This window comes from Apteryx mantelli, chromosome 4, assembly GCF_036417845.1.
Source record: "Apteryx mantelli isolate bAptMan1 chromosome 4, bAptMan1.hap1, whole genome shotgun sequence".
Taxonomy (NCBI): Eukaryota; Metazoa; Chordata; class Aves; order Apterygiformes; family Apterygidae; genus Apteryx; species Apteryx mantelli.
In genome coordinates this window covers 1,207,583-1,351,104 of record NC_089981.1, presented here as the reverse complement: position 1 = coordinate 1,351,104, position 143,522 = coordinate 1,207,583, and the positions used below count along the sequence as shown (strand labels likewise).

Below are 143,522 nucleotides of genomic sequence, written 5' to 3'. Positions count from 1 at the left end.
GGAACAGGTTGCCCAGAGAGGTTGTGGAGTCTCCTTCTCTGGAGATATTCAAAAATCCACCTGGACGCAATCTTGGGCAACTGCTCTAGGTGACCCTGCTTGGGCAGGCGGTTGGACTAGATGATCTCCAGAGGTCCCTTCCAACCTCAACCATTCTGTGATTCTGTGAAATGGCTTCAGGAATACTGTTACCCCATAGAATTAAAATGAACAAAAAAGAAAATTTTGACCCCTGTTAGTTCTTTGAATGTTCTGGTGCAGGCATTTTCCCTTCTTTCTCTGCCCTCAACTTAATTTCAAAAAATCAGATTTAGATCCATTCCTTTTAAATCCAGCCCTTCATTTGCTCACAAACTGTTTTAGTGTTAATTCGATCCATGCACCAGCCAACCCAGAAAGAGAGTAATGGAGACACAAAGGAGGGAAGGATTGAGGGCAGGAGCCAAAAAAAACAAAAAACAAATAGAAAGTCTGGAGAGCTGGATGGAGAGGCAGAGAAATGCCCTTTCAGCCCTGCAGCAACAGGCAAGTGCCAGTGCCAGGAAGAGAGGTGACCCTCCCAGCAGCTACTGGGAAGACAGTGAGATAAGGTGCTGTGGCTGGGAGCTGAAAGCTTTCTCAGAAGCACTAGGGTGAGAGGCCTTGCATGGCACTGCGTAAGGGGAGCGAGGCATCCCCAGTGTGGGGCAAGATGGTGGTGGGGAAGAGATTTGGCACAGGGACAGGAGGGTGGCTGATGGCTCAGCAGGAGCTGTGTGCTGCAGCCACATAGGGAAGGGAAAAGCTCCTTACAAGCACCTTTCTCTCCACTGCCTGTACAGGCAGCCTAGGGCAACTAACTCATCTGGAGATGGCCATCTTGGGCGAAAGCTGGGAGAGATGAGTTGAGATGTCCTCTGGGGACAGCGATGGAGAGGCTCAGGGTGTAGGTGAGGAATTGGTGCTCTTCTCTACACACACAGAAGCACCACGCATCACTCCAGGACCCCTGTGTGTTGACCAGAGCAGCCGTGGCACCAGCTGAACGGTCCCCTAGGTGTTCAGACCTGAAGGATGTTTCTATACAAGCCCAAAATAGCCAGGATGAAACTCATGCCTGCTGAGAATGGCCTCCCAGGAGCTGCCAGAATGCCCTGGAGTCCTGCAGGCTTGGCCTCAAGTCAAAGTGAGGGAAGAGACTCCCTGTAAGGTTCAGGGTCCCAAAGACATGCCCAGCATCCTGGGTCACTCTTCCTCCCTCCACTCTGCCTAGCCATGCTGTGTGCACCATGTCCCCTTCCACAAGGGGGGACCACGTAATGAGAAGAGGCCCTGGCATGGTGTGCAGACAAGGATCGCTCTCACCCAGCTCCCTGGTCCCCAGCACAGCCCTGCTCGCAAGGGGCACGTCACCAGCTGAGCTGCTCCCACTGCAGTGGAGATGCCCTGGCTCTGCTGGGGGCTGAGCACTGCTGCCCACCTCCCCTCAGTCCCCTCTGCAGGCTGCCCCACCCTCCCACACCTCCTCGCCAGCAGGGATTTATACAGCAGTCTCTGCAGCAGTGTCTCTGGGCTCTTGGCCTCCTTCTCTGCATGTTGCTTTCTCTGCAAACGCTTTTCAGAAGGTGACTTTCCCAGAGCCATGGAGCTGGTGGTGACGGTTGCTCCTGAAGAGGAAGTAAATGACCGGGTTGGTGCTGCTGTCCCAGAGAGATGAGCCAGGGACCATCAAAAATGGGAATTTACCAATGTTTGGCATGCAATAGTAATGCTTTTTCACTACTTCTCCCTTCTTCAGACAGTCTCACGATATAAAGAACACAAGAACTGTCTGTCCAAAGTTATAGCTTGACTCTTGCACTGATGCTTTGCTTCCCAGCTGCATCCATGAGCAGCTCTAGTTTCATAGACCTTGCAGAAGATGGCCTACTGCTGCTCAGGGTCACACAGATTGAGAAATGGTCAGTCCTCTTCCATAATGCCTGCTGCTGATTTCACAACCTCCCTCAACACAGCTTCTCATTCCCCAAGGGTCCACTGTCACTGCAGAACCTCCCTTAGCACACTCATCACTACCGAGTGTCCTCTTCTGACCTCAAAACCTCTCCCAACACAAGCTGTCACCATACATTGTCCCCTACTACTTCACACTACCTGTTCTACAGTAGGGTCTCCTTGAACTCTGTAGCCAGCCTTATGACACCTCAGCAGCCACAATTTTGCAACCTCTCCTAGTGTTACCCTTCAAAACACGATGTCCGCTTCTGATGTCACAAGGTCTTTCAACACAGCTTAGCACCCACAGTATTACCTGCCACTTCATACTGTCTTTCAGCACAGTCCCTCACCACACCTCAGGCACTTCTGATTTCACAAACTCCATGAAGACAGCCCCTGGCCATGTAGCATCCATTTCAAGAGTCACAACTTCCCTCTACACCGTGCCTTGTCCCCATCCTGCCCATCATCAAATTCACAATGCACATTCACCATGGCTCTATCAACAAACCCCTTGCCAGTATTCACTATCCAGCTGCAAAACCTCATTCATCTCACCATGCACAGTCCCTCCTTGTCCAAATCACAGCTCCCCTGAGCATGACCTGCTGCCATAGTGGTGTCCAGAGCCAGGTGCCAAGGTAAGTGGAATGAAAATGGAGAAAAGACCTTTCTCCTTTCCTGGCACTAAGCACACCCCTATGGGGAATTATTTTGCAGCAGGAGGTAGCAGCAATTCTTCATTTGGACTTGTGCATTAAGTCACCTCTGGTAGTCCATTTGGCTAGGGAAACAAAAGGACACGAATGTGATGCTAGCCAAGTTGCTGCCATGTGTGCCACTGGGTACAGAAAGTGGCAGGCTGACTCATACTAGGTTAGCAGGCCAGATGCTATTGGCCTGATCTCTGGCTTCTGTCATCTGTTGTTCCTCTTCCTTTCCCAAAGACTGTAAGACTTTGTTTACCTTCCTACCCAATACTCTTGTTTCCTGCAGTGACTACTGTTAACCCTCAATAACCTGCCCAAGACTCCAGGCGACAGTAAAGGACATTTAAGTTAGGGGACTATTTTCACCAAGGCATTTCTTTACCAGTATTTATTCTCATTAACTGTAGGATTTCTGTTTTCCGTGTGGAGATCGCTGGCATTCTGTGCAGAGGAGATGGAGACATTAACTATGTTGCTATCAGGCCATTCCACATTTCCAGAAATTTCAGCAAAACAAAGGAAAGGACAGTAGCTGAGACAATGTCTTTCCTGACATCCGTGAGGCATAAGCTACAAATACACAGTAGAGTTGAGAGAAACGATGAATTTGACTTGGGCCTTGGTTGAGATGATATGCTGATATAAATCAGCATGTCTATTTGCTTCGTTTGTTTCATTTCTTAGGTTCACCTTTGACTGCAGCTGCTCAGGTTAAGAAAGATGGGGCCCATCATGACAGTGAGATTTCTCCGCCCTAAGTTATTTTGTTTAAAAGCTAGATGTCCATTTCAGACCTAATCGCATCCTAAAATCAGTTCTGAGGTAGATCAGATGCATCTGCCTCCAGAGACATTCATTTTTTTCCGCAGAAGAGCCTAGAGTGACTAAGTCAGGGTTAAACTCACTGACTTCCATTGGCATTAAATAGGTGACGTCCTCCCTCAGTTTCCCAATTCGTAAATGAAGGATTTTTTTGACTGACTTGGTAATTCACTGACCTCTGTTAGAACATGCAAATTCTTGCAAAGAGGCTTTATTCACTGGATTTCCAGTGATGAAATTTCTGGTGAGATAGGACTTGGAGGGTCATCAAGAGGTCACCCAGGACATCTTCTGTCCCTATAAAAACTTCATCGTAACCACTCCTGAGAGAAATGAGCCCAACCTGTCCTTAAAAGACTCCTGTGATAGGAATTCTTTACCATCCCTGGAGGATGGTGACACTTCCTACAGCTTGAGGTTTCTTTCTTTTTTCCCTTTAATGAAGATTTCTCTTTTACATGTGTTTTGGAATACACAGAAGTGAAAAAAGGAGAGAAAATATCTAGATTACAAATGGACTGTTTTAGCATTCACAATGCTAGGAAGCCAGAGCAGTGGACCTAATGGCCCTTTACACAGGGGAAATCCATACAACTATCAGCTTGGAGTAAGGAAGAACTCCGAGAAGCGTTAGCTGGATAGGTCCATGCATATGCTTGTCCAGTTGAATACTCAGCTACTCCTTTGAGTGTTATTTCTTATGGAGAAACCCTGAAATGCCTTTGTGATATCATTAGAAAAGCATTGACTGACAACTGTTTCTTTAAAATATATTTACTTAAACTTTTCAGTCAAGACAGAACTCATTCTCCTCCTTTGCCCCTTTCTTTCACGCCTTCCCTTCACCAAGCCTCCACCCCTCCCTCCTGCAGCCCCAAGAGCCCTTCAGGTGGAAGATTTCCTGGGAGAGGGTTAAAGGTTGGTACTTAAACGGTTTTCTTCTCAGCCCTTTGTGCAGCTGCTGGGATATGAAAGCGTCATTCAGCACACCCAGGTCACATCATCCACACAGCCTATTAAACCACTTCTCACACAGGCAGGAAACATCAAGATACACTTGTGACACACGAAAGCAAGTAATAAATTAGATGGGATTGGATTATACACTAACAGCCACCTCCTAAGCAAGTTTTGGAAGCTTTCCAGAAGCCATTCTATGTTCTTTAAAGATGCTGTGCTCTAACACATTCATACCAGGAGAGACAGAAGTTGAGGAGATAAAGTTGTACAGCCCTTACACAAAAAATTAGATCTCTAAACACAGGTGAGGTAAGTTTTGCAGCTTCTCTGGCTTCTCGCTTTGCTTTGCTTTGCTTTGTTTTGCTTTGCTTTCCTCTTCCTTTTCCTTTCTTCTTGCACAAACGTGAAAATACAGAAAGGAACTTCCACTGAAGTTATCTCTAGTTATCTTTGGCTAGAATCATATACAGAGCTAATTCTACAGCCGCAGATTAGATTGCTTCGATATTATTCTTTTGTTTCCCATAACCACCTGAGATTTTCGGGAAGAATGCATGCAGTAAGGAGATGGTGCAATTTCTCACCCTTTTTGAGATGTTAAGAGTACACATGAGATTCATTTTATTTTGCAGCTGATTGCATTATGTCATATAGCTCAGGTCTACCCCTGCAAAGGCACTTGAAGAGATAAGCCATAACTGGTGGCAATCCTCTACTGAATTAGTCATTCTAGTAATCCTCTTGGAGTCAACAGTAAGAAACGGGTACCGGCAGCACATGATTCATCACATCTACAAGTAGACTGGTCAGGTGTAATATGCCTAGCTTAGGTACAGGTGCCTACATGACTTAAGTCGATGAGATGAGATCAGACAGATGGGTAGTTTGTTAAATGCAGTTTGGTGGTGATGGAAAGGACCTTTTCAAGCAATATACATAGCCGAGCTGTCTGAATTGTGAATCAGTACTTTTGTAGATGCACACCTTGTTTTTAGCTCAGGAGTTTGCCATCTGCTGGTATTCAGGCATATAGTTTCCCCGATCATTTCTCTCTTGGTCACTCCTTTCTGACTGCCTAAATATGGCCCTGCGATTGCTGTGGTATGCTTCCAGTCATGCTCTGGCTTGGATGGAGCCCAGCTATTTCTTTTCGACTGGGTACTGCACAGCCATAAAGGTGTGCTCATTTCATCCCTGTCATTTATTTTGTTGAGAAGTCTACGTCGTTGCTCAGTAGAAGGAAGAGGGGTAGAAAGGATCACAACTTGGTAAGACGAGGGAGAAACTGACCTCCCGTTGTTCTTACTGATCCTTTTCCTTGTAGAAATATCTGAAGGGGAACCATCCATGTAAATTTTACCCTTCTGCTTGAAAAACTTTCATCTAGTGTAAGTACAACTGTAAGCATAGGAAAAGTCCCTAACTTTGCCCACTTCCTCTCTCGGCTTCACTTTGTGGGTTTGAAAGTAATCTTGGCTTTTCTCAGTTTCAGTGTTTCCTGTGGATGCTTCATCACTTCGTGCCTGCACGAGAGTTTCTGATTATGCTGCAGATGGAAGTAGTTGGTAGATAACTTGGCTTAACTGAATCATTCTGCCGATTTGCTCACAGATCACCAGTACAAATGAGAAGACCTGGTTGTGATGTAATTCTGCAGGACTTAAAATGGTGCATTTTAACACCAGCTGACGGGGAATGTTTTGATCCTAGAAGGAAGCCCATACAGTGGATATTTTTATTAAAAGAGTGCCTGCTTTTGGCTGACCTTAAACTCTCTGTGAAGAGTTTAATCTGGTGGTTCCCAGACTTCTTTGACCAAGGGAACTCTGGTGGTCTGGGTGCATAATGGCAAGCTAGAAACGTTACACTCTTTCTAAAGATGTAGGCTACTCATTTATTAGTGACACGTAATGCTCGATGGGTTGTAGCTGGAACACAGGGTGAACCAAAGAAGTCCCATGTTTATGCTGGAATGTGACCTTGTCTCGAATGAGAAACTGTATGGATGTAGAAATGCCTAGGGACAAGGAGCTCAGCCATAACCTGAAAAAGGTGGATGGCATTGCAAAAAGCTCTGCGCTACTTTCTGGCACGAAAAGGGATTATTCTCCAAAGGTCATTCTAACCTGGTGGTGCTAATTTGCTTAAGCTCCTCATAGTGAGTGGAGGAAAAAAGGGTTCTGCAAAGGACCCTAATTCAGCCATTCTGAATCAGCCTATGAATCAGACCTATACTGGCTGTTGAAGGAGTTTAGTTAGATTAGCTTCATTAAGCTAAGTTAACCCTTGAAAGCATCACGCAGAGTGTATCAAAAATCATACTAGGTAAAATCAGTACAGTGCTGGGACAGAAGATCTCACAAGAGTCTTTCATTCTTCCTTCCTCTGATAGAAACAATGCTGAGATTTAGAACAATGTGAAATACTCCATTAAGTCATATGTGCAATTTTTTTCCCCTCCATGATAGATAACCTTCCCAGAACTCATTTTTCCGCCTGTGACATTTCATATTTACGTTTCAAAATGTATATACACAAGAGAGTTCTTTTCTCTGCATGTGGTTACATTTCCCTTCTAAACAAGAATTCAAAGATCATGTGTACTTATAAAGCAAATCATCATTCTGAGCAATGTTTCCAGGTATTCTTAAAGACACCCATTTTACAAAGATTGCTGTCAGGGACTTTGTCTCCCCTGAGGGCAAACATGCTGCATTATCTGCCTTGTAGTGCCCAAGGTGAACACTCTGGCCTTGTCCTTAGTGCACGGAAGGCTACCAGCCATGGAGCCAGTCCTTCAAAATCCTGGAGCACCAGGATTAAGGAACATATCACAGAGTGCACCTATCTCCGTGCCACCAAAGCCATGGCAGAAGCTTTGTACTGTGGAGAATTAAATAGCTGTGAAAAAATACATGACAGAAACTAAACACTTCATAAGCTTAATGCTAATGCTATATCTTTCTTGGTTTGTATCCACTTCTGAAATAGAACTCATTATTAATAATGAAAAAAATGCTGATGAATCATGTGTCTGTCTTTGTTTTCCCAGGTGTATAAGCTGTATATTGCATATTGGCACCCGACTGATAAACATGGAGAACGTAAGCAGTGTGAAGGAATTCATTCTTCTGGGCCTTTCAAAGAACCAAGGGGTGCAGAAAATATGTTTTGTGGTGTTTTTGTTCTTCTATATTGTTATCGTGGCAGGAAATCTGCTCATCGTTGTCACTGTAGTTAGCAGTCAACGTCTGAACTCCCCCATGTATTTCTTTCTCTGCCACCTGTCCATTGCAGATCTTTGCTTCTCTTCTGCCACAGCTCCCAAAATGATTGCTGACTTCCTTGTTGAGAAGAAAACCATTTCCTTTGGGGGTTGCATGGCACAGCTATTTTGGTTTCATATCTCCGGCGGCGCCGAGATCTTCATCCTCACAATGATGGCCTATGATCGCTACTTTGCCATATGCAGACCCCTGCACTACACCACCCTCATGACCAGGCGTGTGTGTGGCTGGATGGTGATGGGTTCATGGGTGGGGGGCTTTGTGCATGCCATAGTGCACACCCTTGTAACTGTTAGCCTCCCTTTTTGCGGCCCCAACGAAATTGACCACTACTTCTGTGATGTCCATCCCCTACTACAACTGGCCTGTACAGACACCTATGTTGCGGGCATCACTGTCGTTGCCGATGGTGGAATGCTTTGTTTGGTCTCTTTCTTCATCCTGGTCACGTCCTACATTGTCATTTTGTTTTCCTTGAGAAGGCAAACGTCCGAAGCGCGGTACAAAGCCCTCTCCACCTGTGGGTCCCACATTACTGTGGTGATTCTCTTCTTTGGGCCATGCACATTCATCTACATACGCCCATCCAGCAATCTCTCAGAGGACAAGAGCGTGGCTGTGTTTTACACTGTCATCACACCCATGCTGAACCCACTCATCTACACACTGAGAAATGAGGAGATGAAAAGTGCCATGAGAAAACTGTGGAATAGAAAAGTCTGGAGTGAAAAGGGTGAGGTGTAGAACTGTGGTAACATTTTCTCAGGAGCTGAGAAAATCAAGTCTCTCTCTCTCTCACTATAATTCCATTTTGGAAAATTTACTGAAAGCTCCCTTTTGAAGAAAAGCTTGGTTTTAGCTGTTGCAGTAATTAGGAAGACACTGAAAGTTCATGTTTTGATTGGAATGGCATTGCAAACTCTGTGACTAGCAGGGATTCCCTTTATGTTCTCTTTTTGAATAGCACAGGCCCAGGACTGGGGCTTCCAAGCACTGCTGAGACACCAGCAAATAAATAAATGAATGCTATCAAAAATATTAAAATGTGTTCCAGGCAGAGCATCCCATTAGTCTGAGCTCTCCCGGGTGTAAACTTTCCGTCAGACAAACTCCATCTACTCTGTAATCTACTCAGCTAGGAAATGATGGCCCAAGGTGTCTGCAAGGCTGTTGGTCACCTGCTGCTGGAAGCAATTGTACCAAAGGCTTCCTTCCCCTTTACTTTGGAGTAAATGCCTTCTTAGGAGTACTGCATTGTCATATGCTGAATCCATGGGTTAGCAGTTAAACTGCTGATATTAGATGCTGGCTGGGTCATTTGCTGATGCAGATGATATGAGGAGAAGCTTCTCCCCTTCCCATTCCAGTGCAGCAACTCTCTGCCTTTCTGCAGTAGTTCACCTGTCACTAATGCCCTCCTTCCTAGCCATCCCCTCTGCCCTTCATCTCTGCCTCAGATTTTGCATTTTAATGTTTATTACTAAAACAGAATCAAAGATCCAAGTGAAAGATAAATTGCTCACTGTAGGAAATTGTCGCCACCAAAGAAAGCATTGCGGGGCAAGGAAAGCATTGGGGGGCAAAGAAAGCATTGGGGGGCACAATTTTATGCGTCAATGAAAAAAAAATTTATTTGGGAATAATTCCTGTACTCAAGGTCTGTATGCCTTGTAGCCCAACAGGGCACATTTACAAGTCCAGGCAAAGGAAGAAACATGTATTCCAAGGGAATAGCTGGAGCAGCTACTCCTGCAGGAAGGAAGAGATGTGAAGATGGAAGATTAAATCATCTCAGAGCCAGCCAAAGCTGCCACAGGGAGGTTAGTTATAGCAGCTAAGGTTCTCCACAAGGACGAAGGAGCCACGAGGAGCCACGGGACCCTGACTCCTACCTTGCCAGGAGGAAAAGAGCAAATCAGGTGCGTGAGGGAGAAAGACATCTGTGTAATGCACTCTGAAAGTAACTAAAGCACTTTCTTTTTTCTTCCTTCACTTCATGTTCCCTATAAACACTTGCTTGCACTTGTGTTGCACCTTAACATGGCTTAAGTGTGGTTCAAGATAAGAAGGTGTTCCCTGCACAGGAGAGCGGCAGATCTACAGACCAAACCGTGGGACAATGTCGCAAATGCTCTGCTTCCCCGAATGTCCTCTGCTCTATGCAGGGAGTGGCAGAGTGTGTTCCCATTTCACAGGCATGCACCAGTACACTGCGGACGTCTCAGTGTCTTCTCCTCACCGTGGTGGGTTATGTGGATGGCAGCCAGCAGGACGGAACTGGGATAAATCCTGATTCTCAAGGCTTAGAGGGATAGTGTCCCTCAGGCCTGGGCCAGCATGTCCCTCACCCAGCATTCACGCCCTGTGGACACAGCTAAAGGTGGGACCATCCCCACCTATTTGTAGCAGTCTAAATTCTTCATGCAATGAAGGACAGTTGTCTAGCTCAGCACCCTTGTCAACAGAGAGGGACAGGCGCCTTCAGAGGTTGGTCTGTCTCACCCTAGGTGGGGCAGGTAGAAAGACAGATGGGGCCCACTGACCCCCTTCATGCTGAAACTGCTGAGGGGTTAGGGCACACGGCCAGTTAAAGCTAAGGCTAATAATTTTAAAACTGTTAGTTTGGTTTTTTTTTTTTAATGTTTTGGGGAAGAACGCCATGATTTTTCTGATTTCTCTTCCGGCTGCTGGATGCTAGCAGGCAACAGCGGGACCATAGCTTATGGAAGGCGTCAACAACAACAGCAACAACAACAGCATTCTATTCCTCTACACATTGGCCCAGATTCTTATAATGACTTAATATGAGGACTAACCAGCTGCTTCTGTATTTTGCATTGCCTGAGTAAAAATACCTGGCAAGTAGTGAGGCCTGACCACAAACATTTTTAAAGTCTTGAAATAATTTCCTCGTTTACTTCTTGTTTCAAACGTGTACAGACCAGATGTCTAAGTGCCAACAGTCATATAGCACAGTTATGATATTTATTTATGCTGCAAACATGCAATGGTAAGAGCAAGTTAATAAGAAAGAAGAAAGCATATGTGAAATACTGGCTTGGAAGGGAAAAAATATCTGACACGTGTAAGAGTCATCTTTACTCAAAAAATGTTTGATTGCAAGGGCAATGTGAACACAAAATCTTGCAAATGGTCAGCCGTGACATTGATTTTAAATAGAAATGTTTCCAAAAGAAGCACATAGCTAATACTAAATGAAGTCCATTTATCTGGACAGCATTGGAAAGCAAGCAAGAAAGCAAGCAAACCCCCACACAATGTGACGTGGTCTAGGTGATCACGCTCCACAGTCACCCTGTAGAGATTACTCTAATAGCTGTCCAAAATATATATTTTAGCTCCCCGTCCACTGATTCTTTCTGACAAAGAATACTTCACATGCCTCTGCGATCTCATTGCTTCTGGTAAGCTTGTCCTTCTGCTGTGCAATTTACTTGAAATATTTCTGCCACAACTTCCCCATCTGGAGAGAAAGAGAGTTGTTCTTGCAGATGCTCTTGGAAGTTGTTTTTGCAGAATGAGAAATGGAGCTAGACATTCAGGCTGTCCGTTTCATCCTCTGTAGTTTTCAGCCCTGGCAGAGATGTGGACTGCTCTCGTGACACATAAGAAGCAGCTTGGAGCTGAGAGATTTTGATGAAAGTGCCTGAAGTGGTCCAAGAAGGTCATCAGAGGAGAATAGCAGGCAATCCTGCCTTTGAAAAGAGACATTATTGTTGAGTGACTTTTGTGAGGTGCATTTTATGAAGTAGAAAGAACTCTATTTTTTTTACCCTTTATTTAATTGGTGTCTTCTTTGCTTATTTTTCAGTTATATGCCATTTCCAGAAATATCTGTCAAAAGGAAGTTTCTGGTGTTACAGAGTCAAGGAGTCAATAGGTAGCTGCAGCACTGCCTATGTACTCAGTCTTAACTTGTCCCCTCTAGCTGTACACATCGTGGCAACAATGCTCTTAACACACACGCTTTGGGCCTCCCCACACTGCTTTCCCTCTGCACATGGAGCGGCATGGAGATAGGGACAGAGACACGAAAGAATATTTCCTCTGCTGCTAAAGTTGGAGGGTGGAAGAGGCAGAGATCTCGTGAGAAAGAACTGATTGACCTGTGATTGTGGAACAGGATTAAGAGCCCAAAGGACTTGCCAGTATTGTGGACACTGTTATGCAGCTCTTGCCATCTATCTTTTCAGTGTAGAAACTGAACACTAGTGATACTTGCGTACTGCACTAGAGTGCAGCAAAGGTGAATACAAGGGTGTTGGTGAGTAAAGGAGATTCAGCAGCGGTGTATTTATTACCCCAGGGGCATCACAGGTGTGTTTATGGGGGTTTCCATGCCTAGTCCAGAACTTGGCTGAGGTGTACAAAAACCTTACTGACACATCACTAATGCAGATTATCTCCAGTATTCACCCATGTACTGTAGGAAAGGTGGTCTGAGGAAATACAAACCTGCTCTTTTGGAGACTGAGGTCGCAACCCAGAAACTCATGAGCAATAACTGGAACCCATCCACACAAGATGTAGCCCAGTACAGCACATATAGGAAAATGACTCTCCTGCTTCAGGTTTCCTGGCATCCCTTGAACATGGTCTGATTTCACTTAGGGCGCCTTAAAGACAGTTTGTCTGTTTAAAGACATCTCTGCTAAACAGACATGAGGTAGGTGTCCACTTTACCGCCTCCAGAAGGATCTACACTGATAGCTGAAGTGGTGTTAATTAGCCAGCTGCCTTGTGTCATGATGTGAATACTGATGGTTGCACAAAAATGCATGGACATTCTACCAGAGTCAGAGAGCACTAGTAAGGACTAGTTCTGTTGAATTCCTTCAGAGGGTTGAAAAAGAAGGTACGTTCACTGCTTGAGCAGAATTCCTTAGGGGATGACTAACGTGTTGAGACTCAAATCAAAACATGCGCTATCCTTCTCAGTCAGTTTTTCATTTCCAAATCAACACTTCAAAAGTGGATGTTTAGGGAGCCTAGTGACTACTCTTCCTTTTTAAAAGGGGCAAAGATCAGAAATATGAATCTGGAGGATATTTCCACCAACTCCCTCAAATAAATAAACGGAGCTCGCTATTACACACTTCAGTAATACATTCTGAGTTAGATATCAACTGTCACTCCTTGAGAGAAGCATTGACTTTGAAAGGAAACTTTCCCCAAAAGGCACAAAAGGGAATACATTGATATTGAACATACCAGTGATCAATATGGATGTGTACTGATAACACTGTGTTTCTAATGCCATCACAGGTGGCTTTATTCTGTGCTTCAGGTCCTGTCTACGTGACGTATGTGAAGAACAAAAACAATGTGACGGAGTTTGTCTTCCAGGTACTCACACAAGATGATGCATTAGCAAAAGTATGCTTCACATTCTTCTTAGTCTTCTATGCCACTGTTATTCTTGGAAACCTGCTTAGCATCATCACTACATAGAACAGTCAACAGCTGGACTCTCCCATGTACTTCTTCCTGAGCTGCTTGTCCTTTGTAGATATCAGTTACTCTACTGTCACAGTTCCCAAACTCATTTATGACCTTCTTGCTGAAAAGAAGACCATCTCTTTTGTGGGCTGCATAGCACAGCTCTTTGGGGTCCATCTCTTTGCCTGCATGGAGATGTTCATCCTCATAGCAATGGCGTATGATCGTTACACTGCTATATGCAAGCCACTTCATTACACAAGCATTATGAACAAGCATGTGTGTGGCCGGCTGGTGGCAGCTTCGTGGGTGGGAGGCTGTGTGCACTCCCTGGTACAGACCCTGCTGACCGCTCAGCTATTGTTTTGTGGGCCCAATGAGATCGACCACTACTTCTGTGATGTACACCTTTGCTGAAGCTGGCCTGCACTGACACCTACGTGGTTGGTTGCATCGTGGTTGCCAATAGTGGTCTGATTTCCTCGGGCTCTTTTGTGGTTCTTGTTGTGTCCTACGTCATTATTTTGGTCTCTTTGAGGACACGCTCTTCCAAAGGGCGTCTCAAAGCACTCTCTACCTGCACCTCCCATATCACTCTTGCACTTCTGTTCCTTGGGCCATGCATTTTCATCTGTATGCGCCCTTCCACCATCTTTTCAGCAGACAAGATAATCTCTGTGGTTTACACCATCATCACGCCTATGCTCAATCCCTTGATTTACACCCTCCGAAATGAAGACATGAAAAAAGCCTTGAACAAGCTGTGGAGCAGAAAAGCAAAGAGGAGTGAGACATGAAACAACAGGGTGAGTGTTTGTAAGATGACTGTAGCTCAAGAAACCATGGGGAGGCAAAGAGAAGTGTTCAGGAGGGACTTTTCAGGAATGTTGTTCTATTTTTGGCATGGCTGTTCAGAATAGAACTGAAAATAAATTCAAAGTTATATGCAGCTCTCATCTTTCTTTGGAAATTGTCGGTCAAAAGGATGTGAGCATATTGTCACCAGTCAAACCCGAGCCTTTGGGGTGGTATTGTGGCTTTTACCTTTAGACACCTTAGAGCTGTGTAAGTCTCAGGTCTAGGCTGGTCAGTCGTCTGGTACTTTACACTATAAAAAAATCTAAGGGATAGGTATCTCAGTGGAAATACGGGGATCCAATATCTCTCCATACTCCACACAATATAACCTAATTCCTAGCTGAACACTGAAAATTTCCCTAAAATTCTTAACAGTACTGTTCTTGATTCATTGAGTTTTCCTCAACTGTTTGCAGCAGGGAAACCCCAAATGCCCCTACGACCTCCTGACTCTGGGCAATGCTGTTCTACCGCAAATGGACTTACTTTAGCATTGCTGTCATGACAGGTGATTCAAGGCAGGGATTTTCCCAAATCTCCTCCTGGAACTGAGATTTGGGGAAGGGAAGAAGAGGAACAGGATTCTGGATGGTGGATCAGAAGGCTTTCTTAGAAAAGCAAACTGTAGATTTGAAGAGACAGCAGCTCTTTAACATTTTAAATTCCCTAATTTTGTCTGGGTTTCTCGAGGTGGAGACTAAGGCATAGGTGAATGCAGGGCTTAGATGAATGTGGGGCTTATGAAAATCTGTTCTTTTTGATGATATTTGTCAGAAAGCATATTTAGGTTTGAGATTGTGATTCTTGATTGAAACATGCTGCCGGTTCTGCTGATGCTTAGCTCGAGATGGCTTTGACTATCATCTTAAACATCAGCGCAGAGAGAGGTGTGCAGACATGACTCATTGCTGTGCAGGGAAGCTCTTTGATGACGATCTACCTGTCTTTTTCTGGAAGAGTAGTAGTGTACATTGCTCTTCCCAGAGACCTGTAAACATACACAGGAAAATAAAATGATGCCTGTGATTTCTTTCCAAGCTATTTCCTTCCTGTGAGCTGGGAGTCCACTGAAAGAGACAATTTTGAACAACTCAGAAATCTGGTTTAAAAATCTCACATCTCTGTTCAAGATAAGGACAACGCAACATTGATACGTGTAAAAACAGTGATCTTCACATATCTGATGATACTTAATAATGAGAAACGAGAGACAAACCTTGAGCTTCAGCCTCTGCAGCAACAGAAAGATGACAACTAGCAGGACCAAAGGGCTACATTTTCCTGAGACTTGTAAAATCCTTCTTTAGGGTGCCATAGATGATCACAGGGACACAATCTTTGCTACAGTTATGCACAGCTTTAAGGAGAGGAAGTCAGGGGAAATAACAGCCCTAACAGGCTTGCAAAGGGAATCCACAAGACCTCTTTCCATCCCCCTTTGACTGTAAACCTTATGCAGAGGCAGGAACCTCTCGCCTGTCTGAGATTAATTCTGTCACTTTCAGCTCAATAAAGATTTCAACTCCTTCTGCCAACTGAGGGACAGCATTTGTAAACTCAGCCAGAAGGGATGAAACATCGTTTAGCGCTAGAACACCTATCCTTAGAGCTAGCTTAGTTGAATTGATAAAAGGATTCCAAAGCCTTTCCCAACTTTCTCATCTCCCAGAAATGATTGGTCGTTTATTCTCAAAATCACATTGATGACAGACATGTAGTTGGTAAGTCACCATCTTATTTCGGCATTTTTTAAAGTGAAAAAACACTTCAGCTTGATTAACTTTCAAATTATGTCCAATGTCCTTAAAATAACTACCAATTCACTCAGTTGCCTCAAGTGGATTGCTGATATGTGGAGATGAAAAGTAGGAATAAGTTCTTGTTACTTCACAATGGTAGCAAAATTAGAAATCAATCTTTTTTGCATTGCTGTAGTTTTTTCATGTTTCCAGGCAGAAGGGGTAAAAGGAGGTAGTAGTGAGTGACAGAAGAGGGAGATTTAACAGGAGAGGGACAGTTACTTTCCCTAGTGTTTGGGGGGCAAAAACATGGATGTCTCTTCTCCAAGATATCCTTTCCAGAACTTCAGGTTCTGTGTGTTGCACTGGAAGAGGCTACTCCTTTCAAATACTGAAGACGTAGCAGAAATGGCCATAAATTCAAATCACATTGCTTTTCTCCTCTTGAATATCTTTGAAAGCTTTTTCTCATCTTGATGGACTGGTGGTTTTCCTACATGAGTAAACGTTCCTAAAAGAACAGAGAACTGAAATTCTGTGCCACGCACTCCTCAGGCAGGAGTCTTGTTTGTGCTTGGAACTTGCAAGTTAAAAGTCAGGATTCCTCCAGCTTTCAGCAGCAGAGGAACACAGTCTTTCAAGATAGAAGTTGCAGATACAACCAGTTAAAAGTCCACGTAAAATCACTTCTAACAATTAAGTACCTTTCTGAATCTCACCCTTGGAAGCTGATCAAATCTTCCTTGGAAGTCCTACTCTTTGTACCAAGGTTTTGATAAATTCTCCCCAAACAAAGTTCTCTTTCTAACAAGTCTGCTGAAGCTTCTCTGATATGACCTAAAACTCTCCTCAGAGCATCCTTCACCTCCTTATTCCTTAGGCTGTAGCTGATAAGATTCAGCACTGCAGTCACCACTGTAGAGAACAGAGAGGCCCATTTATCTCAGTCCAATGAGTAGCTGCATATTGGGCTACCGCACATAAAAACGGTGCTCCCATAAAACAAGAAGAGAGCTCTCAGATGGGAAGCACAGGTGGAGAAGGCTTTGCATCTGCCCTTGGAGGAGTGGATCCTCAGGGTGGTGGAGATGAGGTAGATGGAGGAGATGAGAATTGCCAGAGATGTGAAGGTGCCACGAAACACACCAAAAATGTGAAGTACCATCTCTTTGCTATAGGTGTCAGAGCATGAAAGCTGGATCCTAGGGGGATGTCAAAGAAATAATGACCGATAACACCAAAGTCACAGAAAGAGAATGTGAAGGTGGAGATAGTTTGCGCAAGTGCGTGGACAAAGCCAGTGAAAGAGGAGATGATTACCATCTGTGTACAGGCTTTTGAGGACATGACAGTTGCATAAAGGAGAGGGTTACAGAGAGCCACATGCAGTCATATGCCATTACTGCCAGCAGCAGACACACAACACTAGCCATGAGGAGACAAGTGAATAGCTGTGCCACACAGGCACTGACTGAAGTGGCTCTCCTCACTGCTGAAGAGTTCACCAGCAACCTTGGGGAGATAGCTGAGGAGTAACAGAAATCCACAGAAGCCAAGTTACTGAGGGAAAGGTACACAGTGTGTGAAGCCGGGGGATCAACCTTCATCTACATGATCCTTCCAAGATTCCCTATTAATGTGCTTAAAAAAAGCGGGTTACCTTCACCTCTTGGCTTTCTGTTAGTCCAGAGAGGATAAACTCAATGGCCACACAGTGATTCCTCTCAGGCATGTTGCTAGCACACTCATATCATCTCCCAACAAGAAACTGGTTCAACACCTAGAAGTAATGGGAAACTGGCAACACACAATTGATTGTCTCAGTAGCCACAAGGAAGCACGGCGCATTTTCATCATAGCTTCTGACTAGACTTCTTTAATTACGCATTGAAATGACTTGTGATACAAGGGAGTACTGTTCCTATTTTTCAGGTGAGATAAGAAAGCGCAGAAAGATAAAATAATTTATTCAAAAGGCAGCAGCAGCACTGTGAAACACAAGTCCTAGTTTGGCACTACAATGGTTTTCGTGTGCCCTCTTTCTCCTCTTTTAAGGAAAAAAGTCTGCTTTTCTTGAGGACATCTATGGAGCACTCTTCTCCCCTCACTCGTGGCCACGGTTGGGTGTACAGTATCATCCAAATGGCCCCCTCCAAGGGCAATGGCCCGCTTGTTCCTGAAGATACATGGTCTTGACACTAGTTCAGACATCATTCTTCCTGTATTGCAATCACCAATACATTTTTTGCCTATTACCTAACTCCCCCGGGCATTGGTAGCAGGATAGTTAGAGCTCAGTATGGGCCACAAAGTCCATTAACAGGGCAAAGCAGCCCCTGTTCAGCCTTGCTGAAATAGGAATACAATGGTTAGGCTGCAGCTGTGCCAACTTGCTAAGACCTGCCTTAATTACATGGACCTCTACCACCCTGACCTTTGGGACTGCAACTTGTAAACATACAAATAACAAATCTGCATCCTGGCAGAAGAAAGTAAGAGTTTCCTCTCTTGAAAGAAATGGTGCCAAGCACTAAATGGCAACAGCAGCAGGAAAACCCAGCTTTGCATCTTCCCAAAGAGGAGGAGATACCACAAGATCCTCCAGGTTTGGCTGAGAAAGGATTTCTCATTTGCTTGCATCCCTGTTGTCAAGGGAAAGTGGCCATTTTCTGCTCAGGAATTAATTGGGAAGAGTCACCAAATGAAATACTTTCCATTTAGAGGGTGGAAAATCTCATGCTAAAAGGGAAGGAATCCTGAACAAAAAGGGAATCAGTCATCCCTGTAAAGGTTCTACCAGCTTCACCTCACATGAAAAATTATTGTTAATCTATTGGAGGTTACCAGTAACCTGGCTGACGCTCTCAAAGTGGAGTTCTTATCACGTGGGTGACTGAATGGAGGTTTCAGTTCTTGCTGAGGTCTGTTTCTAGCATAGGCTTCAAGGTATTGCATAGGTACAAAACTATTCTCTTACTGACCTGTTTCATCCAGAAAGACAAGAGTAAATACTGTGGATACCATGCCAGTTTATTCCCCGCTTGAGCCAAATCTTCAGAAGTACTTGCCCATTTCAAGAAGCAGACAGCAGGATTAAAACCAGCCTATAATGGTTAGGTACACAGTTTAAGTGAGCAAAATGCTTACCCTGCTTAGATGCACAAAAGACCAGACTGCCTTTACACACTGAGTTATCTTTGCATAGCTGGCTGTTGTTTATCTCCAACCTACCCAACCTTTTCTGCCCTAAAGCACAGCAAGTAGCCCAGTTAATTCTCAGAAAAGGGCTTCAATGAGCTTGCTATCAACAGGTTGCTCTCTTCCATGGACTACTTGGGAAACTGAAGGAGGAAATTTCCCTCTCCTGCCCCAACGTGAGTGATCAAACACCGGATTAGGTGCAAATTTGTACAATCTCCATCTGTGCTGCCATTTAAAATTCAGCTGGATCGGGCCGGAGCAATATGATCTGACTGAACCTGCTTTGAGGAGGAGGTTGGACTTGATGACCTCCAGAAATCCTTCCCAACCTAAATGACTCTATGATTCTATCTGCAGATTGAAAATGATCTTTTTGATCTCTAAAATGAAGAAATAGGCCTACCTTCCTTGCCTGAAGGTGCGAGATATTTTATGCCGTATTGTTGCAGAAATAAACTCTTATTTCAAAAGCTACAAACTTATGAGGCCTTCTACAGACAGCTGGAAGTAGCCTCACGATCCCAGGCCCTGGTTCTCATGGGGGACTTCAACTACCCTGAGATTTGCTGGAAAGACAGCACAGCTAGGCACAAACAGTCCCGGAGGTTCCTGCAGAGCATTGGTGACAACTTCTTGACACAGGTGGTGGAGGAGCCAACAAGGAGAGGTGTGCTGCTGGACCTCGTACTAACAAACAAAGAAGGACTGGTGGAAGATGTGAAGGTCGGGGGCAGCCTTGGCTGCAGTGACCATGAGATGGTGGAGTTCAGGATCCTGCAAGGAGGCAGCAGGGCACTGAGTAGGATCGCAACCCTGGACTTGAGGAGAGCAAACTTTGGCCTCTTCAGGGACCTACTTGGAGGAATGCCATGGGTTAGGGCCCTAGAAGGAAGCGGTGTTCAAGAGAGCTGGTTAATATTCAAACATCACTTCCTCCAGGCTCAAGATCAGTGCATCCCTATGAGTAGGAAGTCAAGCAAAGGGGGCAGGAGACCTGCATGGATGAGCAAGGAGCTCCTGGCAAAACTCAACCAGAAGAAGGAAGCATACAGAAAGTGGAAAGGGGGACAGGCCACTTGGGAGGAATATAGGAACATTGTCAGAGTATGCAGGGATGCAACGAGGAAGGCTAAGACCCGTTTGGAATTAAATCTGGCAAGGGATGTCAAGGACAACAAGAAGGGCTTCTTCAAAGACTTCAGTAGCAAGAGGAAGACTAGGGAAAATGTGGGCCCTTTGCTGAATGGGGAGGGTGCCCTGGTGAGGAAGGATGCAGAGACGGCAGAGTTACTGAATGCCGCCTTTGCTTCAGTCTTTCCTGCTCAGGCCAGCCCTCAGGAACCCCAGACCCTGGAGGCAAGAGAGAAAGTCTGGAGAAAGGAAGACTTTCCCTTGGTGGAGGAGGATCGGGTTAGAGATCATTTAAGCAAACTTGACACCCACAAATCCATGGGCCCCAATGGGATGCACCCACGAGGGCTGAGGGAGCTGGCGGATTGTATTGCTAAGCCACTCTCCATCCTCTTGGAAAGGTCTTGGAGAACAGGAGAGGTGCCTGAAGACTGGAAGAAAGCCAGTGTCACCCCGGTTTTCAAAAAGGGCAAGAAGGAGGACCCAGGGAACTACAGCCCAGTCAGCCTCACCTGCATCCCTGGAAAGGTGATGGAGCAGCTCATCCTGGAGGCCATCTCCAAGCATGTGGAGGACAAAAAGGTGATCAGGAGTAGTCAGCATGGCTTTGTCAAGGGGAAATCATGCTTAACCAATCTGATAGCCTTCTCTGATGGAATGACTGGCTGGGTAGATGAGGGGAGAGCAGTGGATGTTGTCTCCCTTGACTTGAGGAAGGCTTTTGACACTGTCTCCCATAGCATCCTCATAGACAGGCTCAGGAAGTGTGGGTTAGATGAGTGGACAGTGAGGTGGCTTGAGAACTGGCTGAATGGCAGAGCTCAGAGAGTTGTGATCAGCGGTGCGGAGTCTAGTTGGAGGCCTGTAGCTAGTGGTGTCCCCCAGGGGTCAGGACTGGGTCCAGTCTTGTTCAACTTCTTCATCAATGACTTGGATGAAGGGACAGAGTGCACCCTCAGCAAGTTTGCTGAGGATACAAAACTGGGAGGAGTGGCGGATACCCCAGAGGGCTGTGCTGCCATTCAGAGAGACCTGGAGAGGCTGGAGAGGTGGGTGGAGAGGAACCTCCTGAAGCTCAACAAAGGCAAGTGCAGGGTCCTGCACCTAGGGAGGAATAACCCCATGCACCAGGACAGGTTGGGGGTTGACCTGCTGGAAAGCAGCTCTGCGGAGAAGGACCTGGGAGTGCTGGTGGACACCAAGTTAAGCATGAGGCAGCAATGTGCCCTTGTGGCCAAGAAGGCCAATGGTATGCTGGGGTGCATCAGGAAGAGTGTTGCCAGCAGGTCGAGGGAGGTGATCCTCCCCCTCTCCTCAGCCCTGCTGAGGCCACATCTGGAGTACTGCGTCCAGTTCTGGGCTCCCCAGTACAAGAGGGATGTGGCACTACTGGAGCAAGTCCAGCAAAGGGCTACAAAGATGATTAGGGGACTGGAGCATCTCTCTTATGAGGAAAGGCTGAGAGAGCTGGGCCTGTTTAGCTTGGAGAAGAAAAGGCTGAGAGGAGATCTTATCAACGTGTACAAGTATCTGAAGGGAGGGTATCAAGAAGATGGGGCCAGACTCTTTTCAGTGGTGCCCAGCAACATGACGCGAGGCAACGGGCACAAACTGAAACACAGACACTTCCATCTGAACATGAAGAAAAACTTCTTCCCTATGAGGGTGACAGAGCACTGGAACAGGTTGCCCAGAGAGGTTGTGGAGTCTCCTTCTCTGGAGATATTCAAAAATCCACCTGGACGCAATCTTGGGCAACTGCTCTAGGTGACCCTGCTTGGGCAGGCGGTTGGACTAGATGATCTCCAGAGGTCCCTTCCAACCTCAACCATTCTGTGATTCTGTGAAATGGCTTCAGGAATACTGTTACCCCATAGAATTAAAATGAACAAAAAAGAAAATTTTGACCCCTGTTAGTTCTTTGAATGTTCTGGTGCAGGCATTTTCCCTTCTTTCTCTGCCCTCAACTTAATTTCAAAAAATCAGATTTAGATCCATTCCTTTTAAATCCAGCCCTTCATTTGCTCACAAACTGTTTTAGTGTTAATTCGATCCATGCACCAGCCAACCCAGAAAGAGAGTAATGGAGACACAAAGGAGGGAAGGATTGAGGGCAGGAGCCAAAAAAAACAAAAAACAAATAGAAAGTCTGGAGAGCTGGATGGAGAGGCAGAGAAATGCCCTTTCAGCCCTGCAGCAACAGGCAAGTGCCAGTGCCAGGAAGAGAGGTGACCCTCCCAGCAGCTACTGGGAAGACAGTGAGATAAGGTGCTGTGGCTGGGAGCTGAAAGCTTTCTCAGAAGCACTAGGGTGAGAGGCCTTGCATGGCACTGCGTAAGGGGAGCGAGGCATCCCCAGTGTGGGGCAAGATGGTGGTGGGGAAGAGATTTGGCACAGGGACAGGAGGGTGGCTGATGGCTCAGCAGGAGCTGTGTGCTGCAGCCACATAGGGAAGGGAAAAGCTCCTTACAAGCACCTTTCTCTCCACTGCCTGTACAGGCAGCCTAGGGCAACTAAGTCATCTGGAGATGGCCATCTTGGGCGAAAGCTGGGAGAGATGAGTTGAGATGTCCTCTGGGGACAGCGATGGAGAGGCTCAGGGTGTAGGTGAGGAATTGGTGCTCTTCTCTACACACACAGAAGCACCACGCATCACTCCAGGACCCCTGTGTGTTGACCAGAGCAGCCGTGGCACCAGCTGAACGGTCCCCTAGGTGTTCAGACCTGAAGGATGTTTCTATACAAGCCCAAAATAGCCAGGATGAAACTCATGCCTGCTGAGAATGGCCTCCCAGGAGCTGCCAGAATGCCCTGGAGTCCTGCAGGCTTGGCCTCAAGTCAAAGTGAGGGAAGAGACTCCCTGTAAGGTTCAGGGTCCCAAAGACATGCCCAGCATCCTGGGTCACTCTTCCTCCCTCCACTCTGCCTAGCCATGCTGTGTGCACCATGTCCCCTTCCACAAGGGGGGACCACGTAATGAGAAGAGGCCCTGGCATGGTGTGCAGACAAGGATCGCTCTCACCCAGCTCCCTGGTCCCCAGCACAGCCCTGCTCGCAAGGGGCACGTCACCAGCTGAGCTGCTCCCACTGCAGTGGAGATGCCCTGGCTCTGCTGGGGGCTGAGCACTGCTGCCCACCTCCCCTCAGTCCCCTCTGCAGGCTGCCCCACCCTCCCACACCTCCTCGCCAGCAGGGATTTATACAGCAGTCTCTGCAGCAGTGTCTCTGGGCTCTTGGCCTCCTTCTCTGCATGTTGCTTTCTCTGCAAACGCTTTTCAGAAGGTGACTTTCCCAGAGCCATGGAGCTGGTGGTGACGGTTGCTCCTGAAGAGGAAGTAAATGACCGGGTTGGTGCTGCTGTCCCAGAGAGATGAGCCAGGGACCATCAAAAATGGGAATTTACCAATGTTTGGCATGCAATAGTAATGCTTTTTCACTACTTCTCCCTTCTTCAGACAGTCTCACGATATAAAGAACACAAGAACTGTCTGTCCAAAGTTATAGCTTGACTCTTGCACTGATGCTTTGCTTCCCAGCTGCATCCATGAGCAGCTCTAGTTTCATAGACCTTGCAGAAGATGGCCTACTGCTGCTCAGGGTCACACAGATTGAGAAATGGTCAGTCCTCTTCCATAATGCCTGCTGCTGATTTCACAACCTCCCTCAACACAGCTTCTCATTCCCCAAGGGTCCACTGTCACTGCAGAACCTCCCTTAGCACACTCATCACTACCGAGTGTCCTCTTCTGACCTCAAAACCTCTCCCAACACAAGCTGTCACCATACATTGTCCCCTACTACTTCACACTACCTGTTCTACAGTAGGGTCTCCTTGAACTCTGTAGCCAGCCTTATGACACCTCAGCAGCCACAATTTTGCAACCTCTCCTAGTGTTACCCTTCAAAACACGATGTCCGCTTCTGATGTCACAAGGTCTTTCAACACAGCTTAGCACCCACAGTATTACCTGCCACTTCATACTGTCTTTCAGCACAGTCCCTCACCACACCTCAGGCACTTCTGATTTCACAAACTCCATGAAGACAGCCCCTGGCCATGTAGCATCCATTTCAAGAGTCACAACTTCCCTCTACACCGTGCCTTGTCCCCATCCTGCCCATCATCAAATTCACAATGCACATTCACCATGGCTCTGTCAACAAACCCCTTGCCAGTATTCACTATCCAGCTGCAAAACCTCATTCATCTCACCATGCACAGTCCCTCCTTGTCCAAATCACAGCTCCCCTGAGCATGACCTGCTGCCATAGTGGTGTCCAGAGCCAGGTGCCAAGGTAAGTGGAATGAAAATGGAGAAAAGACCTTTCTCCTTTCCTGGCACTAAGCACACCCCTATGGGGAATTATTTTGCAGCAGGAGGTAGCAGCAATTCTTCATTTGGACTTGTGCATTAAGTCACCTCTGGTAGTCCATTTGGCTAGGGAAACAAAAGGACACGAATGTGATGCTAGCCAAGTTGCTGCCATGTGTGCCACTGGGTACAGAAAGTGGCAGGCTGACTCATACTAGGTTAGCAGGCCAGATGCTATTGGCCTGATCTCTGGCTTCTGTCATCTGTTGTTCCTCTTCCTTTCCCAAAGACTGTAAGACTTTGTTTACCTTCCTACCCAATACTCTTGTTTCCTGCAGTGACTACTGTTAACCCTCAATAACCTGCCCAAGACTCCAGGCGACAGTAAAGGACATTTAAGTTAGGGGACTATTTTCACCAAGGCATTTCTTTACCAGTATTTATTCTCATTAACTGTAGGATTTCTGTTTTCCGTGTGGAGATCGCTGGCATTCTGTGCAGAGGAGATGGAGACATTAACTATGTTGCTATCAGGCCATTCCACATTTCCAGAAATTTCAGCAAAACAAAGGAAAGGACAGTAGCTGAGACAATGTCTTTCCTGACATCCGTGAGGCATAAGCTACAAATACACAGTAGAGTTGAGAGAAACGATGAATTTGACTTGGGCCTTGGTTGAGATGATATGCTGATATAAATCAGCATGTCTATTTGCTTCGTTTGTTTCATTTCTTAGGTTCACCTTTGACTGCAGCTGCTCAGGTTAAGAAAGATGGGGCCCATCATGACAGTGAGATTTCTCCGCCCTAAGTTATTTTGTTTAAAAGCTAGATGTCCATTTCAGACCTAATCGCATCCTAAAATCAGTTCTGAGGTAGATCAGATGCATCTGCCTCCAGAGACATTCATTTTTTTCCGCAGAAGAGCCTAGAGTGACTAAGTCAGGGTTAAACTCACTGACTTCCATTGGCATTAAATAGGTGACGTCCTCCCTCAGTTTCCCAATTCGTAAATGAAGGATTTTTTTGACTGACTTGGTAATTCACTGACCTCTGTTAGAACATGCAAATTCTTGCAAAGAGGCTTTATTCACTGGATTTCCAGTGATGAAATTTCTGGTGAGATAGGACTTGGAGGGTCATCAAGAGGTCACCCAGGACATCTTCTGTCCCTATAAAAACTTCATCGTAACCACTCCTGAGAGAAATGAGCCCAACCTGTCCTTAAAAGACTCCTGTGATAGGAATTCTTTACCATCCCTGGAGGATGGTGACACTTCCTACAGCTTGAGGTTTCTTTCTTTTTTCCCTTTAATGAAGATTTCTCTTTTACATGTGTTTTGGAATACACAGAAGTGAAAAAAGGAGAGAAAATATCTAGATTACAAATGGACTGTTTTAGCATTCACAATGCTAGGAAGCCAGAGCAGTGGACCTAATGGCCCTTTACACAGGGGAAATCCATACAACTATCAGCTTGGAGTAAGGAAGAACTCCAAGAAGCGTTAACTGGATAGGTCCATGCATATGCTTGTCCAGTTGAATACTCAGCTACTCCTTTGAGTGTTATTTCTTATGGAGAAACCCTGAAATGCCTTTGTGATATCATTAGAAAAGCATTGACTGACAACTGTTTCTTTAAAATATATTTACTTAAACTTTTCAGTCAAGACAGAACTCATTCTCCTCCTTTGCCCCTTTCTTTCACGCCTTCCCTTCACCAAGCCTCCACACCTCCCTCCTGCAGCCCCAAGAGCCCTTCAGGTGGAAGATTTCCTGGGAGAGGGTTAAAGGTTGGTACTTAAACGGTTTTCTTCTCAGCCCTTTGTGCAGCTGCTGGGATATGAAAGCGTCATTCAGCACACCCAGGTCACATCATCCACACAGCCTATTAAACCACTTCTCACACAGGCAGGAAACATCAAGATACACTTGTGACACACGAAAGCAAGTAATAAATTAGATGGGATTGGATTATACACTAACAGCCACCTCCTAAGCAAGTTTTGGAAGCTTTCCAGAAGCCATTCTATGTTCTTTAAAGATGCTGTGCTCTAACACATTCATACCAGGGGAGACAGAAGTTGAGGAGATAAAGCTGTACAGCCCTTACACAAAAAATTAGATCTCTAAATACAGGCGAGGTAAGTTTTGCAGCTTCTCTGGCTTCTCGCTTTGCTTTGCTTTGCTTTGCTATGTTTTGCTTTGCTTTCCTCTTCCTTTTCCTTTCTTCTTGAACAAATGTGAAAATACAGAAAGGAACTTCCACTGAAGTTATCAACTGTCTCTAGTTATCTTTGGCTAGAATCATATACAGAGCTAGTTCTACAGCCGCAGATTCGATTGCTTCGATATTATTCTTTTGTTTCCCATAACCACCTGAGATTTTCGGGAAGAATGCATGCAGTAAGGAGATGGTGCAATTTCTCACCCTTTTTGAGATGTTAAGAGTACACATGAGATTCATTTTATTTTGCAGCTGATTGCATTATGTCATATAGCTCAGGTCTACCCCTGCAAAGGCACTTGAAGAGATAAGCCATAACTGGTGGCAATCCTCTACTGAATTAGTCATTCTAGTAATCCTCTTGGAGTCAACAGTAAGAAACGGGTACCGGCAGCACATGATTCATCACATCTACAAGTAGACTGGTCAGGTGTAATATGCCTAGCTTAGGTACAGGTGCCTACATGACTTAAGTCGATGAGATGAGATCAGACAGATGGGTAGTTTGTTAAATGCGGTTTGGTGGTGATGGAAAGGACCTTTTCAAGCAATATACATAGCCGAGTTGTCTGAATTGTGAATCAGTCCTTTTGTAGATGCACACCTTGTTTTTAGCTCAGGAATTTGCCATCTGCTGGTATTCAGGCATATAGTTTCCCCTGATCATTTCTCTCTTGGTCACTCCTTTCTGACTGCCTAAATATGGCCCTGCGATTGCTGTGGTATGCTTCCAGTCATGCTCTGGCTTGGATGGAGCCCAGCTATTTCTTTTCAACTGGGTACTGCACAGCCATAAAGGTGTGCTCATTTCATCCCTGTCATTTATTCTGTTGAGAAGTCTACGTCGTTGCTCAGTAGAAGGAAGAGGGGTAGAAAGGATCACGACCTGGTAAGACGAGGGAGAAACTGACCTCCCGTTGTTCTTACTGATCCTTTTCCTTGTAGAAATATCTGAAGGGGAGCCATCCATGTAAAGTTTACCCTTCTGCTTGAAAAACTTTCATCTAGTGTAAGTACAACTGTAAGCATAGGAAAAGTCCCTAACTTTGCCCACTTCCTCTCTCGGCTTCACTTTGTGGGTTTGAAAGTAATCTTGGCTTTTCTCAGTTTCAGTGTTTCCTGTGGATGCTTGATCACTTTGTGCCTGCACGAGAGTTTCTGATTATGCTGCAGATGGAAGTAGTTGGTAGATAACTTGGCTTAACTGAATCATTCTGCCGATTTGCTCACAGATCACCAGTACAAATGAGAAGACCTGGTTGTGATGTAATTCTGCAGGACTTAAAATGGTGCATTTTAACACCAGCTGACGGGGAATGTTTTGATCCTAGAAGGAAGCCCATACAGTGGATATTTTTATTAAAAGAGTGCCTGCTTTTGGCTGACCTTAAACTCTCTGTGAAGAGTTTAATCTGGTGGTTCCCAGACTTCTTTGAGCAAGGGAACTCTGGTGGTCTGGGTGCATAATGGCAAGCTAGAAACGTTACACTCTTTCTAAAGATGTAGGCTACTCATTTATTAGTGACATGTAATGCTCGATGGGTTGTAGCTGGAACACAGGGTGAACCAAAGAAGTCCCATGTTTATGCTGGAATGTGACCTTGTCTCGAATGAGAAACTGTATGGATGTAGAAATGCCTAGGGACAAGGAGCTCAGCCATAACCTAAAACAGGTGGATGGCATTACAAAAAGCTCTGAGCTACTTTCTGGCACGAAAAGGGATTATTCTCCAAAGGTCATTCTAACCTGGTGGTGCTAATTTGCTTAAGCTCCTCATAGTGAGTGGAGGAAAAAAGGGTTCTGCAAAGGACCCTAATTTAGTCATTCTGAATCAGCCTACAGAGAGACTTATACTGGCTGTTGAAGGAGTTTAGTTAGATTAGCTTCATTAAGCTAAGTTAACCCTTGAAAGCATCACGCAGAGTGTATCAAAAATCATACTAGGTAAAATCAGTACAGTGCTGGGACAGAAGATCTCACAAGAGTCTTTCATTCTTCCTTCCTCTGATAGAAACAATGCTGAGATTTAGAACAATGTGAAATACTCCATTAAGTCATATGTGCAATTTTTTTCCCCTCCATGATAGATAATCTTCCCAGAACTCGTTTTTCAGCCTGAGACATTTCATATTTACGTTTCAAAATGTATATACACAAGAGAGTGCTTTTCCCTGCATCTGGGTACATTTCCCTTCTAAACAAGAATTCAAAGATCATGTGTACTTATAAAGCAAATCATCATTCTGAGCAATATTTCCAGGTATTCTTAAAGACACCCATTTTACAAAGATTGCTGTCAGGGACTTTGTCTCCCCTGAGGGCAAACATACTGCATTATCTGCCTTGTAGTGCCCAAGGTGAACACTCTGGCCTTGTCCTTAGTGCATGGAAGGCTACCAGCCATGGAGCCAGTCCTTCAAAATCCTGGAGCACCAGGATTAAGGAACATATCACAGAGTGCACCTATCTCCGTGCCACCAAAGCCATGGCAGAAGCTTTGTACTGTGGAGAATTAAATAGCTGTGAAAAAATACATGACAGAAACTAAACACTTCATAAGCTTAATGCTAATGCTATATCTTTCTTGGTTTGTATCCACTTCTGAAATAGAACTCATTATTAATAATGAAAAAAATGCTGATGAATCATGTGTCTGTCTTTGTTTTCCCAGGTGTATAAGCTGTATATTGCATATTGCCATGCAACTGACCAACATGGAGAATGTAAGCAGTGTGAAGGAATTCATTCTTCTGGGCCTTTCAAAGAACCAAGGGGTGCAGAAAATATATTTTGTGGTGTTTTTGTTCTTCTATATTGTTATTGTGGCAGGAAATCTGCTCATCGTTGTCACTGTAGTCAGCAGTCAACGTCTGAACTCCCCCATGTATTTCTTTCTCTGCCACCTGTCCATTGCAGATATTTGCTTCTCTTCTGTCACAGCTCCCAAAATGATTGCTGACTTCCTTGTTGAGAAGAAAACCATTTCCTTTGGGGGTTGCATGGCACAGCTATTTGGGTTACATTTCTTTGGCTGCGCTGAGATCTTCATCCTCACAATGATGGCCTATGATCGCTACTTTGCCATATGCAGACCCCTGCACTACACCACCCTCATGACCAGGCGTGTGTGTGGCTGGATGGTGATGGGTTCATGGGTGGGGGGCTTTGTGCATGCCATGGTGCAGACCCTCATAACTGTTAGCCTCCCTTTTTGTGGCCCCAACAAAATTGACCACTACTTCTGTGATGTCCATCCCCTACTACAACTGGCCTGTACAGACACCTATGTTGCGGGCATCATTGTCGTTGCCGATGGTGGAATGCTTTGTTTGGTCTCTTTCACAATCCTGGTCACGTCCTACATTGTCATTTTATTTTCCTTGAGAAGGCATACGTCCGAAGGGCGGAAGAAAGCCCTCTCCACCTGTGGGTCCCACATTACTGTGGTGATTCTCTTCTTTGGGCCATGCACATTCATCTACATACGCCCATCCAGCAGTCTCTCGGAGGACAAGAGCGTAGCTGTGTTTTACACTGTCATCACATCCATGCTGAACCCATTCATCTACACGCTGAGAAATGAGGAGGTGAAAAGTGCCATGAGAAAACTGTGGAATAGAAAAGTCTGGAGTGAAAAGGGTGAGGTGTAGAACTGTGGTAACATTTTCTCAGGAGCTGAGAAAATCGAGTCTCTCTCACTATAATTCCATTTTGGAAAATTTACTGAAAGCTCCCTTTTGAAGAAAAGCTTGGTTTTAGCTGTTGCAGTAATTAGGAAGACACTGAAAGTTCATGTTTTGATTGGAATGGCATTGTAAACTCTGTGACTAGCAGGGATTCCCTTTATGTTGTCTTTTTGAATAGCACAGGCCTAGGACTGGGGCTTCCAAACACTGCTGAGACACCAGCAAATAAATAAATGAATGCTATCAAAAATATTAAAATGTGTTCCAGGCAGAGCATCCCATTAGTCCGAGCTCTCCCAGGTGTAAACTTTCCGTCAGACAAACTCCATCTACTCTGTAATCTACTCAGCTAGGAAACGATGGCCCAAGATGTCTGCAAGGCTGTTGGTCACCTGCTGCTGGAAGCAATTGTACCAAAGGCTTCCTTCCCCTTTACTTTGGAGTAAATGCCTTCTTAGGAGTACTGCATTGTCATATGCTGAATCCACGGGTTAGCAATTAAACTGCTGATATTAGATGCTGGCTGGGTCATTTGCTGATGCAGATGATATGAGGAGAAGCTTCTCCCCTTCCCATTCCAGTGCAGCAACTCTCTGCCTTTCTGCAGTAGTTCACCTGTCACTAATGCCCTCCTTCCTAGCCATCCCCTCTGCCCTTCATCTCTGCCTCAGATTTTGCATTTTAATGTTTATTACTAAAACAGAATCAAAGATCCAAGTGAAAGATAAATTGCTCACTGTAGGAAATTGTCGCCACCAAAGAAAGCATTGCGGGGCAAGGAAAGCATTGGGGGGCAAAGAAAGCATTGGGGGGCACAATTTTATGCGTCAATGAAAAAAAAATTTATTTGGGAATAATTCCTGTACTCAAGGTCTGTATGCCTTGTAGCCCAACAGGGCACATTTACAAGTCCAGGCAAAGGAAGAAACATGTATTCCAAGGGAATAGCTGGAACAGCTACTTCTGCAGGAAGGAAGAGATGTGAAGATGGAAGATTAAATCATCTCAGAGCCAGTCACAGCTGCCACAGGGAGGTTAGTTGTAGCAGCTAAGGTTCTCCACAAGGCCAAAGGAGCCACGAGGAGCCACGGGACCCTGACTCCTACCTTGCCAGGAGGAAAAGAGCAAATGAGCTGCGTGAGGGAGAAAGACATCTGTGTAATGCACTCTGAAAGTAACTAAAGCACTTTCTTTTTTCTTCCTTCACTTCATGTTCCCTATAAAAACTTGTTTGCACTTGTGTTGCACCTTAACATGGCTTAAGTGTGATTCAAGATAAGAAGGTGTTCCCTGCACAGGAGAGCGGAAGATCTACAGACCAAACCATGGGACAATGTCGCAAATGCTCTGGTTCCCCGAATGTCCTCTGCTCTATGCAGGGGGTGGCAGAGTGGGTTCCCATTTCACAGGCATGCACCAGTACACTGCGGACATCTCAGTGTCTTCTCCTCACCGTGGTGGGTTATGTGGATGGCAGCCAGCAGGACGGAACTGGGATAAATCCTGATTCTCAAGGCTTAGAGGGATAGTGTCCCTCAGGCCTGGGCCAGCATGTCCCTCACCCAGCATTCACGCTCTGTGGACACAGCTAAAGGTGGGACCATCCCCACCTATTTGTAGCAGTCTAAATTCTTCATGCAATGAAGGACAGCTGTCTAGCTGAGCACCATTGTCAACAGAGAGGGACAGGTGCCTTCAGAGGTTGGTCTGTCTCACCTGGGGTGGGGCAGGTAGAAAGACAGATGGGGCCCACTGACCCCCTTCATACTGAAACTGCTGAGGGGTTAGGGCACACGGCCAGTTCAAGCTAAGGCTTATAATTTTAAAACTGTTTTTTTTTTTTAAATCTTTTGGGGAAGAACGCCATGATTTTTCTGATTTCTCTTCCGGCTGCTGGATGCTAGCAGGCAACAGCGGGACCATAGCTTATGGAAGGCGTCAACAACAACATTTGATTCCTCTACACATTGGCCCAGATTCTTATAATGACTTAATATGAGGACTAACCAGCTGCTTCTGTATTTTGCATTGCCTGAGTAAAAATACCTGGCAAGTAGTGAGGCCTGACCACAAACATTTTTAAAGTCTTGAAATAATTTCCTCGTTTACTTCTTGTTTCAAATGTGTACAGACCAGATGTCTAAGTGCCAACAGTCATATAGCACAGTTATGATATTTATTTATGCTGCAAACATGCAATGGTAAGAGCAAGTTAATAAGAAAGAAGAAAGCATATGTGAAATATTGGCTTAGAAGGGAAAAAATATCTGACACGTGTAAGAGTCATCTTTACTCAAAAAATGTTTGATTGCAAGGGCAATGTGAACACAAACTCTTGCAAATGGTCAGCCGTGACATTGATTTTAAATAGAAATGTTTCCAAAAGAAGCACATAGCTAATACTAAATGAAGTCCATTTATCTGGACAGCATTGGAAAGCAAGCAAGAAAGCAAGCAAACCCCCACACAATGTGACGTGGTCTAGGTGATCACGCTCCACAGTCACCCTGTAGAGATTACTCTAATAGCTGTCCAAAATATATATTTTAGCTCCCCGTCCACTGATTCTTTCTGACAAAGAAAACTTCACATGCCTCTGCGATCTCATTGCTTCTGGTAAGCTTGTGCTTCTGCTGTGCAATTTACTTGAAATATTTCTGCCACAACTTCCCCATCTGGAGAGAGAGAGAGAGAGAGAGAGAGAGAGAGAGTTGTTCTTGCAGATGCTCTTGGAAGTTGTTTTTGCAGAATGAGAAATGGAGCTAGACATTCAGGCTGTCCGTTTCATCCCCTGTAGTTTTCAGCCCTGGCAGAGGTGTGGACTGCTCTCGTGACACACAAGAAGCAGCTTGGAGCTGAGAGGTTTTGATGAAACTGCCTGAAGTGGTCCGAGAGGTCATCAGAGGAGAATAGCAGGCAAACTGTTGGAGACTAGCAAATATAAACTGTGTAAGTTTGGGCCTCCCCACATTGCTTTCCCTCTGCCCATGGAGTGGCATGGAGATAGGGACAGAGACACGAAAGAATATTTCATCTGCTGCTGAAGTTGGAGGGTGGAAGAGGCAGAGATCTCGTGAGAAAGAACTGATTGACCTGTGATTGTGGAACAGGATTAAGAGCCCAAAGGACTTGCCAGTATTGTGGACACTGTTATGCAGCTCTTGCCATCTATCTTTTCAGTGTAGAAACTGAACACTAGTGATACTTGCGTACTGCACTAGAGTGCAGCAAAGGTGAATACAAGGGTGTTGGTGAGTAAAGGAGATTCAGCAGCGGTGTATTTATTACCCCAGGGGCATCACAGGTGTGTTTATGGGGGTTTCCATGCCCAGTCCAGAACTTGGCTGAGGTGTACAAAAGCCTTACTGACACATCATTAATGCAGATTATCTCCAGTATTCACCCATGTACTGTAGGAAAGGTGGTCTGAGGAAATACAAGCCCACTCTTTTGGAGACTGAGGTCACAACCCAGAAACTCATGAGCAATAACTGGAACCCATCCACACAAGATGTAGCCCAGTACAGCACATATAGGAAAATGACTCTCCTGCTTCAGGTTTCCTGGCATCCCTTGAACATGGTCTGATTTCACTTAGGGCGCCTTAAAGACAGTTTGTGCCTAAAGGCACATCTCTGCTAAACAGACATGAGGTAGGTATCCACTTTACCTCCTCGATAGTTGAAGTGATGTTAATTAGCCAGCTGCCTTGTGTCATGATGTGAATACTGACGGTTGCACAAAAATGCATGGACATTCTACCAGAGTCAGAGAGCACTAGTAAGGACTAATTCTGTTGAATTTCTTCAGAGGGTTGAAAAAGAAGGTACGTTCACTGCTTGAGCAGAATTCCTTAGGGGATGACTAGCGTGTTGAGACTCAAATCAAAACATGCACTATCCTTCTCAGTCGGTTTTTCATTTCCAAATCAGCACTTCAAAAGTGGATGTTTAGGGAGCCTAGTAACTAGTCTTCCTTTTTAAAAGGGGCAAAGATCAGAAATATGAATCTGGAGGATATTTCCACCAACTCCCTCAAATAAATAAACGGAGCTCGCTATTACACACTTCAGTAATGCATTCTGAGTTAGATATCAACTGTCACTCCTTGAGAGAAGCATTGACTTTGAAAGGAAACTTTCCCCAAAAGACATAAAAGCGAATATATTGATATTGAACATACCGGTGATCGATATGGATGTGTACTGATAACACTGTGTTTCTAATGCCATCACAGGTGGCTTTATTCTGTGCTTCAGGTCCTGTCTACGTGACGTATATGAAGAACAAGAACAATGTGATGGAGTTTGTCTTCCAGGTACTCACACAAGATGATGCATTAGCAAAAGTATGCTTCACATTCTTCTTAGTCTTCTATGCCACTGTTATTCTTGGAAACCTGCTTAGCATCATCACTATACAGAACAGTCAACAGCTGGACTCTCCCATGTACTTCTTCCTGAGCTACTTGTCCATTGTAGATATCAGTTACTCTACTGTCACAGTTCCCAAACTCATTTATGACCTTCTTGCTGAAAAGAAGACCATCTCTTTTGTGGGCTGCATAGCACAGCTCTTTGGGGTCCATCTCTTTGCCTGCATGGAGATGTTCATCCTCATAGCAATGGTGTATGATCGTTACACTGCTATATGCAAGCTGCTTCATTATACAAGCATTATGAACAAGCATGTGTGTGGCCGGCTGGTGGCAGCTTCGTGGGTGGGAGGCTGTGTGCACTCCCTGGTGCAGACCCTGCTCACCACTCAGCTATTGTTTTGTGGGCCCAATGAGATCAACCACTACTTCTGTGATGTACACGCTTTGCTGAAGCTGGCCTGCACTGACACCTACGTGGTTGGTTGCATCGTGGTTGCCAATAGTGGTCTGATTTCCTCGGGCTCTTTTGTTGTTCTTTTTGTGTCCTAAGTCATTATTTTGGTCTCTTTGAGGACACGCTTTTCTAAAGGGTGTCTCAAAGCACTCTCTACCTGCACCTCCCATATCACTGTTGCACTTCTGTTCTTTGGGCCATGCATTTTCATCTATATGCGCCCTTCCACCATCTTCTCAGCAGACAAGAGTAGAACTGAAACTAAATTCAAGGTTTCATGTAGCTCTCATCTTTCTTTGGAAACTGTCAGTCAAAAGGATGTGAGCATATTGTCACCAGTCAAACCCGAGCCTTTGGGGTGGTATTGGGGCTTTTACCTTTAGACACCTTAGAGCTGTGTAAGTCTCAGGTCTAGGCTTCTCCTGGCATTAAGAGGAATAAGTAAGTATTTTGAGAGGTTATGCTTTCCCACTAGCTCCTACGAGCTTCGGAGAGTGGTGTCTGCTCACGTTTCTACACAAAAAAAGTGATGGTGGTGCTAAGCTTCCAAGAGAAAGCAAATCCTTCAGTGTGGCACAGCACAAGCAGGTTTCATCTCACATATATTGGTGTGCTGACATGAGGTGCCTCAACTTGAGAGAGCTGCTGAAGACAGCAAGAGACCTTTGAGGGGACTGCGATTCATTGCATGGTAAAATAGGAGCATGAGAGGAGCAGGATGCTGCACTAGGTGTCTGCCTTACAGTGAAGGGTGACATACACTGTACGAGACTTTCCAAGGCTCCCAGGAACACTGATGGACACAGAGGCCATTTCCCAATGCCAGGCATTAACTCCGATTTTCATCAAACTGTGCCAGCCTGGTGTCTCTGGGAACGCTTCATTTAAAGGAGCTCTGCTAACACCTTTCCAAGGCCTTGACCTTATGTCATAGCTGAGCTTTATAATCTATCAGAGCAGCAATCCAAGCATGGTTAAATACCATAGTCAATGATGGAGCCACAATCCAGTTCAATTGTCGGGACATTTTTCACCGCTTTATTTAGAGACTGGATTTGAAGAGACAGCAGCTCTTTAACATTTTAAATTCCCTAATTTTGTCTGGGTTTCTCGAGGTGGAGACTAAGGCATAGGTGAATGCAGGACTAAGATGAATGCGGGGCTTATGAAAATCTGTTCTTTTTGATGATATTTGTCAGAAAGCATATTTAGGTTTGAGATTGTGATTCTTGATTGAAACATGCTGCCGGTTCTGCTGATGCTTAGCTCTAGATGGCTTTGACTATCTTAAACATCAGCGCAGAGAGAGGTGTGCAGACATGACTCATTGCTGTGCAGGGAAGCTCTTTGATGACGATCTACCTGTCTTTTTCTGGAAGAGTAGTAGTGTACATTGCTCTTCCCAGAGACCTGTAAACATACACAGGAAAATAAAATGATGCCTGTGATTTCTTTTCAAGCTATTTCCTTCCTTTGAGCTGGGAGTCCACTGAAAAAGACAATTTTGGACACCTCAGAAATCTGGTTTAAAAATCTCTCATCTCTGTTCAAGATAAGGACAGCGCAACATTGATATGTGCAAAAACGGTGAACTTCACATATATGATGATACTTAATAATCAGAAACAAGAGATAAACCTTGAGCTTCAGCCTCTGCAGCAACAGAAAGATGACAACTAGCAGCACCAAAAGGCTACATTTTCAATTTCTTTTTCCCGCTTTTTAGGACCGTCAGGCCAGTGGGATAATAGTGCATATAGTCCAAATGCTTTTACTACCCGTGCATATTCTAATTTTAGCATTACTGAGATAAATGGCTTCTGAGATAGTGATGGCCTTTAATCGTCACTACTTGATCAAAATTCAGACTATAACATACTGAAGAAAAGTTTTCTCCCCAGCCGTGTGTCTTTGGGCAAAAATAATGATGTTTCGCAGTCATATCAGCTCTCTGTAAAATATGCTGGCAGCAGTTTGAAAGAAAGAGACTTGTAAAATCCTTCTTTAAGGTGCCATAGATGATCACAGGGACACAATCTTTGCTATAGTTATGCACAGCTTTAAGGAGAGGAAGTCAGGGGAAATAACAGCCCTAACAGGCTTGCAGTGAAATGCAAAGGGAATCCGCGAGACCTCTTTCCATCCCCCTTTGACTGTAAACCTTATGCAGAGGCAGGAACCTCTCACCTGTCTGAGATTAATTCTGTCACTTTCAGCTCAATAAAGATTTCAACTCCTTCTGCCAACTGAGGGACAGCATTTGTAAACTCAGCCAGAAGGGATGAAACATCTACTAGTGATAGAACACCTATCCTTAGAGCTAGCTTAGTTGAATTGATAAAAGGATTCCAAAGCCTTTCCCAACTTTCTCATCTCCCAGAAATGATTGGTCGTTTATTCTCAAAATCACATTGATGGCAGACACGTTGTTGGTAAGTCACCATCTTATTTCGGCATTCTTTTAAGTGAAAGAACACTGCAGCTTGATTAACTTTCAGATTATGTCCAATGTCCTTAAAATAACTACCGGTTCACTCAGTTGCCTCAAGTGGATTGCTGATATGTGGAGATGAAAAGCAGGAATAAGTTCTTGTTACTTCACAATGGTAGCAAAATTAGAAGTCAATCTTTTCTGCATTTCTGTAGTTTTTTCATGTTTCCAGGCAGAAGGGGAAAAAGGAGGTAGTAATGAGTGACAGAAGAGGGAGATTTAACAGGAGAGGGACAGTTACTTTCCCTAGTGTTTGGGGGGCAAAAACACGGGTGTCTGTTCTCCAAGATTTCCTTTCCAGAACTTCAGGTTCTGTGTGTTGCACTGGAAGAGGCTACTCCTTTCAAATACTGAAGACGTAGCAGAAATGGCCATAAATTCAAATCACATTGCTTTTCTCCTCTTGAATATCTTTGAAAGCTTTTTCGCATCTTGACGGACTGGTGGTTTTCCTACATGAGCAAACGTTCCTAAAAGAACAGAGAACTGCAATTCTGTGCCACGCACTCCTCAGGCAGGAGTCCTGGTTGTGCTTGGAACTTGCAAGTTAAAAGTCAGGATTCCTCCAGCTTTCAGCAGCAGAGGAACACAGTCTTTCAAGATAGAAGTTGCAGATACAACCAGTTAAAAGTCCACCTAAAAGCACTTCTAACAATTAAGTACCTTTCTGAATCTCACCCTTGGAAGCTGATCAAATCTTCCTTGGAAGTCCTACTCTTTGTACCAAGGTTTTGATAAATTCTCCCCAAACAAAGTTCTCTTTCTAACAAGTCTGCTGAAGTTTCTCTGATATGACCTAAAACTCTCCTCAGAGCATCCTTCACCTCCTTATTCCTTAGGCTGTAGCTGATAAGATTCAGCACTGGAGTCACCACTGTAGAGAACAGAGGGGCCCATTTATCTCAGTCCAATGAGTAGCTGGATGTTGGGCTACTGCACATAAAAACGGTGCTCCCATAAAACAAGAAGAGAGCTCTCAGATGGGAAGCAGAGGTGGAGAAGGCTTTGCATCTGCCCTTGGAGGAGTGGATCCTCAGGGTGGTGGAGATGAGGTAGATGGAGGAGATGAGAATTGCCAGAGATGTGAAGATGCCACGAAACACACCAAAAATGTGAAGTACCATCTCTTTGCTATAGGTGTCAGAGCATGAAAGCTGGATCCTAGGGGGATGTCAAAGAAATAATGACCGATAACACCAAAGTCACAGAAAAAGAATGTGAAGGTGGAGATAGTTTGCGCAAGTGCGTGGACAAAGCCAATGAAACAGGAGATGATTACCATCTGTGTACAGGCTTTTGAGGACATGACAGTTGCATGAAGGAGAGGGTTACAGAGAGCCACATGCAGTCATATGCCATTACTGCCAGCAGCAGACACACAACACTAGCCATGAGGAGACAAGTGAATAGCTGTGCCACACAGGCACTGACTGAAGTGGCTCTCCTCACTGCTGAAGAGTTCACCAGCAACCTCGGGGAGATAGCTGAGGAGTAACAGAAATCCACAGAAGCCAAGTTACTGAGGGAAAGGTACACAGTGTGTGAAGCCGGGGGATCAACCTTCATCTACATGATCCTTCCAAGATTCCCTATTAATGTGCTTAAAAAAAGCGGGTTACCTTCACCTCTTGGCTTTCTGTTAGTCCAGAGAGGATAAACTCAATGGCCACACAGTGATTCATCTCAGGCATGTTGCTAGCACACTCATGTTATCTCCCGACAAGAAACTGGTTCAACACCTAGAAGTGATGGGAAACTGGCAACATACAATTGATTGTCTCAGTAGCCACAAGGAAGTATGGAGCATTTTCATCATAGCTTCTGACTAGACTTCTTTAATTACGCATTGAAATGACTTGTGATACAAGGGAGTACTCTTCCTATTTTTCAGGTGAGCTAAGAAAGCGCAGAAAGATAAAATAATTTATCCAAAAGGCAACAGCAGCACTGTGAAACACCAGTCCTAGTCTGGCACTACAATGGTTTTCGTGTGCCCTCTTTCTCCTCTTTTAAGGAAAAAAGTCTGCTTTTCTTGAGGACATCTATGGAGCACTCTTCTCCCCTCACTCGTGGCCACGGTTGGGTGTACAGTATCATCCAAATGGCCCACTCCAAGGGCAATGGCCCGCTTGTTCCTGAAGATACATGGTCTTGACACTAGTTCAGACATCATTCTTTCTGTATTGCAATCACCAATACATTTTTGCCTATTAACTAACTCCCGTGGGCATTGGTAAAAGTGTAGTTATAGCTCAGTATGGGCCACAAAGTCCATTAACAGGACAAAGCAGCCCCCATTCAGCCTTGCTGAAATAGGAATATAATGGTTAGGCTGCAGCTGTGTCAACTTGCTAAGACCTGCCTTAATTACATGGACCTCCACCACCCTGACCTTTGGGACTGCAACTTGTAAACATACAAATAACAAATCCACATCCTGTCAGAAGAAAGTAAGAGTTTCCTCTCTTGAAAGAAATGGCGGCAAGCACTAAATGGCAACAGCAGCAGGAAAACTCAGCTTTGCATCTTCCCAAAGAGGAGGAGATACCACAAGATCCTCCAGGTTTGGCTGAGAAAGGATTTCTCATTTGCTTGCATCCCTGTTGTCAAGGGAAAGTGGCCATTTTCTGCTCAGGAATAAATTGGGAAGAGTCACCAAATGAAATACTGATCAGTTTTATCCAGTAAGACAAGAGTAGATACTGTGGATACCAAGCCAGTTTATTCCCCCCTTGAGCCAAATCTTCAGAAGTACTTGCCCATTTCAAGAAGCAGACAGCAGGATTAAAACCAGCCTATAATGGTTAGGTACACAGTTTAAGTGAGCAAAATGCTTACCCTGCTTAGATGCACAAAAGACCAGACTGCCTTTACACACTGAGTTATCTTTGCATAGCTGACTGTTGTTTATCTCCAACCTACCCAACCTTTTCTACCCTAAAGCACAGCAAGTAGCCCCGTTAATTCTCAGAAAAGGGCTTCAATGAGCTTGCTATCAACAGGTTGCTCTCTTCCATGGACTACTTGGGAAACTGAAGGAGGAAATTTCCCTCTCCTGCCCCAACGTGAGTGATCAAACACCGGATTAGGTGCAAATTTGTACAATCTCCATCTGTGCTGCCATTTAAAATTCAGCTGGATCGGGCCGGAGCAATCTGATCTGACTGAACCTGCTTTGAGGAGGAGGTTGGACTTGATGACCTCCAGAAATCCTTCCCAACCTAAATGATTCTATGATTCTATCTGCAGATTGAAAATGATCTTTTTGATCTCTAAAATGAAGAAATAGGCCTACCTTCCTTGCATGAAGGTGCGAGATATTTTATGCTGTATTGACCCCAGAAATAAACTCTTATTTCAAAAGCTACAAACATTTCATGTACCTTCGTAAGAGTGAGTAGCTTCCTTCTTCACTTCAAAGACATCTTACTGAAACAAATCAGAAGATTTATCTAAACAGAAAAACTTTAGGACTTCAAACTTGCAATAGAGCCCCTCCCTGCTCCAGATAAATGCCCAGATAAATGTTCTTTGCTTCGATGTTTGCAGAACTATGCAATTCGGTACTGCCTTTAGAGCAACAGCTCATTCTTTTCCCTATATGTTGCAGCTGACCTGCAGCCTGGGCGTTGTGAAACATTAGTGGAGTGACACACTGAGAAACAACTTCAATATGAAATGTGATATTCTAACACTCAGCTTGCCGCTTTGGAACTCTTTCTTCAGAAAAATGGTGTTACTGAAGTACTTGGTGTATTTATGACTCTCGATGCAGTTTAATGTCTGTAAATTAGATCTCCTGCAAGACACCAGGCCTTAATTAGGAGTCTCAGCAGGTGCACTGTAATGAAGAATCTTTCTGTGAATTAATTTCCCCTACCCTTGGTTAGGGGTCTAGTCAACATCTATTCTGGGCTCCCCCTATAGACAAAGGAAGCAATATCTCCTTCAAAGGACAATTCATCCCATCTTAAGATAAGTGTGATAAGCAGAAGGAATCATCCTCTAAGGGTGTCTTTGTTGTCATTGATTATAGGACATGCCCATCTCATTCCCTGCCCTTACTACTTTTTACTAGTGAAACTGATGACATAAGTGTCCTAGCAAATTCAGTGAACCCTGGTCATGCCTGTCCCTATCAACTCTCCAGAAAGCCCAAGTACCTTGGATTTAGATCATTAACTTCCAGATGACTATAGCAAAAGAAGAGTAATTTCACCTGGCATGAGTAATTCCCTAGCCCATGAGACTAAGGGACAGGGTAAGAAATAAGAAGCACAAAATAGCTGCACAGTAATTGCACAGTGGAAAGAAAGCCTCAGCATCCTCAAACTCACCGCTGCTCCTGTTACTGCCATTCTTTCTTCTCACCTTGGCATCTCTATCTTCCTTGCTTTTTTGCACCTGATTTATCAGCCAGATCTCAAGGGTAAGGAATAAGATCAATTGAACACAATTAACAAAGCTTTAGACTGCAAACTTTAATATAAATTCCTTTAATAATAACAAGACCATATTCACGTAAATAGCAGTACAGTGTAAGATATCAGAGGAATCAGTTCTGCTTATCTGACTCTGAAGAGCTGCAGTGCAACTCTGTGGAGTTGAAGTATGCCATCTGAATGTGAATCTATCTCTGTTATTAATTATGATCAAACTTGATAATTCTTCCTCTCATTAAAATGCACAGTCCTGATACACAGTTAGCTGGTTTTTCCACAGAAGACTCCTGTTGTCTCTAATAACACATCTACCCTTGGACTCGTGTCCTTTGTTAGATAACCTCTTTGGCTCATGGACCATCTAGTTTCAGGCAGCCTGCTCATCTGTGGAGCAGATATTTTGCTGTGATAACCTGTTCATCTGTGGACCATCCAGGCTCAGATTATGTGTCCATCCATCGGCGTAGATTTTTCTTCAAATGCAGATAGAAAATTCTTCAGGTAGGTAATCGCTGGTGATTTGCTTAGAGTTCTGGTGCCTCTGCCTTAACACTGCCTTTGTACTTGCACCCAATCCCACATATATTTTTCTTCTAAGGTCCTTGAATAATTAACTCTTTTGAAGAAAAGAAAAATAATGGTCTATTGGAAGATGTTGACATAGATATCATGCTTTAGTAACAGCTTGCCATTAACCTCTCTCTGTTCTTGCAATATCACTGGACACTTATTGAAATTACTTTATGATAAGATGATGAAGAAAGCTGTTCTGGGAAGCTGAGGAGCCTTTGAGACATACGAACAAAGACCCTTCCCCTGATTCTGGCAGGAGTTTAAGGACATCTCTACCTGCCAGAAAAGCTAGCTTACTTGTGCTACTTTGAGGGCTTAGAGGTTGTTCGACAAACTGTTGGCCTTCAGAGCAGAGAGCTGAATTGGGTTACTCAGCTGAAGAGTGATCTGCTCTGACTGTCCCTAGCAGCGAAAGTCATCAGTGGGGCTTAGGCAGGCAGAAATGTCCCAGGTAACGCAGCCTTAGTTAGACTGTGCTTACAGTGGCTGCTCGTGTTGTGGAGTGGGGGCGACTCCTGGGACAACGAATGTGCAGTGCCATGTGTAAGATGATGAGTGAGGGAAGCTCGTCTGTTTGGGCTGCACCGTGAGGTCTGCAATGTATTTGCATTGGACCGAGTCCTCTTCCAGACTGCATTAGACTGGCAATGTAATGGCTTCCGGAGTTCTCGTCTAGACTATGTGAAAGCCGTGGTGTTCAGGAGATAGCTGGGTTAAAAGTGGATCAGCAGGTATTGCTTGTCTGGGTTATTTATCTTTCTTTGCTGTAGTCCTCTCTCACAGTTTAGTCAGAAATATCTGAAACATCCATGGTATTCTAGGAAGCATGAAAATGTTTGCTTGCAGAAAATTTGTACTTCTAGATGCTGCCAGAGTTGCTCTGGGAACTGACTGGTTATTGCTTAATGACACCTGTCAGTCTTAATGATAAAGCTATGGATATGGAAGAGTGGAACATATTTCTTCCTCAGACACTACGTTTACACATTAAGGGGTCTAAGTGGTTCAGGATGGGCAGAATGGGTTGCTCTGAGTGATGACCCCCAGTGAGAGGGAGTGTAGCTTTTTATGGGACCTTTACTTGCAGTCCTTCCTAAGGATAGGGAAAAATGGTCTTACACCCATTTGTCTAATAACTCTGTGTGTTGAGGCAGTGTTATAGCAGGTTCTATTTCCTTCTCTGTGCTACTTCCATGGCCAAAGCAGCTGAGACTGAAGTCTTTCCCTACTGAAGCCAGTGGCTTTTTGTTCTCTACGAGCCAGCTCCCTGAGTCAGATGGAATGCGATCCAAAACCAGAACTCAGGGCAGCATTAAGCTGCATTAACATGGACTTGAAATAATTCCATAAACCTGAGCTGGTCACTCTACACTCTTCCTGTAATTCATAGATATAAATATAGACCTTTCAAGGGAGACAGAGACAGGTGTGATCAATCTCTCTTCCAAAACTATGGAGGCAAACAGACTTTTATTTGCCTTCATGAGCTATAGAAAGAGCCTACAAGTTTGGTTTATGCTTTGGCAGCTCATTAACAGAAGTCTAAACTTAAGTAGGATGAATCCCAGCCTCAGCATTTGTAAAAAATTCTTCTGTGTGCACATTTTTAGCCTGCGATGCATGTGAATTGGTTCAAGGATATTCACCCACAACAAAAGAGGGTAGGCTGTCCCTCAGGACCACCTGCTGTGTGGTAACTTTGTTCTTGCATGGAAGACTCGAGTCGCCCACATCACTAATACTGTAAAGAGTTTAAGGTGCCTGACGAATGTGACCCGGTTTTACTGAAAGGTTAATGATCACCTTCAGACTGTGAGTCAGGAAAAAAAAGACTACAAGGATGTATGAGGTAAGGGAATGGAAATAGAACATGGAAGCGATACTGCTGAAGTGGTACTAGTTAGCAACAGTCGAAAACAAAGCTGGGATATCTTCAAGACATCAAACTTGAAAGTAAAAACTTAGGTGAAAATAATCACCGTCAAAAGTGCCACAATTGTACTTTCTCACAGTAAAACTGTAGCTCTTGCTATTACAGAAAAGTCTTTAATATTACAGTTATTTCTTTCTTCACTTCTGCATTCACTTTTCTCCTACTTCTGCTGCATAACGAGCAATTATTTCAGAATAAATTCATCCATGAACAGTTGTACTCATCATTTTAATTTTTTAAGCACCTGTTCCAACTCCTTTGGAGGTTTTATTGACTGACAAACAATTTTCTCCATGTAGCAGTCTGTTCAGTGCCTCATTTTGAGGACCTCCTTGGTCCTCAAGCTGTAGACTGTGTGGCTTACCATTGTATAAAACACAGACATCACCTGGTCTTGGTCAGGCAAGGAGCCAGAGCTGTGGGGTGTGTAGCTGGAGTGCCAAAGGATATGGCAAAAACTATCAAGTTCACAGGTGGAGAAGGCTTTGTGCCTTCCCTTGCTGGAGTGACACTCCAGGATGGCAGAGATGATGTAGATGTAGCAAAATGCGTACCTGCAGTATGACAAAGATGTCACCTAAGATGCAAAATGCTGTGAGGATGATCTTGTTAACCCCGATGTCAGAGCAGGAGATACCACAGATCAGGGGTACCACACCACAGAAGTGACTGGTGATGCTGGAATGGCAGAAGGACACCCAAAAGGCACAGCTGCTGTGTATCATTGAGATTAGAGACCCACAAGAGTAAGAACCAAGTCACAGCTGGATGCTGAGGCTTCAAAACATGACAGCTTTGTATAGCAGTGGTTTCCAGCTGGTCATATGCCATCACAGCCAGAATGAAACATTCATTGGTGCAAAATGTAGAGAAACAATACATCTGGGCAGCACAGCCACCAAACGAGACAGCTTTGCTCTCTGCTAAGAGACTGGCCAGCATCCTGGGGGTGATGACTGAGCAGCAGAGCTCTAAGACTGCCAAATGGCTAAGGAAAAGCTATTTGGGAGGATGGTTTGGGGAGACAATCCTTATCAATGTGGTCAAGCCCAGATTTCCAACTACAGTCATCAGGTAAATAATTAAAAGCATTACAATGAGAGTGGGCTGTGCTTCTGCCTTGTTGATTAGATCTAGGAGGAGGAACTCAGCTACTGTGGTGTAATTTTCTGCTGCCGTTTTGCTCAGATATTTGTTCACATTAGGTAAGCAATCTTGTCTTGATACACTCTGGAGAACAACTGGCAAAAACCGATCATGATCATATGCTCCTGCTAGCGGTGACCAGCTTACTTCCTTTGGTCAATGAGGACAATACTGATTTCGTCCAAAATGCCATTCTGAAATGGAATCACTTGTCTGTGTTATCCCAAACCAGCTGTAACATACATTATCTACCTAGATTGTTCCAGTGTGAAGCTGGAGCACTATGAATGCCACTAAGTCACAGTCTAATAGTGGTAAATACATACGTATCAATGTTCAAGAGCTGTTAGTGGGAAGTAGGCTAAATGAGACTGGAAGCAGAAGAAATAGTCTCTGACAGATCTTAAAGAGGTAGTAACATTTCCCAGTTCTTTGAATTCTTAAATCAAAATTACATATGCTAGTGAGCATTTCAGTTACTACTGTTTCCAGGGTCTGAGGGCACTAATAGGCCTTAATGGGCCTGATCATCCTCGCCTGAGGCAGCCACTTGCACCTCCTGCCCATGGGCCCAGGAGCCCCATTCAAGCTCAACCCCGGGCCTTCAGTTTCTGTCTGAGCTGCCCTAGAGGAGCACTGATCTCCAGCTCAGCTCAGCTCAGCTCAGCGTGCAGACTCCATTGCTCTGGACCCTGCCCTGTGGGCTGACTTCCCAGCTTGACCCTGCACCTATCTTGTCACTTTGGGCCTGCCCAGTAGGCACTGGACTCTCTCTGTCCCTGTTACCCTCACCAGGCCTGATCCTGGCTCTGACCCGCAGGCTGACTTCTCAGCTTGACCTCATACCTGCTTCATCACCAGGAACTCTCCTGGTCATCCGGACTCTTGGTTGAACTCAGCTACCATCTCCAGGTCTTCTCTGCCCACCTGGCTCAGGGCCAGAGGGACAGGCCCTGGCTGCAGCCTCCTGAACTTATCATTCTACACATCCTGAACAGGGAAAAGGAAGGAAAAAATGGGCACTTCTATGGCATAACTCATCTCATCATGTAGCAGATGTCTAAGATACTTAGATGAACCATTCTGTAAAAACACCTGTTACTTTTTTCAAGGATTCCTAGACTGTAACATTCTAGTTCCACATTGTCCTGAAATGATGTTTTGCTAAATTGAAGTCTACTTTTAAATATAAACAGATTTTATCTCTGTTATTTCTGTTTTGTATAACAGAGATGGTTTCTTTCCAAAATGTTGAGAAGATTTGGATTATTCCACTCTTGGTAATACCCAGCACTCTGAAAAAGAAGGAGAACAGGCTTTTGTCGATCTGGTTAATGATGGAGCTTCTATATGTATGTATAGACATCTGGAGATCAAGGGTCATATGGCTCAGATATCTTTCTCAGCTCCAATATTTCAGGATACATGAGAAAGTAACCGGGTTATAATTACACTCACTGACTTGGATTCCCCAGTTGGAAGGACAAGATGTGAGGTTTTTGCTGTCTGCGCTTTGGCTGTCTATGATGTAAGAGATATGATCTCAGAAGTAATCGACTTCACCTAAACTCTGCATCTCGTGTTCTTCATAGTTTACAAAGAAGATTCATGGATCCCGGGCTATGAAGATGTCCCTTCTAAGAAAAGATGAACAGTGCCCAAGAAGTGCCCCCCCCCTTTTTTTTTTGTTTTAACCTTAAAGCAAGATTAGATTGGTGAGGTCAGATGGACTCAAATCTGCTGCAGAGGTTTAAATCTGGGTAAGATAAATCAATGATGTGCCCACCTATGACTGGAATAAGCCAGGACAGCCTTTTGCTCAAGCCTGTGACTAGATGCATAGTCAACTATCTGAAAAGAGCATGTCGGATATTTTTGTGCCACAACACTCAGATATGATGCAATGCAATGTTGGTCAGTACAATATAATACAAGATAATACATTAAAACAAGTAGCAGCAGTAAACAATAAGTATCACCTATTTACAAAATAGAAGATCTCCAAATGATGTCTATATATAACTGATGGTATTATCAACAAACGTTGAAAAACGGAAACTTTCTCAGCCATCTTACTTATTTCGATTCCCCATTTTCAAACAAATACATAGGGTCCAAAAACTTTCTCAGCTCTGTGGACATGCTATGATCGTGCTTTGCCACCAGATGGCGAAGGCACAAAAATGAGTGTATATAAATGTGTATTCACTGGTGCTGATGTTTTCCGGTACGTTGAAGACGGCTATTTTATTTGTTGGATTTTCTTTAGCCATAGTAGGGCGCTATATTTTAAAAAACTTTTCTGAAAATTGTCATAATTCTCCTGCACAAGTTAATTATGAAAAGTCATACAAGGGGACATCCATAGGTAAAGGAGGAAGTGACACAATCCAGTATTATAGCTGGGGAGGCAGCACAAGTATTTGGGGAAGCAGAGTAAAGGGAAGACAACAGGATTTTCTTCTGTGAGGTGAATTGAATAACTGTGAAACTTCCACCTTGCAGGAATTAAGTTACTGTGCTCCTTCAGCAAATTATCCATTAAGAACATATTAATTAAGTCACCAAATATGTCAAAAGTTCAACATCTGCCAACAAGATAAATACAGGGAGTTGCATTATCTGTTTGTGTTAGACTAACTGACTCTTAGGATTCAGTTCATCTCGCCTAAATTCAGGCATCCTACTGAAGTACCTCATGCTGGTGCCTGGGTGGTTGGAGATCTCTCAGTAGAGATAAAAGGGAGAAATGGGTGAGGATTGTGGGTGAAAACGCTCATGTCATCTACCAGGAAGCATGTAGAAGCTTTGTCTGAATCTAATCTAATCATCTAAACCCCCTCTGTACTCAACAGAGAGAGACAGGCAGTTCCTGGAGATGATTCAACTTGTCCTAAGGAAGAAGCGCTCTGTGAAGATGCTAACTTCTTTCTCTCTGATGAACACAGAGGAAGCCTGATTAGCTTTAAATAGGTCACTTGCATACAGCTAAAGCTCAGCAAGGGAGTCTTCCCGTATGTTTTCCCCAAGTATTTCACACCCATGAGCATTTGAAAGAGTAATCATGGAGCCTGGCCTCCTGCATTGCTGTGGTATGGAAATACGGTGTGATGGCATGGCGCAGAACTGCAGGCTTGGGAGGGTAAGGCTGGTGGATTTCCAGGGAAGGGTTTTTGTTTGTTTGTTTGTTTGTTTTACACATGCACGTGCAATTTCACACATGCTTTCTCCATGACATGTTGATTAGGCTCCATTTATCCCAGATTTCGGGATGTGCATAGTTTACCGTGCACATAAAGACAGTCAGAACAGCACACGGTGCAGCTCAGTGTGATATTTCAGAGAATGTGAAATGCATCTCCTGGACAGAGCTGTGCAGTAGATCCAGACCCATCATGGATCTTGAGCACATGCCACATGTCTATACAGCAGATGCGATTCATCTCCCTGCACTTAAGCTATTTAAAAGTTAGGTGACTAAATCTAATCTAGTTGTCTAAACTGCCTTTGTAGTAAGAAAAGGAGACAGGCCATTCAAGAAGATAATTCATCATCTCTCTCTTGCAAACTCATCTTACAGGGACGTGGGACACTTTCCATTTCCACTCATTTCCTGCTGGTATTTTAAATGCTATCTTAAATTTGCCCTCACTCCCACACCTGCAGAAAGAGAAGGAAGGTCAGAAGCAGTGGGGGAGTCATTGATATTCCTGGTGGAGGCTGCTCTCCAAAGATCTCCCATCTTTGGGCAAATAGTGTTTCTCTTCAATAGTGAATTCCTACTTCTCTAATCTTCCTTTTGCATGAGAGAGCAATGTTGAAACATTGAAATGTCTTCTGGGTCAATTATGCTAAATTTCAATTGAGAAAAATAAAAATGCTTCACTTTGATCATTTTGAATCATTTAATTTCAATAAAGAAATTATTAGATATTTCAGAATGTATACCATAGACATTGCAATACAGTCATATAATATGTAATAACAGAGTGTGTTTTGAATTAAATGAAGCTAGACAAGAAAGTAGGTATGAAAAATGCTTTGGAAACTGGAAGTGCTTCTCCATCTCAAATGTAACAATGGATCAAAGTCAAACTATACCAGCTGACTAGCTGGGCAGTTGGTTTAAAAGGAAGTGCTAAAAACATGGGAATAGGAGCACTTACAGAGATTATTTATTTATTTATTTATTTATTTATTTTTCCTTGGGAGATGTTGTGCTGGAAGTGGAAAGGGGACCTGGCACTGTGGGATGCGAGGAGGAATACCGGGGCTATTAAGGTAGTGGGAATTCTGCATGTGTGTCCATCGCATGCATCTCTAAGCACAGGAGGTTTATCAACTGGAAATAACTGAGTATGTAATTACCTCACAGGAACAGCTTTTGGGAAAGAGGTCTTCAGATATGCATGGGGGCCCACATTTGTTTGCCCTCTGCTTCCCTTTGGACCCCTCCATCTTCCTTCCCCTCTGGGTGGCCCAGGGCCCCCCAGGTGCCTTTCCGTGTTCCCCAGAGCGCTCCAAGTGCCTCTGGGGGCTTTCCAGCCACTGCACGAAACATGGCTGAAACGCAGAAAGCCTGCATTAGAAAACACTGCCAAAGCTTTAGTTTGGGTCGATGGGCAGTTCCTGCTGCTGGGCACAAGGCCGCGATAGCTCCTGGTCTTGGTGTACACGGCCACCCCCAGCCCAGAGCGACCATCGTGCCTCTGAGGAAATCAGCCTCATTGCACAGCTCCAAACTCTCCTACAGGACAGGCCTGGCTTTGGGACACTCAACAGCAGGGTCTTTGTGGTACTAGCTGTTGTGTTACCTGCACTCATCTCCCCAGGGACACTGTACTTTGTTCCTGTGTCTAGGAGCATCTTCACTTTCTGAAGTATCCAGGAGCTATTTGATTCCTAAAACTGCATTTGTGAGAACCATAGGAAGAAAGCATTTGAGATATTTGATTTGTAGCAAATCCATACTGAAGCCTCCTTTTGGGGGGGGGGGGGGCGCATGCCTTTTTGTTTGTGTCTCCAAGAAATTATCTCATGTGAAAGCAGTATTTGTTTCTTTTCCGTGTTAAAAAAAATATACCTATGTAGCTTCTATAAGGAGCCTTACTGGAAGACGTTTCTTGATGAAGAGTTTGACATGGCAAAGTGGTTTCTAGCTCACTTCTAATGTACAAGGAAGAAGACTCTAGTCAGTTGGAATATCAGAGCACAAAAGGCCCGAAGGAGCTGTCACAGGTCCCGAAGGGGCTATGAGGCTGTCATTTGGCAGCGAGAGGAGCAAGCGTAATGGAAGTAGTATGGAAGTAGAGGCAGTCTGTATGCAGCACAGGTCTCTCTTTGGGGTACCTCATTGGGCTTCTCAGTAGGATAAACAAGCCCGTGCATGGCTCCACACAACATTGCAGAGAGCAGTTTACATCTTCATTTCTGGGCCTAAGTGTCTCTCCAGCAGAAGGCTGGCTGACATTTTTCCCCAGGCTTTCTACCCCTGGGGGCCAGCATGCCCAAGGGAAACTTGCTTCATCCTCTTCCTCAGCCTCCCCTTCAGGGAGGCACATCAAGGTTGCTGGGGAAGCAGGACGCAGAGAAGATCTAGGTCCTGTTGCTAGCCTAATGCCAGTTTACCTGGCATGCACCCAGGAAGCCCCCCGCTCTATCGGTGTTGATGGGCACCTTCGGAAGCAGGGTCGCTGAAACCAAGCTGCCTCCTGGTGAGCCACAGTCGTGGGGATGCTCCCGTTGGGCTCCACGGGAGTGTCCAAAGCCTCACCCAAAGATCTTGGCAATGCAGAACTTCTCCGGCAGTATCCCTCCAAGACTCCTGTCAGCTGACTTTGAGGAGAACTGGCAGCTAGTTCTGGAGAAGCCGAGCAAGCAGCACAAGCTGGAAGAAGGGAAAGAGTAAGTTTTGCAAGCAGTCCCACTGTTAGGGAGTGGCTGCTAGAGGCCTGGGACTTCCCTGCAAGTTGACAGTCTCATGTAACAACCTGCTGTTTTATCAGCCAGCTACTGGAGCTGTGGGCCTGGCTTCCTCTAGTCAGAATGTTTCCTTAGAGCATATGAGGCTGCTCCAAAAAGTGACTCTCCGAAGATGAGGAGCAAGGTTGCAGTATCTTTGCAAAGGCAGTTACTGGGAGGAGGGGGACAGGGGGGCACCCCCAGGGACCCCCCCTCCCCCCAATGATAGCATAGCCCCAGTGCCTGCCCTCCTATCATATCACAGCCCCCAGCACGCCAAAACGACACCATCACAGCCCCTGGTGCCTGACTGCCTGTGACCTCAGGATTCCCAGTGGCCCTGGATTCCGACATCAAAGCCCCCAGAGCTTTGCCCCATGACATCACAGCCCCCAGGACCCCTGTGTCTAGGACAGCTCAGCCCCTAGTCCCCAGTGCCCTGAGACCTCGCTGTTCTTAACGCCCCTGGGCTATGACACCACAACCCCTGTGTCCCCAGCCTATGACAGCTCACATCTGCTTGCTTTTTGGGCGAGTTATGGGGGGATAGGTGGTTCTGGCCAGCCCAGATGCCTAGGTCCCTGCTGTGGGGGGGGAGCGGCAGTGGGTGCAGATGCCTGGACCCCAGACCCTACCCAAACCTGTCACCCTGCCCCCTCCTCTAGGCACCAGCCTTTGCTTGAGGCCCACCAGACCTCCCTCCTCAGCCCTGCTCCCAGGATGCTCCGCACCCTGGGAGAGCTGGGAGTCCTGGGGGTGCTGAGGCTTTTTATGGGGTTGGCAGTGCTGGGGGTCACAAGAGTCTTTTTGGTGCTGGGGGGCCTGGGGGTGCTGAGGGGAGGATGAGTGTCCCAGGAGTGCAGGGGGTCCCAGGGTTTCGGAGGGCGACAGAGGTCTTAGGGGCGCTGAAGGTGGTGGGGAGGGAGACAAGGGTCCTAGGGCTGCTGGATGGGCCCAAGGTGAATCTAGGTGTCACTGGGCTGGGGAGGCCCTGAGGACACCGGAACGGCAAAGAGACTGGAGGCTGCAAGGGGGCATCCCCGAAAGACACCCAGAGGGCCCCAGGATGCCCCAACATGCATGCCAGAAAACCCCGCAGCACCCCCGACGGGCACCCAGTAGGCTTTGGGATGACCTGCAAAGCCTGCTCAGCTTCTCAAGGCACCCCTTACAGGCAATCTGCAAATAAGCCTACTTTTAGGGGTGGTAATATTGGCAGAAACATAATAAATGTACAGGCTATTACTTCAAAACAGTGAGCCCCAATTTCTCTTTCCTGATGTTTGTAAACACACCTTGACTTAGCGTTTTTTGTACGTGTGTGTGTGTGCACCCATATGCACGTAAGAAAGTCTACAGATCAAGTGTACCTTTTGAACAGAACCGCTGCCTTTCATTCAACCAAAGTGAGAGTTTGGTACCACAGAGGAAAACTACGGAGAAAAGAGGGAGGTCCAGAGGTCATCTTGCATCTGTCAACCTCACCATGGCTGTAACATTCCCCCCACCCCTGCACCCTTTTCTTATTTCTATACTACCTTATGCTCACTCTTCTGGTGTTCCTCCTCATGGCTTTTTTAGCTGCAGATTCAAATAATGTCAACTCAGGCTCCAGACAGGTCCTTAAAGCTTTCCTTGTAGACCCAGGAAAACCATTACCAGCATACCTAGACTGGCTCGGCAAGTAAGAAATCAAACATGAGCTGGATAAGGCAGTGTCAAAATACTGATCAAACATAGTGACAGCTATCCCTGCCCTGAACTTTAGCATTCAGATCAGAACAACTTAGAAGCAATATTCAAAACGGGAAGAAGGGACACCTCCACACGCTCCCTCTTCCAGCCGCAGTCAGGCAGGATCTCCAACTTAAGAAGCTGCCTGCCTGCTACATGCAGAAATTGCTTCTTTTGTTTACAGTACATTTTACAAAATATTCTGAATGTTCCCAGGCTTAAAATCAGATATTATTTTAACAATGCTAAGGGAATTCCCCTGTGAGACAAGTCCAATTTCTCATTTGAAACTTGGTAGAGAATTGACCCACAGATCTTGGGAACTGGTGTCTATCAAAAAGCCATTATGCCAGGACTAAAACTTAATTTCCTACATTCAGGGCTACACTTGATCTGTTAACCACTGTGCTTTTCTTTAAAACTGTTTTTTTAATTTCAGCTGTGCAAGTACAGCCTTTAGCAATAAGGTTTAAGCTACCTCTCCGGAAACTCTGAGAAACATTGTATTTGTATGTAAATTTTATTCTGAAAAAATAGCACATTGCTTTGACAAGTTATAGGAAAAGGTTATGTAAAGTACAGCATTAAAAAAAAAAAGGCTTTCTTTTTTCCTCTTAGTCTGGGAATTTATTTATACATATATTTTTGTTATTAGCCTAAAACTCTTTGTTTTGTTGAGAATAAAAAAAACAATCATAAGGGTTTGGGAAGCCTGATTATCTCCCCTTTTTGAACTTTGCTGCTGCTGCATTGTTGATCTTTGCTTTCTTCTTTGCTGATCCCTTGGTTTCTGGCTCTTTGCGCTTGGCCGACGTGATGGAGCCAGTCACCTTGAAGAAGTCATCCAGTCGACCCTGAGTGCTGCCTTGCCGGCTCTTGCTCAATCTTTTGATCCCGTTGCGGATCCGTTCTTCGTTGAACTGCTTCTCCCCACACATGAACTGGACGAGCTCTTCTTCTTTTGGCTCAATCCACTTCAGCTCAACAGCATCAGGGTCTACCACATCAGGCTCTAGAAAGAGCTTCTGGGCCTCTTTGTGCAACCAGTTCTCAGGCAGAGGATACTTCTTGGTATCTATGTGCTGAACAATCTTCTCAATAGTTTTGTGTTGCTTGATGAGCTCAACGGCACGCTTAGGTCCAATGCCACGGATGCTCTCACAGTAGTCACAGCCCAGGAGGATACACAGGTCAACAAACTGTTCCCAGGTCAGATCTAGATCTTGCAGAATACGATTCAGGTGAAACTCTTGGACTGGTAACTTCTTAGCCTCACTGGCAGTAAGGTGTCGCATCAGTACCGGACTGCCAAAGGTCAGGCAATCCATATCTTCAGTAGCAGCTGCATAGACCTTACCAGCTTTCACCAAGGTGGCACAGCTGGCTTCAGCCTCTCCTGGTGCCTCAACATAAGGAATGCCCATCAGCATTAGTAACTTCTTGCATTCGTCAGTGTGCTGCTGGGTCACCTTAACCAGCCTCTTGCTGAACTTCTCAATGTTGGTCTCCTCTCCAGCCTCTTGAGCTTCTTGCAAATGCTTCTCCGCCTCAGCGCGGCGCTCCGTTCGCTTTGCTAGCTCCCCCGACTTCAGCTGAGGGGGCTTACCGTCGAAGACGTAGACTGGCTTGATGCCGTTCTCCACCATGCGGATGGTGCGGTAGAACATGCCCATCAGGTGGCTGGTGGTCTCGCCCTCCTCGTTCTGCAGCGCCTCAGCTCCCTGCCGCACCGCGATGAGGAACTGGTAGATGCTCATGGACGCGTCGATAGCCACCTTGCGGCCGAAGTACGCCTTGATGTCGTTCTCCCGGATGGCAGCAGGGGCCACGTCGGCAATGAGCTTGGCCAGGCCGTGGATTCCCATCCCGGGCAGCGAGGAGGGGCCCGCGCGGCCTCGCGGCTGCCGGGCGGCAATGGGGGGTGGGGGGGGGAACGGAGGGAGAGGGGCAGGGCCGCAGCCCCCGCGCCGGCCGGAGAGGCCGCAAAGGGAGGCAGCGCGGCCCGGGGGCGCCTCGGGACGGCGAGGGGGGCAGCGCCCGGCCCGACCCGACCCGGCCCGGCCCGGCCCGGCCCGCCGTTACCGCCGTTACCTGCCCCTGCCGCGCGCTCCCGCCGCGCCGCCGCGCCAATAGCGGCGGGCTCCTCCCCCGGCGGCTCCCGGCATGCCCCGCGCCGCGCCCTTCCGCTTCCGCTGCTTCCGCTGCTTCTTCCGCTTCCGGCGCGGGGCTGGGGGGAGGGGGGACGGCGGGAGTTGGGGCGACGTGTCTTTGTGCTGCTGGGAGCCGCGCTGCGAGGGGGGGCCATGGTGAGCGGGGGGCACGGGGGAGGCTGGTCCCGGAAGGGACATGGTGAGCGGGGGGGACGGGGGGCTGTGGGGGGGGGGCATGGTGAGCGGGGGGCACGGGGGGGCTGGTCCCGGAGGGGACATGGTGAGCGGGGGGGCCGGGGAGGGCCGTGAGGGGGGGCCATGGTGAGCGGGGAGGACGGGGGGGCTGGTCCCGGAGGGGACATGGTGAGCGGGGGGGCCGGGGGGCTGTGGGGGGGGGCATGGTGAGCGGGGGGGGGCCGGGGAGGGCCCGGTTCCGGGGGGGCCGTGGTGAGCGGGGGGGCCGGGGGGCTGTGGGGGGGGTATGGTGAGCTGGGGGGGACGGGGAGGGCCGTGAGGGAGGCCATGGTGAGCAGGGGGGACAGGGGGGCTGTGAGGGGGCATATGGTGAGTGGGGGGGACGGGGCATGATAATCGGGGGAGATGGGGGGGGCCACGGTGAGCGGGGGCACACGAGCAACCACGAGGGGAGGCATGGTAAGTGGGGTGGACTGGGGGGGGGGCTGTGAGAGGGGCCATGGTGAGTGGGGGGCGGGCCGGTCGCGGGGGAAGTGCGGTCGTGGGGGGGGGCCATGGTGAGCAGGGGGCCAGGCCGTGAGGGGAGGGGGGGGGGGGCATTCCCGGCAGGCCCCAGCGGTGCAGCCACCGAGCCGCGTGGTTTTCCCCCCCGCAGGAGCTGGAAGCCATGAGCAGATACACCAGCCCAGTGAACCCGGCCGTGTTCCCACACCTCACCGTGGTGCTCCTGGCCATCGGCATGTTCTTCACCGCCTGGTTCTTCGTGTATCTGCCGCGGCAGGGCTGGGGAGGCCGGGCGGGGGGCGCTGCACCACCACCGGGGCCTTCCTGCCCCCAGCCGCCCCCACGCTGCCCGCGGTCGTGTTTGCCTTAACCCCCAGCTCTCAGTTACGAGGTGACTTCTACCAAGTACACACGGGACATCTATAAGGAGCTGCTGATCTCCCTGGTGGCCTCACTGTTCATGGGCTTCGGGGTCCTGTTCCTGCTGCTGTGGGTCGGTATCTACGTGTGAGGCCGGGCCGAAGGAGCCCAGGTACAGCTTGGGCAGCCCACGGGGGGCGCGGGGTGCTGCATCTTTAGCAGCCGGGTAAACCTGGCATAGCTGCAGGCTCGCTGAGGCTCGTTAATGCTAATTCTGCACGTGTGGATTTCGTGGAAAGGTAACTTTGTGGCAAGCTGGGAGAGGCTGGGCTTTACAAAAAACCCACCTTCCTTTAGGGGCAAATTGGGGAATGTCTGAACAACCAAACAGCAGTGTCCTGACACCAGCTGTCCTGCGGGAGGCCCTGCAGGGCAGCCCTTTGGCTTGAGAAGCGCAACGACCCTGGAAGCAGCACATCTGTGCAGATGCAGAGCTGCTCACTGCTTTTTGCAGCACAGGGAGCGCATCAGCTGCACTTCTGCCAATACCTGAGCTACAAAGTGACCGCTGGATAATATAGCTGAAGATTGTTCTTGTACTCAGCCACCCTTTTCTGTGAATTACGCGTGCAGAATTGGGATTAATCCTAGCTTGAGGCATTAAGGAATTGTATTTGTCATATATTGTTCTTTGCTCAAGGAGTCCTTTGGACCTAGCAGTATCATTTTTGAACAAATGTGATAAAGGATCTGCCCCTCAGGATGCGCGTGGAGCTTTCTCTAAGCTCACCTCTACAATGTCTCCCTTCTGACAGGCTGCAGCTTTAGTAACAGCAAGTCTGGTTGCAGGTCCTGCTCTGGGGAAAACTGTCTCACTGACTTCCTTCATCTCTCGCTTGGTTCTAGGTGGGAAGCCTTGCAGAAGCTCTTTTTATATTTCTTTTATACATCAACAACAAAGCCTATATGGACATGGACTGTGCTCCTGTCAGGTGACTTCTGCCAGCACAACAAACCAAAGCTGAATAAAACTGGTTCTGTGAAGTATCTGCTTTTGGGTTTGCAGTTTGTGTTTTAGATTCTTTTGACCTGGCTTTTCAAAACTGCTTTGATCTTGGCACAAGATCTATGTGCCTTGGAATGGACCCTGTATCTCATTCAAAAGTAAACTGGCCATTTCATATGATGTTTTCAGCAGCAGGAGCAGCTCTGTTGTAAGGAATCAAGCATAGTTCCGATTTCCTTCTAGGCTGTTTAACACGTAATTGGAATTTAGACACACATTCCACTGGAGATATTAGTTAATGCTGTAAAACTGTAACTGGTGGTGTCTCAAGCATCGCTGATACTGAACTTAAGCAGCTTGACAACAGTTTTCTTTGGAAATGAAGTTCATAGGCTGTAGTGAGTGGCATGCAGCTAACCAGTGAAACTAGCTATTGCATTCAGGCTTTTTTTTTCTATGATAGATTTCAGTGATATTCAGTATTATCACTCTGACAGACCCTGAAGATCAGCATTGTCCTGTGACCCCAAAAGACTGGGAACCATGGGTCTGACAGGAACAGAAATGTGCTGCACAAAGTACGTGTAATTTCTTTGCAGTAACATAAGGGGGGGGGATAAAGAAAGGATGCCTTCTCTCCAAAAGATTTCTTGTCTTTACTAGGTGGGAGTACTTATCTTGGTCTTTTCTCATCTGTGTAGTCCTTTGTGCAGCAGGGCCATGCAGGAGAAGCCTAAATCAAAACTGACTTGTTCCAAAGTGTGACCATCCTGTGGTATTCAGTGCTCCTTTCTAGGAGCTCTGCTTTTGAGAATTACACTTCTGAACTTTCTGATCTTTACCTGTCTTAAGTATTTAAACCTCTAGACATATCTGGACCCAAATAGTATCACGGTTGGCATTACAGGAAAAAAATGGTAAGTTCAAAACCATGGTCATAAAAAGAACATTTTAATCAGCTGCAGCTTAATCCCAAGGATTTTAAACTCCAACTCCTTTGGTTTTGATCATAGATTTCCACTGCTGTGTATGCCTGGAAAGCACTTCAGTGCCACCTTGTGCCTTAGTGCAGAAAGAGTCCTAGAAAAAAGTGCTTCCCGCTTTTTTCTAAGCCTGCTCTTATATCTTTCAACCTTCACTGCCATCTGCCTTCCTCACCCTCTTACTGGAAAGCAGCGTCCTATCTCACCCCGTGTTGAGCCGTCCTGAGCTAGCAGCTCTCTGGACTGAGTTTGGGGCAGCAGTGCTAACTGCTCCTTGCAGAGGCTGAGGGGAACAGGGACCACTCTGAAGTAGTTCACTTACCATTTGTAGTGTGCCGCTGGGAAGTCTGGCACTAGAAATGGAGCTGATGGAAGCATCTGGCCCTGCTCTTCAGCCAGGCTCCGTGCTTCTGAGGTGACTTGGCAGCGGACGGTGGCAGTGCGGCAGTGGCCCGGTGAACATACAGTTTGGCATAAGTAAAACAGCACTTGCAAACTATCTTCTGTCTGGAGCTACCACGTAGTAGGATGGTGTGGCTCCTCAGATGCAAAGCAAGAGTAACGCCTGCCTACTGGGCGCAGCAGCAGTAAGTGTCACAAACGATGCTTGCGGGAAATCAGATTTTCAGAGGAACGCTTGAGAAGTACTGAGCAGAACAACCTTGCAGCTGACTGTGGCCTTCAGCTAAGTCGTGACTTATTTACCTGCGGCAGGCATAACTACATTTTAAAGGTACTGTTGCATTTGTATCCCAGCTTTCAAAGCAATTAGGTTTTAGAATCTGACATTCAGCAGGTAGCTTACAGTTTTAAAGCTCTAATTTTCTATTTTGGAAGGAAGCTTTCCCTGTGCAGATGTTCTTAGATGCTTCTGGATCTGCCCCTGCCCTCTGAAGCATGAGCAATGATAGCTCCTTTTTATATCTGTTCTAAAGCATGCTGCATAACGGTGAGCAAGCCACAGGTTAGGACTGTTTTGACCTTGACGCCACCTGGGCACTTCTGGAAACTCAGGCTGACGCTAGTGTTCAGTCTTTGGTGCTTCGTGAGAAGCAGTTTATAACTACTGAATTGAAAGACTTCTTTCAGGTCAAGGGAGGAATGCAGCCAGGAGCCATCCTTGGATACAAAGCAGTATTTATATATTTATTTATATGGGTATATTTACCTCCAGCATAAAACAAAGTCTAAATAAGCCAAACAAAAAATGTGGGGAATCCGGAGACTCAGCAGGCAAATTCAGCAAAATATAAATATAAATCAGAAAGAAAGGAGGGAAACCACACTTGTTCCCCACAAATAAAAACCAGTAATCAATAATATCTGCTAAGAATGCAACTCTACAAACTCGCTGGCAATATACATTGATTAAAGCTGTGACAGCAACATTTAAACCAAACAAATTAGTGCTTTACTTTTTCTTAATTCTTGCAGTGGTGGCATAGTCTCTATTTACAGGCTTTAAGCTTTAACGGTAGGACAGAAGGTTTGTGAATTTGCTTTTGAAACAAACTGCAGAACAGCCAAACATTGGAAAGTGGCCTCATTTTCACACTTACCTTCCCTCCTGCCAAGCATATCTAGAGAGATGAAGTTTCTAGTTTCCAGCTGGGACAGAAAAGAGGGTTTTTTTCCCTAAGCTGCAAGGCTGGAGACATTGGCTCAGAGCTCCCTCCAGCTCATGCAGGGAAAGGCCTCATGGTTAGCTCTTTCTTGTCACTGATTTGGGAAGGGATGGGGAGAGCATCTTTAGTTGCAGGTGAGTAGGGCAGAAACATCTTGTCGGGTAGTCTGTACAAGCAGCTGTTTCCATGGGCTTAGAAGCCATCCTTTCAGCATTAAAAAAAACCCTGTTAAGTTCTAGTTTCTGCCTTGCTCTGGTATTGCTGCCTGGTGGCTGATACAACTGGCATACGATTTATGACGTTAAGATAAAGGCTGCTGTTGCGACATAAGACACTAAAAACTGCATTCTGAATGTCTGACTTCTTTCAATACCACAGACCGCTGTCAGCCCACTGCCACGCTGCTTGAAACAGCCGTACGTGGGTAGGACCGGCCTTTGCATTTTAGGTGTTGCCTTGTCTCATGGCTTTGACTGACTACCGTTTTTGAGGCACACACGTGTGGGAAGCCACTGTTCCCTCACAGAGTCCTACTAGCAGAAAAAGGCACTAGAGATGTTCCTGTAGCCCTTAGGCACTTGGTTTGCTAGGGCCCCTCGTTAAACCCCATGCCTAAGTGTCACAGGGATACCTGAGAGACTCTCCATCTCCTGTTGGGCCAGGACTGTTTTAACCCATTTCTGGTGATGATTGATTCCTCCCCTCCAGGAACAGCTTCCCCTGCAGGAGGGTAAGATGCGCTTGTGGATCTCAGCTCACCTCAGCCACTACCTCTGAGAACTTCGTGGGGGGTTGGTTGGGTGGTGGTGATTGCAGGCAGTGTTTCAGCTCTGGCCCTCATGACATTGCCAGTTACCTCTTCAGGTGCTAAATGAAAGCGCAGGCGTTCAGTCCAGCTCAGGAGAGGAGGGACAGCAGCAACCGAGCCTGAGAACACTACCTCTCAGCTGAGCAGACCCAGAAGAGCACATATTCACTCACCTGAATATGAACTTGCCACACTGGGCCGCTGATTGCCAAGTGGAGCATAAAAGCTGCCAAGAAAGTTAACTTTCCAGTTTAAGGCCAAGCAAAAAAAAAGGCTCAGGGCAGGTGGAGGGAAGAACTGGAAGAGCACTGAGCGTCCTCTCCAGAGCGCTGCGCTGGGTTTCCTTACGAGTCGCAGGCAGGAACAGAGCATCCTACTGAGTACAGAGCTGACCTGTTTGTGCTGTGTTACGACCAAGCCCTAGGCCTTCTTGCTTTCTCTCCGAGCTCCCCACAGTTGGGCAGGAGGCTGTCCTCTAGCTGCATACTCGCTTGGTTGCCTGAAAGTCCCTGCTCACGCTGCTTCCTAGCTGCCAGGGCTTAAGTGCATTTTAGTAACGAGGGTCGTTAACAATATTTGCTGCCCAAAGGCACAGAATGGGAATGAAGACCTGACCTTGAAACCACCGTACAAATAAAGGGTCCGGTCCTTTGGAAGCAGAGATGCTAATGGCTAGTGATGACCCCAGGAATTGCAGGGCTATGGCTGCTTCGTCAGGACAGGCCCAGAAAGAAATTCTGAAATGGGTGACAGGAAACACAAGGGAGATGATAAAACTGCTCCCTAGACTGGAGAATGATCCCAAGAGATTCGTACAGGAACCATCTCTGCATCTGGCAGCTCATTTCTCTGGCACAGCAGAGCCAGCTGGTGGTGGCATCGGGGCATATGAACCACGCATTCTTCAGTGCTGGTTAAAAAATGGCCCGCAGCTGGCAAATGGACTGCTGCAGCCATCTCCACTGAAGGCAACAAAGACCAGCAGCTGGGGCCCCGATGCGGTTGCCCAAGCCTAATTTGGTTAGAGTTGCCTACATCTAGTGACAGGACTGTGCAAGGGTTTTTTTTTTGTTTGCTTGGTTTTTGGTTTTTTTTTTCTCTGAAGTCACTTTTCGAGTTTGCTTCAGGAAGGAAGAGTGGCTTTTTTTTTTTTTTTTCCCCCCTCACTGCCCTTTCCTTTCCCCAGAGGTGGCTGCTGTTACCTTAAAAAAAAAAAAGTCTCAAAAAAAAAATATTAACCTGGTAGTGGCTCAGCCTCCAGGAGTGTAGATGTTTCCTTCTTTACTAAGAGGTGCTGGAGCGGGATGGGGAGAAGGACGCGTGGGCGCTGGTAGCTGTCAGTCTGACATATCCCAGCACCACTGTAGCAGTCAAGCTTTAACATGGAGCTTAGCAAAGGCCCCCTTTGGTTTCCTATGTGAGACACACATAGCTCAATAGCAACAGAATTAAGAGGCCCGTTTTTATACGGCTTAAAAAAAAATTCAGTAGTTTAGCAAGTTAAGAACTTGTAACAGTAAAATACCCAAAATACACTCAACATCATAACTGCTTTTTTTTTGAGAACAACAGTGAGAGTGAGGGCCCGCAGTCCCTGCCATTTCTCCCTCTCTGGTGGCAGAAGATTAGCCATTTTTCTTCACTGCTTGGCAGCGATCCATCGGACAGCAGAGCTGCATTCACCAGGTGGTGCAGAGAAACCAACCCACACGTCCGGAACAACCCCAATCCTGCTCTGCAGGGTGCAGCAGGCTTTGCTAGTGGGTCTCCCTTTAGCACATCTGGGCAGAGGTGGTTGTGTTGACTCTACAGCCAGCTGAGCAGCTCCACATCCACCGAGAGAGGCCACACTGCTGCCAAACAACAAATGGGCTCCCACAACACTTAAGGCAGGCGACTTAAGGCAGGTAATTTTTCTCCCATGCATTGATGACATGTCCCCCCACACACATGGCTGGGCCTGGGCACAGCTTTAGCAGTGTCTTAGTGAGGTTCTTGAGTTTAATCCATCCAGACCTGTGTACTGTGGAGGTTAGGGTACAGTGAGGAGAGGGAGAGAAGCTGCAGCGGCGGTGTTTGCCCTTTCTCTTGCTATCATCAGCAGAGAACACGCAATTCATGGATCCTGGGGCCACCAGGAATCTGTGGAATAGGGCTGCCAGGGATGGCCCTGGGCCAACTAAAAGGAACAGCAACTCCAGTGTATGACTTCCAGTACGTCCAGGCACAGCCTTCCTTTCCAGAAGAAATTCCAGTGTTTCAGTCTTGGAAAGGCCTCCAGTGTTGAGCAATTCCAGTGTTGTAGAGAGCTAATGCAGCACATCTGGAACCACTGGGCCAGTACGGGGTGGAGTTCCCAGTCTCATTCTGGGATATGGCAGGCCCATCCACATACAGTCCAGTGTAATGCTTTCAAATCCAGTGTAGCAGGGGGAGGGAGAAGTGACGGAGGACACAACTGTCCCCATAAGGGAAGGAGAGAGTTGTTCAGGGCAGCGTGGGATGGTGGGAGTTGGTGCTAGAGTCAGCCCAGGAGAGACCGCAGGACCGGTTGTGTTTCTGTGGCATAAGTCCTGTGCTCTGTTTGTGCTGTGCTTCAGTGTCTGTGTCACCAGGCCACAACCAAACCAGCTCCACACCCAAAGCAGGAGACAGGGATAAGGTGGGGCTGGGGGCTAGTGGAGGAGGGTGTACAGGAGTCTCCCCAGTGTCACCAGTCCCCCTCCTCTCTCCAACCAGAGGGCACTGGCACTGCCAGGACTCACTCGCAGAGCCAGTAAAACTGAAAATAATAGTCAGTGAAAAGATGTCCCATCTGCTCAGGAGCAGTGCTGCAGTTAGCTCGACCCTATGTGAATAGAGCAAGGAAAAACAGCTTACAAATAGGAGCAGGATACATACTCCAAGGGAGTTGTGCCCGAACTACAGGCTGAGGCAGCGAAGGGTGAGCGCCTGGATTCACATACTGCCTCAGGATACACAAATCATGCCCTCTTCTAGGCCTGTGCGTGAGCAGGTCTGCTCCTCCATTGCCCTTCCCTTCCCAGGGCATGAGTGGGCACTTGTTCCCCAAGTAAATTACCTTCCTCCACAACACGTGTAACCGTGTGCAAGGGAACCACTACGATATACGGGGCTGTGGCAGGCTCTAAGCACGATGCGGCCACTAGACCCATGAGCAGAGACAGCCCTGCCCCATTGCTCCACTCCCCATTCAGCCCTGGACAACAGAAAAGACAACTTGTACTCACGGGCTGGGCTACTCTGAAGTGGTACGTGAACTCCCGGAAAGACATCATCACTAGAGGCCAACGGTGCATTGTTTCCTGGGGAAGAAAACACAATAGCTGGGATGAGACTAGCCCTGAACATTAGGGGACTCTCTCCTGGGCTGGATTGGCAAAGAAATACATAATCCCGCTCTGCCGAATGACCCTATATAGCTGTCTTTGCGGAGGAGCCAGGATCAGCAACGGCGCTGGAGGCAAGAGCGCCTCTTTGTTCCACTCAACCATTTCACCCAGCTCCACGGGCATCGCAAGCATGGAAGCTGGCTTAGCCCACAGCTTTAGTTTGCGGAAAAGGCTGGTGAAACACGCAACGAAACACTGGGCTTACGCAGAGTACAGTGCTTGCCAAGCTCCTCGACTCTGCTCTGCCTCTTCTGGAAGCCGGCCCTCTCCCCATCACCCCTGTGCTCTTAGCGTGGATGTCCACGCCACGCTTCTTCAGCGTTTCAGAAGGGCAGTTCCCCAACTGGGCTGCTGCTTCAGCCATCACAGAAATCAAGGGGAAAGTAGGTGTAATTATTGAAAGTGTAAACCCTCCCTTGGCCTGGGGGGGGATTGAGCTTTTGTTTGAAATAAAAAAATACTGTTTACACCTCCTGGGTACTAAAAACACTGCCAGCACTTTTCATTTTTTGCCGTATCATGTACCCTTGCCCTGGAAGGAGTGAGCTACAGTAACCTAGCACTACTTTTTCCTCTAACATACTGCCAACCTCCCCCTACACACACAACTTTTTGTGAGTCCAGAGGGAATCATGAATCATGAAGAGGCTGATGCAGACTCAGCACACAGAGACCTGTGGGGAATACCCCTGAAAGACTTTCATTAGGACAGGTTACAGCAACATGCAGCCCGGTCCAGGCTTTTCCTAACAGTCCTCGGGCTCAGGCACAGGGGTTGGGTGGGATGATTTCATATGAGTGACCACAACATCCGTGATTCATGTATCAGGCTGGCAAACAGTTCCCTGTTGGGAGGGGCATGCAGGGATGTCTGAGGTACATTTACATTAGCAAGTGCAGAGTAAGGCTATCCGAGCATGAATTTCCTCAAGCAACTTCTGTACTATCTTAGCCCAACTGCTATAGTCCCCCCCTGCCCCAGAGGTAACTGCATTGCGCCAGGATGACATATAACATCTGGCTGCCTGTGAGTGTGTGGACTTTGTGAGCCATCGCCTCCCTACCTGTGTGTCTGTGGTATTGATGAAGCTGTCCATGCTTGCAGCATCCTGGCATGGGTCACTAGAGACAAGGCCACAAAGGGAGATGGACACAACAGAAGAGGTGCTAGAGAGACAAAGACACAGTGAGATCATGGAAGGGAGCAGGCTCTACTGTGTCTTTCCCAGCATGTGCAGGAGATAGATAGCATGGCCACATGGCATAGTACCCAGCTGACTTCAAGTGAGCAGACTGACTACCCTGAAATCTAATCCCAGCAGCTTCCCAGTCTGTCCTGTCACTCCCAAAACCCCACAGGCCCACTGCAAGCCACGGGAGTGGAAGTTCCCCCCAAACTTCTGCTCACAGCTGCTCCTGATGCTTCCTTGTGATTGCTGCTTACCACTCCCATCATCTTTGAATTCCCGCTCTGAATTCCACTTCCTAGACCATTACCCCCATCAATCTTTTCTTAGTCTCTGGATTCACCTCCTTCTCTATCCACTCTTGACTGACACACTGCATACCCTCTCCCTCTGAACAGATCTTGGTGGATCCCTACCCAACCTATGGTCTGCAGCCCTTGGTCTCTGCCAGGAACAGAAACATACAAAAGAGGAGTCGAGTTCACTCACTTCATCTCCAGGGTCAGATTGGTGTTTACTGCTGTGAGCTGGCTGACAGGGATGCGGTAGGTGAAGTTTCCAGCCCTGAGGATAGAGAAGGAGCATTAGACTTTGCAGCATCAGTTCATCCTGCTGTAAGATGGCCCACGACAGGACCCAGAGTCTCTATTTGGCTAGGACTTCAGAGGGCAGGGGTTCCCAGCCTAGTTCCCAAGCTCATCACCAAATCACTGTCTGGAGGGGCAACAACCTTCCTGCTGGCACTCTTAGCAAAGGAGCAGGGATTGAGTCCAGAGAGAGTCCCAGCACTTCTGCCCAAGGGGCAGCATGGGCTGCCTTGGGATGGTAGCAGGAGAGAAGAAGGCATGAGGCTCCAGGAGCTGGCTATCTGCTCCTTTTACTGGAGCTTCCACAGCACTGCTGCCACCAGAGCACCAGCAGCAAGCCCTGCCTCACTCACCTGCATGCATCACTGGCTGCACAGTACTGGGACTGGATGGCTACATTGATCTCCACAATCCGGATGGAATGCAGCACTGGGCTTGGCCCTGTGGGCATGAAACAGAATATTTAAGAGGAGCAAAAGGAGGGCTGGAAGGGATGTCTGGCACTGAGACTGCCTTTCCTCATCATTGTGTCTGAGGCGGGGGTCAGAGTGCTTTTGGACTGTGCTAACACCACGTCCAGTCATGGTCTGGGTGAGCCCGCCTCACACTCATGCAGCACTGGCCCCGGCTGAGCTAAAGCACACCCCGCTCCCAATGGTCATACCCTGCTTTGCCATGGCGTGGCTTGGCTGCTGGAGGGGTTGTAGGCTCGTCAGCCCTGGGACAACCCAGGTAGCTGAGCCACTCATCCCTCTTACTCCTGGCACCTCGACCTGAACTTGAGCGTGAATCTTCACGGTGGAGAGTGCAATTGCTTGCTGACAAAGAAAGGCTCCCAGATCTCTCAGGCACCGCTTACTGTACATCTTTTTAATCATCCCTGCTAGCCAGACATGGCACCCTTGTCAATCTGAGCTCCAGAGATGGTCCTATGCCCTTGCCATGTGTCCCTCTCCCTGGAGCCTGGAGTTTTCTGCTCTCTGGCTGGGTGTTTGGCCCATGTTAGGCAGCTGGGTACCTTGTCTAAGCAAGGTCACCCCACAGTTGCTCTGAGGATTTGATTACTGCTCTACACTGCACCGAGGGAGCTGGGGACAGATGAAGGGATATTCCCGGGCCTGCCTCCTGCACCTGAGAAGGGATGTCCCAGACTGTGCCATAGGCTGGTAATTGGCACTCCTTTCTGGTGCCAGCAAGTCTGAATCTGTGCATGTCTTCCTCTAGGTCTGATTTAGAAATAGCTGAGCAAGCTGTGACGGGAGCAGGAAAGGAGATGTTGGCATGGTGGCCTCAAAAGGGAACTGGGAAAGCTCAGGATGGCAACCATGCAGCTGGCTAATATGGCCAGAAAGTGCAGGTCATGTGGGGGAGGAAGGGGAGGATTGCAGATTGAATCCGGCTGCTCCGGAAGGGCTGGGACCCACGTGGTTCTGTCACAGTATAGGGACACAGTGAGAGGGCCATGCAGGACAGATGAGCCTCAGTTGGTTGAGGATGCAGAAGGACACCAGGAGGCAGCCCAGGAAAAGTGTTGTCACAGGGACGGAAGAGGAGAGGGCCCACCTACCATGCGTGCCAAGATCCTCTGCGTGGGGCCACTCGCTCACCGGCTGCTTGACACTGCGCTGCTGCCGGGCCTGCCCCAGCGGCGAGTTGCTGCGGGAGAGCGAGAGGTTGGAGATGTACTTGGATTTGCCCTGGATGTGGGTGAAAGGGGAGGAGGGGCTGGCATTGGGGCTGCCGAAGCTCTGAGACCTGTCAGGTGTCTTTGGCCACTTGGCGTAGGAGGTCGCTTTCCCGGTGACACCCCTGGATTTGGCTTTGATATTTGTCACTGGCAGAAGCGAGATCTGACTTTGGTCTGTGAAGGAAAGAGAGAGGGAGAGAGATTGTGCTCAGGCAAGTCAGAGAGAACCGGGCAGCTCTCCCAACTTCTGAGGCCCCAGGGAGCCTCAGCTCGCCCGCGGGGAAGGGGCCAGTGCGGAGGGAACAGCTACAAGCTTGGGGGTTCATTCTGCCCCCACTTTATACCCTTATGAGCAGCTGAGGTCTCCCAGCCCTCCGTGCGTGAAGGGAATTGTGGGATTACTGCAGCAAAGGGAAGCCACAACAGGCTGTGGGAACAAAGCTGTGGTCTGATAGGACGCAGTGTTTAAGACAGGGTTAAGGCATGACTCCAGGGGTTTTAGGGCTCTCCAGGGACTGCCTGAAGCGCCCTTCCTCCTGCAACAGCAACAGAGCAAGGAAGCTTGCAAAAGCACTGCCCGGACAGCCAAGAGGCAGCATACCTCATGATCTGTCAAAATACTGCTCATGGCGAACACAGGAATGAGGCCAGGCTGCAAGGGACGGCTGCTCGGGCATGCTGGCCAGCCCAGCCTAGCCTCTCATGGCCCCATGCTGGCAGAGCAGGCAGCTGCCAGAGACCTTCCAGTCCCCACTTACATGACCACGGATGCTTGTAACATGCCACAGTGGCAGTGAAGGCTCATCAGCCCGGCAATCACCCTTACCCCACAGGCTGCCTGCTGGAGCGGGTCTCAACACCTTCAAGCAGCAGGTGTTGATGAAACCAGGTATCTTTCGAAGGCTGGGTTGCATGTCCTTTTCGTAAGGTGCGGAGGTAGGAAATGAGCTGAGAGGGGCTGGGGCCACAAGATGAAGCAACGGTGGGACCGATGCACCTCAGCACTGTCCCAGCACCTCCCTCCTGTTGGATTGGTACTTACCTGTCCGGTTAGTGGCACGAGTGGGGCTGGTCTCAGAGAGGGCAACGGAGGAGACGTTGGTGGGAGCAGCAGAGCAGCACGTGGAGAAACACGGTGGGTTGAAGCACGCTAGCACGCTTTGGCCGGGTAAGCCGTAGACAGAGTCATGCGCATTCGCTGTGACTGCAGGGCAAACAGCAGGGACACTTGGAGTAAGCCAAGGGAGAGGACATCTAACGCCAGCAGCACTGAGAGCCCTGGGCATCCACTCCACAAAAACACAGCCTCCGGACCACCCAACATAACAGCTGGACAGTGCCAGAGCACCCCTGGCACAGAGGTACATCCGCATTCATTACCCTGCGCTACAGTACATCACAGTGCTTTTCTGGCTGGCGCTCTGCCATGCCGCAACCTACCTTGGTGCGTAGGGGTCCTGTCACTGGCTCTGTCTGACGCAACTGTGGATGGCACCAACTGAGTTTTATCAAAGTTCTGATTTGACCTAAAATGCAGGAAAATACATGTGAAAACCTCTAGCACAGGGGACAACATGTACATGGAGAAGTGAACTGTAGCAGTGAGTGGGTGATGGAACCTGGTACGTGGAGCAAGAGCAGACATGAGGAGCGCAGCAGCGAGGAGGAGCAGACTATGAGACAGAATGGAGTGATCAGGGAAAGGAGAGCAACGCAGGAAAGGGGAGAGAGGCACACGAACCACAAAGACAGCAAAGAGTTAGAAAATGCCCCAGTAGAGTGGCCTCAGCACTGCTTGGCTGTCAGGGACTAGTCCCAGCTGGTTCAGAGGACACTATTAATGCTCCCTCATGTGGAATAATCTGTCCTCAGGGAACTTGTTTTCTAATACTGATCTCTTGGGTGGCTTTATGACCTCAGACCCTGGGGCACAGCGTTCTCCCCACACAGCCGCGCTGAGAATCCCCATGTCTGGGAGCCTCTATGCTCATGCTCATGCCCAGTGCCGGCGTCTCAACACTCTAGGCCATGGTGTGCTCCAAGCACTCATCATTCTTTAAGGGCAGAGTCCTTTATCAATCAGAGACAGATTATTCCTCACCTCGTTTTTTAGAAATACAAACAATCCAACTCAGATTCATCCTACATAATTTCAGGCATTTCACTCAAGCTTCTAAGACCTGAGCAGAGCTGTCACAGGAATCTCCAGAGGGCAAGTCAGATCTGAAAGGGGAGGACCTGCTGTCTCCTGCTGCCAGTTTCTCTCCACTGTCCGTACAGGCAGCCTAGAGCAACACCAGTTCTGGGCACTTCAGCTACTGCCTGCAGAGAGGTAGGATGAATGCAGCGTCTCACCTTCACGGACTGAGCAGAGAGAGATTTTTACTGCACTCCTAACAAAGATGTTCAAGATTTCCTGTCCAGGGCCCCTGAGGCATAGGAACTGCTCAGTTTTTTCTGTCCCACATTTAGCTTGTTCTGTGCCAATGCAAGGCTTCTCAAAGATAAATGCAGTCTTCACTCATTTAGAGAAATCAAAATACCATTTTGTCATCTGCAAGACATACCTCACTCGCATATATTTCTTTCCGCATGAAAGGAGACACAACGCCAGTCTCCTAGAGGCAGTGTGGACATCACCCTCCAGTGCTAACTTTTATCCCAGCTGAAAGTCTACCACCATCCCTCATGTTCCTCCTCTGTCTTGTCAACATTTTTCTTACATGGCTTTATCTTGCATCCCATGGCCACTAATTTTTTAAATAGCCTCTTATGAAACATTCTGCTGTGGAGTCCTTAAAAGAACACATTAATTGTGCCTTGCGTTGCTCTTTATGCAGTATTTTGCTGACTTGTTCAAAGGATTCTGATAAACAGATAAGACGTTTTCCTTTTAAGGAAAGTACATTGCTCCATCCCTGCAGTTCATGTTAACTGAGGTGTTTTACAGTTCTGTTCCTAATTAGTAACTCAGCCAGCTTTCCCTGTGTTGTAGTAAGATGTGCAGGCCATATCTCCCAAAGACACTCTTTTCTTTTTTTTTTTTTAACATTACTTTTCCTGAAGCTGTAAAATACAGGAGCCGAGTTTATTGAGCAGCTGGGCACTTCAGTAACTTGCCTGTTCCTGGGTCAGATACCAGAAGAACTGTGTCGGTATCTTTCCAAACATTCCCTGTGGTGATGGTTTATAAAAAGAAATAATTTAGTTTTTTTCTGTCCTTTTTTCTCCCACTAAGCTGTCCCCTACTCCAGGGTGACCCTTCACAATAAAGCTACCCACATACAAAGAGGTAGTAACACCCTTTTGGCTAATTCTTCAAAGTCTTTATCTTTTTTACATATTGTTTTCACTCCTCTCAGACCGCCCATTCCTGCTCTACCTAAAATATGTAATTTCTTTATTCAGCCTTTGATTAAGTGGTTCATCAATCCCCTAATCCTAATGCCCCTTCCGTATTGCCTGATGAGGTCCATGATCCTTCCTGTTGGAGTCCCACTTGCTGAAGGATATTCATATCACTCTCTTTGCCTTCACATTTCGCTCAAGACTCTTTGCTTTGTGGTGCAGATGGAAGAAAAAGAATAGGAATTGAGAGAAGGGATGCAGCAATTAAATAACAGTATAATGAAAGAGTAACATACCGTGGGCATAGAGCGACCGGGACCCCAGGACCCCTGTGCCGAAAGAGTGCCAGGAGACAGGCAGTGGGCACAGCAAAAGAGCTACAGGGTAGTGAAAGGAGAAGGGAGGTTGGTAGAGGAAGAGAACAGGAGAGAATGAAAGAGAATACAGAAGATAATGGAAATGAAAAAACAAGAAAGGGAAAAATTAAAGAGAGAGTGGAAAGAAAGTTGGTTAGATGGGAGAAGTAACCAAAACAGGAAGGAGAGAAATAGGACAGGGAGAGAGAGAAAAAGAAACTCATTATCTAGTAACGTGAGCTCCAAAAGCAGTCAAGTGTGCTGACACTAAATGCCCAGCACAGGCTGTCCATGTGCAAGCTTGCCGGGCTGGGGCCATTCCCTGGCTGCTCTCCCCACACTAAGGACAGTTTGCAGAAGGAAACCCCTCACCTAGCCCAGACTGCTTCAGCCCCCACAGCAATCAGTGCAGCTATGCTGTTTCAGTCCAGCTGAAGAGGCACCCTAATAACATTTAGACAGGCCACGAGTAGCTATGCGAGCAGCCAAACAACAGGATATTTTCTTTTTCTTCTTTCTTCCTCACTTTTTACTCCAGACAACTTTCCTGACAGCAGGCTTGGATGCAAGGAAGCATTTGATTGTATTTACAGCTTGACTCACTGGAACTATGGTCAATCACCCTGCAGCAATTTGTGTCTCAGAGACCCCCTCAGTCACCTCATTTTCCCACAAAACCCAGAGGTACCTACCCATCAATATCCACAAGGTCCTCCTCATTGCGCAAGCTCAGCACGTAGAGGGTGGACATGGACACCACACTGGAAAGATGGACAGAATTACAGGCTGAGGACAGGCATGGGGCAAGGGACATGTCATGGTGCTGACCTGCTTCCAAGGGATTTCAGCCCATGAAAGTAGCTGTAGGTCCACAGCCTCTCACTGTTCACCCGAGGGATGGCAGTGAAAGCCAGGCCTGCTTGTTCTGAGGAGGGAAAGGGAAGTGGGGAGGTGTGACAGGGAAAGATGTCTCACAAGGCACCTGTATGCTTCCCTACTGCCACACAGACTGGTGCTGAGAACCCTTGAGATTGCAGCGAGAAGTGACATAACTTCTGGGAACTGAAGCAAATCCAGTGCTTCCAGCATGGACAGCTTGGTCAGACTGGCCCAGGCCAAACCAGTGAGTTGTAGGAATATAGACTCTTTGTTCAGCACATCCCATGGCTCAGTAGTACAAATGACAGAGAGGAGAGAGCTGCTGAACTAAGACAAGTGATTCATGTGCCTCCTCTCCCTAGACCTGAATGGGCATTGGGGTGGCACTGCAAGGGTTAGAGTCTGGGTAAATGCTGGTGACATGTGTGAGATGAGGAAGTTGAGGGAGACAAGGGTCTGGCTAGTGCCAGACAGACAGAGGCCTGCAGATGGAGCCAAGTATGGTGTACAAGGCCTGGGCAAGCAGGTGTCAGGCTGCTGACACCAAGGAGAGCTGGTCCTGCTTATTCCAGCAAGGGCAGCGACAATACCCATGTGCTGAAAGGGGAAAATCATTCCTCCAGCTGGCAGCAGGGATCCCCAGCACGCTACACTAAGAAGGAAATCCTTCTTAGTCAGTGTGGAGAAGAGGCAGGCTGGGTGTACAGTCTTACCTGAATGCCATGATGATGACCAGGGCAATGATAGTTCCTTGCAGGAAGCGTTGGCTGATGCAGGCTTGTTCTGGAACGACTGATGGTGACTGCAAGAGAAACACCAGAAAATCCACTCAGGGCGCCTTACCACTCTGGCCCTCTGCTTCAGAGTACGGCCCATCCCACCCAGCCCATACAAAGTTCTCTTCCTGCTTCCCTGCAAGCCCTAAACACCTCAGTGCAGAAGCCAGATAATGTTTTTGTAAGGCATAAGGTCTAAAAGGCTGCCGCAGGTAGGAGAGAGCAGGAAAATGGGAGTTGACAGGGTCTCCTCTCTGTAACGTGCATAGGAGAAGACATGAGAACGATGCAGACAACTGTTTCTGGACAGACAACCTCCTCCTGGCACAGCACTGTCCTTTGGGAACGGTTCCTTACCTTGCTGGCTACTTTGTGCGGCCTCTTTTTGTGGGGTACACTTCCCGCACGGCTGAACTGGCTTCCTGTTTGGCTGCAAGGAGAAAGGAGGAATTAGGTTGAGCTGTGCAGGGCACCGCACTCAGAGCAATTTTCAGACAAAAAATGTCTGTGTCTGCTGGGGGAGGAGTTTCTGTGCGACACGACGGTCACAAACTCACTGTCACTCAATCTGCTCCAGGGACAGATGCAGTGCTGGTGCATTGCCCAAAGAGCCTGAACTCTGCCCCAAAACCCACATAATCAGATTAGGGTCAGTAGGATGACTTTGGAAGTGTGAGAAACTCTTCACCTTGAGGAAGCTGTTCACTAGCTCTGCAGGAATGAAGAGGCAATTTCATACCGGGTTTCTTTGGGCTGGTCTGAGAGAAGGATGTTGGGAAGTGCATGGCAGATCTGACTCATCAGTCTCAGAACCCTGAAATCTACCACAGGCCAAATGGCAACTATCAGTACCCCACTGTTCCCAGGTTGAGCTGACAGTACCGAGGGGGAAGATTCCCCCCAATTCCTTCCCAGCTTCACTTTCCCAAACTGAGATGGCATTTAAGGCTGCCTGGGCTTGCAGGGAGACATCCCTTTTGCTCCCTTACCCTCAGCAGGCCTGTACCTGAATGCCCCAGAGCTCACAGTCGACTTCATGCTATCCAGCCGCTTGAGTTTGGCCAGTTTATGACTCCACCTTTCCAGCTCATCGATGCGGGTCTCCAGGTTGTCTGTCAGTTTGCACAGCTCCTTCACAGCTCCCACGTTCTCCATGAATATCCGTTCCTGCCAGGGAACAGGCCTGAAGTCTAAGTGGCCTGGCACATGGAGGCACTCCTGCTTCTCATCCTGGGTCCAGCCACTCAGACTGCTATCCCATGCCCTACCCCAGGAGAAAGGTTACACAGAAATACCCAGCACTGAGGAGCGGGGGGAACCACCCAGCAGGGCACACCCAAATCTCTACAGCTCCTAGATGTGAGCACAAGAGATACTCTCTTCAAACTCTACCAAAACAATAAATGTTAGAGCCCACACAGAGCTCTCTAAGGCAGCACATCTCATTTGCGTACTGGTTCAGTGCTGAGAACAAAGAATCTTAGATGTCATGGACAATTTGCAGTGGCAGGTAGATGCCTCTTCAGAGGCTGAAGAGCTCAGCTAGGGCAAACCACACAGCCTGCTGTAACATGCCCTTTTGCAATTTGCACCATGCAAGAATACTCCACCCAGCTCTGGTTTGAGGGCTGGCGAACAGCAACAGGCTGGCCACGTGCAGGTGGGACAGAAAATCCAAAAGCTCGTGCTCCCAGCTGCTACTAGTTGGTGATGTAACTGCAGGGACCTAGCCTCCCACAAAAGAGAAACAAGGCACTAAGTTCAAGTCCTGGCCATCCCTGCTCTGGGCAGCGAGGACAGAGTGATGCAAGAGACAGCTGGCAGCTGTTGAGAGAACAGTATGGACATATGCCATGGGAGGCTGTCTCCTCAACACCCAGAGCAGCAAGCAGGCTGCCATAGGTTAGGGAGAGGTCAGGCTGCCAGGTGCTCTGGGTTATCTTGACATAACCCCTTTATCTTATCTAGAAAGGAAAGATTATGAGTAAGAGCCTCCCTACAGGAGGCTGCCAACAAGAAGCCCTTCCTGAGGGAGATGCTGCCAACTTCTACCAACATCAGGCTAGTTCTTCCTTGTTGGTTTCTGCTGTCTACTCAGGTCTGCTCCTGACACCCGAAAGACCAACCAGGTCTGAAACTCATACAGGTGGTATTGTCTGAGAATCATTTCCCAGGCTCCACATTTTCACTCTTCCGTTTCCAATTTTATGCTAAGAAAAACAGAAAAGAAACTTCTCTCCACAACCCCCCTGACCCAGGTTCAATGGCCTCCCCAGGCTCACTGGCCCTCCTTTTCCCTTCAGGCTGCCACTGACCTTGTTCACCACCAGGAAGTTCTCAAGGGTCTTCCCATTAGAAAAGACCAGGTCCCCAGTGTCCTTCACAGCTTCCGGGAGGATCTCCTTTACTTCCTGAGCAATGACACCTGGGTGGAAATGGCACAGTAGGTCACAGCGGTCTAGGCAGAGCTCATCCTGCTGCAACTCTTTCTCTAGCCCCTGAGGTTGCTGGCAGGACCCCTCTGCACTGGCAGTGATTCAAGGGAACTCCTCCACTCATCCTGGCCTGTGCATGGCCATGCAGAGCTCATCAGAGGCTCCATGGCCTGGGTAGCCTATACACCACTGAGGTTCACCAACAGAAGAGTGAATGAAGAACAGCGAAGCCAGAGGCTGTTTAATCACGGCTGGTTCTCACAGTATGGAGATGGGGTATTTGCATCACCCTGCTATAACGCACAGCTGTGTCCAGGCTCCCTCTGTATCCCTGAAGAGAAGTGTGGATTTGGAAGAGTCTTATCACAGACCAAGAGAGGGGCTCTGAGCTATCTGAGGCAGGTGCCATTTTCTCTCCTACTCACTAAAGAGGGAGCTTCATTAGATGCCTAAACTTGAGGTGATGAGAAGCCCCCTCTCTCCTACCTCTATACCACACATGTCTCTACCACTCTGGGGGCTGCCCCAGGGCAGAGCTGGCAGGCATGCTACAGCTGCCAGGCAGGCCAGGGCAGTGGCACTGGGCACTACAAACAAAATGTCACTGTAGGTTGCAAAATGCAAGGTGCAGCATTGCAGACATAAGCAGGGCACCACAGTGTGAAGCAGGGGCCCTACCTGTCTCAGAGGTGTTGTCAATGCCCACAGTGGCTGCAAACTCAGGCTTGTAGTTGTAGTGTACTAGCCGCATACGGGAGATCCTCTTCAGCTGCTCTGTGGTGTCCACCTGGGACAAAATAGACACATGCAACTCATAAATGGAGTGTTGCTTCCTAAGTTCCCATAACCCTGACCCCAAGCAGCAAAATGCACTAGGGCTCATGGTAATGCCTTTGCAACCGGTCCCAAAGGCCTGAGGCACTTCATGAGACAGCCCTGAACCCAACTCAGACCAGTCACATGGACAAACAGCATTTGCACTGGAGTTAATCGCCAGTTCTTGTCACTGGACACGTTTCTTGGACAGTGAAGCCAGGAGAAGACTGAGCCCCATTGCACACCAGGCACAGGACAGAGATAGTTCTCATAAATATGAGACTTCATTGCATTCAGCTTTTCTGTATGGCTACATCCAGCTGAAAGGATTTAAGAGCAGAGCAGAGCTGAGTCTTTCACTGAGGCTCTTTCAGGTCCCAGTGTGCTGGTCGATGTATTCAGCTGTTTCCAGGTTTGTCACTTCTGCATTTCCTACTTCTGGCTAGCAGTGGAAGAGCCAATATTCCCTAGGACACAGTGGACAGGCTGCATTTGGGACAGATAGGAACAGCTGGACTTCTGCGGTATTACCAGTCTGGTCAATAGAGGCAGCTCACAGCCTCTCCAGAAAGACTATGTTACTGTCAAAATCGTCAGCTGAAAGAGGCTCACAGGGACACTCACACTGTCTGTGGTGTCTCTTTGGATCCCCAGTCACCCTGAGCGTAGGCTGGTTTTCCCAGCCCTTACCTCCTGGATGTCCTCTTTCACTCGGATATCTGAAGGGTGCATCAGCGAACCCATGACCTTCACATTGCCATGGACCACGAGGGCTTCATCAGGGCGGTCTGTGTTAATGCCAACTCGACCGTGGTGAAAGACAGTATCAGGAAGCTGTGCCCGCTGCCAGAGCACATCACTATCACTCTCAAACTGGCCAGGGTTTGAGGCCTGTAGGGAGACAAGAAAACAGGGACTGAAAAGCAGCAGTAACAAAACAAGGGAGAAAAACACTCAGGCACTGGTAGGCAGCAGCATTCTGAGACACGGACTGAGGACTTCAGGAGAGACCCACAGACCCAGCCCACTAAGCGCACGCCACAGGGACTGGATGGCAGGAGAGGCCATGGACAACAGATGCACATTAGAGAGCCACAAGCTGCCGTGGTGGCCTGCACAGTACCAACGCACCTCATTCCAGTAAAGCCCCATTCCCATTAGTATGGGGGGAAAACAGTTGGAAAACAAAGTTGGGCATAAGCAGAAACACCCTGATGATACAGCTGTGTCCTTGCTTTGCAGAAGGGAACCAGGGATGGGGAAGTTCTCAGATGAAACTGACACCTTGATCCAGGTGGTCTGAGAAGCAGAATGGGGCTTTGGGGATCAAGGGCTTGGGATCCTGGCAGAGGTGCCCTTTCCAGCCCTCAGTGCACCTGAATTACAACCCTGTGATGACCTTGAGGCTGATCTGTGTCCCCAGCTTCACAGAAGGGACATCAGGGAGTTAGACAGACAGGCATGGCAGATCCAGCAGAGGATGAGCAAGGCGATGGAGGTATGAGACAGAGCTTTGCAGCAGTACAAAGTGGCAGGGGTAGGGCTCCACTGCCAGTCCTGGGAACAGATCCCAGCCTGCCCTTACAACAGAGACAGCCTTGGCATTCATTTGCTGGCCCTGTATAAGCATCTCTCTGCAGGAACCAAGGCTGTGCCTTTTCTTGTGCCTGCTCTGCTCCTCTCCCTAAAGGAGCAGACCTGCTCTCTTGAGCTGCCTGTTATCTCAGTTTTCAGAGCTGTTCTAATGATGTCAACAACTCCAACCAGAACTGCACAGGCTCATCTCCTAGGGGCTGGGAGTTACTGAGTCTGTAGGAGGAGACTGTAAGTGACATGGCTGTTGCTCCTGGGCCCAGAACCCTAGGGTCCTGGCCTGCTACAACAGATCTCTGCAGGCCTTGCTGTAGCTGTGACTGACTTGGGTTGAGACTGGGCAGTCCAGGCTGTCTGCAATTCCCTAAGGTTTTGCACTGGGTATCCTGGAGACTGCATAATTCATCATGTACTTACTTGTCTGCAGACTCTAGGGTCCCCGTCTGTCCTCTGCTTGTGTTTTACCCCTGCACCAGCCCTTTGCTAGAGGAAACGGACAAGCACTTAAAAGGCTGCAGGGCAGACACAGCCCATCACAACTTCACAGCCTGTCCTGCAGAAGCCACGGGCTCCTGCCTTCAGGCCCCAGGACTGAGAGCTCTCTCAACAGAGCACTGGGAGAGTCTGGGGATAGCACCTTCCTTTTCCTGCTCCTGTGCAATTCACATTTGAGCACCGCTGTCTTAGCACTCGCGAGAGGGTGCGGCCCTCGGAAGGCACGCTGGTCTTCCCTGCGCCTGGAGGCTTGTCCCTGCTGCAGAATCCCAGCAACACTGGTCCCACACTCCAAACAGATCTACCTCGGACAACTGTTCAAACGTGGGAGAACGGATCGCCTTCCCTGTCCATGTCTCCCTGCAACAGATTCTTGCATGCCTTGGGGCTGCTCAGACCGGAGCACATGGGTTCAGCAGGTGTGGAAAGGCTGGAGTGAAAACCCAGGCACAGACAGGCATAGCTACAGGCAAGGCAGTGATGTTTTGGAGCAGACAGGCAAGGGCTGGGAGGGGAAAGCACTGAAAAGCCAGAGAAAAGTAAGAGGTTTGCCCTAAAAGTCAGGTAGAGACAAACAGGTGACTTACTCTGACGATGATGCGTTCGGAGATGTGAGCTGCAAGCGTGTAGTTCTGGTTCTGGGCATGTGCCTGCAGAGCTACCACAAGCATGAAATACCTGACAAGAGGGGACACAGGTCAGGATGCCATTCCTCTGGCAGGGGCAACGCACCGGGAACTGCCGAACCTAGCTCACCTCTGGAGGCTGCAGGCACCAGGCCGTCATGGCAGGCTTGGCGTGTCACCTCCCCTTACGCTGTGGGGCATAACCCCAACCCCTCACACAGTAGGGCACAGGAGACACCCTCTTTTCCTCCACACAGACAAGGATGGTCAATTCAGGACCCATTCCCCCCCGTCCCCCGGATTCCAGCTACACTCTCCAAGCTGGGGGCTGGCACATCCCTAGGGCCCCGAGTGCCAAGAGCGGTCTGGAGAAGGCCTCTCCACTCCTCACCTCTGGTCCGGGTTGGGTTTGCCTTTCTTGCGCATGTTGTTGGCTGTGGTCTCACTGAAGTGTAGCCGCCCCACAGTGACCTTGGTGACCTGCTCTGGAGGCAGGTTGACTCTGTGTGGAAGGGAAAACAGACATGAGTGAGGACACCGCTGGAGACCTCAGAGAATGGCCATCTCCTGGCCTGTTCCACCACGGCAGGTCTATGAACCGGGCAAAGGCTCAGGTAGTGGGGTGGGGTGGAGTAGGGAGCGCAAAGAAAGGAAAACTTTGCTGTGGGAGACAAATGGAGGGTGTTATACCCACAGTACTGTTCTGAGGCCTCCAGCTCAGCCCTCTTCCCCACCCTCCTCCTTATTCTCCAGAAGCAATTCCCCCACACGAACATACCCCTGGTAACACTCACGTGACAGGGTTGAAGGGCCGTTTGCTGCGGTCAGACTGTGACTGTTCTATGTTGATTGACTGGTTCAAGGCCTCCAGCTGGAGAGAAAGATCCAAGCGCGTGACCAGGTGGAAAACTGGGACTTTCCCCATCCCAACGCCTTTTCCCCAGGCTCTGCATGTGCCAGCTGTTTGCCCAGGCCCTCCTATGAACCCGTACAACTAACTTCCAACGTCTAACTTCAGTGTGATTATTGTCCAAGCACAAGTGCCTCCCTTGGCAGGGGGTAGGTTGAAAGTGAAAGGAGACAGGATTTTCTCAAAGCGCCCATATTCCTCTGCAGGCAGTGGAGAGCAACAGGCAGCCCTGAAGACACCCAGGCAGTGATCGAGTCCATCTACATCCAGTCCTGGGATACAGGACCGGGTCCTTCTCCAACCTATATCAAACCTGGTGCTCAGAAAATGCCATGTTTCCCTTGCTCCCCTCTCTACTCCTCTTCTGCAGCTATGAATCGGCTGAAGAGAGGGGCTGGAGCTCTCTGCGCAGCTCAGGCCGAATGGCCTCTTCCAGGTACTGTCCTAGATGCAGATACACCCAGGCACAAGCCCAGCCATGCCTCATTCCCTAAGCAGCACTTTTTGTTGCCTGCACCTCTTGGTTGCAAAGACGGTGGCTTTGCTCACTCCCATCTTGTCTCATGCCTGCAGGCAGAGCCAGAAGACAGGCTTCAGCCAGGCAGCAGTGAAGTGGTGTGAAGACAACCATGGGGCCCTGGGACAGTACAGGCCCTCATCTGCTGACCCAGGCATGATTACCACCTAACTGTGAGCCTCACGAAAAGCACAGGCAAGAGATATGCCTTGGCCTGACCTTCACCACTCTCCTGTGCATACCCCTGCAACTTAGTGTGTGAAAGACATGTGGTGTTGCCTGATCCCAGCCATCTGTCATGCACCCCGTCTCCCTGCTGCAATCTTAGCTCCTGCTTGCCTTCACTCCATGCAGCTTCAGGTAGAAGCACTCTAAGGGTTTCAGGCCCTCGGGAGTCTTCACATACTTGGGATCTCCAAGCATGCCAATGTAGACTGTGACCTGGAAATGATTCTTCTTCTGGCACACAAAGGCGTCGTCACCCACTGAGAAGTTGAACCCCTTGTCGGCATCTACACGGTACGTGAGCATAGGGCTGTGGAAAAGGCAGCAGGCGTTAGACCAAAGCCCTGTGCACAACACTAGAGGCTTATGTTGGGGGTGGGGAGGATGAGCCACACTCCCAGAAGCAGCTGCAGCCCCCGTCTGAGCAAGGGGTCCATACGGCATGGTACGTGGCCATGTGCCAGGATGCAGATGCATATGAATCACGCCACCTCCATTACCAGGAGGTGGGAAGGGTGGGGGGCGGGGGGGGGACAGATCACTTCCACGTCCAGCCACACATGAACAGCAACTGTGGCACAAACAGTCCCACCTCACCACAGACGGTGAAGGCCACCTCCACTCACACACACAGCCACAAAACTTCCCTGAGACACAGCAAGCACACAGGAGGAGAACGAGGTTGCATTGAGGCAAAAGGGGCAGCGTCGTTTAGCCCGCTCTGCAGAGCACCAGCGTGTGCTGCACAGGTCACGCAAGCAGTCCACTCTGGGCTACACCGATGCTGCTTTAAAGTGCCTGCCTGGCTGAGTGGCACAGGGAGGCACTGCCTGACGTGAACACAACACCTTGTCTAAGCCCTCGCAACAAAGCCATCTTGCTGTGCAGAGACGAGAATTCAGAGAAGTCCCTTATTCGCTTGAAATTGCAAGCATTGCTTTAGGAGGGTTTTCAACTGCAAAGAAACACAGTTCCTGTGATGAGGATTCGATGAGGATGCTGAGGCAAATACCCCTCTACTATAAAAGTGGCTACGGGACCCTCGGCAACCATGAGTCACAACAGGCTATCATCTCTTTTCTGAGATGCTGCTTCTAAAAAGTGCAGATCCTTAGCCTTGACTCAACACACGCTGGAGATAACAGAGCTCCACACGCTGCACTGGTCAGCGCCAGCTTGCCCAAGGCCAGGATCAGACGCCTGTTGAGCTGATTGCTGGTAGAAGCAGCTCAGGCCAACCAAGGGGGACTCCCACATCTCTGCTTGCTTCATCTGTCACATTCCCTAAGTCACCTACACTGGCCCTGCTACCAGGCGGTACTTGTCTGTGTGGTGGATTCCTGGGGAAATCAGAACCACCTGCTCTGGCTGCTGTTAATAGCTTCCAGCTCCCACCTTGCCATGTCTAAAGGAGGAGGGGGACCCTGGCTGCACAGAAGAAACACATACCAGCTGGGGAGGTTTAATCTACATCTCCTTAATGGGTTGGTTACCATGGGAACAACGGAAATATGTGGCCTTTGCAGCAAGTCCCCTTTCTCCCGCCAACCAAAAATTCAGGCTCAGGGCTGGTGGGCCCCTGGCACACGCTGCCTGCCTGACACATGGGGGTGAGGGAGATGCCTCTCATCCACGCTGCCCATCAAGAATTTGTAGCAGAACACCCAAATCCCACCTTTTTTGCCATTCCTTTACTTAAAGAAACATGCATGAGGTAAAAGGGAGGCATGTGAGGCAGCCTTGCCTCTTATACCAGGCTTAAAGGTTATTGAGTGCTCTTCCACAGAAACAAACTACCCCCAACTTCCTCTGCCAGTTCTTAACAGAGCTAACCAGAGAGATGGATGGATAATGCCCAGTGAGTGCAGCAATGGAAGGGGAAGGCAAACAGACTGACAGCTATGGATGAGACTGACATCATCAGACTAGCAAGCCCAGTGGTATCTAGGGAGCAGAAGATATGGAAAGGTCACTCTCTCTCGCATACCCCCCCACACACTGTGTCCCTGGGCTGACTGCCTCCTTTCTTCTGGGATGAAATGCCATTCTCACCCCCCCACGCACACCCACCCACCCACCCACTCAAACAATCAGACTGGAGCAGGATGAGAGAAGCAGGTACGAGGAATTTCTCAAGAGCTAGATGTGCTCCAGGAGAAGTGCTTCACCACGGTCACCTAGTGCCAAGAGCAGTCCTGCAGTGTGCTGACACACGGGAGACAAAGATCATCTGCCCAAGATATTATGCCCAGAACCTGGTGGATCGGTCTCACTGGGGCATCCATGCTGCATGGACAGCACCCAGACTAGAGTGCAAGGAGCTGAGGTCAAGACAGATAAAGCCTGGCTCAAGGTCATACTGAGAGCCCAGTTTTATTGGATCCCAGCCCTGAACTCTAACACGGCACCGCAAAGCTCTGGGACCCACAGGTCTTCTCACAAGGCCAGCTACAGCCTACTTCATCCAGCGCTGACACAGGGCTGGTTCCTCCCCATCTATGTCACTGCTCCCATAGAGCTAGCATGACCGGCTGCCAGTCACATCACCTCACACCATGTCCCTGGGAATGGTCCCTCTGGGACTCCCCAGGAAGGAAGGGGTTAACATTGGATGAAATCTGTGGGGTATTTCCAGGCAGCCGTGAATAATGCCTGGGCGGCTCTGTGAGTAACCACTTATTTTTTGCACCCGAGGGACCCTGGGCTGCCTGTGATGTGCCCCGAACACAAACCAGATGGTGGAAGCAGAGCGCTACCTTAGCCCAGAAGTATGAGAGGAATTCCTCTCTGCTCTTGCCTTCCTCACAGCTTCAGCCCCAAATTCTCCGGCTGGTTCTTCTCACCGGGGAACCGTAACCGAGGCTGGCCTGACCAGCCCCAGCTCTGTGTGGGGCAGAGCCATTTCTCAGTGAGCAGCAGAAATCCCAGGAGACAGCCTGTCCCTGTACCTCCTCCTGCTCCATCGTTTGGTCCTTCTCACCCTGCTCTCCGGTTCCTTGCTCCTTCATGCAGTTCAAGCTGACAACCTCCCTCAGGTTTGTGTCTCCAGATGCACTGCCCTCACCACGAACACAGATGCCTGTTCCCTCTCCCCACTCACTGCGCAAACGCAGCAGCCTCTTCCCAATCCGTGTGGTCACAGCACCCCCAGCAGATGCGAGTGCCCTTCCTGACTCCTTTCACTAGCATTCATGCTCCTGAGATGCCACAGGTTCTGAGTACCTGGGATCCCTGATCATTAACCACTCACCCCACTGTTTTTTAAATAAAGAATGTAGAGGAGAGGGAAGGACTGACCAAACGAGCGATGCTTCCAAAACATGCTCTGGTTAACATCCACTCAAACTGATGGCTGCTAAACACATGCTGAGAGAGAGCAGACACTCAGGTTTCCCTTCCTCTGTCTTCCAGAAATGCCTCATCCCTCCAGACTACTGTTCTCAGAGGTCCCCTTCCCCTGAGTTCCTGAAGGACAGAGCTTTACAGTTGGCTGTGACTCATGGCAGCCCCCAAAGCGGGATCCCTGCCCATCCAGGGTGGGTAGGGAAATTCCCCAGGGTAGATCTGAGGCAAGAACCAGACCCCCAGATATAAAAGAGGAGAGGGAACTACACAGCCCTTTGCCTTCAGCCTGCCACCTCCAGCTGAGCCAAATAACTGCTCTCAGAGATTGCACCCCACTCCAAACTGTTGGCAGGCTGGGATACCCACTGGATCATTTATTCTGGTGCTTGCTTACTCTCACATTCTAAGTCTCACTTGGAAGCAACAAAGCCACTTGTCCGCTGCTATGCTGTGTGGGGACATCACTGCCTCCAGCATCATAAGGACTCAGGTGACGCTTCTAAAAACATCCTCTGCTTCATCTCAACCCAATCCTTTAGAATCACTGCCACCCAGCCTCTCCTCCCTGCCCCAGATACTAGTCTTCAGGCAGGCAGGCTGGGGAGCGTGTCCCTCTTGAGAGATTTTCTCTGGGTGGGTGGTTGCTGCAAATGTAGCACTAATAGAAGGGGCGGCAGGTGACACCAGATCAGAACTGGTTACTGGGAACAGGAATGATGCTAGCTGTTGACTGGCCTCTGCTGACCAGTCAATGGTTTGGCAGCAGCCAGAGCAATGCCGGCTTCTTCCAGCGAGAGTGCAAGGGTCAGAGGGCAAACTGTCAGGAACAAAAGGTCTGGGGTCAGATGGATTATTTTAGCCAAAAGGCCTCTACTGACAAAAGCAGATTAACACAGGACTCAGAAGGCCAGGATCAGAGGAGGAGAGATTTCTCCTACTGCCAAGTGAGAGTGAAAGGTTGCAAACTCCCCACTGGCAGTGTCTAGCATCAAGACTTAGAGGAGCCAGGAGATTGCAGGGAGAATCAAACACCCTCACCCTCCACATTAAGGTGCGGAGCAAAGGAAAAGACACTGCATGGAGAAACATCTCTGTGACAAAAAAGGTATTTGCATTTATGGCTGAGAACCAGGATTGTCAGAAGGATCCTCACATGCCATCAATTGCTTCCTCTTGGAAGAAAGATCTCCCCCATGTTTCTCTCATTTCCCTCCTTCCTTCCAGATTCCCCAATATCTCATCCATTCCTATGACATAACGCCTGGAGATCCCCTAATTCGGGGGCCATTCACTAATTTTATTCAGTCTCCACTTTGTTTCTCTTCCAGGATACAAATGCCAGAATGGAGAATAGGAACCTACTGTTGAGCAGCACCAGTGTGCTACCTCACCCAGTCTGTGTTAGACTGACACAACCACACCAGCTTGTCCAAGACTCAGCACCCGTCCATGGTCCCTTCAGATGCCTGAGACACACCCATGAGAGATCAAGACCTCAGTGATCAATCACCAAGGGATTTGCCAAGCCTGCTCTGCCTCCGGGAGCCAGCTGGCCAAAGGGATTTGCCCAAGACACTCTGTGCCATCCAAACTGAAAGCCCTGCCAGAAGGATTGGACCATATTACACTGGACTCTATCTCTTTGCTGAGATCCAGGTTCTGCAGTAAGGACAGGTTTGGTGCTGTATCTAAGAACATTTATTACAATCAAGGAGTGCAAGCATGAAAGGTCAGGTTCAGCCTGAAGGCCTGAGCTGTGGCTGGCTTCAGAGTAGGAGACATAGGAAGTACCAGTTTGCTTGATGGGAAGGGGACTACGCTAGCCCAGTTCCCTGGGTAAGAGCACAGAGGCTCTAGCCTCAGCACGGAAATGTTTCTGTTCAGCTCTGCACTACCCCTCACCAGCTGCCTTACCTCAAACTGTAAACAAATGGAGAGAGGGAGGAAGGACCCTGCTGGGATTTATCAGAGCATGCTGTCAGAGAGATGAATTACTCCTGTTCCCAGGAGTAAATTAGTGAACTGCCTTGTTCCAAGCCTCTTCAGCACCGTTGCTGGAAACCAGCTAACCCTTTTGAAGGTTCAGTGAGTCTGAAACCACAAAAGTAGTGCAAAAGGCTAGGAAGAAATATATTATCAATAAAACTAATCCAGAGACTTTGGTCTCTTTAAACCAACAGATTCCTCAGCCCACATAAGCAAAGCCTGAGACCTAAGCCCACCAAGCCAAGACAAAGATTTCCAGGAACCTCGATTCAAATTCATACAATAACCCTTCCTCCCTTTCCTCCATTTTGGGGAAGCCTGGTCATGCACAGTAGGTGACACCTCTTCTGTTTTGTGCAGGAGAATCAGAGACTGCAGCCCCTTCAGTGATGCCACGGCAGCCTCAGTGAGGCACACTGACCTGGTTATGACAGGAGCATCGTTCATTTAAGTGAAAGAGAGAAGTTCTGCTTCTCGTGCTACAAGAGTGAGAGCAGTGAGGCTGTGTGGGACAGCAGGTCTGAGTGACAGATTAGATCTGTGCTATGCTCAGATTATCCGATAGCTCTGAGGCAGGGCTAGGAGGACTTGCTCATCCTGCCCAGAGGCAGATGACCCAACTCGTAGGTGAGACAGGAGTACGCCAGACTCTGTATTAGAGATGGGCAGTGTGGTTTTCTAGGGAGAGTGCTCATAGCAGCTGTGAGCACTGGACTGAACTGGACCAGACCCCAGCTCTGCATCAGAACATTTGTAAAGGGTTCTGACAATAAAAGGGAGAATTATTACTGACTGTTGGGGAGCTAGCTCTCCGTCTTCCTGATAGCCCTGTGTCAGCACTCAGTGGGAGATGGGAGAACTAAAGCCTTCTCTTTGTGCATGCCATTCTTCAGATACATCCCTCCTTAATCTAGCTTGTTTCGAGGAAGATTGTGTCAAAACTAAACACTTTTAGGTCACAAGCATGTGGGCCCTGTTCCCCTCTGCTCCTGTCCTGGCAGAGAGGGCTGTTGCATGGGGTGCATGGGTGTGTAGCTAAGGCAGCAATGATCAGCATTTAGCCATGACTTTCCAGACTACCATCTTCACTGAGAGCAGCGCAAGCGGAAACCGGTGCAAGAAAAGGTTTCCTCAAATCCCAACACCAGCCAACACTAATTAGAGCATATTTAGTTCTTTAGAAGGCCTCTTTGCAAGAAACTGGAAACAAAAGCCAGAGTTTAAGGAAGAGATGGCCTCACCTTCCTAACAGCCTCAGCTGGCATCCACATATGTGGAAGGACAAGCCACTGGAAGGGGAAGGCAAATGGCTGCCAGTAGATCCACAGGTGCTGCTGGTGAACCTGTCCAGCTACACCCACAGGATTCAGCTCTTCACATATTCTGACTGCAAAATGTACCTTATGACAAGGAGGACGATGTGAGCTCTGTACAGTATACATGTACTGCTCATTCTTAGCCAAAGAGTTTGGGACCACATAACCTTTATCTGTTCCCAGGGGATATCGCTTCACGGTTTGTTCCGAGTACCCTCTTCTATTGCTGAGCAGATCAGACAGCCAGTGGGCAAAGTGAATGTACATGCTAAGTCCTGTCAGAAGTCTGACAAGAGCCCAGCAACTTGAGTTTCCCCCAAAAAAGCAGCATAATGAGACAAGGTGGTACCACTGTTTGACACAGACAGATTCCTGGATCCCAAAGAAACTCTACCACCCAGGTAGAGCATCTCCCTGCAAGATGTTCGCAGCAGAAAGATCATATCCATCTATATGTCAAATCTGGAAAAATCTTCTCAGCTGATGGATCTCCAAACATGACAGACTTTGAGACACTTTTGTCCTGCTCTTGGCAGAAAGAGAGAGACTGCTAAGGGACCCAATTTGGGGTGTGCAAGAGAAGGAGCATGGGAAATCATTTAATTGTATTTTTTGCCCTGCAGGGGCACAGGCACCAGGGTGGAAAATACTGTATAAGTTCAAAAATATCTTAATAAAATACTGACAAAGTGATTACTCCACCAGTAATTTCTATTGGGCTACTCCACTAGCCCAATAGAAAGCGTCATGCCTAGATGCAGGAGCAGAATTGGGTCTCTCCTGTGCAGTAGTAACCACTGGACTGGCTTTCTCGAGGCAGAACAGGAGGCAGAGTGAGCACTACGATCCTGAAAAATTCCCCTTCAGGGAGGCTGTGAGCAGTTACACCTTTCCATGAAACACTGACTTTTGGTAGGAGGATACAGCCTTGAGGTTCATCCTAGGCACTCACTAGTTTCCAGCAGAAAACAGACTAGAAATGGCTGTTACTTGCTTTAAGATCTCAGAGGAACCTAAATTGCTGAAATACTTGTGGATCTCAAAGAGACACAGATGCCTACTCATTTGCCGAATATATCTGGAAAGCAAAAAGGAAGAAGAAGGAGTCTCATAGCTGCTAGTACATTAATTGATGGACCTAAAGAATGTCAGTATAGAAGAAACATGGGAAAGCAGACCTTTTGGAGTTTCTCACAGATTTGTTCTGGTGCACTGCTGTACTAGGAGAACGGTCTAAGTGATTTTTCCATTTAGAAAGAGATGTAGGTTCAGCTTGTACAGACTCTCCTAGAGCTACCTTACCGCTAACCCCCTGTAAAGGAAGAAGAATCCACCGAGGTAGTACATAAAAAAAATCGTCAATCAACCCTTGACTGTAACCCTTAATTCTACAACCACACCAAACTGCATGTGGATTCCTAAAAACTACATGAATTCCCTTCAAAGGAATTTATCCATTACACAACTGAATGATGACCTAAATGCTGGAAAAGCAAGTTTGCTCTGGCTTTCACACTAAATCCTAAAAGCAGGTATTAGCAAGTAAACATAGACAAGAACATGGCAGTGCAGGGCTAGGTTTGTGGCAGTTTGAAGCTATGGCTTGCAGTACTCCAGCAGCTTCTCTATGCCCAGCAAAAAATATTGCGCAGCCTACCAGCATTGCTTATTTTATACCTGGGTGCAAGATAACTCTCTGAAACAGGAACTGTAATATCTGGCAAATGATCTGTGACAAGCTGAAAGCTGCCAATGAGAAACTGGGCCAAGGAGCTGTGACATGTTTCAAATGAGAGACCATTTACCCAGGACATGTAAACAGCAAGATGGAAGAAAAAGGGGAAATCATGATGTCAGAGAAAAGCAAGGCCATGCAAAAGGTCTGCTCCTACCCTTACTACTAAGGGTAAACTTATGCTTCTGCCACATGGTGAAAGCACTGTTGAGACTGAAAGCAGAAGAGAGGCCACTTCAGGGGCTGAGAGACTGTGACCAAGCATTGCCTGAGTTTGAAAAGGGTTTTGCTTCTCTCTTGACCCCTCCACCTTTCAGAGCCCCTTTGACTTTGGGCAAAAATACTAATGCTCACAGCCAAAGGCAGCAATGACATGAAAAGAGAGAGTCTGGGAGGAGGGTGGTTAGCTGCAGCAAAAACTGAAGATGGCCTGAGAGAACAACTGCACTGACTGAAAGGACCTCCTAGCGACAGCACCGTCCAGTGTTTTCTGTACTCAAATGAGAGGGGCCCTAGTCCAAGCAGGCCATATGGTCCCGTAAGAGCTCTTCACATGCAGGAATTCTGAGAGGCACCTTGCCAGGTAGGAAAACTTCAGCGTCACAACTTCCCAATGATGGCCAGACCCTGGTTCAGACTCAAGTAACAGAGATGACGTGTCCAGACAGTGCTCCAGGAAGGGGGGAATGCAAACACTGCTCTATGCTGGAAAGCAGGAACAAGGAAACAGTGGCTCCAGTGTGTGTGCGCACTCAGGGAGAGATGGCCAGGTCCCCCCTTCCCACAAAAGCAAACTGATCATGGAGAACAGGCAGGACTACAAGACTGGACTTTGGAGCTACTCGGAAGTTCCCAGAAGTAGTCCTCGTATCAATACAACACGTGATGGGAAAATAGTTTGGCAAATGGAGCCCGTTGGGAAGGTGCCAAGCCATAATACCCTAAGGAAAAACCTCCAGGCCACAGAGAAAACACTGGAGTTTGAAGTAAAGTTCTGCAGAGGAGACACCCACTTCAGCAGACTACTAAATACCCTGAAAAGGAGGATTTAAGGTTACACGATGGGTTTAAAACTACTAGACGGAGAGAGACTCCCCTAAACTTCTACAAGGTGAAATACAGTCCAGATGTAGAAAGCAGTGGAGAAAACCATCAGTGGAAGAAGGAGGAGCAAGGTCTAACAGGGTAGCATGGAGCGTGTTGCTGTTCATGAAGGAAACAGTCTATTGTTCCAGGTAAGGACTGTAGAAATTGCACATTGTCATGTTATTCACTTCCCTTCTTCACCTTTCCCCTGCCAGGGACAGGTCAGTAAGGGTGTTGTCATTCCACCTGAAGGTGGAAGATGCTGAGACAGGGGACGACGCTCAGTATAACAGCTGCTCCTCGCTAACACAGCTGTAAGGAGCTGTTAAGCTCCTTTACGGCAATAGTCCAGTAAAACAGACAAAACTATGACCCAAAATTCCCCTCTCTTGCTGTGGTCAGGGAAACAGCTGCACACACAGCCTTTACAAATGACAGGATGTCACCAAAGTAAATGAATCCATCAGCCACTTCTCCTCCGCAGGGAACAACCTACAACACACCCCAGTCACCACCAGCTCTGACAGCAGACGCAGTCAAAGATGACGCAGGGACTACAGCTGGGCTGACCAGGAGATCCCTGAACAGAAGGCTTGGGCCTTGCAATGGCAGCTTCCCTACGTGTCACAGACCCTTCTCTGCCTCCATGACCGGCCAGGTGTCCTCAGCCCCTGAGAACACAATCTAGGCGAGTTACAATAATAACCTTGTGGTTTTGGTATGGCAAACAGAGCGCCCCCCTCCTCCGTGCCTCCCAGGAGGGCCCATGTCAGATACTGGCTGTGTAGAAACATGAGGAGGGGAAACAGGGGTGTTTACTCGGCAAGTGGTTCCTGGAACCCAGCCTGCTGCTTGCCAGCTCTCTGTCACCTCTGAGGAATGCAGGGAGGATTCAGAGCGGTTTCTTTCTGAGCACTCATCTTTCCCTACACGGGTTGCATCCGCTCACTGCCTCCACCCTCCCTCTGCCCCAGCCTTTCCTTCCAGCTCTCAGTCCAGTTCAGACCCTGCCAGCCCACCCTCCTGCCTCAGCCTTGCCCTTCGCTGCAGCTTCTCGCCACTCAGCCTTTTTCTCTGCTTTCCTGTCTGCCTCAGCCACCCCAGGCTTTCCTCTCCACCCACTATCCTTGCCTCTCTGCCATCTCCCTGACCCTCCCAGCTTTCACCCAGCACTCTTCCTCTCTCCCTCCTGCTTTCCTTCTCTCCTTTTTTCCTCTTCTACCCATCAGCCATTCCCACTCCTCATCAGGCTCCTTTCTAGACTGCTCTCAGGCTGTGCTGAAGTGGCTCTGGACTGCCCCTCACAGTCACCCATGCCATGCCTTGTCCAGTGAATCCTAATATTTATTTTAAAATCCAGGACTTTGGTAAGCCTGGGCAGGGAAAAAGGGTCCTGCTAGTCCAAACCATGCTCAGGCAAGGCTGCATTTGCCAGTACAAGACACCTATTAAGCATGGCAGATCAAGGTCTGAGTGGCATTTAGAAGAGCTTCCACCAAAGCTCCCAAATTGCCTTCCACTGTCTTGACCTGCACAGCCAACCCCATTTCTTAATCCTTCACCAGCCCTGCAGAAGTGCAGAGAAGTAACTTTCCCAAGGACAAAGGTAAAGGAGGGAGAGTATCTCCACCACAGTGTAGGCAAGCAAAGATCCTCAGGTGATAGAAGAGGACAAAGGGGAGCCCAAGATGACCCTTGCCCCATCCTGTGAGTGGTTCCCCCCAAACCTAGCCCCTGGCCACTGACGACAAGAAAAGGTGAATCTGACTTTCTCCAAAGGCGGATGAAGTGGATGAATTACTCACAGTTCTTTGTAGTTGGCATCATACAGAGTTGCCCACTTGTTTTGCTGATGGGGCTGCCACTTTATAGACTGGTAGTTGGGATCCAGGTAGGAGCCATTCAAGCTGTCATTATCCTGAATCAGGCCTGTGGCGAGGAGGAAATATGTACTTAAATCACTGTGATCACTTAAAAAATCACTAAAAATCCGACAAGGCATCTAGGTGAGCAAGAGCACGAGGAAGCTACTGGCAGTGCCCACGTGGCCAGCCTGAAGCCTGCCTCCTGACTGCCAGGGCACCACTGTGAGCACTAGATCTAGGCCAGGAGAAGCACAACACCCTGCTCTCCTTCTGGGGCCCAGCTGGGGTAAGCATCGCTGGCTGGCACTCTGTGGCGCCCATATGCCCTCCTCCCAGGCACCCTGGCCCAGCAGTGCATCCGGACTGGCCACAGCGGTTTGCATGCTGGGGGTATTAAGAGGGAAGAGGGGGGCAAAAAACACATACCTGGTGAAAGCGCCCCCGGCTGGTGCCAGGGAGGCGTTTGGACTCTGTCAGGGTTGAGTGGCACGGACCCCATACCTGGCTCCTGCTTTATCAGCCCGTTGAGCATCTGTGCATTGAGGGTGTTGGGGGGTGACTCGGAGTGTTTCCTCTTCTTGGCAGGGTGCATTGGGAGGCTGCAGAGACCAACAGGAAAGCAAAGGCTGAGCTAGTGGAAGAAGGGGGAAGGGTGCAGGAGTAGAGGGGGAAATGGTAACATGCCCACAGCAAGTGACCAGGAAAAATCTGGGATCTCACATAAAAAAACAAAACTTTTATTTAGGGTGCCACCGGCTCTTTCTTGAGCACCAACTTCTCCCACCAGCCTCTCCCCACCTACCCTGTGAGTGCCAAGCACTGTGCCATTTATGCCAGCATACTGAGCCACATCTTTGCTTTCCTGCTGTCTGTCCCCACCATTCAACTCCAAGCTATGCACTGCTATCCCCGCCCCACACTCTGAGTCACCCCCACCTTGATACCTCCCAAGCTTGTTCCCACAGAAATAGGGCACGCTCCCTAACCAGCAATTAAAACCAGTAATTTTGCTCACATGTTCTGCAAGCCTCAAGCTCCCATCGCCCCTCATTCCCACTTCCCCAAATCATGCAAATAACTCTGAAAGGACCCAGTGCTCTAAGGCCTTACTCTGCTCCATGTTGCTGGAGTAGCTGGTGCAGCATCTGCGACTGCTGGGCATGGTGGAGGTCGCCTGGTGACATGCCCTGCCCAATGCCATATGGTGGCATCAGTGGCTCAGCCTTCATGTACATGTCCCGCTGTAGGCCAGGGTAATGAGGGTTGAGCTGCTGCTGGTGAGGGTGAGGTGGAGGTGGGGGAGGACCCTGGAGGTGAGGAGGTGGAGGAGGTGGAGGTGGGTGCTCCAGACGGGAAGGGGGAGTCATGTGGCACATATTCTCAGGGGTCATGGTCCGAAGAAGGTGAGGATCTTGAAAGAGAGAAAGAAAGAATGATGGATCTGTTAGACCAGCAGGTAGGGCAATGCTCTGCGTGTCCTAAGCCCATGTCCAGCACAGACATAGCCTCTGCTCCAAATCTACCACTGGAAATTTCTTTCAAGCACTCCTCTCTCCCCAGAACTGTCCCAGTCTTGGTTAGCTTCATGAACTCATACCTCCCTGCCTCTTCTGGCTAGCTTCAGCAAGGCTGTGCCCCTTCAGCCACCTTGTCTCCCTTGCAGTGGCCACCTTGCCCTGAGCTGACTTCTCCTCTCAGGTTCTTCAACAGCCCCAGCATCTCATAGGGACCTCCAGGAATTCCCAGCAAGAAAACTAACTATGGTTCCTTTATCACATCATCAGCATCACAGGACTTCACCACACACCATTCATCAGCAAAAGGGCTAAGGGAGCCAGGAGAGAACACCCCAGTCAGGCTCCCAAAGCACAGAATCACAGAATGGTTGAGGTCGGGAGGGACCTTTGAAGATCATCTAGTCCAACCCCCCTGCTCAAGCTGGGTCACTTACACATCATTGCCCACAATTGTGACAGACAGCTTTTGAATATCTCCAAGGATGGAGACTCCACAACCTCTCTGGGCAACCTGTTCCAGTGCTCTGTCACCCTCACAGGAAAGAAGTTCTTCCTCATGGTCAGATGGAACTTCCTGTGGTTCAGTTTGTGCCTGTTGCCTCTCATCCTGTCACTGCCTCTCGTCCACTGAAAAGAGTCTGGCCCCAACCTCTCTACACCCGCCCTTCAGATACTTATACACATCGATAAGATCCCCCCTCAGTCTTCTCTTCTCCAGGCTGAAGAGTCCCAGCTCTCTCAGCCTTTCCTCATAAGAGAGATGCTCCAGTCCCCTAATCATCTTTGTAGCCCTTCGCTGCACTTGCTCCAGTAGTGCCACATCCCTCTTGCACTGGGGAGCCCAGCACTGGACCCAGCACTCCAGATGCGGTCTCACCAGCGCTGATTAGAGGGGGAGGATTACTTCCCTCAACCTGCTGGCAATGTTCTGCCTAATGCAGCCCAGGATACCATTGGCCTTCTGGGCTGCAAGGGCACATTGCTGCCTCATGGTCAACTTGGTGTCCACCAGCACTCCCAGGTCCTTCTCCGCAGAGCTGCTTTCCAGCAGGTCAGCCCCCAGCCTGTACTGGTGCATGGGGTTATTCCTCCCCAGGTGCAGGACCCTGCACTTGCCTTTGTTGAACTTCATGAGGTTTCTCTCTGCCCACCTCTCCAGCCTGTCAAAGTTCCTCTGAATGGCAGCACAGCCCTCTGGTGTATCAGCCACTCCTCCCAGTTTTGTATTATCAGCACACTTGCTGAGGGTGCACTCTGTCCCTTCATCCAGGTCATTGATGAAGAAGTTGAACAAACAGCTCAAAGTCATGGATTTGGTTAGGCCCATCATGAGCAGGAATGGGGGCTACCTGGCCAAGTCATCAGTAGATAACATTGGTGGTAGGTAACTCCCCCCACCCCTTTATGGTAGATGTCTTGGCAAGTACAATAACTCCATGGCTTAAGATCACTAATGAGGCCCTGCTAATATCTTGGGACATCAGTATGTGTCTATATCAAACCACTGTTTTGTCTAGCAGTCTAATAGTTGTTTGACTATTCTGTGCCCTTCCTCTTCTCATTCTGCATCCATCATTTGAAGAGGTGTTAATGGAGACTGGAGGACCATTAATCCATGATTTCCTATGTAAACTGTGCAGTAGATTGGCTATCATCAACTTCATACACAGTCTGTCCAGGCAAGCATGTATCCAGGTGGCATCTATAGAGCACAGACTTAGCAGGGCCCTGGCTGGTCAGCTGATAAAGGGATGCTCTAAGAAACCAGGGGTCTGTTACTGTACGCCGTCCGAGACTGTGCTGGGAAAATGCAGAGCTAGAGAGAAAGCACCGGAACTTTGCCTAGTTTTACTGATTCTAGGCATGGCCCAGGGAAGTTGATCTGTTCAAGGAGACCAGCTGAGCATCTAACTGCCAGGCTTCGCTGAATGCCAGGATGTACTACTGTGAATATTCAGTCTCATGCCCTAGGCAACAACCCAGGTCCTGACTTTCTTGAAGTCCTCCTGGCCACTATACCAATACATATATGCAAACAGAATTCCTCTGCAAAGGGCTAACATGACACAAGCCCCTGAGGATGCAAGAAGTGGGCAGCAGAATGCAGACCAGTGAGTGAGGGTTTGAGAACGCAACCAGCAGCCTATCTGCTCAGTGCCTACCCACTACTTGTAGCTCACAGGAGATACTGCCAGAAATGATGTGGGAGAATCTGTTTTTGTATCTCAGCTGCTATGCCCATAGCCCCAGCCTGCTCTGTGCCTATAGCTAAGCCCCACTAGCCCTGATGACGCAGACCACTGACACAGACAAAAACAGGCTGCCCAGAAGCCAGGGGTGCCTAGAGGGACTCTCCACTTCATGATGCTAGAGCGCCTCACAGCTGTGGGACACAACATCCTGCCAGGAAACAAGACTCCCACCCACCAAAAAAGCCTTCAGAAGCTAAGGGCAGAATTCACCTCACCCAGCACTGGCCAGCTGAAAGCTTGGTGTCTTATCCCAGTGAGTTGCCTAATCTCCTCTACAGGCCTTGCAGAGAGATGGACATCTCCACAGGGTAACCGGCCCTATCCTAAGACAGGTGGAAGAGGTCCCTCCCTGCAGTGACTATGAAGGAGGCCCCAGAAAACACCTTTGGTGTCAACACTTCACTGCTGGAGAGTGTTGTTAGGTGAGGTGAATCCTCCTCTCAGTGTCTCATGCAAGCTCACACAGGGAGCCTAGGACAGAGCAAGGCTTTGAACCTACCAGGCCCTACTCTTTTGCCACAGCATTTACATATCTTGCAATCGCTAACCTTCATGACTAATGATGGACTCTCCAGAAGCTTCTCTCTCATATCCATTACTCCACTTAACCTCAACTATGTCTACACTCAGCTTGTGTCTAAAGCACCAAAGTTTGTTACTGTATTAGAGTATCATTGTGCAAGGACACTCACTGTGTTTTTCTCCAATGAGAGTAGAGACAGGCATGGAAACAACTAGAGAAAAGAAGGGATGACCGAATGATCTGAATATCTCCAGCTCATTGGCATTATCAGTGAGCATTTCTGCAGCGGCACTTACTTGTTTTTTAACTTAAAACAGAAGATGACTTTGATCTCTACATTTAAATAAACAAAAAGGGACATTCAAATGTTATCCTACCTTCCTCTTCCTCTATGTGTAATTGGATACTGAAATGATGCCATAATTAGGGTTGATTTGACTACATCACCATGAAAATACATACTTGGTATGCGGAGGTGCATGCAAATCACTTTCTGCAGCTCTGTTTAAGACTCCAGCTAGCCATAAGCCCAACGCACAGCAATACCAGCGTTCAGCAAAGGGCTTTGGTTATAACCAAAACATTTCTGGAGGCTAGAAGCAATTCTATCTGGAAGTTCTGTATAAAGCTGAACAGCTCATCCCACTGGTTAATCACTTGCTTGCATTGTTTTGTACACTGTCCTTAGCGGTTTCTTGTTCTAGCTCAGAAAAAGCCAAAGTGGCTGATGAACACTGCCAATAGACAATCAGTGCTCACTGAATATCAGTACAAACAATTCATCTGGCTTCATGAAAAAAATTATACATGTATTCATGACGTGAATCATCTCATGTTACAGCAGGAGTCTAAGATAGTGGAAAGGAATTTCTCTCCATTGAGTAGAAAGGGGCCTGCAGAACTAATTCGAACTTCTGCAGTGAAATTTCAGATGTGTAAAGCTAGGCAAGATGGTGGAATCTCACCCACCATGCCTAGAGAATGTCTAGAAACTAGTGACTTGGCCAAAGGAAATAATATTTACAAACAATCTTCCTAAAGGAAAGCACACACCTTGGTAAGAAAGCTGACATGCTGGCAAGACTTGAAAAAGCTCTGTGCTCATCTCAGCTGGAGCAGGAAGGAATTTCTGGGTCTCTTTGAGGCCAAATGTGTTTGTATGACGCTGTCAATGGAACTGATGGACTGGTCACACTGATGACTGCAACTGTGAAGTTTTTGTCAAGTGTCATCAGAACTCAGCCATGATGACAATATTAGGTATCTGCTCCAAATTTTCCAGAAATCGTCAGCTTTGGCATCATTCAGTAGCTCATTTTTATCTTTTGATGCACCCTAAAATGGAAGGGGCTTTTGCCATATGTAAGTGAAAAGCAAAGACCTGACTCTGACTAATTGCAATAATCTTCTACACTAGCTTCACTATCCCCACTGCAGGTCAAAACAAACAATGTAAAGAGGAGTAACATTATTCACCCAGGATATGGTTTTTCATTTTGGGTAAAATCAAACTCTTCCACTATCAGATACTGCAGGTGAAGAAACGAGGTGAAAAAATACAGGAAAACTAAAAGAATGCTAACTTTAGTGCAAGACACATATGAGAAATCACCTGACAAAAACTATAAGAGGATCTATACAGGAAAATATGTGCATGGAGAAATCTTAATACTGAACATCTTACATCTGAGGAAAAAAAAATCCAGAACAGTGGTTGCAGAAGATGTCATTCTGAGAAAAATATGACCTGAAAGCATCTGCAAATTTTTTCCATGGAAATCAAATAGAAAAAAAGTACGTGAACACCTTGGATGTAGATGAGTGGGAATTCAAGGCATTAACAGGTAACTCTTGGAGAAGCAGGTAATATCTAAACCCTAGTGTGGATGTTCTAACACCTTCCAGCATGAAAGTCCTTCCCTTCAATCCTAGCATTAAAATTGAAGATCTCTATTCCACTCCAAAATCTTTATTTGCAAAAGAGATAGATAGCATAGTCCTTTAAACAGTGGATAAATGATAACATAAAATAACAGGAAAAGAACAGCTAAATTCAGGTTATCCTCCTGATAATTCTCTGGAATCCAGTCCACCAAATCTGTGCTGAGAGAGCACACTCATACAGGTTTAATCAAAACTTGGTAGAAAGACAGGTGCTGAAACAGCTCATGTCCAGCTGACAGCACATCACCTAAGATGTTGGAACTGAGAAGCAAGACCCAGTTAGTCAGAAAATACGGAACTGAGCTACTGGATTCAAAATAAGAGCTTTTCACTAAGTTTCCGGAACTGTGGGAAATGAGCAGCCTGTTCCCCAAGCCCTCAACACAAACCAACTTTCTCTTCATAATCCTGTAAAGCGGGACTCCACTGACCTTTTCTACAATAGGACAAAGCTCATCTGTTTTCACAGCCTTTGCCTAATGGATGGAGAAGGCGTGTCTGCATTAGCCTGCAAGTTCAGGTGTCTCTGCAGAAATTCAGGCACTGGCTCCTGGGGTACTTGGCCCTGGAATATGAGGAAGCAAAGGGGTTGGGAAGGGACAGCGACTCTGCAGGTGTTACAAACGCAAGGCAAAGCTTCTTTGCACCCCCACTATGAGGGAGGAGGAAGAGGATGTGGACAGCAGGGACATCTTGCTGGACAAACAAGGTCAGCTGAATTCCCAACTCCACTGCACCGAAGCTGGTCTGAAGATTCAGTCACAGAATCACAGAATGGTTGAGGTTGGAAGGGACCTCTGGAGATCATCTAGTCCAACCCCCCTGCTCAAGCTGGGTCACTTACAGCACATTGCACAGGATCATGTCCAGGGGGGTTTTGAATACCTCCAGAGAAGGAGACTCCACAACCTCTCTGGACAACCTGTTCCAGTGCTCTGTCACCCTCACAGTGAAGAAGTTTTCTCCCATGTTCAGATGGAACTGCCCGTGTTGCAGTTGGTGCCCGTTGCCTCGCGTCGTGTTGCTGGGCACCACTGAAAAGAGTCTGGCTCCATCCTCTTGACACCCTCCCTTAAGACACCTGTACACATTGATAAGATCTCCTCTCAGCCTTCTCTTCTCCAAGCTAAACAGGCCCAGCTCTCTCAGCCTTTCCTCATAAGAGAGATGCTCCAGTCCCCTAATCATCTTTGTAGCCCTTCGCTGGACTTGCTCCAGTAGTGCCACATCCCTCTTGTACTGGGGAGCCCAGAACTGGATGCAGTACTCCAGATGTGGCCTCAGCAGGGCTGAGTAGAGGGGGAGAATCACCTCCCTCGACCTGCTGGCCACACTCTTCCTGATGCACCCCAGCATACCATTGGCCTTCTTGGCCACAAGGGCACATTGCTGCCTCATGCTTAACTTGGTGTCCACCAGCACTCCCAGGTCCTTCTCCGCAGAGCTGCTTTCCAGCAGGTCAGCCCCCAGCCTGTACTGCTGCATGGGGTTATTCCTCCCCAGGTGCAGGACCCTGCACTTGCCTTTGTTGAACTTCAGGAGGTTCCTCTCCACCCACCTCTCCAGCCTCTCCAGGTCTCTCTGAATGGCAGCACAGCCCTCTGGGGTATCAGCCACTCCTCCCAGTTTTGTATCGTCAGCAAACTTGCTGAGGGTGCACTCTGTGCCTTCATCCAGGTCATTGATGAAGAAGTTGAACAAGACTGGACCCAGTGCTGACCCCTGGGGGACACTGCTAGCTCCAGGCCTCCAACTAGACAGGCCTGAGCTTCCAGTAGAGTCCAGTAAGGGACTCTGCTGTGACACTGCTACTCAGGACGACCAAGCAGAGTACGTGGACGGTGCCTGGTCCAGGGCTACTCAGAGAGGATGGAGCACTAGGGGAGGGCTTGACTTATGACAAAGAAGGAGCAGCTAGCACAACTTTTCCATTCACACCAAAATGTAGCATAGGATGAGATCAGCAAGGTCACTCCATATGTCCCCACCCACTCCTCCTATCTCACCACTGCTCACAAGACAAAATCCAGGCAAACTCCACCTTGCAACCAGTCAGTCTTCAGATGTTAAGAAAAATGAAGCCTGGATATCTGATGAAGCAAAGCACCAGCAAACTGCAAGAAGGAGAAAACGCATGAAGCCTGTTACAGACTGTCAGACCATTGGAAGGGATAGCAAGGAAGAAATCTGCATGTTCTTTACTAGAGTGCTTCCCTAAGCAGGTGCTACTAGCCAGCCTTGAACCAGAAACTGAGTTGGATGGACTTTGGTCATTCAGAACAACCAGTCAAGTCAGTGGTTGACTGATGAGGCCAAACCACTCAACTAGAAATAAGAAAACTCCTCTCATTCTGGGGTCTGGAAAAGTGTGTAAACAGAGCCCTTCTACGAAAGGCTACCTGAGTGGGGGACGGGGGGTGCTTCCACATAATCAGCCATTCGGCTCTCTTAAAAAGCTTTTTGCTACTCACTGAGATCCCTCGGTGCCTTCTTCTGACATGCATTGTATTGGGCTGTCCTGCCCATACTAACACACAGGGTTCCTGCTCCCAGGCCAGCCTGCCTTGCTGGAGTTGACAATCTAGCTGAGCACCAGCCCACACCGCTGCTGCCCCAGGGAAGAGGGGAGTTCTCTGCCCAAAGGAATAGCACTAGCCCACTGGAGCGGGATGGGGACTGGGAGCTGTCAGGGGCCAGTCCCTCCCCTGCAACACGCAGCAAGCAGAGATCTATGGTCTGAGCCTGGCAGACTGGGGCAGGAGAAGCCACATCAGGAGCTGCACGCAGGCTTCCTGGAAAGGGAGGGGTTGGTTTAGGGCAGCAGCAAGGGGGTACAGAGCTTGCTGGGAGTGAGAATTAACAGCCAGAACTAGATCAAATCACCTCCAGCTCTGCCTCATTTCTCTGAAAGACCAGAGAGCTGTGAACTAACCTATACAGCTACCTATCTTCCAAACAAGAAACTCCAAACCAGGGCTGAGGCTCCTATAAGCCACGCTGCAACTATTCGGGGAGAATGGGGAAAAAACCTCAGGAATTATGACTTCGGGAAAAAAGAAAGACCAGCCTTGCTTTAACGCAATGGCTGGGGCTGACAGGTGACAACCCTGGGATACAGCATCTCTCTGCTTTTCAGTCATGTTGTGATGGTACTGGGCATGACATGCCCCTTGCCCAGCTCTGTTCCTGACATCCTGCACAACGGGGCCCCTGCAGTCCTGACAAGTACTCAACTTCTATCAGCATAATCTTGGGCAAAGACTAGCACAGCTCAGCAACACAACTGGCCAAGCAGTCTCTGCACTGTTCATCCCAGCTGGTTGAGAAAGTTCCTAGTAATCTCCAAACAACCCTTTAAGGGCCCCAAGCCCTTACAGACAGACAGCTGCTTCAGGGCCAGAAGAGGACCCTCATGTTCTCCTGTGCGAAACACTGCAAGAAATGGTGCTTTAGAACGTCCTTAGTAAATGCCCTGTCCTTGCAGTAGGGCCAGATATGGCACTGGTAGCTTGTGTACAAGCTGGAACACCTTGTGCTGCTTTCAAGGGACAACCCATGCAGAAGTTTCAGAGAACATGCCCTTCCAGCAGGATACTAAGAGAGCAGATACTCCAAACATGATCTTCACTATCTCCATAGGGTATCATAAGCAAGTTCCACATGCTTCTAAGCCAGGGCAGGGAAAGAGGCTGGCTAACTGCTGATGCATTTGCCACATGCAGGACCCATTCTCTGTGTTCCCAGCAGTGCCAGACCCCGGGAAAAACCAGATCCAAGAATCTGATCCTTCTCTCATGAGGAACGAGCTCCTCTGTGGGTACTCTCCGGAGCCTCTTTCTCCTGTTCTCCCAAAGCAGCAGTGCTGCTGTTCTGCCAGTCTGTCAAAGCAGTTCTCCCCGTGGTGAACAACCCGGCCTCTTTGTTATATTTAAGGAAGGGCCAGGAGGAATTCCAGGGATTTTTTTGTAAGATAAACAGAACTCTTGACCTCTTCCATCGAAAAAAAGAGCAGGCACTGTTCCTGGTGGGGACTGGGCTGGAGCCTGGGGAAGAGGGTGCTGCTGGGGAGGGGGAGGGGAGATCAGGAGCAACCTTCCTTCCTCACCAAGGAGTTTCCTCCATCAAAGGATGGTGAAGGTCACAAATAACACCCGGTGGCTTCCCCTTCCCCATAAGGAGTCAGAAGGGCCTGGCAGTGACCCTGCCTGTGCCTGGGAGGGGTCCAGCTCTCCCTCCCCTTTGCAGGAGGGGCAGAAGACCCCCCAGGATCAGCTGGCCTCACTGAAGGGGAGGGAAGGGCTCAGAAGCAACTTACTGCTGAACGGCGAGTTCATTTCTGTCTCCCCGAGCTGGGCTTCATTTCGGACGTGCTTGCACTCCTAGCCTTTTCACTCACCCGAGGTGGAGGGCAGGACGGGGAGGCTTGCAGGCTCCACATCCCACCCTGCTTGGGGACAAGGCACACTCTGCCGATCGCTTACAGTGTAAATGGATTCACACCTTGCCTTCTCTCCTGTTCCCTCTCTTGCTTGCTCTCCCCCCTTGCAAAGACTAGCAGTAGAACAATAGGCGAAAGTCTAGGGATATTTACTAACTGATAATCTCCCCACGTATTGCAGCCGCCTGTTTTCTCCCGCCTGATAAAGATTTCAGAGCCAACCACTTTCACCGAACAAAGAGGGGGAGGACGTCGGGTTTTGTTTTTTGATTTCCCCCCCCCCCTCTCTTTTAAGCACTTACCATTCACCTGCTGAGGGGAGTAGGCTTCTGATCCAGAATCCGGGGGAGAGTCAGGTAAAGTGCTGCAGAGTGATTGAGAAAAAAAAGGGAAGGTCATTTTAAACCAGCTTCCAACACAACTGATAGGTCCAGTTTGATCAAAGCACCTTCCAGACTCCAAACAGAAACCTCAGCTGCACCCACAGCAGATCCCCGTCACCCCAAGTGCCTCCTGCTGACAAGGCAGGGACTGCTGTAGCCGTCACTCCGAACCTCTCCCCACAGGGCTTCTTTTGATCTGATCTGCAGGGACAGACATTTTGTTGACCTGCCAATAGGACTTCCCTCTTTGCTCAGTAGCTCATGACCAGTTAAAAGAAGCCAAACAGAAATGTATCTGTTCCCCAGAGAAAGACCACTTGCTTCACCATGAATAAATAGGACGCTCTGGGGAAGCCTGGCTCTGACCTTGGATCTGATGCATGGAAGTGAAGGCTGGAAAGCCTGTGAGCTGTTTCCTGCACTGTCTCACGATCTGTAAAACCTGAGCACCAGACCTGCCAGCGGTATCGCCCTGGCTTTACTCCAGCGTCACCAAGAGCAGAATTTGGCCAACAGCAAAATGAAACGAAATAAAAGTGGGAAATCTCAGTGGCCTTATACAGCACACCCCATAGCTCAAGGACAGCAGGATTGACAAATGACTTTCTACTTGTGCAGTGGCAGCACGGACACAGGGAAGGAAGCTGGTTAACTCCTACTTTTAGCTCCTACTTTATTCTTTTACCTTCAGCCAGACCAGACTCCAGGCAGTTGGATTCCTTAGCCTTTTCCAAAGTGTTTTTTTGTGAATTAATTTGAGCTTATTCTCCTTTTTGTTTTTTCCAGCCCCTCCACCCATGCACAACCCCCCTGCAGGGGAAGGCTGAAGACTCACAGATCTTCATGCCAGGGTAGATCTTCAGCCATCCCGGTGCACAAGTAAAGGACTTGCCTGCCTTAGACACCAGTTCTTCTCCAGCAACATGGAGACCAAATGCATTCAAAAAGCTGAGGCCCTGGTCATAATTAGACTAAGCCACGGCCACTGCAACTCAAAGTCACAGTAGAGGCAGGCAGGGAGATGGTGGCTTTGTGGGCTGGATGGCACAATTGCTGCCTACACTGTAGACAAAGGCTCACTTCACTGTAACATCGGCAATGTGCTCTGCCTCTGTGGAGATTATTTGGCAGGGGGTTATTCTGGCAGGGAGATATCTTGTCTGCCCATTCGTATCTGCTGCATCCCAGGTGACACACAGCCTCTGCAAATTCCACCAGGTTTCAGCAGCCCAGCACCCTGCCAAAGCCTGCTCTTTACAAGACAAACCTGGCTGTGCTTTCCTCCCCATCTCCTGACATCACATTCCTAGTCAAAGGTGGATTTTCAATGGGGATCCTTTTTCATTCCCTGTCTTACACCATCAGCTTTGTGGCAGCAAAATATTCCCAGACAAACCAGTGCTGCTTGGATGAAAACTGGCCAAAAAGCAAACTAAGCCCTTAGGGCTGTGGGGAGGAAACGTGCAGAACACCATACACAAGTCTCTCTGAAACCAGATCCTTCTGCTTCCAAGGGCACCCAGAACTATAACTGTAAACCATACCACCCACCAGGACTCCTGCACCAACAGAGTCAACTGCCTAGGAAATGGGTTCTCACCAACTAATTGGTACACAACAGGAGCTGCAGAGGGACAGGATGCGATAATCCTAATAAAGAACTCTCACCATTCTTCCCTCATGCTCCACCTTCATTTCCACACCCCCCTCATACTCTGAGTCTGGAGTATCCATCACCAGCCTTATTTCCAGACCTCTTGCCAAGCTGGCCGTGATTTCATATTCTTTATTTCCTACAAATTTATATGGATTTGAGTCTCAGCAAGCCAAGTTTTGGGCAATAACAGAAGGACCAGGGACTTAAGGGAAGCCTGGAAAAGGTCTCAGTGCAGAAAGATGGACAACACTGCACAGTTCACTCTGAGAGCTTAGGGAGGTCAGGAGGACATGTGTGCAGCCCAAGGACAGGGTTCGCTGGTATCCAGCACATAAGATTGTTTCTCCAGGAAAAGCCTAGGACAACAGAGAAGAGTTATTCTGGGATGCTGAAGAACTGCTGCTACCAAAAGTGACCCAGTTCATCTACACCTAAACCAAGTTCTCCATCTCCAACACCAAGGATATGCTAGGAACCCAGCTTCCATTACTTGCAATGGTCACCAGGTTCTGGAAAGGTCTGCTGAGGTAGTCATGTGCCAAGGCAATGATCCATCACACACAAAGCTGAACAAGCCATATCCACAACATATGCCCCAATCACCTTGTCCAAGCCCCTGAATGAATACAGAGCTCTTCTCACAGTCATAGTGGTTTCTGATGTCTCCACAAGACTAGGGATTTGTTGTGCTGGTATAAGGCAAGATGACGTATAACCAGCAGATAGATAATCTGGTCTAGTTTATGAGCATAGTATAGCTATGATCCTTAGTCATGACCTCTCACATCCTGGAGAATGCCAGATGCATGCAGAAGAAAGGGATATGACTGAAAGGTGTCATACTGTGCTTTTGGGCATGGCTCTCCCTGAGCTACTTCTAGCCTTCTCGGTACAGAGAAAGGGAGAAGTCTTTATTATACCCAGTCTGGGAATAAAACAGAGGCAGATTTTTTTTGGCTGTCTCATTCTGAAGGATCTTTCCAAGTTCATCCAAAGGGTGAAAGTCATCCCAGTGGAGTTGCATTTATACTGAATCATTGGTTCAGTGAGCTGGAGGCTTCCAAGTCTGGGAATCGCCATGTTGTGCTTGCTGGCAACACTAGAGGGCACAAGACAGAGGAAGAAAAGCTAGTGTGGTTTGCAGAGATGAGCCAGCCTGGAGGCCATCCTGACCTCCTTGATCTTTACATCCAACATCCACTGAAGAAGGCACAGGGAATGGCTATAGAGGGAAAGCAGCAGGAGTATCCATCACCTGTACCACTGGGACAGATCAGACCATGAAGCAGTTCCTTGTGGCATGACCCCTGCCAACTGCTGAGGCCTCCTGCTACTGGATGCACTGCTGCACACTTTGATTTTCATCTACCCAGCTTCAACTCACCGTCCTGTTTCATTTCCCTGTGACTGGAGGGGAGCCGCACAGACCAGAGTACCAGAGAGGTGCATGAGGAAGAAGAAACCAGATGTATTCTTCTGTTTGGGTCTTCAGGCAATAAAGCTTTATAAACAATAAAGCTTCTCAACAACTGACCCAAGGCTGCCAGGAACCGAATGCACATGACTGCTGCATCCAGGGAACATGATCCTCTTCTCTCAGCTATAAGGGCTCAGTAACATTTTACCATGGGCACATGGTTCCCTCCGTGACTCACAATCTCTAGTAACTTCTCCCTCCCACCATGCTAGCTCCTGTCCCAGGCAACGTTGCAATACCCTCCCAACATGCCATGTCCAACTGCTCTCTACCAGTCAAGGCGCTGTCTGGTCCCTTCAGCCATTGCAGACTACAGCTGCCATGTCCCTGTGCTCTCCTAGCCTGACAGGGTCATTCTCTTCCTGCCTGCTCTGGACAAGCGAGTATGAACCACATCTTTTCTCCTCCCAGGACTAATTGTCCAGTTGAGTCCATTAGCAATACTAAAACCCAGTTCTCCTCCTTCACAAGGGTTGTATCCAGAGCTCACTGCAAAGGAGTACAAATCCAGTTCACATGCCATCTCTTTCTTCTCTTGAGTGGAGCATCTAAAGCATCAGGCCAAGATAAGTGCATCTCTTTGACCAATTTAGTTAACATCTTCCCCTGGGATGGATAGTCCTGGGAACATCCTGGAGACTGAATTTTCTCTTTTTCAAACTTATTCTACAAATTTTTCTTCCTAAAAAGAAATAATAAAATGTTCTCCCATCACGCACTTGGAGGTGTACAGCATGACTATCCTTACCATCCAAAGCCATTGTTCTAACACCACCTGCTGACATATGGGATGTTGATGCTCTCTAATCCAGTGCATACACTTAAGACCAAAACTGTGAACAATCTTTCAGGACCTTTAGGACCTACACTCGTAAAAAAAACATCTCTTTGTGAAGCAAGGACTTAATACACGCTGATGTTGTCAGCCATTAGGGTACTGTGGGAAAAATAACCTCCAGGCTCCACCAGCCTCAGAGGAATGCCTGGCCCATTACTTGCCCTTGTTCTGCCTCCCCCAGTCTCACTTACCCAGGTGCATAGGAGGCCTTGGGCTCCGATTTGATTGGAGGGACCACGTTGTTTATGCAGTGGCCACCAAGGTAGCCCTTGGGCACCACCATGCCATTGTTGTTATTGCAGTTGAGGTGAGCGCCATAGCTGGGTCCACAAGGGTTGGTCAAAAGAGGACCATGACGGACTGGGATCTGGCTGCCTGGGGGAGGAAGGTGGAGGGAACCACTGGAAGCAGGGTTGGTCACATGCCCAGCACTGGCGATGGAGCTGGCAAGAGGCGCATGGATGGTGGCTGAGCTGGAGGGTTGGGGGTGTGCATAGCTGGCTGAAGCAGGGATGTCAGGGAAACAGCTGTGAGAGAGAAGGGGACAACCTCAGTGGTACAGGCAGATGGCACTTTCCACCCGCTACCCAGCCCTTCCCTCCCCAGTCATGCAGCAATGGGGACAGAGCCTCTCAGGTGCACTAAGGCACTCAGAAGATGAGCAGAACAGTCAGCATCCTCCTGGCACTGGCAGGAACATGCAGGAAGGCAGGTGGGTTGCCTGGATTGGTGGGACCAACACAACCCTAAGGGTGCAAAATCTGCCTGTGGAGCTTTAAAGGCTAGAAGCACCCAGGATACCAACCTCAAAGCTTGTGAAGGCACCAGCAAGGCTAGTCCCCATTTCCCTTTATCTCTCCACCGTGGTGCTGTTACACTATCAGGTCGCTATCATGCCACCATGCCTTCCACATGGACATCCTATCTGAAGCCTAAAACACTTCCTTTGCCAAATACAACATGCTGGTCTGACAGCAGGCTCCGCTCACTGTGGCTCAGCTTATGGACTTGTGCAGGCAAGCAGCTTCATCACGTCAGCTCCAAGGATCCTGCTCCCACCCTATGATCCAGATCGTCCAAACTGCTATCAAGGTCTGGTTTTCCCCCGCACTCTACTGATGTCAATGCACACAGGGAGACCCTTCCCTACTTCACACATGTGTTGTGCTGGGGATTCAATCTGTCGTACTGAGCTGCTGGAGCTTGCTTTCACATTGCCCAAAGCAATTGAGGAAAAGTCTTTTTCTGTGCCGTCAGGAGGAAGAAGGGAAAGAAGAGAGTGACTAAGAGCCTGGGGAAATTCAAAGGCAAGAAGCAGGGAAGAGACAGGAGGAAGGACTGGAAATGAATAAGGGAAGAAAGAGCACTGAAGGAGGACTTTAAGAGGGACAGAGGTGCAGCCAGGGCACATAGTGATTTATAAATGATTCCTCACATTGCAGGACAAGGAATTGCTTGACTCCTCTCCACAGAAAACAATAGTGGACACTGTTCCTGCTGTGGAGCCAGGGAAGCACTTACATATCTGGTGAGTCCTCCTTGCTGATGTACTCTTCCAGGATGCTAGTGTCGATGTTAGATGGTTCCAAAGCTCCATTAATGTCGTGGCCTGCAAGGGGAGAGGAAGTGGAAGCAAGAGCCATGAGAAAGACAAAAAAGGCCCTTGCCTTGGAGGTCAGAATCACCTAAAGCCCTACACCAGACCGTTTCGGAGTCAAGAAGCTGATCCAAGAAGATTACCAAATCCTTCAGTTCAAGAGGTACCATCTGTCCATACCTATCTGCATCCCAGCGTAAAACTACACAGAGACAGCGTATGTGGGACAAGTCAGGGTGGCGACACAGTCTGGGAAGCTGGACAGCCAGAGGGAGCTTGTCTACAGCAATCTGTGAACCAAGCTCTGGCCGTGGGACATGCAAGCTTCCTGGAGGTCAGGCCCAGGATACATGGGAGAAAGGTCATGGAGTCAGGCCTGAGCTATGTAAGGCATGTAGCTCCACAGAGCTTGCCCAACCAGGACCAACTTGGAGCTGATGTTGCCTGCAACAGACTCCATTAGTGAAGCTGCAAGAGCCACTGGTCTCGCCAGGGTCACCTCAGCATTAATAGCTGGCTGAAGAGCTGCCTTTTGCAGGCCATGGGAGAGCACGATTAGCGCAGAGGCAAGGGCCCCGTGGCAGGGCTATATGTGTGGGCTCTGAGGGTGCTGCTGGAAGGCTGGTTTCCTTCTCTTTGGACCCTTGCCTCCGTTTTGCAGAACATGCTGGAATTTCTCCACTGCTGCCACGACAGCTCTGGAACAGCTCCTGACCCTTGCAGGAGCCCTCCTCCCTCTTCCCTCTCCTGTGCGGGCAAGCAATGGACTTTCTTCCCCTTTCTCCCAGAGGGTTCCTCCTTCCCTCTCCTGTTCTGGGGAAGCTGGGCTGGGCTTTGTTGACAGAAAGTGCTTTCTTTATCTGTCTCTCTGAAGTGGGAGTCTGCAGCCCTCTGGGGTTGATGCCAGCCCTCAATGCCAAAGACACTGCCAAGAAAGTGGAAGAGAAAGCCCGGCTCCCTCCCCCTGAGCTCAGATAATGAAGACGGCCCAAAAGCTTCCTATTAAAACAACGACACTTGCCCAAACGACTTGCTCACACACAATCAAAGGACTGACCCCCATCCTCCCCCCCCCAAAAAAAAGGCCACGCACTGGGGAAAGGTTAGCCAATGAACCGCAAAAATGAAAACGAGGGGTTTCAGCCTGCACCCAGCCAATTAGAGCTCTCCCCTCTGCAAATCCCTTTCATACCAAGACAAGCAAATCGGCAGAAATAAATCCAGCTAGGAATTCTGCCAAACGGACAGGGTGTGTGTGTATGTGTGTGTGGATGGGGGGGATCTTTCCCTTAGTAACCCTGGCTAGAGAGAAAAACCTGGATAGCTGTTCCCTTGAAAGACACCTAACCCTTTGTGTACCACACACCTCAGTGGCAGAGCCTCGGAAGCTGGGGGAGAAGGAGGTGACACTGCTCTCGTGCTAACGCTTGCTACGGAAGGAAGCATCTAGCAGACAGATGTGCAACACAGCTGGCAGGCCAGCACCCTGGCTGGCCAGAAGCAGAGCCCGTGAGTTCCTGAGCTGTGCTAACACCTCCCCCATGCAGCCACAGACCACAGGGCCAGCGCAGGGGTCATTCCTTCATGACAACCTTGTCTTCTCACCCCCCTGAGGTTGCAGCAACGTGGCAGCAGTTGCCTGTGTGCTGCTCTGAGCAACGTTTGACTGGAAGAGTTAACTGAGGGCCGGGCACCATGGGCTCGTGCTTCCCTCGCTCAGCCCCTAGGGCCCAGCTTCTCTCTGCTATACCCCACTCCTGACACTTTACTACACTTGGATCTACCCAAGCACCTCTTTTCGAAGCAGCCGCTCCTCGACCTCCCCCCTGCTACCCCTCAACACCAGCCAAAACTGTTCTACCAGGTGGTTAGCATTCTCCCCCCGCCCTCTCTGCTGCCGCACTCTTGGCCAAAGAGAGACCATGCTAAATCACATGATGCGTTTGGCAAGCATCCACGACAAACACTACCAGAAAACTCCGTCTTCACCGCAGGCTCCAGGATTGGGACCCAGGTTCACAAAAGCAAAAAGGGCAGTTTACCAGTTCTGCTGCCTTTCCACAAGCTACTGAGCCTGTCCGGGAAGAGATCTCCAGATGCCTGACCCCGAGGGGTTTCCATAGACCTTCACACCTCCAAACTCCAGAAGCTTTTCCACGGAGGAAAAGGAGTCAAGGGCCTCTCCAGAAGGGACGGAAGGCCCCCCCACAGACCTAAGTGGTGCTGGACCTCCCTTTTTCTTTGCTGCCTCATCTTAAAAGTCACCTTTAGAAAAACTCAGTTGAGACCCAGGCAAAGGGTGAGATAAGCACCCTGACGTGAAAGGTGTGTCAGCTGAACAGCTCTGGAGCTGCAGCAGAGTTGATAACAGTTGCAGCAGGGGGGCTGGCTGCTGGTTGTGAGTGTGTGTGTGTGTGTGTGTGTCTGGGGGGGAGCTACCTACTAAAAATAAAGGAATTTCCCCAGGCTGGGACCAGAGGCACTTGAGCCAGCTGCAAAGAAACTGGGGGAAGTTAGGGTGCTCAACTTGCTTGCACCCTGCTCCTTCTAATTCATTTTGGCCATCTGAGGACTCTCTTCCCCTCAGTTGCCTGCCCTTGCTCCAGTCTTCCCAGGGTCCTTGCTCATCTCCCTGGGCAGAAAGTATCCCGGGAATGCCTGCAGCCAGCCCTGAGGAGCATCCTATGGCCTGCAGGTTCCGTTCAGCAGGGGCTGTTACTGAAAGCCAGCTTAGGTGATTAATTAAAAACTAATACTCCTCAGAGTCATGAGCTTCTAATGACACTAACAACACCCCCTCCCCCTCCAAAGTGGGGATTAAGAGGGAGCTGGAAGCCACAAAATAGGGACCCCGGGAAGCTTAACACCCACACAGCTCCACACAGGACAGACTCATGCATCTCTGAGTCCCAGCAAAGCAGAGATGGAGCTCAAGGAGGCACTGAGCTCTTCCATGCTGCTACTGTCCTGCGTTCACCCTCTCTCCGTGAGGAAGACCAGGCGCTATAGTAACATAGCATCCCCCAGCTATGGCCCTGCCTCTGTACCAGCGCTTGCTCCAAAGAACATACTAGAGCACTTGTTGCCCATAACTCCTTTAACGACCCCAAAGCTCAACAGGCCAAGTTTTGCCTTCCATCCCAGAGCAATGAGCCTGGAGAGGTGCTGCAGGTCCCCCGCAGAGTTGCCCAAAAAGCACCTTTCTGTGAACCAGCTTATTAGCACTTTCTGTGCACGGCAAGCATCCCAGGGGAGGAGGGTACCACTGCCAAGTAATTCAGCCACACGATATTGCCCTGCTTCCAATGTGCTAGCCTTCCTGTATAAACATGGAGAGACTTCTCAGCCCAAACTCTTCCCGGACAACCTTCCATTTCACAACTCCTTCAGCTAGAGTGGCTGCAAAGAAACATCCAAACCTGCCAGGTTCCTTGTTCTGCCTTCACCTTGTTATACCCAAGGCATAATTCTTCTGGGCCTGTGATTCAAAGCCTCTTCAAAGATTTTGTGCATCCTTTAACGCTTTGTACAACCTCTTCTCACCTCCCTCTCAGTGTCTCCACTCAGTGCCCCAATTCACCACCCTGCACCTCATCCCATGTCCCCCCTTCCCGCGCTCCACTTTCTAACCCCTCCCCACAAGAGGGTTGATGAGATCCCCAAGAGTAAACCTTGTCTGAAGAAACAGAAAATATTAAATCTCCAACACCCTCCTTACAAACGGAGCTGGGTGAGGGGAGGCCTCCGTATGTGTGAGAATGCCAGGAATCCCAATGTTTGGACTGGTTTTCTCTGCCTTCCCCAAACTCCCAAACATGATCAACATCCAAACAGAGGTACTTCCAGCACCAGTTTCTCCTCCCTGCACCCTCCCCACTCTGATGGTGTGGGTTTGCAGTCTTGTCTCTCCTCATGACTCTGTGCCTCTACACAATTGGCCAAAGCATCCTCTTGGTTCAGGAACTTTCTCCCAGCCCCATCTTCAAGCGCCTCCAAGCCCTCGGGCCCTCCACCGCATCCCACTTCTTGTCAGAGATGGACGCACAGCCTCAAGGCTACAGGGTTCTGCAGGGCTCTGAAAGAGTTAACAGTGGCTGGCCCCTGCAAGTCATCATATTTACAGGTCTGAGAGATTAAAACCAGCATTTACCTCGAGTGATAGGCTGATAAGTTTATGGTACTTCTATTTATAACAGTCCCTCCCCCACCTATTCTTGCTCTGTTGCCTGTCTTCTAATCACCCATAATCCTGCCTGGGTCACCTGGGGGTGGAAGGAAGGGAGCAACTTGGAGAGCTGCATCCTGGGATCTCATAATGAAAACCAGATGTGGGAACCTAGAGATGACAATGAGGTCAACTGTTTTAACAGGCTGGGGAACATCAGCAAAGGGTGGAGGGACACTAATGATGAGGAGGAAAAGAGTCTATGCCAAGCTGAGAGCCTCCCTGTGCCACTGAACCCTTATTCCAGAGGGTCGATTTTTGTTCTTGATTTCAGAGGAACAGTGTGGGTTACGCTCTTGAACTACAAATTGAGCACTCTGTGCTCTGATGCAAGTGCTGTGAAAGCCAGTGAGGAGAGAACTGGAGGGAAGAAGAGCAAAAAGCCATGGACTCTGTAAGTCTTTGCTACACATTTCTATTTCCTGACCCACAGACATCTGTTCCCATTATTTTTCACCACCTCAGCCCTGTCTGGTTCCCAAAACAGAAAGGATTTGCAAAGTTACATGTACCCACCATGGTCTGTTCTGAAAGTCCGGCTATTTCTCCAAACACTTTTGCCTCAAGTGCTTGCAAACGTCACCGGCTGTAGTGCTGCTGTGCGTTCACTTCAGGTATGACAAGGGAGCACTCCCGGAGCACTACGGCAGGCAAGCCTCCAGCTCTGCTGCCAGCAGGGCCAGAAGAGGGGCCAGTGTCTACAGTCCAAGGGCCTTTGGAGGACTGTTGCTATGCTGACTTCAAATCAGCTCTCCACTTCTGATGGGCATTGCCCAAAGTACAGCACAGCCAGGAGAGGGAGCAGCCTGCAGTGATCACGTGAGAAGATAGTGGCAGTGGCCATTTGGTTTGTATCCCTCGGTCTACAACAGTCACAGGCAAATGGGCCAGGTCTATCATCTCACTGTGCGCAGGCCTTCACCTGAAACCCGGTCCAAAGGGCACTTGATTCATTCTCGTCTATAGCAGGCTTGGGAAGCCTTCAGATAAAAAGCAGCAGAGAGAGGAAGACTCACAGGGATGCCAGCGGCGGTTCAACACAGGAGCTGGAGCCCTGCTCAGTGTGTCAGTGACTGCATAGCTTCTGAGGCAGCTTTGTGGCTGGTCAAAACACATTCAGCTGCCCAAGAACAACCTCCCACCCCGCTCCTGCCATCCCCATACAAAGCACAAGAATTAGGGCAGGGCACTCTACACATGGGGAAACTGAGGCACAGAGCACCCTAGTGACGCAACTACAGCCGAGCAAGGAGAAAAAGGCAAAATATACAGCGGGTGTGCGGTGGAACAGGGCCAGCACCATAGGCCTGAAGACCCCAGGAGCTCCTGGCTGCCAGTTCTACGGCAGGGAGGCTCCACACAGCCAGGTGCTGGGTTTTGTCTCCCACTGCAGCCACAGGGCACTCCAGCACGCAGTGGAATGGGTGCTGAGTGTCACAGGGATACACGGCTTCGTAGGGCAAATGCTGCTAGCCTTGGCAAACACACCATAAAGCAGGAAGACCCACAAGGGCAGCAGCAGGGAGCCACTACCTTGTATAGCGTGGTATTGCCTGGTTTCTTACCAAAGCTTAGGAGAACAGCAGTGGCACGCCAGGCCAGGTGCAGCTGGTAGCGTAACAAGGTGCACAGCTCCAACCGAGAGGGGCTTGGCGCTGCGTGTCACAGCTGGATGTCCCCAGGGTGGCAGCGGGGAAAGCGATCAACGCCAAGAATCAGCCCTGCCCTGTGTGCGCCAGTGTGTTCCTGCAGCTGTGTGCAATGGGGTTGTGCAATCAGCAGGCTGGGCTGCAGCATCGGCACATTCCCAGGGCCTTGCTCTGCTCAGCACCCCCTTCTGCTTCCTCCTGTGTTTATCCTTCCCCCCCGGCGGATTGGCTAACAGCCCGGCCGCAAGCATGAGGAATCCACACCGCAGCTCTCTAACCAAACACCGCCTAAGCCCAGGGAGCTGAGGGGTCAGGACTCAGCTCCAGATCTGCTTCCGCATCATCTGGAGCCTGGCTGAGACTGCCATGCTGGGGAAGGCCCAAAGGTACCCAGCGCTACAGCCTCAGCCTGCTCCTCCTAGGCTGTCCGGGGGATGTGACAAGCTGGCTTCGGCAAGATTCCTGTGCCTGCCCCTGCCCCAGGATGGGACACAGTGCAGGCTGAAAGGAAAGTCCCGTCCCTGCCCAGAGACCCGGGCTATGCATCTGCCTACTGAGTGGACCCAGCCAGCAGGTTCCCTGAGGGACAGACAGCTCCTTGCTTAAGGGACAGCGGAACGATCTCCCCATTGCTCCACACGCCCAATCCTGAGCTGCCCAGAGGGCACGGAGGGATCAAAACTTCCCCTCGGGTAGCAAGGGGGTGATGAAGCCCTCCCACCTAGCTTCAACCCCCACAGCCTCTGCCTCTTCCCCCAGATACATGGCCCAACATTCCTCCTTAATTATGCTCTTTATTACCCGACTGTAACAATAACCAGTCACTCCCAGCAGAAATGGCTCCTGTAACCTGAGTGGGAGGCAAAGCCAGACCACTCCCCTGTCTCCCCCAAAGAGCTTTCAAGACCACCACAGAGCAAAGTCCCTGCTGTCCATGGCACTCAAAGGAGCCCCTCTGCCTCCCCTGCCCGAGTTGCAGCACGGTTTCCCCATGACATGCAACCCTCTTCACACACCAACTTCTTTATGACTTTCACCCAGGGGCTGCAAGCCCCTCCAGGACAGCCTGCTGGGGTCTGCACAGATTGTCAGTAAATATGCCAGTGGGGGGAACTTTTACGTGGTGTCAGCCCATGAAACTCCATGATTTCACAGGCCTTCACTTGATCTGACGCTAATGGAGCTACGCTGATCTACACTGGCTGGTTACGCACTCATAAACGCTATTACAGAACAGTTTCAGTTGCGTTAGGACACCCTTCTCCCATACGCATGCACACACAACACATGCACCTTCCCACCATAAAAAGCAGAACTCTTCAAGTTAATGCAGAAGCATGGCCATTACCTTGTATCTCATCCCTTGGGCATCACATTGCCAGCTCATCACCAAGGAGAGCCCTGCCCCTCCAAACCAAAGGATGCTTGTGCCCCCCCCCCCCAATTCATGCCAGAATAGAAAACCCAGGCTTCAAAGTCACATCAGAAACACGGCCTATGCTGAGCTCCAGGAATCTGTGGGGCAAGATCTGGGGGAAAACGCTGAGCTCAGGGTTAAGGGAATGGGGGTTTGAGGGAGTTTGTGCATTATCTGGAACACTGCTCTGTTCCAATGAGCCCCAGGAAGCCTAACTCGTATGACACATATTTGAAAGAAACCAGTGAAGAGAGCAACTGAGAGGGGCTTTGAAGACACATACTAGCTTCTCCACGGAGAGGCCAAGCTTCCACTCAGCCTTGCCTGACCGTTTCTGATCCCCCTCGCTCATGGCAACTATCTGGCACTCTAAGTAGGCTCCTGGGCAGCACCACAGCTTCTATTTCTAAACCCCACTGCAATCCACTCACTGTTGAGATGAGAAACTGTTATTTTCCCATGCCAGCTAGGGCAGGATGCAAAGACAGTACTCATCATAAGAAATGGAAGTACAGAACGGGATTTAGCCAAGACCCCAGAGTTAACATGGTGAGTATGGTAGAAAGAGCTGCAGGGTCTCCAGTGGCCAGGAGGTACAACAACCTACGTGAACAGAGAAGTGACACCAGCAGCAAAAAACTCAGAGTAATAAATACTAGGTATAACCAACATCCCCACCCTGCAGCCCAGTGCCCCACTGAGTCAGCTGCAGCGGCCTCAGTAACATCTTTGCATTCCCTAGAGTGTCCCCTTCTGCTCTCACTTGAGCCTAAATCTTCTTACCTTATGCGCTCAGAAGAACATTTCTGACAAGTGTCTTGGATAATCTGAAAAGGAGATTGTCCCTAACCCATTTCCGTGTCCTGTCTCAGGCCCATAGTAACTCTTACCTCCAAACCTGCTGTACAATGCATCTCTACTCCTGTGGTTAGTACCACATGGGAGGAGGGATTAGCAGGAGGGGGATATTGACCAAGACACATATCCCTGTACAAGTACATATATAGAGAGATAATGCCCTGTCTCCTTCTCCCAGACCTAGGGGAGGACAAGGGGTGTGGTGAGGGATAACCCCAAGGCAGAACAGGCAGGAGGAGCCAGAGGAAAGCATCATTCTGTGTAACTGCAGAGCAAGGGCATCTCCCTCAGGAAGCCTCATGGGAAAAGGTTGACAGCTCCACGCAGAAGAGATAACTAAGCCTCATCCTCCCCCCCCTCAAACCTCTTAAGCCCTTCTCTTGGCTATTCCCCCCCCCTCCCGCTGCCTTCTCTGGACCTTCGTTTAGCCACTTCTTCGCATCTTCTCCACTCTCACTTTTCCAGCCCCTCTCATATTCCCCCAGCTCCCTTCTCCCGTTATCACTTCCCTCTCAGAACCGTTATCCCTCTGGACTCTCTCAAGTCCCTTCCTCTTCCGGCTTCTCCACCCTTGTCCTGGCTTCGCCTCCGCCCTTGCCAGCTGTGAACCTTGGCATGGATAGAGCCATTGTCCGTTGGGCATCAGGGCTGAGGAGGAGGAGGGGAAGGTGTGAGAAGAGACACAGTGGAGCATTTGTGCGTGTCCCTGCAGCCGTCAATGGCCTGCTTGTCAATTCATGCACTAAGATGGCAGAAACAGCAGCACCCACACAAGCGTTGCCATTTGGCGGGGTCCAAGGTGCCTGCCCAGGGGGGCACATTGGCTTGTTTGTTTGGAGTCCCACAGAAGATAACGCCTTTATCTCCCTCTCTGGATCGAGGGTGCTGGAGGGCTGGGAGGGGGAGACAATAGGACCAGACAAGACCATTTCATTTAAACATATTGGCACTTCCTCAGCTCAGGACTGAAACTGAGGTACCACCATGTTAGGCTGGCTTTGCGACCCTTGCACGTTCAGCCTCCAGGTTGGTACTTGCCACCTAACACATGACAGTACTGCTCTCCCAGCTGCACAGACAGCAACAAGCACACAGACCAGCACTCACAGGTGGAAAAAAACAGTGACCAAGCCACCATATGTCACAGGGTGGGAATAAGACTCAAGAGTCAGGGAGGGAAAGCAAGATGCTGAGCTCCGTTTCCCTTCTGGGAAATCAGCATGCTCAAATACCTCTCTGAAGTGCCTGTACACAAATGCATGCTGCACAGGGAATAAGCAGGAGGAATTAGAAATCTGTGTGCAGTCGCAGGGCTATGATCTCATCGTGATTATGGAGACATGGTGGGGTAGCTCACGTGACTGGAATGCTGCCATGGATGGCTACATGCTCTTTAGGAAGGACAGGCCAGGAAGGTGAGGAGGGGGAGTCATCCTTTACGTGAGAAAGCAAATGGAATGTATTGAACTCTGCCTAGGGGCGGATGATGAGTGAGTCGAGGGCTTATGGGTAAGGATTAAAGGGCAGACTAACATGGGCGACACTGTTGTGGGTGTTTGCTACAGGCCGCCTGATCAGGAAGAGGAAGTTGATGAGGTCTGTAGAAGACTGGAAGTAGCCTCACGATCACAGACCCTGCTTCTCATGGGGGACTTTAATCACCCTGATATCTGCTGGAGAGAAAACACAGCGAGGCACCAGCAATCCAGGAGGTTCCTAGAGAGCGTCAGTGATAACTTCTTGATACAGGTGATGGAGGAGCCAACGAGGAGAGGTGTGCTGCTGGACCTTGTACTAACAAACAAGGAAGCGCTGTTTGGAAATGTGAAGGTTGGGGGCTGCCTTGGCTGCAGTGACCATAAGATGGTGGAGTTCAGGATCCTGCGAGGAGGAAGAAGGGCAAAAAGTAGGGTCATAACCCTGAACTTCAGCAGAGCAAACTTTGACCTCTTCAGGGACATTCTTGGGAGAATCCCATGGGATAGGGCCCTAGAAGGAAGAAGGGTCCAAGAGAGCTGGTTAATATTCAAGGACCACCTCCTCCAAGCTCAAGAATGGTGCATCCCAATGAGCAGGAAGTCAACCAAAGGGGGCAGGAGAGCTGCATGGATGAACCTCCTGGCAACGCTCAAACAGAAGAAGGAAGTGCACAGAAGGTGGAAGCAGGGACTGGCCACTTGGGAGAAATACAGGGACATCATCTGAGTATGCAGGGATGGTACTAGGAAGACCAAGGCCCATTTGGAGTTTAATCTGGCAAGAGACGTCAAGGACAACAAGAAGGGCTTCTTCAAAGACATTAGTAGCAAAAGGAAGATTAGGGAAAATGTGGGCCCGCTACTGAATGGGGCAGGAGCCCTGGTGACAAAGGATACAGAGAAGACAGAGTTACTGAATGCCGCCTTTGCTTCAGTCTTTACTGCTCAGGCCAGCCCTCAGGAACCCCAGACCCTGGAGACAAGAGAGAAAGTCTGGAGAAAGGAAGACTTTTCCTTGGTCGAGGAGGATCAGGTTAGAGATCATTTAGGCAAAGCTGACATCCACAAGTTCATGGGCCCTGATGGGATGCACCCATGAATGCTGAAGGAGCTGGCAGTCGTCATTGCTAGGCCACTCTCCATCATCTTTGAAAGGAGATTGGGAGAGGTGCCTGAAGACTGGAAGAAAGCCAATGTCACTCCAGTCTTCAAAAAGGGCAAGAAAGAGGACCCAGGAAACTACAGGCCAGTCAGCCTCACCTCCAGCCCTGGAAAGGTGATGGAGCAGCTCATCATGGAGGCCATCTCTAAGCATGTGGAGGATAAGAAGGTGATCAGGAGCAGTCAGCATGTATTCACAAAGGGGGAAATCATGCTGAACCAATCTGATAGCCTTCTCTGATGGAATGACTGGCTGGGTAGATGAGGGGAGAGCAGTGGATGTTGTCTACCTTGACTTCAGCAAGGCTTTTGACACTGTCTCCCATAACATCCTCATAGGCAAGCTCAGGAAGTGTGGGTTAGATGAGTGGACAGTGAGGTGGATTGAGAACTGGCTGAATGGCAGAGCTCAGAGAGTTGTGATCAGTGGCACAGAGTCTAGTTGGAGGCCTGCAGCTAGCAGTGTCCCCCAGGGGTTGGTACTGGGTCCAGTCTTGTTCAACTTCTTCATCAATGACCTGGATGAAGGGAAAGAGTGCACCCTCAGCAAGTTTGCTGAGGATACAAAACTGGGAGGAGTGGCTGATACACCAGAGGGCTATGCTGCCATTCAGAGAGACCTGGACAGGCTGGAGAGGTGGGTGGAGAGGAACCTCATGAAGTTCAACAAAGGCAAGTGCAGGGTCCTGCACCTGGGGAGGAATAACCCCATGCACCAGTACAGGTTGGGGGCTGATCTGCCAGAAAGCAGCTCTGCGGAGAAGGACCTGGGAGTGCTGGTGGACACCAAGTTAAGCATGAGGCAGCAATGTGCCCTTGTGGCCAAGAAGGCCAATGGTATCCTGGGCTGCATCAGAAAGAGTGTTGCCAGCAGGTCGAGGGAGGTGATTCTCCCCCTCTACTCAGCCCTGCTGAGGCCACATCTGGAGTACTGCGTCCAGTTCTGGGCTCCCCAGTACAAGAGGGATGTGGCACTACTGCAGCAAGTCCAGCAAAGGGCTACAAAGATGATTAGGGGACTGGAGCATCTCTCTTATGAGGAAAGGCTGAGAGAGCTGGGACTCTTCAGCCTGGAGAAGAGAAGACTGAGGGGGGATCTTATCGATGTGTATAAGTATCTGAAGGGAGGGTGTAGAGAGGTTGGGGCCAGACTCTTTTCAGTGGACAAGAGGCAGTGACAGGATGAGAGGCAACAGGCACAAACTGAACCACAGGAAGTTCCATCTGACCATGAGGAAAAACTTCTCTCCTGTGAGGGTGACTGAGCACTGGAACAGGTTGCCCAGAGAGGTTGTGGAGTCTCCATCCTTGGAGATGTTCAAAAGCTGTCTGACACAATCGTGGGCAACGTGCTGTAAGTGACCCAGCTTGAGCAGGGGGGTTGGACTAGATGATCTCCAGAGGGCCCTCCCGACCTCAACCATTCTGTGATTCTGTGCGATTCCATGAAAAGGGACTGACCAGGCTCTCACCCCAAGCTAGGGAGAAAGGCCTGTGAGGCCTGGGCTACCTTCCTTTCCACACTGCCTGGGAAGGTACCTGCCACTGCTTGCTCCTCTTCTTCAACAGGCTGCAGGAGAAGAAGCCCTTACAGAGGGCAGGGTGACATTCTGGCTTTCAGTCCAGACATCTGCACAGCAGAAGTATGGCAGAAGCTTACCTTCCTGGCTGCTTCTTTACCCCAACAGATTTTGTTTCCTGCACCTCACTCACACCAGGAACTTAGGAAAGGAAGTTCTTTTTGCTGCTTGATTCTCCACCCCAAGAGGAAGACAAGATTAGGGAGAGGCTTTTCAGTAAAGCCTCAAGATCTCCATTTTGCTGAGGCTCCTTTGTGCTCATGGACTCAGCCGATCTGAGACAAAACAGCACGAAGCTTCATCTCCATGCATCCCATCCCTCCAAACCCTCCTGCAACCAAGATTAAAGCACACTGGCCACACAGCCACTCCACTTTACCATGCTTTAGTAGGCTGTTTTTGAAGGATTGGACAGAAAAAAGGAGACCTAGGCTAAAGCTTCTGATCTGGCACAGAAATCCCCAGCGCACTCCTCTTTCTGCAGCCCATTAACTTCATCTAGACTACAAGTTTTGGGGGTGGGAGCTACCTTTTTCTACAGGGTAACATCTATCTACGTGAGCTCCCCATCATCACTGTAACACCTGCTGCTGAGAGCGAAAGCCTAGCATAGCCCTCTTCCCTTACAGTGCAAACACTCTTCAGTGTGAATTATGAGAACAAATTGTCAATACCAAAAAAAAAAAAAATTATTACATGCTATGTACAGGCATTAAGCAGACTTTAGGACCCAGTTCCCCATGGCCCAGTCACGCTAGGCAAAGGCTGGGAAAGGAAAGAGAGGCCCAAAGAAGCAAGGTGACTTCACGAGGCTGACAGAAGGCTCCTGCACAATGTCACTGCTGCTCTGCTACTGAAAGGGAGAGAGCCACTGGGACACAGCCCACTGGTCACTGACCCCACTGCAGGGCCTACCAAGACTGCAAGGTCTGTGGCCCCTGGAAAGACTCTTATGAAACTCAAAGATCCAGGTGGTCCAGAAGAAAGCAACAGCCATTCTGGAGACTACTTTCAGCCCAGTTCTAAGTACATGCACACCACACACATGCTGGGGAACTCAGCAACCGGTTTGGAGCTATGCTGCCTCTCCTGGAAACCCCCCAGCACACAACAATCTTTAGGCGCAAAGATTAATAATTAAAGAGCAACAGAAAAATACAATCCTACAGGCAGCCAAGCATTGCCTGGAACACCAAGTTCAAACTGGGCATCTCGTTCCTCCCTTCTAACAGAGCACAGAACTGTTAGGGAGGCAATAAGGTCTCTCCTGTCCAGTCAGGAGACTGAAAATAAGAAGGCAGAGCTATTTATCTGGATGGGACTTTTGCCAGGGCTTGGGGAGGGCCATCACTCTTTTGGTGCAACCAACACTAATCTTTCACAAATGGGAGTGTTGGGTCACTGGGCTCTTCCTTCTCCTCTCACTGCTGGGATATGCAGCAACACAGCATATACTCTCAGCACTATGCTATAATAGCATTTGCTCCAGAACTGACTCCTGCAAAAATCACAGAAGACACCATAAGATTCTTATATCATTGGGTTTCCTCTGGATGCTTCACACCCAAAACCTGATTTCCCTTAATCCCTTATCTATTGCCAAATCTCAGTGAGATTACAAACTCAGTGCAAAATGAGACTACCTGGGAAAGAGCCATCGCTGCAGGAGGTCCTTGTTTACCTCTGCTATACACTTTGCACAGACCTCCAAAACACGACACCACTTCCCAGGATCTAAGAGCAGAGCAATGCAATCAAGAGAAGTGGACCAATCTGGGAGGCAGGTACAAGGCAGTCATTTCCTTCCTCAAGGAGGAAAGAAGGAGGAGATTCAAAATATCCCGCTTCAATGGTCCAAGCCTTACTTGGCAGCCGTGCAGTATGAATGGCATGTCTGTAGGTATTCACACAGTGGCACGCATTCTACTTTAGAGAACAGCACTGGGGTTACTTAAATGGTCCAGTGACAGTCTTCCTGCTCTGCCGCTTGGTTTAGGTTCAGGATTGATTCATGAGCCAATTCACCCTGCTTGTGAGTTCTTGCCCTCCTTGTGCTCTTGAAAGAGAGATGGACTGAAGGATACAGTGGATACTATTTCTCTCTGATTTCATCCATCTTAAGACAATACCAACTGTTATACCCCTGAGTAATGCAGACCAAAGAATTTTACTCAGGGTGGCCCCCATCAAACCAGAATTTCTCACTGAGCTGAATATATCCTTTGGACAGAGGCTTCAGCTGATGAATTCATCTCCTCCTGAGGAAGGGGCTACACTAATAAAGCAGCACACCTAGTTTCTTGTTGCAGTTTGCATGACACACCTTCATATCCCTAACTGCTAGAATAAAGAGCACTCTGCTCCAGGAAAGCTACTTTTCAAAAAAGTGTTCATGGACTAGCTCAGTCACATTCATACTTTTCTCTTTCCTGAGCTAAGCTAAGTTTTGGTAGCTACCCCATATAAATAACACGCAATGATGCAATTAAAATGATTGTTTTTTGGAAAAAAAAGAAAAAAAATAGAGAATATTGCCATGCTGGTTATTTCCACACAGGTTTTCAAATTGAAAACTAGGCATTTTTCTTTTTCTGTTTTTATTTTAACTTGCTGTTCACTTTTTCTGACTAACTATGAGCTCTCTTCCACACCAGAACATAGTTCCTGCACCAGGGATTTAGTAAAAAGTCACTGGACAATACAAAACATATAGCAAGTGTGCTTCTTGGATCGATTCATCCTACGTTCTCCTTGCGTGTTCCACGTCTGACTTCAAAGAAGCATGTTGTCTGGAGTGATACAAATGAAGACAGGGAAGATATCTGTCACACTGCTCGAGCACACTGTGTGAGGAGGTGCAGCACGGAAGTATTCGCAGAAACCGGAGGATGTAAAGGTCACCCTGGGACTGGGGAGGTGGGAGGCATGGAGTGAAGACATTCCCATAGGCAGAACAGTTCCTCGGGGCCTTGATGCTCTCTCAACACAGAGAGTCTCAAGAAGAGGCAAGTAATGAGGTTCAAATAAGGGTGAGATGTGCCCAAAACAGTGGAACAGCAAGATAAACCTCATGGCAATGCTGTGAGCTGAGAGTGGGGGAAGTGTGAGGGATGGATGACAACTGGTGAGAGCTCATCAGAAAGGACTGAATACAGAACAGATGCATGAGGAAGGTCAGGTATCTGGGAACTAAACTGAGGCTCCTCTCCTGACACTTCAGCCTGGACACTAAAGCCTGACCAAACCTCTGGGACCCATCCCTCTTCTGCTGCAAAGATGATTCTTCTTCCTCCATTTCTCTCCAGCACAGAAGACAACAGGCAGTAAACGATGCTGCTTTCCAGTGCTGCTGGCCCAGCTCCTTCTACCAGAGCAGAGCTCACACACTGTTTCTGTTTTAAAGCACCTGCTGGGGAAAGCAGCATGTAGGTCCTGAACTAACAAGTCAGTCTCGCTGCCAGCCAGAAGAACTGTGACAAAGAGTCGGGTTGTGAGAGAAGAGTGGGAAGGCAAGGAAATTACACAAACTGTATGAGTCACTAGATCATTAGATTAAAAGATCTCTTAAAGCCTCCTGTCCAGCGTGGCACAAGGTAATTCACTCCAGCTTACTCCTCGGGGCTCTGCCCTATGCATCTGGACTTTCATCACTTCCATTTGGGAAATGAAGCTACAGCTCCACACTTCTCAAAGTCTGGCAGTTATCCCCAGTGTCTGACCTAAATGCTCCCTTTCTTATTTCCATTCACTGCTAATGCCCCTTGTACTAAATAGCACAAGGATTTCACAGTTGGGCCATTCAATATCTTCTAGCCACTGCTGCCTCACAGATCAACTCCTCCAGTCCTGACTACCATCAACCTGACATTATCTGTCCTGTGAGACTGTCCCCAGCCTGTGCACAGTAATTCCTGTGCTATTGCTTTCTACTGTCATCCCAGCATCTGTCACAGCTGGGAGCACTGAGGCTGGCTGTCTCCCTGGGAATATCTGTGTTTGGAATTATTTTCCCCCAGATGCATTTTGTTTTGCTTTCCCAAAACAAGGCCAAAATGAGCTGGGCTGAACCAGAACAGTTTGCTGACTTCACCTGAAATGAAACAGAAAGTCTGGCCTTCCTGCAAAATCCACTTTTCATCTTTTCAATCCATGGTTTTGGTACTAATAGCATCTTTAGATTGCTAAATATATGTTATTGAGGTGACTCCATAACATAGTTGGGGTCTACTATGCTTGGGGTTGTCGGTTCAAATATCAAACAGGCAGCCCCTGCCCTGGAGGTTTTAGTCTTGAATTTCTCCAACGCATTTCGCTTGATGCCACACAACATCCTGATTAGAAACTTCCACCACATGGAATTCACAGAGAGAACATAAGACAGAACAAACACTGGATCACTGATAGAGCTGAAATATGGCTGTTAACACCTAGATATCAAAAAGCAGTGTGGTTACTAGCAGAGACCCTGAGGGACTGGTACCTGGGCCAAAGCCATTCAGCACTTTTTATTGCTGATGAAGTTTGAAGGCAGCACACAGACTAGTGGGACAGCAAAGAAAGGTAAAGGAAGGGTGTAGAGAGGTTGGGGCCAGACTCTTTTCAGTGGACAAGAGGCAGTGACAGGATGAGAGGCAACAGGCACAAACTGAACCACAGGAAGTTCCATCTGACCATGAGGAAGAACTTCTTTCCTGTGAGGGTGACTGAGCACTGGAACAGGTTGCCCAGAGAGGTTGTGGAGTCTCCATCCTTGGAGATGTTCAAAAGCTGTCTGACACAATCGTGGGCAACGCGTTGTAAGCGACCCAGCTTGAGCAGGGAGGTTGGACTAGATGATCTTCAAAAGTTCCTCCCAACCTCAAACATTCTGTGATTCTGTAATGATCACCCGGAAGTCCAGAGTGAAAGCAGCATCTACAGGTTGTGAAACTCTCTTGGAAAAAATGACTAATAAAGAGGCTCCACTCTTCAGGACTAATCACAGCCACACAAACCCTTGACATAATGTCATAGCTATGACAGCGACCACAGACTTCTCCATGCGCAAAGGGACAATCAAGCAGAAGCGGGAGAAATGGTTCTTGCTTTTTTACACACCATTGCTGGAATCCTGGGCCCAACTCTTATTGTTTGGAAGAGGACACAAAAATACTGGAGAAAATTCAGAAAAAGTCATAATAATGCTGCTAAGGATGTAAAAGAAGCTATACAAAGCAAGTATCCAGCTGATCTGTTTATTACTAGGAGGTTGAGAGGTGGTTCAGTCCCTATATATGTAAACTCACATCTGAAAAAGAAGCCTGGCAGGAGGGAGCTTCAGTCTCACAGAGGAGACATGGCAGTTGGACTGCAAGGTTTGTCAATGTCAGCCACGAAGTAAGATGTGGTTCCTAGAAGGGAGGAACAGCTTTCCAAAAGAGGTAAAACATGCAGGTCAGGGACCATCTGCTATTCTGTGCTCATAAAGCACTGCCGCAGGAGGCCCAAGGCCCTCATGAGTGATTGCAATAAATATGAATATCAACATTACAGGTTACCATCTTTTGGAAATTATAAAACATTATTCTCAAAGAGATGCTCTAGGAACAGTTCTACCTTTCAGATATCCTGAAGGTCCCTCCTAGTTGTAAAGCCTACAGAGTTCTGAATCTAACATTACACAGAGGCAGCAGGCAGACTGTCTCTCAACAGAGACACAAGGAGCTCAGGGAGACAATATCAAACTCTTTCAGCATAGAAAACTACAATCGTGGCCCATTTTTTGTCTAACTGTCCTCCAGGTTCTTCACATCACTGGATTAAGGGAAAAGATTTCAGAATTAACTGTGATTAGAAGGTACCTTAAGATTTTTAGTGGTACAAAAAACACTTTTGAAAATGTTTTTCTATTTCCTTATTCCTGCTGTAGTTTACTAATCCTTCCATTTGAGTGCTATTGGCAAAATTCACTTAAAACTCATGTTACTGCAACTCTAAGTCATGAATTGTCCGTAGAAGGGGAGCAGAGAGAGCACTGACTTCATGCCACTCCCACCAGACACTTCTCCCTAGCACCATACACTGGGTTCATCCCTTGCCTGAAGTCTATCAGACAGAGCTCCTAGCTGTGAGAGAAGCGTGCCTGGAAGCTGAAATAGAAATGAGAAAACAATTCCTTAACTCCAGCCCAGTTTTAACAGAAGACAGACTGTTCCTTAAAAGACAGTAGGTCTTCTACAGCTGCCATAGGATACCAGATGGTACCTGAACATCCCTGGAGATAAGGGAAGCTCACTTGAGGAGTGGCAACATAAAGGTAATGCAAACATATATGTTCTGGTAAGGCTTTCAGCACACTACACTAGACCCACACAAGTGCACACAGCCCAGAGTAGCATCCCACAACTCAGCTTCTAGTGAGTTTTTCCCTGTCAATCCCATCTGTTATGAAGTTTCAATCTGAACCGCTGTTCTAGCCTGCTTGAGCCCAGCAGCCCCCTCCTACTTATCCAAACTTTCAAACACTTTCTCCACTTGAAATCGTCTATGCATCCCTACCTTTGCCAGCCTTCAAGACTTCTCTGATTCTGCAAGATCTTTCTTAAGGATACGCTTGCTGCAAGCAGACTACCAGGTGGTCTTAAGACATATCCAGTTCTTTACAAAGACCCATCTTTGCTGCAGGTTACACCTGTGCAATTCCAAAGATCTATCCCCACCTAAAGCCCCATTTTACTTCTTTGTCAGTGTATGGATTGGGTGTCACAAAAGGAATGTTGCTTTTCCCTTTTGCAGATTCCTGGCTCTCTCCTAGCAACTTGTTCACACACATGAGGCTAGGGAAGAATCTTCTTTATACCATGTCATTAGTAAAGTATGTTAGTGGTTGTGCCTTAGGTCTAGAACTGAATTAAATGTAGTTTGATGAGTCTCTAGATACTCAGTGAACTTTCTGGAGCTGTTCCACCCAACTTTGCTGCAACCGGGAAAAGGACTGCAACTGTCTTGCAGGGAGCTGACTGTCCTGCCATCTCACTGCATCCCACGGGGTCATTCATACGGCAGGGATCCCATATTGCAGATCTGATCTTCTCACAGGAGAAGGGACCTTGGGAAAGACCCTTTTGGGACAGCAGTGCTGTCCAAGGTACTAGAGTGCCACTACACCAGTGACCTCCTGCCCGCAGCCTCACCCTGCACACCAGAAGGCAGAGCCTAACAGTCTCTTTCCCAGAAGGACAGTCTACACTTATTAACAACCACAGTGATCTTCACCAGTTATTTCTATATTAGCAGTTCCTAGAGCTCTGATCCTCATGACATCCCTGCTCACGCTGGACTAAAGGAAGTCCTCAGATTACTGGCCTCTTGTTTCCATGCAGGACCTGAAGGTCTCACACAGTTCCCTTATGCAAGGGGCTACACATATTTAAAAAAAAAAAAAAAAAAAAGAAAGAAATGACTCTTGCCCCAGAACTGTACAAATCTGTTAAACAAAGGGCTGACACAGGCAAAGAGACAGAGAACTGCCTGGATTTATACTGTAAAGCAGTGGTGGAGCTGAGAATAGAAAAACTCATCCAAACATATGCCCACTGTTCTGTCTGGAGGACCCCTGCTTATTGCTTCAGAAAAAAACCACAAAACCTGAAGAACTGCTAAAAGAAGCTGGCACACCTAGCCTCTGATAGGACAGAGACACCATTTTTTCTTTTACAGAGACCTGTACTAAAACTGGCCAACAAGTCAGATCTGTGTGCTAATCAACTTTTACACTGTGCTCTTGTTAGAAACTTTTATTCTTGGGGCTTGGGGTGGGGGTGTTTGTTATTGTTTTTTAAGGCTTACAGCAGAAACGGGTGAATTTCTGATGATCTGCACTAAGTCTCTGTGACTTCTCCAGTTCCCCTGAGAAGTCACCAGCCCATGCAGAATTTCAAGACTGAGCCAAGTCACAACCTGGCTAGGAAGAGGCCAAAGACTCCAGTTTCTCATGGTTCAACAAGATATATTCTTTCCTGTAAAGACCCCAGCCCAGAGCTATGCTTTTTTACAGACGAAGCATAAACCCACAACCACATATGATCAGAAGTCTGACAGTTCTCTTGGCAAAGCTGTGTTATTAACCTCAATCTCATGGATAAATTCCCACTGGCAGTAAAGAACACAAAACCTTCAGTTAATCCCTCCACAGTTTCACCTGGAGGTTGCACTGTTCACGGTTGTTATACAGGTCATGCTAGAAGATCTGATAGTCCATTCTGGCCTGAAACTTAGTTAAGTGCCTTTATTTCAAAAAATGATACTTTCAAAGTAGAAAAAAAAATCCTAAGAAATGTAATTTTATCAAAAGACCTACTACCACTGCCTGAGTCTTATGAATTAGCAAGTAAGCAAAGAGGAGAAATGGGTGTAAGAAGCACAGCTTCACAGGTAGCTTCATTCAGTCATTTTCACAAAACACAGCAGAACGGTTGTTAAATGTGGCACTCTCCGCTCAATGAGAGCAGAGGAAAAGTCTGGTGTTGTAGTTAGCACACTGTGGGAGGACCCAGGAGACTGAATTTCATTCTCATCTCTGTGTGTTCACTTTATCAGAGTGCTCCTTAGCTGCCTCTGTAAATAAGGAGAATCTGTCTCTCACTGCATGGAGGCCATTCCAAGGAGGCCCCTCTACAACGTAACCGCTAGTGAGAACGTGCATCTTAACAATATGAGACCTGACAACTGCTTATGGACACTAAACTTTTTTCTAAGCATGTTAAGGCCTCTAGATTTATTAAGAGCGCTATAAAGTTTGCAAAACAGCAAAATAAGATTTAACAGGGTTATCCTGCATTAACAAAAGCCCTAAAACAAACAAACAACATCCTGACTCATTTAGTCAACAAGCTCATCAAAGCAGAAACAGCTATAACAAAACTTGAGCCTCAGACCTTAGTCTCCTTCAGACGGTAACTATCCTCAGGGGGCAACCTGCAGTCCTAAAACTCATGTCTCTTTTTCACTTACTAGCATTAGCTGTTCACTGGCTGATCACTCTCAGATTAAACCACCAAAAAAGGATAAATCAGACTAACTTTCTCCAGCCCATTCCCACTATTTAGTTCTCAAGCTCACTCTCAGTGTGGGTTGTTTTCCAACACGGCAGAGAAGAGGTTTTAAAATAAACAAAAAAGCCCAGTAAAACTCCACTATTTCTCCCCTTCTGAGAGCTAATTGAAAACATTACAACTTATTTACTATGGGTCAGATCTCACGTAGTGAAACACAGCAAAGTCCTCCTGATTTCAGTGGCATTGCATCAATTTAAGAGAGCTCTGGAGATGCCAAAACTCGCTGCCAGGGTCCCAGTAATGCAAGAGCTTTGCCTTCACCAGACCCCCAGAGCCTATCTAGAACAGCAGTTCCCCACCCCGCAGCTTCCACAGTAACATGTAGCCCAGGAAACCTCCACCGCAGCTCACAGCCACAGGCTACTCATTTCTTTCAGATGAAAGCACATGCCAAGGATGACGATACTTGCAATGTGTTGTCTGCTAAACACTGCTGTCCAGGTGAGGTGTGAGGCACTGCTCTAGACCAGTGGTGGCAAACATTTGTGGTGTCTGGGGCCAACTTTATTAAGCATTATAATTCTTTGTCATTGGTACCCATTCTCATCTCTTCAAAAGCCAAACTTGGCTTTGGTGAAATGCTGCAGGTTCTGGACAGCACAGTGGCATGAACACCTACTTATTTAGGCCTTGACTAAATTAAGACAACTGTGTTGAAAATTCACAGTAAAAATGCATGTCTATCAGTGTTCATCCATGATCTGCTTTATCCACAGATATCTCCCAGGTGTACCTGAGCCACAGTGCCCATTTCTAAAAGCAGAGAAACAGTAAAGGTCCCTACTCTGATGTTCCACAAGCCCATCCTGTTGGATTATGTTGTCTTTTGATCAGTTCCCCTTTCCAGGCCCCTGCATATCAATACAACATCTAGTACCTGAACTTTTCATTCTGGGCTGAGAAGCTTGTCCCTAGTCTACAGGTCCCCACATTGCTGTTCCTTGTGTCCCATTAGCTCCTCAACACCAACAACGACATGAGTTATGAAATCTCATTTATCACCTCCCCCTCTTCTCTACATGTTCCGCTATGCTGCATGTGAAAATTCATCACCATCCACCTCTCCATTCCAATACCTCCTTCAAAGGTTTGAAGTAAAATAGACAGGAGGGAAGGGAATGGACAGAACCCCTCCTATTCACTGCCCAGAACTTCGCACTGACCTAGGATCTTGATTTGGATGGGATTTCACTTGGGAAAGGACTGTTTCTATTCTTACTCTGGGCTCAACATTGATTATATTATCAGCAGTCAACCGTGAAATGTCTTAATGGCCCTTATACTGCACAACTTTCAAGCTTGTGCTTTACTTTAAGCAGGTGCTTCATTTCCAATGAAGTCAAAGCGCACATTTCAGTGCTTTGTTGAATCAACGTTCATAACCATTACTTGTCACAACAGAAGAGATAAGCCAAGATCAGACTGACTGATAAATTGTTTAGCTTCCTGTTTATCTGGATTGCTAGCAGTCAGCTGTTACCAGTACAATGGATTAAAAGTCATAAAATGATAGCTTTTTATTAATAAATATTGTCAGACATACAAACTAAGTGAATCTGCAAGTTCCAAATTGAATTCTATTTACTGTTTATATTACATTCACTCCTAGAGGCTGCAAGTAAGCCAGGTACTGCATGCTTTACAGAATCACAGTAAGCAGATGGTCCTTACCATCAAAGCCATCAGACAAACAGCTTGCAGGAATTAGGTTCCCAACTCTTTTGGAAACCCTACCTGTGTCTTCCCAAGCCCGCCCCCGTGTCCTCTGCATTGTCTCCATTCCATCAATTACTATCTTCTTGGCTTTAAGTAAGAAAACTAGATCAATTTGACACTTCAAGTCTCCCAAAATAATACAGTGCTGCAATGTTGGGGTGATGATGACAGACTCTACAGAAAAAAAAATACAGTTCCAACCAAAAATGGTTTCATTACCCTTTTTTAAAAAACAGAGATCTCAAAAGCCGGCGGTTTGGATTACCTGCGCCTATCAGGTTCTTACTCACCTCTGGTCCCACTCCACACTGCTCCAGCTAACCTGTCAATCTCTATTCAGACTACTTGTTACTTTCCAAATGCATTCCCTCTTTTTTTTCTCTTCCTACTGATACAGCTTGCAATTTATTAGGGCATAACACAGCACATCTCCTCCAATATGCTATAATAGAACGATGGAAGCAGAGGAAGAAAAGAGGACTGGATAGAGCAAAAGTGATGAGGGATGCAGAAGGGGAGGAATGGGAAGGTAAGGAAAGGTTAACGCAAGATAATTCCAGAGACACAAAAAAGACTTTAACTACTGTAGAGACTGATGCCAGCTTTCTTACCGCTAAGCCTGTCTGGCACAACCGTTGGGGTATGAGAGAAGCAACAATGCTGTGCTGCACCAGAGGAAATGACTCTTATCCTCTACCTGCAGTCCTGCACAATAGCCCTAACTCTGGACATACCATGGGATTATGATCACAGCCATGTAGTATCCCATTAGGGCTGCTCCTCCTGGTTCACTCCAGCCTCTGCCCTCAAGTCCTGGATCTGAACACACTAAGGCTATTTAAAACTTCATTCTTGGTCTTTCTAATCCACCCAAAAGCCAGCAAAATGAACATGCTTTTGCTCTCATTCCACCAGAAATCTGGCATCTACATTTTGCAGCCAGGGCTGGCCACTCTCTTCAGACCTGTAGCCCTGCTCCTAGACCATCCTTTCGCCATTTTGAGTAACAGCATCAAAACAGACAAAGTTCAGCGAGATAAGTGGTGGACCCTGGATAGCACATTACACTTCCCCTCAGGAAGGAAGTCTTTCATTCAAACATGCCCTTAATGTGCTCCAGTGCATGCAGAAGAAGGCGAGGAGAACAGGATCCCAGGCTGCCCATTCCAGCTCCACCACCTCAGACAGAAGATGTCCTCCCTGTCCGTTGTGCAGGGCAAATTGTGCAAATGGAAGAATGAAGGTCTGGAGGGTAAGGAAGGGTATGCAAAAGTGTGTCAGCCAGTAGGAGTAAGAGGGTATATCCATAAGACCAGAATTGGAAGCCAATGGATAGTAAGGTTTGGTGTTCATAGCAATCCACCTTCTACTTCTAAGAGCACCCCTTTTCTCTACACACAGCAGCATCCTCCCTTGGCCTCCATGCCTCCCCTGCTTATCTGGCACAATCTCATCCCTTTGTCCACCCCTGGCTTATCTGCCTGGAAAGCACCAAGGAGATCATGCAGTGGGTTTTCTCTCCCAAAGGATGCTACTCCATAAGCTGGTGCATGGGAGAGGTGTCTGGTAGGCAGCAGGTTGGGCCCAAAAGCCACAAGTCTGTTCCTGTTTGTGTCTCCAGTCGCAGCTGCTCCCCCGTCCTCTGGCAACACACCTGTTAGTTAATCATTCCTCAGACACATTTAGCTTACTGGGGTTCTTATCAGAGAGTGCAAAGTCCAAGGGCAAGAGCTCACCAATCAGCAACACTCCTGGAAAGAGGCAAGGGGGTTACCCAGCAAGCTCTGCAAAGCAGGTAGCCACACCACTCTTCGCTCTGCCAGAGCAGTGCCATCTTGAGCAGGGAGATCCCTGGGCAAAGACACACCGGAGGGAAGCCAAGCCATGGTCTAGGGCCCTGTCCAGGCAAGACAGAGGAAGGGAAGACACCTGTAGCACTGTTGCAGGCCAGGAGCTCTTTGGTCACAGACCCTTGCACCCTCCTAGCAAAGCTCCCAGATCCAAGGATCATTTAGTCCTTGCCCCAGTAGGATGAACCCATGAGGACAGGGCAAGTACCCGATAACCAGGACAGGGAAAGTACAGCAAGGCTCCATTTCACTTCCTCCCTTTAAAAGGCATCTTCTGTTTTTATTTCTCACTAAGTGACCAGGGACAGAGAATGATACCAGGGCAGGAAACAGAGAGAAAGCACAAGACAAAGAAAAAAACATTTACATTTGACAGAAGGCAGAAAGCCCACGGGAAGAGCAGCCTTCACACACCATTCAGGTGGGGCTATATTTCTCCGGACAATGACCAGCTCTTTCCAGGGCTAACCATACACAGAGGTCCAGGGGCCATCTTTTTCTGTGGTTACTGCAGCCAAAACCTGCTTCTCTTCCATACCTTGCAAGCAGCCTTATTTCCAGCAGAAAAGCCAAAGTAGCCCATGCCCTTGCTCCCCACAGGGTCCAACCCTCAAAGAGTGTGACTGGGGCAATGGGGTGCTGCTGACTGTGCAGCTGGTCTGTGGACACAAAATCCTCCAGGCTGTCCAGCCTGTTAGATCTCTCTGGGAGACAGCATGAGACAGATGCCAGCACACATCACATGCTGAGGTTGGTGAATGCTTCTCATGCATAAACCAAGCCCCAGGTCCTGCTTTTAGACTAAAAGAGAACCTCAGTTTAACCTTCCAGACAAGATCTGCACTAGTAGATCCAACTAATGGCAATAAGCCAAATACCTGCGCTCCCTGCAGCATGGGAGGCCACATTAGTCAGAGTTTCCACACCCACGTCTGCTCTCTAAAAGACTAAAGCAACTCACTTCCACTGCTACCTTCTCACACTCAGGTAAGCACCCATAGGACTCCTGCTTTCACAGACCTGCTGGCATAAAAATACTCCCCGGTCCAAACACCTGTAGGAAAGGGCTGTGAGCGCCTTTGGAATGAATCACGCTGGGCTACCTCCTCACAGGATGCAGCCAGATGTAGCCATGCTGAGAAAAGCATGGATTATATCCACGCTCCAGGCACAGCACCAAAATGAAGAAACACTGCTCCATAAGGCTCCTGGCCCCAGCCAGCTTTTCAACTCCCTGTGCAGGGTCCAGGTCAGCCCCCCAGCTGCCTTCCCTTCAGCTCATGGGATAAGGCCTGCACCGTCATCTCACAACAGGCTTGACAGGGTCAGTGCCAGCACCTTGCAGAGCTGCCTGCTATCCTATGAGTGGATGCACTTCTTCCTCAGCCCCAATAACTAGCTAACAAAGACAACAGATTTTAACAACTGGACCCCTCTGACCAGCACCCTAATAAGTGTCCTGCCTGACTGGCATCTCTCCCCCAATATCCTTTGCAAGCAGAAGTCCTCATGCAGTCATCCTACTCCAGGCACAGGAAACAGCACAGGTCAGCTAGGTCTCTGAGCCACTAACATGCCCATTTTCCAGCAGTGTGGTCACATATCCAGCAAGACTCTTTTCTAATCTGCCCTGACAGCCACCTCTTCTTGGCTACCTCCTCCCAAACACCCACCTGGGCCCACTCCGAGCATAACTCCTAGGACACCAACCTGTGGAAGACACATTAACCAGAGCATGGGCAAAGGACCTCTCACTGTCCATGAAGAAGGGTCTGTGACTGCATGTGAACATCGCTCTTCCTGAATCACAACCCACTCCTCATCTAACTCCCTAAAGGATCCACCCTCCCATAAACAGCTCTCTGGCCTTCTTCCATCTGGATGTTCCCTTTCCTTCTCCTGCCCAGGAAAAAGGAGTTCTTTGGAAACTGGGGAGAAAGGGCAGATGGGCAGACCCTAGAAAATTACCGCCACAACTGCGAGACCACGTTTGTAGTGGCAGATTGCTCTGTGCTAGCCTTGCACTGAGGAGTAGATGAGGACAAGCGTTTAGGCGCTGAGAACCTTTCCTGCTACTGGGCCTGCTGAGATGGAGGTGGCAGCTTCCCCCTGTATCCAAGAATGGACCCCGGGGCTTAGCCAAACTCTGCAGCCTGTTGATGATGAGCTCAAGGGAACATCCTTCTCCCCTCCCTCCTCTGCACAGGGCCTAGGATGGAGCTCTGCTAACCTGAAGCCTCATGTTACCTGCTCTCTTTCAGGACTCATGCCGATCAGAGGAAAAGACTCAGGTAGGCTGGGGAAGCTGGAGATAGAGGGGCAGAGAGAGAAGGGCCAGGAAATAATCACACTGGGAAAAGAGATGGAGAGGTGGAGGGGAAAGAAAGCTCAGCTGTGGAAGGGTTAGGGGGTCTGTGCTGTTACCTGCTCGGATCCAGCGCATCCTGAGCATGGTGAGAGCAGATGTCAAGCTGCTGCTGTGTCCCTGCTCTCCCCCTCTATCATCATGTTGCCTAGCTCGGCTTGTCTGGGTCCCAGGGCTGCTGCCTGCTGGCTTTTCTATTCCCCCAGAGAAGAGTGGGAGGGCCAGGGAAGGAGGCTGGGAGGTTGCTGCTACGCTCTGGGATTTGGGTCTGCGAGGGGATTACCAAGAGGGACAGTCATGTGTTTCTGCTGTACCAGGTTCCCCAGGACCATTCTGTCACGGGCTAACTCTGCTCAGCAAAGCACTCCACACAAAGCCTCTTACTTTCCCCACTGCACCAACCAGGCCTCAGAGAGACCGCCACGCTGCAAAGTCCCTGCTTCCCCAACTCTCTTCCTCCTGAGGAGAGCTGAGTCTAGGCACCAGCACAGGAGCAAAGCACCCGGACCGAAGCGCAGCAAAGATCCTACTGTGCTTTTCACAAAAAGCCTGCGATTCTCCACCGCTTTTCACAGGTGCTTTCCCTCTGCCTTTACTCTCATCCCATCCAACAGCTCCGTGGGAGCCCTGCAGGAAAGCCTCTCTTCAGCATGGCATCAGAGCCAAGGGAGACAGAGGCTAAGGGCCAGACAGCAGCCGGACAGGCATTCTTCAGCCTCTGGAAAATGAGCGTGAAACCCAGTTCCCCAGAAAGCTGTTGTTCTATACAATTCGAAGGAACGAGAAGCTTTGATCTGCTGTCGTCGTAAAGGTTTTCCCCATCCTTTTGCAGCTGCAAGAATGCCCACACCCACACTGTGGAACACTTGGACGTAAGCCCCGCAAACAGCCGCTGGGCTCCCACTTAGAACTAAAATGGCCCCGTCCCAAACTCCTGTCCATGCTGCTGCGAGCTGTTAAACAGGTGCCCTCTTCCACCCAGGAGGCATTTGTTTTTCCGTGGGGAGAAAAACACCCCTCCTGCCCAAATCCGAATTTCCCTGGCATACACATGCCACCTATGGTCCCCTACTTCATCTATCATACCTTCCGCATGCAGACTCCATCTGCATAGTGGAGGGTGGCTGTGTGCAGTTCAGTGCCCGGGGGACTTTTGGAGTTGTCATGTGAAGCCTAGAAGTCTAAAGATTTATGTGGGACCAGTTGTCCTCGTTTCTGTGGCGTGGCTTCCACCTCCTAATCGGCACCGTGATAAACCCCACAGTCTCTGCTCTAGAGGCCCCAGGTCTACCGTCCTTCTGTCTTTTTTGCTCCCAGTGTTTCTGGTCACAAGAGACCACCAGTCTCCCCTCTGCACTCCCAAGTAGGCAGAAAGTCTCAAAAGCAGCCTGTTGTCTCTCTGTGACTCTTATTCACACTCCTCCAAGTTCCTGCCTAGCAGAAACTGAAACTCTCTGCGTGGAGCGACCCCCTGGCTAACAACAGCTAACACCAGTAGCCAGAGACCTTCCCTCTCAGTGAAGATCTCCTCCACCATTAGTCAACGGGCAGCTCTGAAAAGCAGGTGATTATTCCTCTTCTCTTGAGTTCATGGCTTTGCTGTTTCACATCAGTGAAAGTTCCACCAGTGAAGTCCTCCCCAGCTCACACCCATCCATCACCAAACCCTCGTGCAGAACAGCACACCAAAGCAGCACTCAACCCTTGTGATAGAGCATGGTGGACAAGGGGAAGTCCATGAGTCCTGAGTTTTGTCCTCTGCCTTAGCCCCATCGTTTCATCTTTCCGCATCCAAGGAAAACGAGGCAATAGCCCAGACCTCCTCCTGTGGGGCTGCAAGGTGGCATTTGCTGCTAACATATTGGAAAGTGATCTATGATCACAATAAATATCATCAAGAAAGCAACCAATACCATTAACACACGTATACACACACTCCTACGGGCAAAACCATTCACTAATACAAACACGCTTGCTGCCTGGCTGATAAAACGCCTGGTGCTCGCTTGCTCACTCCCAGCTCAGAGACTTCTGTGACCCTTCAGGCAGCAACCACAGTACCGACAGCGTAGCTACGGCGGCTCTTCCAAGCATGCACGCACAGATACACACACAGTCGCTCTACAAACATACGCTTCAAAGCGTTTCAGCCACTTGTGCTCTGCAAAAAACTGTGAAGGGCTGAGGTAAATCTGCTTCATTTCACAGGACTTGCGCGCCCTTACTGAGAATCTGAGTTTTCCTATATAACCAAGTACTGTCTCTTCCCAACGACAGTTCAACCCAGTGCTGCCAGACCTCCAAACTTTTAGCGTTCCCTATTCTATGTCTCCTGACATTTCTGAGTTCCCTCCTTGCCCCATCCCCATTCTGACAGCTTCCAAACCACCCATTCCCCTGCCCCCCAGGCCCTGTTCTGCACATCTTTCCTGATATACATTCTTTAACAACCGCTTATCTCATAAATTAGCCAAGAGAGAGAGGGATCCCGAATAGCTGAGCTCTGTCGTAACTGTTTCCCTTACGTGAGTGGTAGGCAGGGAGGAAGGTAAGGTTTCTAGCAGGATGCCAGCCAAGGGTCAGAAGCTTTCGACTCCCTACTTTTCCTTTGATACAAAATACAAATGCTCTGGGTAAACACTCCCAATACTAAGGAAAGACCAAACTGAGCTCCTTTACCTTCCCTGCCAGAACCCTCAGCATCCCACGCTCTCTGCCTCAAAGCTTTCCCAGCTGTCTGTCCACAGCTCCCTTCAGCAGCATGGTCCTGGGCACCGCCTAACATGTTTACCAGCTGCAGTAAAACAAACCAGGACAGCAGCGATCTTTCTAACACAGGACGGGCTTGCCTCGAGGAAACTCAGAGGCCATTTTGCCAGTCTCAACTCACACTCTCAGCGTCTTCAACTCATCCCCTAAGAGGGTGTGAAGTTATGCCTATTACATCTAGCAGCACCTCCCACTCCTCTCAGAGACTGCATACACTTTTTCCTAGTCCTCTTCCCAAATCTCGGAGCAAAGTCCAAGACTTTTCACTTCATTCTTTTGCTTCTCTCTCTTCACGTGTCTCGGATCTCACTGTCAAGGAGCAAACAACTACATGCCAGGGTAATAAGGATATCCTGCCTCAGCAGATACTGAAAACCTTCCTTATGAAAACAAAGTTCTGTCTCCTGTAACCGGGAAAACCAGATCAAGCCTTGCTTTCCACTGGCTGGGCCAGGCAATGAGACCTGAGATCTTAGGAGCGCTCTTTCCTCCAAAAAAAGTCTCGCTCTGCAGATGGATCCTGCTGTACTGTCTTTGGAGCTAGCCTAAAGCCAGGATTTGGGATCAGCACAGACACCAACTCTCTTCCACACCTCAGATAAGTCATTTAGCCTCTCTCTAGCGCAGCCTCCACTCCCCAAAAGTCTGCAAGGAGAGATCAGTTAATCCTCGTCTGACACTTTGAAATACCGAGTGCTACATAAGCACTAAAGGATTACTCTTAAATATGGTGGGATTGCTTACAGCAGACTCAAATCCAGTGCAAATCAGTTTCAAGCAAAGGAAAGGGAATTCCCAAATTATATCACGGTTTTCAAGTGTACAGGAAGAAATCCCCTTAGTGTGAAATCTCCACTTAGACAGAAGATGATCTGTGAGAAGAAAATAGATTTCACTATCAGAGAAAGGTATGGTTTGGACACGCATTCCCCACAGGAAGGGAACGAGCAGACTCAGTTTAAAGACGTTACAGGGTAGCAATGAATCAGTTCTGCTAGTGAATTTATCTCTGTAAATTAATAAAGTCTAACAGATCTATTGTTCACCACTATATTACCCTTTCAGAAAGCATTAATCCTTCAGGACACTGAGACTCCAGGGCAAATCCGACTCCATGCTGCAAAGCTAGCAGTTTAAGGCACTGACCTTCACTTCTAAATAACAGAGGATCAGTTTGGTTGCTTACTCCTTCAAAGCACTACGATTAACCGGCATACACAAGAGAAAAGAACCTTGTTTCTTCACCTCTCTACATAAACTGAACTAAACAGCAATCCTTCGTGTTAAAACTTTCTCCTCCGCCCCCTCTCACCCTTAACTGCTACATTGCAATATATGCTGTTTAATAACGCCGCAGAAGGGACATAGCTGCCCAAAGGAAATAAACAGCTACGTTGGACTCTACAACAAAATTAAGCGTTCACAGAAGGAAGTTATATAACTGAGCAACCAAAGGAGATGAAGAAATATCCTTCAGCCCATTTTCCTCACTCTCTGTTTTTACAGGGACAGGATGTTTTTAGTTCAATCCCTCCATCACAGAGACAGACCGATGGACAGAAAGACAGACAGACAAAAAGGCTTCCCCCCTAAAAAAAAATGCTTTAGGAGAGAGATGAAGTACCCTTCCTCCAAACGAAAACAAGAGACAGTTGAAGTCTAATGTCTGTAAATAACGACAGGGCGTTGAGCGAGGGCTGCCCAGGACACCAGCGATGTGCACGGTGCCTAGAGGACAGGAGGCAGGTGGGACAGGACTGTGGAACTTTGTCCAAGTGTAATCCCAAAAACAAAACCAGCCCCCTGAAGGCTAGGAAGAAAACAGGCTGGGAGTACTCAATGAGAACCCATGCGGCAAAGCTTCTCATCCTCACTAATCCTGTTCCTCCTGGGAATCCAGGATCACGGCTAGAACAAACAGGAGATGCTTTTCCCTTTGAAACAGAAGAGACGGGTTATTGAGGCATCTCACAGATGCCAGAAGAGAGGAAAATAAGAGGTAAGTAGTTTGAGCCTTTGTTCAGCTCATGTCGCTCCCTAGAGCATCTTCTATTTGTGGCACCTTCGCTTTCTTCCACAGGTTAAGACCTTTCACTAGCCAGAGAAATGGAGAGGACTCCTCACACAGTCCTCACACCCCAACTGTTCGAGTCAGTGCAGAGTGAGAACTCTGGAGGAGCAGGCAGCACACTTCTGAACCCACAGCGAGCGAAGCACAGCAGAAGGACTCGGAAGAGATTCAGGCTCCAGGCCTGACCCATGTACACAGTCTCCTCTCCAGGGAGCTGGGGATTAACCCAGCACACTGCTCTGCCACTTGCAACAGGACCTTTCATGCAACGGAGCCTAGCTAGGATGGCAGTGTTATCCTCCCTTAGCAAGGGAATCTGCATGTCAGGAACTCACACCAAGTTGCCAGGCTCACACAACCAAAACCTTAACCTGGGAAAAAGCCCACCAGACAACAAGGGGAGCTAGGTGTGGGGTGAAGGGAGGCAACACCAGAAAAAGAGAAACAAAGTCAATAGGCGAGACAGAGAGACAAAAGGAAGAGTAAAATGTGTGAACAAAGCCAGAGCAAGAAGAAGGAACACTGAGATGATAAAGGAACAACAAGGTGCATAGATAGCGGCAGGGTCCCACCCGTTAACACAGCCTCACAGCTCGAACACAACAGTTCAGCTCTACAGACTCCTCAGCTGTTGCAAGCAACCACATACCACCCCTGCTTGACGGACTGAATTCTCTTTACAACATTTCCAACATTGGTTTCAATAAAAGTTGCTGCCAGTTTGCACTTAAGCGACGGAGTCTCCAATCCATGGTCATGTGTGGCCCATAGGAGTCCAGAGCTCTGTCTGGACAACATTGACCTACAGGAGCTGATTAAAGAGATGGTTTTGGGGCCCACTGCTGAACACTACTGCTGTAGGATTGGCTATGTTCTAGATCAAAGACGGATGATTCCCCCAATGAAAGCACGCAACTGGGAGTCCATTTCCAGCATGCTGTGCCCAGGGGCAACGGCTCAGGAAAAAGGTACAGAACCTCTGGTCCCGAGGTGAGTAGAGAGGTTGGCCAGGAGTTTGGTGCCATGGTGTTGTCTGCGATCCATACAGTGAAGCTAGTGTCAGGAGCCTGCAAGGGCGCTGTGTCTGCTCTGAGGAAAGGAAAAGCACATACCAAGGTCCTTGCTGGGGTGCAGGCTGGCGTCTGAGGAACGACACAACACATTCCCAAGCCCCTGCTGCGACGGGAGCTCCCACTCAGGACCCGCGACATGCCCACGGTGCTCTGGAGGATGCACACTTGAACCCAAATCCTGCCCAGGCACAGGAACATCAACCAGTCGGGGACTTGGCGCGACTCTGGCGCCAGTCGGGTGGGCAAGGTGGCAGCTGTGCCCTGCCCTCGTGTTCGGGTGAAAGATCACCTCGAGCCCAGGTGCAGCACAAGTCTGGCTGGGGTGGCACGGGAGCAGCCGGGCCCGGCGGCGGGGAGGCAGGAAAGGACCGTGAAGCCAGCGGGGTGCCCCTTACCTTCAAAGAAGCGCTGCAAAGCCTCCGTCTCGTCCACCACCTCCATAGCTGTGCCATGCACCGGGCAGCCGGGGCTAGTGTCGGTGCCCGCAGGGGGGCATCCCCCCCGGGGCGAGCCGGGGGGCCGGGATCGGGATCGGGATGGGGCTCAGCGCCCCGCGCCACCACCGCCGCGGCGGGGTCCCGGTGCCGGTGCCGGTGCCGGCGGCGAGCGAGGCCGCCCGCTGCCCATCGGCCTCCGCCGCGCACCGCCCAGCGCTGCCCCCAAAGTTGCGCTGCGGGCGGGCTGCCTGCCTGCCTGCCTGCCTGCCTGCCTGCTGCCGCCGCTGCCGCCGCTCCTCCCCGTCCCGCCCCCGCCGCCCCGGCCCCGCTCCTCCCCCCCGGCCCCGCCGCCGCTGCCGCCAGGGAGAGCCCGGGAGCCCCGGAGGAGAGGGGGTGGGGGGCAGCCCCGGGGTCCGCGCCCCCCCCCCCCCCTTGCGCAGCGCCGAGCCCCACGGCGCCGGGACGGCACAAGGCCGCGCGGGCAGTGCCGACCCGCCCGCCGCACAGCGAAGGACCTCAGCAGCCCCCCCCCTCCCCAAACCCCCCTCGTTTTTGCCAACAGGCATCTGAAAAGGTAGAAAGCGAGGCCTCAGCGCAAACCCCACTCTTAAAACCTGCCTTTCTCTTTTCAGATAAGGGAGGGGGGGAAAAAAAACCCTCCGGCGGAGGGAGGGAGGGGGGCGGTTTGGGGAAGGAACAGTTGTGTTGCCTTCCCCAGATGTGCCCACCATCAATAATAATGCCTCCAAAAAAAAAAAAAAAGTAACAGTACAGTATCTAAATGAAGTTACAGTTATCTGACCACAGTTAACCAAACGCAGAGCCCCTGCCAGCCAAAGACTGTGGGACCATTCTC

The 143,522-nt window shown here is 48.5% G+C and overlaps 2 protein-coding genes across 8 annotated transcripts; both read right to left on the bottom strand.

Moving 5' to 3' along the window:
• Positions 1 to 53,983: 53,983 nt before the first annotated feature.
• Positions 53,984 to 55,522, bottom strand: FEN1 (flap structure-specific endonuclease 1). The gene has a single exon (XM_013942546.2). It carries the CDS (start codon positions 55,345 to 55,347, stop codon positions 54,199 to 54,201), a length of 1,149 nt encoding a protein of 382 aa, XP_013798000.2. The 5' UTR covers positions 55,348 to 55,522; the 3' UTR covers positions 53,984 to 54,198.
• A 7,503-nt stretch (positions 55,523 to 63,025) lies between these two features.
• On the bottom strand, positions 63,026 to 142,879 carry MYRF (myelin regulatory factor). 7 transcript variants are annotated; one of them, XM_067295794.1, is made up of 27 exons: positions 142,625 to 142,879; positions 108,847 to 108,934; positions 107,517 to 107,852; positions 103,273 to 103,334; positions 93,407 to 93,707; positions 92,723 to 92,895; positions 92,237 to 92,360; positions 81,078 to 81,273; positions 80,106 to 80,182; positions 79,703 to 79,813; positions 79,273 to 79,363; positions 77,288 to 77,488; positions 76,460 to 76,568; positions 75,662 to 75,771; positions 74,353 to 74,513; positions 73,704 to 73,776; positions 73,284 to 73,372; positions 72,384 to 72,452; positions 69,428 to 69,513; positions 69,030 to 69,191; positions 68,056 to 68,161; positions 67,868 to 67,956; positions 66,654 to 66,741; positions 66,203 to 66,277; positions 65,591 to 65,693; positions 64,365 to 64,439; positions 63,026 to 63,961 (listed from the first exon to the last, which is right to left on the bottom strand). In XM_067295794.1, the coding sequence occupies exons 1-27, from the start codon at positions 142,668 to 142,670 to the stop codon at positions 63,875 to 63,877; spliced, it is 3,288 nt and encodes a 1,095-aa protein (XP_067151895.1). In that variant the 5' UTR covers positions 142,671 to 142,879; the 3' UTR covers positions 63,026 to 63,874. The 7 variants fall into 7 exon arrangements, with proteins under 7 accessions (XP_067151895.1, XP_067151894.1, XP_067151897.1 ...); XM_067295793.1 differs by having other exon boundaries at positions 67,868 to 68,161; XM_067295792.1 differs by lacking the exon at positions 63,026 to 63,961 and having other exon boundaries at positions 63,998 to 64,439.
• Positions 142,880 to 143,522: the final 643 nt, after the last annotated feature.

Bases quoted from the DNA above. Each gene is read 5' to 3' on its own strand.
- MYRF (XM_067295791.1), bottom strand. From the start codon at position 142,670: ATGGAGGTGGTGGACGAGACGGAGGCTTTGCAGCGCTTCTTTGAAG. The intron at 107,853-108,846 runs GTAAGTGCTTCC...TCTCTCTCACAG, and splicing joins AAGGAGGACTCACCAGATAT to CTGTTTCCCTGACATCCCTG. The intron at 65,694-66,202 runs GTGAGTGAACTC...TTGTCTCTCTAG, and splicing joins AATCTGACCCTGGAGATGAA to CACCTCTTCTGTTGTGTCCA.
- FEN1 (XM_013942546.2), bottom strand. From the start codon at position 55,347: ATGGGAATCCACGGCCTGGCCAAGCTCATTGCCGACGTGGCCCCTGCT.